This window comes from Labrus bergylta, chromosome 10 (assembly GCF_963930695.1).
Source record: "Labrus bergylta chromosome 10, fLabBer1.1, whole genome shotgun sequence".
Taxonomy (NCBI): domain Eukaryota; kingdom Metazoa; phylum Chordata; class Actinopteri; order Labriformes; family Labridae; genus Labrus; species Labrus bergylta.
Genome location: NC_089204.1, coordinates 18,407,438 through 18,551,616, shown reverse-complemented (window position 1 = coordinate 18,551,616; position 144,179 = coordinate 18,407,438). Strand labels below are relative to the sequence as shown.

Below are 144,179 nucleotides of genomic sequence, written 5' to 3'. Positions count from 1 at the left end.
CGCCTCCCGCTGAGACACAGAGAGAAGCACAGAGAGCTGATTTAGATACTCACAAACACAGTTTACTGGCAAACTGAGATAAAAATCTTTTTTTAGTCTATATTTAAAATGGTATTCTGAGAAAGACTTATTTTATCCGATAGAGGTCTTTACATAATGTCGACATGCCAAAAATAATTATTACACATTTTTCACTACACCTGCTTCAACAACCATACACGCAGTCACTCAGCAGGTTACTGTGTTGGCCGTAACTTTTCGCTGTTAGCACACTCAGTCATTTTGGCACTCTAAGTAGCATCATGATTAGTCAATGTATTTACGTTACATAATAGTGAAACACAGTATTGAGGTGGCATAACTACCTGTGATGTTTTCACGGCTTGATCAAGCTAAATGGCATCACCATTATATCTATATACCCATATAACTCAGCCAACAACCTCTTTATGTTTCAGATAGAACTGTGTGCACGATGCTACTGCTTGTTGTATTGTGATATGTTAGTGCGTAATAATGTGATTACATTTTCATTGGTAGAATCCAGCAATTTAAATATATACGGTGTCTATATTGTGAATTGGATCCTGAGTGTTTGACTTATATAAACATAATTTTATTGCAACAATAAGCAGTGCTAATGCTAACAATCAATTTAAATTTACATTACAGTATTCTTATTTCATGAGCATAGCTGTAAGGATGCTGATAACAAATAATTTAACTTCCATTGAACATCTTTTTATATATCTGGGGTCAGTGAGTTCAAATTAACTGATCCTAACATTTCTCTTTAGCTCGCTCTTAACCTTGAGGCTAACATCTGTGGCTACGTTACATTGAGGCTACATAAGCCGCTGCTAGCATAACTCTGAACAAACTGTTGGTGGTTCAGTTGTATTTCAGCATGGAAGAAAAAATGTGATTCCACCTGTGATACAGGAGTAAAGACCCAAATTGATGGATTACTGTTAACTATTTAGGCTCCTGAAGTTGGTAAAAATGAATAATCTCAGTCTGAGTGTTTCAAAGTTTGTACGCTACAAGTACATAGCTCACCACCGATATTTCAGCTGTGTCTCTATACATTTTAATATAAGGAGGAGAATGCAAATTCCAGTTGGCTTTTTAATGTGTTCTTTTATCATTTTCTAATTGATCCACCCGATAGCTGTGACTACACTTTTAAAGCACAATTTGTCCCCAGATTTGTTTAACACATCTGTTAGCAGGTGTGTGCCAGCACAGACATGTGCTGACCTCAGACCAGAGCTGGCCCCTGCAGGTCTCCTGTGATTTGTTGGTTGTACTGGGTTCAGATCTCTGTTGATCACACCCATGCAGCTCCCATCTGTCCAGTGTGCTATATATAATCAACATGTAAGAACACTGATGAATACAGACAAAAACAAAATGCAAACAGGAGAGCATATGTTCATACACATAAACATATTCTTACACAAGTTAAGAGAACACCCACATGACTGTCCTTCCAGGTTGCAAACATTTTAATAGGAAAAAAACATATTCCACCGGTTTACCGTCTAATTATACATTCGTGCTCGTATTTACAGTTTTGTAAAAGTGAAAGGCAGATGACACAAGCTGGCAGTTCCTCACAATGTGTTACTGGACTCTATATGAGGCAGCTGGTTAGCAGAGGGACTGAGGACAAGGAGGAGGGAGCTGACAACAGCTGTTGAAATGAATGTGAGCTGTTAAACACAAGTCCTCCAGAGGCTTGGTGATTCGAATGATCACCTGAAGCTTTATATACTTGAACAATGCAGAAAAGGAGATGAAAAAATGTAAAAAAAAAATAAAAAAAAAAATAAAAAAGCACAAAATTGTTTCTGAAAAAAGTTCCCCAAAACAACAACAAAATAAATTGTGTTAAACTGTTTATAAGAACTACACATATTTGCATTTTCGTATTTAAGGTTTATTCCAACTTTCCTTCTTGTTTTTGCTCGCCACAATATTCTCCACTACCCCTCTCGCCAGTTTCATCCTCCCCCACTCCTGCAGACCACTTTACCCCTCGCAGCCTGCCTTGTGGGCCGGAGGCGCCAGCCAAACCCTGTCCCCTGCAGTCTCCTGCGGTCCCGCTGAAGACCATGAAATCGGCATGATTAATAATTATAATTATTGGCAAACGTGCCAGCTGCTCTGTGGCAATGGGCACCTCTGATTTATGGTTCTGTAAATGCAAACAGTCATTGTCCATATTCAGAGAAGAAAGGAGGAAAGGCAGGAGGGGAGACGCGGGCAGACAGGGATTTTTGGACGCCTGCCCTCGAAATATGATTTTATCTTTGGAAGTCAGTGGCCCTGTCCTGCAGGCATTGTCCTCTGCCCCTCCCTCCTCGCTTCCAACCATTCGTCTCTTGTTCTGCCCGTGCACCTCACCTAGTCCGTGCTCCATGGAGCATTGCTTTTTGATCTCAGTGGGCTTCAAAGAAGTCTAGGGCCACGGGGCTTCAAGCTTTGTGCACGCAGACTGCTGGCTTTATGGACAGCCGATCGTTAGCATTGTATGAGCGTGGTCTAAGTTCTAAGTGTTGAGGTGTATATCTACAGAGCTGCAACGACAATTAATGATAAAGAAGAAAAGTCAAAACTAGCTGTCCAAGATTCATCTAGGGAACCCTGAAGCAGGCATGCATCTATGCAATTTTATTGACTCCTGTGATAAATGATAATTCCGATTGTTTACTCAACATCTCAACTTTTTTATCTTATATCCCTAGAGTTCCAAAAGCACAGAACGAACATAGAAATATGCTTAACTTACCTCAAAGTGTGGGGAATTGAAGCATGGCATGTTATCAGCCTTTTATTTTGTTTTGGATTGCCTTAGAATTATCCCTTTCTCACAAGACAAGACTCACAAGCTGTGTTCTTTCTTTAGTTCTTTATTTATTAATGCAAAAAAAAGAAGATTTTAATCAATGAAATGCACAGGTGGAACAAAAAATAACCCTGAAGGCCTGTAAAAGGAACCCACCTATGATTATAGCATATGCAAAGTCTTGTTACAAAGCTTAATTTATTTGTTAATATGTTTATGTGTAATATGTTAATAAGTGCTTGTCCATACTATACTGCCTTTAGAAATGAAAGGACAAATCATACAGTAATAGAGAAGAGACGTGTCCTGCTCCTGTGACAATCCCAATATTTTGGGCGACTGTACTGGACACATATGAAGCTTGTCATCAATAATAGCACTTAAGAACTAAAGATAGGAAATATGTTCAAGTACATTATTAGCTATGACAGTAGGCTGGATAGGATCAGAGAGACTGTACACACACTCTTTTTAACATGAAGAGATGTGAAACTCTGTTCAAGTGAACAATCAACCTGTGATCATCTTTGTCTGTTATCAGTTGGAGCTCTTTCCATCTGACATGCCGATGATAGAAATATTTAAATATAAATTAAATGAAAGTCATTGACATATGAAAGGAATAAAAGAGGGCCTATGGAGCCATATAGTAGGTCATGATACTTTTCTTTTTGAACAGTTTTTTCAAATATTTTTCAAAAACAAGGTAATACCAAAACTGGTCTTAAGTTGAAAAACAATGATTGACCATCAGTTTTGAATATTTGGATAACTTTTGCTCATTTTGGTTGGTCTGATACTACACCTGTCTGATTATTTCGATGATATCTTGCTTTGTTATCTTGAGATAACAACAAAAAAAGTTGAGATCTCAAGAAAACAACTTAAATTGACTACTTATCACCAAATTCCAGCACTGTTACCTAAAGATAACAAGAGAAGAAAACAACTGGAAGTGACTCGTTATCAAGGGAAAAAGGTGTATCCAAGGCTTCTCAATAAATCATCAATTATATGGGCGTTATTTGATTTTTCTGACGCGATAATGAACTGGAGTTCAACCAGGAGGCTGTCAACACCGACACAGAGTTTGCTCTCCTTATTTGTGCTACCTGCTTGTGTGTGTGTATGCGTGTGTGTGCGTGTGTGCTCTGACTGATGGAGCTGCACAGTCTGTTCATCAGGCTCCATGATGTGTCTGTCATTGACAGAACGAGACTATGGATTACCTCGCTCATTAATCACCATCAGCGTGGCAGCTCGCGCACACTCGCTCACAGAGACTTGTGCATCATGTGCACACACTAATGCAAGCCCATGCCTTCATGCAAACACACACACATTAATCTCGCCGCACACAGACAGAGTAGTTGTGACAGCCACTGGCCACCAACCTGTCCGCAGCCTAATCTCATTAGGGTCCTTCTGGCATCTGGGCCCGTTCTGCTGAGGGATGGTGTATGATGGAGTGAAGAAGACAAGGCGTTCATGCGTATAATAGATGTCTAAATCATCTGGAATCAGCCAGCAGGTCCTCTCACTTTTTGGTGTGATGATGTGGAAGAATGCAGGGAAAACCATCTGAAAAAATGTAGTTTGAATTGAGGGAAACACAAAATAACACATACCTGGAGTTTCTGTAAATCTACAAAATTAAAATCTTCGCTAATAAAAGAAGGCGACCACCACTTTGCAGCTGTTGTGTTACAGTGTTTGGCAACGGCACGGTGACACTCATCTCACCTGTCTGCCTCTATACAGTCTGCTGCAGGCCTGTCCTGTCCTGTCTGCTCCTGGAGTGCAGTGTTGTACCTGTCAGTGTTGTGCAGATGGGCTCCAGCTCCCAAAGGTACCTGGGCTAAATACCCGTCATTAATCACCACATAAATCCTCCCCAGCGGGAGATGCCCCAGGTTAGACCACATCAAGAAATAAATTGGCTGAAAAATGGCTCTGGACAAAAGCTCTGTCCCTGGAGATGGGAGGAGAGGAGGAGGCGGAGAGGATAGGAGGAAAATCTGAATGCATCCTTCTCAAGCCCTACTAAGTGATCTGTCAGCGAGCTAAGCGACATCATCATTCACTTGGCCTACACCGTGTTACCACAGTGCTGACAATCTCGGCTGTTTGCTTTCAGATTTGCAAACATTCATCTTCTTTATTTTGCCAAAGACGGAAGAGTGAGCTTTAACACTTGAAGTGTGGCGGCCTTCAGGTCCATCAGGATTTAAATAAACACTGCTGAACGACGGCAAGAAAACATCAAAGCATTCAGAGGGGAAACACAGATGCAGACGAATGGAGAACAGTAAGGAGACAAGAAGCTCTGATCATTTTATGCCATAAATTTAGCCTTCAATATATGATTATTTGCTTTTTCTTTTCTTATAACATAAAAAAACTGTAAAGTTATAACTTCCAAACCCTCTCTAAAGTAATCAATATTAATCTTCCTGTGACTCAACTTGAGGTCATGACCTGATCTTAGGACAACGTAGCTTCAGGGCTAACACTGATTTAAGGGCCAATAACAACCAACTGAAAATTGGGACATTGCCCTCTGTAATGTACAGGGTCCTATCAGCAGTATAGAGTGACCTGTCTTTTTTTCAACACCTAATAAATCAATCAAAATGTATCCATGTTGGATATTACATCCCTGAAGATGCAATAAAATAAAGAAAATATTACAATTAGGAATGTAGAGAATGATAACCGAGCGTGAAAATCAGCTAAATAAAACATAAAAGCACAAATAAGGTCAAGGACGCGTTGTAGTCAAGAAGCCCAGACCTGTCCACCTCTGAGTAGTGTGTCGGTTTGCTGTCCAGTCGGATGATTAATGACCACATGGATTCCCCTGGACAAACACTGAACCTTTTGCTCTATTGACACAGCTCCACCTTTCACTGTGATATTCTGCAGCCTCTCAGGGCCTCACTGACACTTCCATAGAAGGCTGCATTGAACAGCTCTCATCTGAAACCGCACCACTGAAATGTGTGATGATCAGCACTGCAGCTGAACTCTATCAGTTGTTCATTTATGTTGCCTGTTTGTTACCTGTATGTGATTGTTATGTTGACAGGTTTTGAAACTTACAACTGCAATTTCTACTTTCTGATTATTTGAATCCGCCCTCTAAATAGGAACTGTGGTGAACTAGCTACACTTTCTAGCACCTCTACTTCATTACATTTCCGATGATAATATTGTAGGTGGCTTTTTTTAAGGTTACATTAATCACACATTTGTTTTTATTTTAATAAATAGGTTTAGTATAAAACTCTACAGACCAAAGCTCTTAATGGTCAGGCACCATCTTAAAGAGCTCATAGTGCCGTATTGAAGAATGCTCCCAGAATGAAGGCGCGCTGGTGGTACTTACAGTCTCTCAAAATTAATGGGAGGTAGACCCTTCTATTTTCTGGCCCTCTCCTTTGAAAAATAATATTTCTCGGAGTTACTGAGCTCCCTTGTAGGTCCATGTGGATCTATGCTGCAGGCGGTCTGTGGATCTGCCTGACTCCAACTGATATAATTATTATCATCAGTCTTGTTTTTATTATCACTGTTATAATGCTAAGTTTAATCTTTGAGAGACTCAATAATATCATCATCATCCTTTTAAATGCTTATACTGTATTAAACCTGTTGCCTTTAACTGTTATGAGTCTATTATCATCACTATGCTGTTCAGGCTAATAGTGCACAAACTTTTACCATTGTTAATTGTATTGTAGCTGTAGGTCTGTATTAGCTGTTATTGTTGCTCTGCTGTTGTATTTCTTTTTATTGTCTCTTTGTTTCTTCCTCTCTCTCTGTATCTCACTTTTCAAGCCCAACACATTCACAGCAGACGGCCGGTTCTGCTCCCGGTTTCAACCTGTTCAAAGTTTTTACTTGCCACTGTTTGCTTGATGTTGGTGAGTGTTTTGCTCATGGTAGATTGATGCTGGTTCTCTGTAAATAGTTTAACACCGAGACATGTCTTTAGCTTTTTTTGTAAGGAGATTTTAGATAAGTTTTGTTATGAATTAATGCTCAAATACAAATAAAGAATTTAAACGAATGGAACTCGCTGCTGCCACCTTCTGTTCAGGCTGACCCATGACACATACCGACACACAAAGCTGTGGTGGATAAATGTTTGTTCTATCAAAAAATCAAATCATTAATAGTTTAAATTAAACATGTCAAAAAAACAGCCACAAATCTCAGCAACACCCCGTTTACTGAAAAAAAAAAAACAACAACAAAAAAACACTTACCATTTTAAAGGTTTGAACAATGTTCATGACAAAATAAAAAAGTATTGTGAAATATCAATCATCTTTTTGATTGTTTTATGAAACACAGAATCAAGATTCTATTCTATGTGATTCACAAAAAACATGGCTCATTTGTTTGCTTGTTTCAGTTACGGTTACATTTTTATGCCTTTGCCTGTTTGGGAATTTATGACGATGCATGTGCATAAAATCTAGATTATTTTTATAGAAATATAGCAAAAATCAATGCAAAACTAATAAGTTCATCAATTTTAAACAAAGGACTACTCCCTGAAATATCTGTGGTGACTCAACAATTTATTTATTTTATTTCATTAAGACTTGTGTTTTTATTGTAAAGCCAGGACAGTTGATAGTGTAGGACATTGGGGAGAGAGAGAGAGTGGGGAAACACATGTGGGAACGGTCAGATTTGAACCTGAGCTACCCACTTCGAGGGCTGCAGCCTCTGCACATGGAGCATGCGAACTAACCGCTAGGGTGCCAATGCCCCAATAATTTGTTTTAAAAGACCACAGTAGCTCTCAGAACATCAGATCCCACCATTAGTCATTGTTGACTGAGTTGAAGCATGGCCTTTACCTCAACACTTTAAAGGCATCTCAGCGGACCAGAGGCCATTATGTATTTTAAAAAGAGGGGCATGGTGAGCAGCCAGGTTATGCTCCTCTATTCTTCTTCTTCTCCCCTCAGCAGAACGGTCGATGTCAGTAGGAGATGTCAGGACAATGGAGGTGATCTCTCTGATCTCAGTGCTTCCATTGTGCCTCGTCGTATTATTAATGTTCGTCTTTGAGAAAAGCCACGGCCTCTGCCTCACTGCTTCTGCTCCGCTCTGTCATTTTGTCTCTGCTGGACTTTCTCTCTTCTCTCTGTCATACTTATCTCCACGCAGCTCTGTGTTCCCTGTGCTGGAATCCCCTTTGTTGAACACACAAGCATGCAGAAAAAAACAAAACAAACTAGTTCAGTCCAAAGCCTATGTGCAAGACTTCTGCCATAAACTAATCTGCAAGTACAACTCTATAAATATACCTATGTCTGGAAATATTTCAAGAAATGCTTAAAATATATCGATACATGATTTTGTCTAGTCATCATTTCAATATACACACACACATATATATATATATATATATATATATATATATATATATATATATATATATATAAACAAAGAATCTCTCTGTCCTTCTATATATATATAAACAGAGAGATTCTTTGTTTTTTTAGATTTATTGTTGGGCTTTTTGCAGTGACAGGGCAGTTAAGTCAGAAATGAAGGGTAGAGACAGAGGGGAATGACAATTGGGAAGGTAGCCTCAGGTTGGATTTGAACCGCAGGCTGTCCGCTTCTAGTACTTTACCCGCTGTACATGGGGCGTGCAAACTAACCACTTGGTTTTTGAGTAAGATTTGGTATATGTAGCTTTTTGTAACGTCATCTAGATCCAGTCCATAATTGCTCTTGGTTGAAATGTGATGGATTCTTCTTCGGTCATTGCTACAAGCTTTTAACAAGTTTTATGAAAATTGGGTTCAACATTATTCATTTTTGGTCTTACTAGAAATTAAACATTTTTGGTAGAAATACTTTTCCTGCAAGATTACCAATGGTTGGCAGATTTTGAGTTTCCCAGGATAAGCAAGCTAGCTTCATGTGCTGGTATTGAGCATCACTTCCCCCCCCCCCCCCCCTCTCCTCTAACCCTCACATATGAAGCCTGCTAAAAGTCAATGCAAGGCTTGTTACACGGTCAAACTGGGGAAACATTATGGACCACTTAGACACTTCCTAATAATGTTTCTTAAGGCTGTGTGAGTTGTGCTACAGCACCATGGTGTTCTTCTTAATAATGTTTCTTAAGGCTGTGTGAGTTGTGCTACAGCACCATGGTGTTCTTCTCCTTTATGTTGTGTTTATGAGGAACTTGTGCAACTCTGGTAATGCAATGCAATATGTGTTTTTTGTGTTTTTTATTGGCATGTGCCTCTCTGTTTACGTGTGTGTAATGCAACATATCCTAAAAATGGAGGTCACATGAGAGAGCAGAGACTGGAAGGGTGCACATAACCTTTTCTGCTCTCTTCATGTATTTTTACAGTCCTTCATTTGGGAGTATCTACTTGAGAACTTGATTTCAACAATTGAATGATAATGTTTTTCATGTGTTACTCTTTTTGAAAATTGAAATAAAGTTCAGAAGTCAAAATCATTAAGATTACATTTTCATCCCTTTGGTGCTGCAGAGTGGTACAATTCTCTTTAGAGCTACAGTATGTGCTTTAGCTCCAAACGCACATCCCCACTCATTTCCAGCTTCTTTGAACAGACAGTTATATATTAAAAAAAGGGGGAACTCTTTGAAGGTATGCTGCCCACTCTCCTTTCAAAACACAAACGAGAGAATCCACGGTAGCTGTCGTTCATTTATCAGCGGTGCCGTGGGCTGCCCGTGACTTGCTGTGCCATGCTTGGGGTCAGGCCTTCATCACTGCGGACTCACACTAATTATTAACCCACTGGGATTGTCCTGCAGTCCGCTGGTCATCTGGGACTGCTGGGTGTCAATCGGGAAAGGTCAGGATAGCGCGACACACTGATGGACAGGGAGTTTAGAGTGAAAGTAGAGACAGACTGATGAATGAAATAAAAGTGGAAAATCAGACCACTTTCATAACAAGAGGTGTGGAACACTGATTTCACACCTAATTTCTTTGTGCAAATATTTTAAGTATTAGTGTTGTGTTTTTTTTTTAAATAGTCAACAAATCCTGTTGAATTGTAATAGTAGGCTATATCAATTCTACTAATAGGGAGAGTCTGATTTCAGAGATGTAAGACTTCTGGATAAATCCTCTGGAAATCCAGATTTTCTAACAATAATAATAAATAGTTGACCCACCTGAATCATGGATACACATAAACTAACCACATTTTCAAACGGGTCAGGTGATATGGTTTTTTGTGAAATAAGGAGAATTTCACATCCACATGTTTGCTGTTTGTTTGTTTTGTGCCTCAAAGTAAGATAAGCTGTTAACCACCAGCTAACGGCACTCAAACTGACTTTGTACCAAACCAGTATGATCCGGTTAGTGCTTTGTTTCAGTGTCTTTGTAACAAAGGCTGACAACAGCTTTTATTTCACTGCGGTCCAGAACTTGAAAGCCAAAATTAGAAAATTGCCATTTTCATACAGGGACATGATCATTTTTTTCTCTGCATTCTCTTTCTCTTTATACTCTCTCTCTCTCTTTCTCTCTTCTGTGTCTCTATGTGTCTCTGTGTTGGTCTCTCCTTCTCTCTCTCTCTCTCTCTCTCTCTCTCGCATGTAGTCAGGTGCGAGTTAGTTGCTATGGTTATGGGACACTCTCTGTGTCATTTAAACTTTCTCGCGACCCTCCTCTCCCGCCTTTCCCGCCCAGCTGATCAAAATTAAGAATGTGTAAATTTTAAAAAAAAACGAACTTCTTTGTTGCAGGGACTGTGCTGCCTGACAGTAGTGTCTCAAAAATTTGAATTAGGTTTTCTGTAAGTGAACTAAATAAAACTAGTAATTCCAGTTATGTTACAATAGTCATTCGGGGCCAGCACCTTCTGAGGGACAGAAGAGCATTGGGCAGTCACAAAGATCTTAAGTTGGCAGGGTTTGTCACTGAAAGGAGGCTTCATTCATGGACACATGTTGTTTAATTTACAAGTGAGACAATGAAATACAGTCCAAAAAGTTCAGAACTGTTTATCGAGATTGATTTTTAAACCTTGGAACGTTATCTCTACCAGCAGAAACTCCCTCTCATTTCCATCCTGACCTTTCTGAGGTAAACAGTACAACTTGCTTTCGAAACTTCACTCAATTTTAGTACCCTTTAAATAATGAGCAGGGCCTGAAGACATAAGTCTTCAAGGTTTTTGAGTGGGCAAATTCATCAGATTTAACATCAGAATATGTCTTTCAGCTTTAGTCAGTCAATAAGTCCAATTTATTATTATAAATAAGCAGTGAGTATGTTGTTCTTTTTTTTTCCTGTCCTTGACTAAAACAGCATTTATACGCACAGGGAGCGGTCCATGTAAACACGGCTCCGACAACAACACAGCCAGCAGGACTCTAGCTTCTCATTGTAGACAGTCATGACTCAGAGAGACATTTAGTGTACATAAGATATACTTGATATCTTCTGGGTCTGGGCCCACAAGTGGGTCACGAAGGAGTGCCTGGAATGAAAAAGGCAGCCAAAAAGTCCATGAAGTGCTTTTTAAAGATTTATTTTTGGGCTTTTGTGCCTTTAATTGAGAGATAGGACAGTGGATAGGGTTGGAAATCAGGGAGAGAGAGTGGGAAATGACATGCAGGAAAGGAGCCACAGGCTGGATTCAAACCTGGGCCGCCTGCTTGGAAGACTGTAGCCTCCACACATGGGGCGCGCGCACTAACCACTGTGTATTTTTGATCTGTCACATGTTTTGAAACTGCTGACGGAACAGCAGCATCATTCATAAAATGAATCTGACTGGTTGAAAAATGTCAGATATTTAGGTTGTGGTTTTTCATGGAGGAGTTGGTGGTGGGTCCTGAGGCTAAACCAGATGAGAACCTCCACTTTAAGGCATTTTGTCAAACCAAACACCACATGTCAATTTTGTGATTTTATAAGGACCTGAACCTTTCTGTTTTTAATTTTTCGGACTTAACACCTTTTCAGAATTGTGTTGCCCAACGTATTATTCATTTAGTTATTAATTTGAAGATTTATCGCAGATTGAAGTGGCCAAAGTTTCATCCTTACTGCCACGCAGTTAAATACACACCAAGAGCTTCAGATGCTATAAATACACTACTTTAATCAACTCATCTCCTCATGTTCGTCTTTACATTTATTGGTATTCAGGTTCACCAAAAGATATTTAAATATTCCTTCGACGTCTCTTCAATCTAACAGCTCTTACTACTCAAACTTAACAAAGTCAAAAATGACAAAATCAATAATAAAGCTGCTGTTTCCCTTTTGTCACTCAGCGAGACCCCCTGTGTGTGATATCATCTGGGAAAAGTGTTTTTTTAATCATGGGAAGAGCAGGGTGTAGACGTTCTCTACATAAAACCTACCACCTCAAACTAAATCTAATTTATACTGCTGCTGTGGCACTGTGACCTACAGATCCTTTGTGAAGCAACACACAACACAACTTCTAAAGATGTTTGGGTTTCGTGGGGAATAAATTGTGCCGCTGGTCTGCGATGCAGCTCTATATCATATTCGGCTGGCTTGTCGGTGCCGCTGAGGTGTTGAATGGGCGTCCAGAGGCCCAGCCACTGGCGGGTGGTCTGACACCGAAAGGTTAAATATGGTTCAGCCACGGACACTCTCAAAGGGCCGGGCTGTTAAAAAAATAAGTTATGTTGGCTGTATGTCTTCACACAGTCAGGAAATTGACAATACTGGCGCAGTGAAGCACAAGGCTGTCCCAGCGCTGAACTTCATGCTCGACCGTCGGATTGAAAAAAAGAGTCACAACATCACTTGTTTCCGGTGGATTTATTGACGGATCATCAAAGCAGCGGCTAGACAAGAGGTGTGAAATCAACACAATGACCAAGCCTATATAATGGTTAAACTTCTTTGTAACTCAAACTCTGACGGTACACTTGAACTCTTCACTGACAGGAAAAATAACAGAAAAGAAAATTCAGCAGTGACATAAAATAAATGGTCTAAGCATTAACATCATACAAACATGAAGTACCATAAACACTAAATAAAAGACAATGGGCTCACACTCTCTGTGTTGATGTATTGTATTACTTGTCTGTTTAATTGATCATTTATTTCTGCTTTGTCCTAAAGGGCCACTTCACAGGCAACTTTTTGTTATAAAATCAAGGAAAACACGTGGACATCTAACCAGTGTTTGCAAAGTTCAAAGCCCTTAGAGCAACACATTCATAGCACTGATTCTAAGGCAGGACATGTAGTAAGATTGAACCTTTGAAAAAAAAAAAAGAAGTTAAGTAGCATCAAATGTGCTGTTTTTGTAATTGCTTAACAATTGTACTAACAGAACCAGGCAGATAGGACCCAAAAAGGCAAGCTCACACAAGGCAACATTTTTTTAAGTTTGCCAAGAAATTTACTGACGGTATTAGCGTCCCACAGAGGAAAAATAAAAGTCACCTGACTGATTTAGGAAGTGTCACCACAAGGTTTACATTTGTGGTTTGAAGAGAAATATCTCGACACCTGTTTTAATAAAAGCCGGGGAGCACTTTGGTGTACTCAAACAGAATATTTACAAATCTTATGACACTCCCATCAGGCTCTGCCGGGCTTTGTGTTTTGCGCTAAGTGGCACAGGTGAGCATGATAAGCGTTAAACTAAAAACGTTGTCATCGCTAAGTATTAAACCAGTTTAACAGCAGCATTTGAGCATTGTTGCTGTGAGCTTCATCATGTTAGCGTTTAGCTAAAATGACAGCAAAGCATAAAAACATCCTCACATAGTTGCTATCATGGTTAGTTGGATCTTGATTAGTCATGTGAGGCAGATAAAAAGGCCAGCAAAGAATATATTAATGTGTCAATGACTGCTGATGATCATTACTCACTGTACAAATTTAAACAAAGGTACTTTCTTAAAGTGGTTTAATGTTCTTTATACAGATGTGTAGCCAGTCTGATGTCTGTTAAGAACAGTGTTGGGCTGATTTATAGCCTATTGTATAACACAATAATTACAATTGTGTGTACAACTAGGTTTATTTGCCTCAGACATGGCAAAAAAAAGTTAGAGGTAATGGGAAATAGGTGGTGTGTCTCTGTGTGTGTGTGCGTGTTTGGTTGGGGGTGGGGGGGGGGGGGGGTTCCAAGAAGCAGTGAACAGGATGGGAAGGAGAGCTTCAAAGCCTGGGGAAGAGGTCCCTGGCCCCCTACTGCAGCCTTGTTCACATGAGAATCAATCTGGTGCCAGCGTTTGATGTGAACCGGGGATAAAAGAAACAAAACAAAGAATGACAGCGGGGAGATATGGAACGATCGGGGCACAAACTGACAGGGAGATTAATGGGACGAGAAGATAAAATATGTGGAGGTATGAAGAGGTGCCAGAGGGCCAGATATGGTGTCTCTGAACAAGACAAACTTGGAAAGATGATTCTAGAAACTGTGTCTCAAGGAAACTTGAAAAGACAGTAAAAGGAAGACAAAAATTAAAGTGATTGACAGAAACATGTATGTAGGAGGACACAGTGAAAGACGCACACAGTCTTTGAGTCAGACGGACAGGATCCATCAGTCAGTGAGACATGGAAGGGTAAAAGAAGGTTCAAAGCCAGCGTGGTGGACACCAGTGCAGCGTCTCGTCTTAGAGTCTCCCTGTGACGCCAGGAACTCACATTATCATCACAATACAAACTGCATTATCATCATCTCCATCACCATTATCATAAAAAATGATTAAAAAAAATCATATTGAGTTCAGAGCAAAGCCTTCAACTTTCGATAAAGGATTCACACCTCTGGAATGTGGAGGATGTCTTTGGTTTTGAAGAGCGGTGAATTGACACAAAACCCTCAAAAACATATTCTAATGCTAACTCTCCAGCGCTACTGTGTCCAATGCAAACGTTTTTTAAGTAGCATAAGAGCACAGTAATGAATCAGGATTTTGCATTATTAAACCCAGAAGATCAGAGTGGAGAACGCCCCCCTTGTTGGTCCGTCAGCAGGCCGTCATGCTCCTCATGAAACAGTGTCGGAATGTTGTTTTATTTGTACTGAGTTGAACAGAAAAGTCAGAGCTCTGTTATCTCAGGCCGCACAGGGACAATGAGAGGCGGAGAGAGCAGCTTTCAGGTCTTTTCTTGTTTTTATTTCAGTCGAAACAGGCTCTGACATTGTTGTTCTTTCTGCTAATTAAGCTGTTGGGGAGAGGGGCTGGTCTGACAGGGCCCTGCTTGGCAGGGAGGCCAAGAGTCAATGGGCCGAGGCTGAACAGGGGACATTTATGGGCCGCCTTAAGCCATTGTTTCCCCCTGCCGAGGATCTTTTCAGGCCGGCCGCCTCTGTCTCGGTGACCTGTACAATGAGAAGAATGCCACTCCGAGAAAACCCAGAGTCGGCCACAAAGAGCAGCCCCACAGAATGAGGATTTCACGGCACTGGGCCGAATCCGGACACTGCCAAGATTCCTCTGATAATTCTTGCTGCTTCTTATCATCAGACCCACTGTGTCACTCCATGTGTTTATCTCGTGAAGTTTGGAAAATATTTTGGATGTAGATATTTTTTTCATTGTGTAAGGTAAGTTTAAAAAGGCAACAAGGATGATCAAATAAGTTAGTTAAAAGCAAAGGTCCCCAATTGAAAAGTATTTTGGAAAAATGGAGGACACATTTTCGGCAAAAAAAGGTTACAAAAAGGCCTGCAAAGTTTGTTTTTCCATCAAAGTGTTCCTTCTCAAGATTATCAGAGTGAACATTTCCAATTAATAAGCTAAAAAATTCAGATTGGGGCTTTAATCAACTCTCACAGATTGTTCTGTCGAAGTTTTTCCAGCAGCAGTTGTTCAAACCACCTGTTCCTGCTACAGAAGCTGTCGCCCAACCTTGCACATTAAACAGGTGAGATTAAGGCAAAGCTCCGGGCGGCTTGCAGAGCATCCCCTAACACAGGCTACAAACACCCCTTCTGTGAGCGTGGACGTGTGTGTGTGTGTGAGCGTGGACGTGTGTGTGTGTGTATGTGTAGATACTCTGGTCCATTTGATGGTCATCCAAGTGTCTCTGTGTGTTTACTTGGACTGCAAGACTGATCTTTCCTCTCTCTCTGAGTCACACAGCTCGGTCGCTGGCTGGAAGATGAATTTGTGATCTGCTTAGTTGTCGCTGAAACTTTCTCTTTTTTTCTCTTTTTTTCTAAATTGTGGTTTTCTAGTGACTTAAAACAAACCATTTCTGTGTCAACACCACCTGCTTATGTCTTATCAGTGTGCCAGTTTCTGCTCCTTTAGCAACTGCCATGTGTTGTCATAATGTAACTCCATTTACCACAAAGTGTTGAGCGACACTTTGAGACGAGCCGGCACCTCGCACAACAAAGCAGCCCAATTATAGAGCCATTTATGTGTTTGTCAGGGGCTTCAAATGGGCACTGGTTTCTCAGGGTAGCCATATTGGCGAGGTCAGGCAGAACATCTGAAAATGCTGCTTTATTACAGAACAACCCATCCTCTCTCTTAGATGAACATCCAAGACAAAAAAAAAAGACAAAAAGGGGGAGAAATAAAAAATGACAACTTTGTTCTTTATAACAGTTTGGCTGAGCCTGCCTGTCTGGCTGCTCTGCGGAGCGCAGCAGCATGTGTTTCAGGGATTGTCCTGGAAGCGGGAGTGCAGAAACAGCAGGGAGCAGAAGACAAACAGGCAATTCGTGACTCATTAAACACGGCGACGGTGGCCAGCACTGTGGAGGGGTGTGTGGACCCGCGTTCCAACCGGGCGATAAACCCCCCCTGTACCAGCTGGAGCAGGCATCTGTCAGCCGCACGCCACACCACGCCACGCCACTGATTATCAGCAACAAGCCATATCTGAGTTACGGTCGGCAGCCATTTTCAGACACCTTACACTTACATAACAGCCCCGATTGGCTCACAGGGGAGCCCCAGGTCCACCGACAAGGCTTCACATTGTAAAGTTGTTGGAGGCCAAGCTTTAGACAGAAGCACAGTACGTCTCACTCTGCAAAACCAAAGGTCAACTCGTGTCATTTTGTCATTTTGTTATGAGCAGCAGGTTGGCAGTTTGGTTTGGAAGGCCGTCTGCTAACACTGGCCCCTAACACCAAAGCAAAGAAAGGACACCGAACCCTGAATGACAACCTGCTCCCAGAGCAAGAGCAGAGATCCAGGCAATTTAACTACGAGCTTATGGCACCTACAACTGAGAGTTACTCGTAATGGCTCATTGTACTTGTATCTGTCCTTGAAAAACTCAAATAAATGCATATTACACCAAGTATGGTTTAAGACTGAGCTCTTAATGGTTGTAAAAGAGTTGAGGAAACATTTGGCATGATTGAGAACACTATGAGGACAAAGTTAAATATGTTATATGTGAAATAACTAATAGAAAACTAAGATTCACCAACAACTTCATAATCACTTCAATCAGTATTCTTCAAAATACAATAAAAAATCGTGTTATATTTAAGTTTGCACTAGGAGAATCACCTGACTCCGCTGATCCCCTCATCGCCACAATCTTGATGTGCTCATATCATTGTTTTCTGTTTCCAGCAGCATTAGTTTGCTGTTTTCAGTGATAAACTTCTTCAGGCCCACATTATGCTTCCTGCATGGAGCTAAGATGCAGACAAAACTCACAACTTACTTCATGTAGAAATGAGCTGCTAAAGACCGACATATTTCCCTTGGGAGTGAAGACCAAAAGAACAACTGGTAGATAAAAAAGTTGAACACAAACTCAACAATATAACCAATAGTGGCAACTATTTGTTAAAGCTAAAATAGGCACAAAAAAATTGCTATAGAAGCCTAAAGATAAAGGTTAAAAAAGAGCAACATTGACCAAACGATATATAAATGAAAAATAATTTATTCCCTATTCTGCACAAACAAATGTAATCTTAAGTGTTAGATGTTAAGCCAGGAGGACAACTGCTCCAATGATCCTGCTTATTTTAACAAGTTACATCTCTCTACTTATTGACTGAGACCCCTAAAACAGGAATACAATGCTGTGAGTCCAAATCAGAAGATAATTGGTCAGGATTATGTCCAAAGTTTATCTAGGCTGTGCCCACAGACAATCACACATTGAAGGTTTAAAAGTTGCTCAATTCTGGCTGAATGGGAACCGTGGCCCCCGATAAAAATGCTTTTTATTTCTTACAGCAATAAGATTTAAAAACTGGAAATCGTTTATTATTACCTTTTTAATTACGTTATGAAATACGTGGAAGATTAGAGACTTAAGTTTCTTAAAACACAATTGTTCCTCCATCTGTCTCAATAAAAAGGGAAAATGTAAGACAAGATTATTCTCCTTGAACAAACATGTACTAAACCACAAAGACATCATCAATCAATAATAATAATAATAACTTATAATGACGCTGAGGATGCAAGGTAATCAAAATCCTCTGCAGCCTGGAAAAGCTCGACATCAGCACAACTTTGCAGGGAGGTAAAAGTTTGCTCTCAATAGAATTTAACGAGCTGCTTACTGCCTAATTAAACGTGGAGAGCAGATAAAAGCATTAAATATAGATAAGCAGGGGAGGCTGCCTATAGCTTCATGGGTCTGTGCTGAAGAAGACGCTGATGTCTCCTAAAGTCACAATCAGCAGAGCAACTAAACCAGGCCTTGTCCTCCACCCGGTTGTGAATGTTTAATAAGAAAACAGGGCAAACATGCTGCCTCACTTGCAATGAATAACGGGGAATCGTCTGCCAATAGAGTAATGTAAAAAAAAAAGTATAACTTTCGATGAAAACCAGTGTTAATGGCGCACTTCCGAAGCCCATGGCACTTTCTAGGACTGAGGGATTGAGGCTTTAATAGCGCTCATGGTGTGATAGAAGGGGCCTCTCCTTCTCCTCACCAGTGTAAGCCAGGGTTGTAATTCTGACTTTAGCATCCTTTACGACTCCCTGTCCTCGCCTCTGCCGAATATGAAAACATCAGCATATGGCCGCGGACAGCACCAAGGCTAAGAAGTCAATTTCCCTTAAGTAACATTGGGACAGGGGTGACATTCATTTTTGTACTGCCCCCCAGGCTCAAGAAGAAGACAGAGGAGAGACGGAGACAGAGAGAGGACAGATGGTGAGACGAATTAGGACAGAGAAATTCAGAGAGAAAGATGGTTTTGCTCGCGTTTTTGTGCACCAGCAGGTCTTCATTGCCTCTCTGTCTCAGTGTTTTGCAGTTCACAGAGTTTCATGTGGCTACCAGGAACAGAAAATCTGTCTGTCAGCTGCCAAAGGTTCCAGCTTTGCTCTGTTCCTCTGAGCGCTCTTAAAAACCCGCTGTTTCACACCCATGAATTACACTATTTATGGCCCTGGTTAAAATGGGCAGTTTCTGGGCACGCTGTGTGTGTGTGTGTGTGTGCCTGCATTTCTGTGTGGGTGTGCCATGTGACAGATGGGAAGCAATATGGCACACCTCTGCCCGGACAGATGTGGCACAGCACATCCCAGCGAGCCAGGAGAAGGGATCGGAAAGCTCAGGAACATCTGGACCTGTGGCAACCTTCACCCTCAGCCAACAAGCTAACTTCACGTTGCTGATAAAGACCTGGGAGGAGACAAAGGAGGAAATGCTGGCTCGTTACATGTCACCAGAAACCACAATCCTTTACATCGCGTCTTCATCTCCAGCGGGCATGTTGACTGACAGATGAGGAATCCCACCTCCCTCAGTGAGAGCTGTCAATCAGTTGCTCTGTGGAGTGGAGCGCTGAGGCCTGTCCCAACGTGGGCCTGTCATGGCCTGCTGCACAGGAGGACATTCCCACCACTCAGGGGGCAACTTAGCTGGGACAAACTGAGGCTTCTAGGAGAGCCAGATTAATGAGAAATGGGGTGGTGCGTGAGTGATGGAGACAGGAAAGACGGTTGTTAAAGGCACTTCTTGGAAAGTCGCTGGAAGAGGTGTCTGAGTGTCTTCTAAAGCTGGCTACACACTCGACAACTTAGGCCCGTTTTGCCCCACCTCAACGTTTGAGATTTCAGGCCTCCGACGGAACACCTGCAATAGCCAATGATAGCGAGCAGACCTGCATTCTTTAATAACTCATCTTCAGCTCGTGGTGCAAATTGTGTAAAGCCAGTTTTTCTGTTTTTCGCTGCAAAAAAGAAAACACGAAAGGACAGCCAGCTGACAATGTCAATCGTCCTGCTTTTTTTTTTTCTTCTTCTGAAGTCACGTTTGATCATGCGAGTTCCTGTCAGATCTCGTGTCTGAAATCGTAACTACAAACGGCAGGTGTGTGTTCTCACAGTCTGGCTGAGTCATCTAGTTATTGCATCTATACTAAGCTGTAATAGCAAAGCACACTAAATCAAGATAATGATAAGTGGTAAACCTGCTAAACATCTGCATTTTAGCATTGTCATATTATCATACCATTGTTGAAATGCAGCTTTAAAAAGGGGTAAAACTCTGACTGTGGCTGTTCAGTCACACATTCTGTTTGTTAACCTGTTGTGGAAAATATATCAGATGCAATTTGTTACTGTTGGTCTATAGCTTGACCTGGATCATGATACATTACACAAATGTCATGTCTTCTAAAATAATGACCCCCAACAAGTTGGAAGGCAAAGTTTTCAAAACGAAACTAATTCTAAGATCCAAAACAAGAATAAGAGTTGAATTCACTCAGAAAACAAGTTTCCCTCCTGCCAAGACTGTGATGAAACAAAACTAGTCTTTCAGTGCTGTGTTTCACACATAATGTTCAACATTAGCTAAACCATAATAACATACTGAAGCTCAATTAAACAATCAGAGAACAATTTCACAGTAGAGCAGACGGCAGTTAATTAGCTGACTTTCCAGGGTGAGAAAAAGCGAACTATTGTGTTTTGTATGTTTAATCAGACGGGACACCGGGATTGGACAGCATAGTGAGGTCTGACAGGTTCAAGCTTTCATTATAACAGTTATCATTAAACTAATAATCATCAGTGCTGTGCAGGGGGGTACAAGTAATGGAATTAATGATATAATAATATTGAATGACTAGATCTGTCAAATCCCTACACAAATGAAGTACCGATAGCTGTATTACATGTTGAGTGAAAAGCTCAGATGATTTTCATATAGAAAGTAAAACATATGTAATGACATTACAGCTGGCATATTTTTCTTCTAGATAGTCAAGACGAGTCTTTGAAAAGTCTGTAGTGTGTCGCTACATGACCTGGGTTTCTTGACGACTGCAGAGTTTTTATATTATAAATAACTGTAGACCAGGCAGACCTCAAAATGTGTACTTAGCTTAGTTTGACCAAAGACTGATGAAATAAATCCCTAAATGTTTGTGTGACACTCTGTTAATTGTGCTGCTGCCTTGTCTTGGCCAGGACACTCAATGAGTTTTCTTTCCTGGTTAAATGAAGGTTTAATAAAAATAGATAAATTCATATTAATTTTTGTCCAGGTTTTTAATAAAGATTTACTCACACATTTACAAGAAGTTACATTTTTACAAGAACAAAAAATGGCATAAATTAATCCTGCTCTTAACAGAATGATCATTCAAAAACATATAAAGACACAAATGTTGATAAATTAAATACATCAGAATATGTTTCAGTTACAGCGTATAGTTCTTAGACAATCAGCTATAACTTCTTAATGCACACTCCACTGGTAATGAATACGGCATAATTTAAATTCTTTCTACAAATTTATATTCATATCCAATTTATTACTAATATTCTCCATCTTGTTGTTCTCTTTACTAAAATGTTTTTTGTTTTTTTGCCTAAACGTAGCCACAGACAGGATTCTGGATACAAACCCAAAGAAAGCAACATCATTGAAAAGGTTTTTTTTTTTTTTTATTTCTACACAAATCACTCTTGTTGTTGCGGTGCACATTTTCTCCAGCTTAACTTTCCATCTGCTTTTGTTTTCAGTTCAAAGGAACCTTTGTATTTCAGCAGTTGTCAAACATAACATCTTTTAATGTGGTTGTATTAATGTGTGTCTTTAGGAAGCTCCTGTGGGAATAAGAGCAAACATATGTTGGACAGAGGTGTGCAGGATGCCTGAAGACTGAAGCCCAGATGTCCCCCAGTTCACACAGAGCTCAGTCAATATGGACCGTATCCTCTCACTCTCACTCTCACTTCACGCTGAAACGTCACAAACCTATGTTTTCCATCAAGTGTTTCGAAAGAAAAAAAAACAACCTGTGGAGCTTTAGAAACAGTAAATGTTTCTCCTGTGCCCCATTTCTTAAATCAATTTAACGGTTTATCCACCAATAAGATCTGACACTCCTTTTGCATTTTTTAAACTAACATAACTTTATTAATATAATATTCAAAGACAAGCTGAGGAAACCAGTTTAAAGTGCTAACGTGGGGCTTTCAAACAGTATCTCACTTGTTTGTGAAAGAAGTTCTGCAAGATACAGTTATCATTGTTGTTGAGTTAAAGTCCAGTTTTAAAAAGGGTTGACCTTATTTTAGTTATGTATCATGTTAAACAAAATCTGAGTGATTAAAACTTTATATTCATATTTCTTTCAGTGTGTTTTTTTATGTATCTTCAGGATTTCTTTGTCTGAAAGACCCAATACCTACATGTTGATTTTCCAAAAAGTAACGCCCCTTTGATTTGGACTTTTGTGTACACTCTTGCATAACTCGGAGAGTAACCTTACATTACATTACAGAGAGAAAACGCACCATCAGACGCCACTCTCTGCTTCTCAACTCCCTCGCTCTCTGCGCTCATTGAATAATTAGTGATGTGTGTCAATATTGTGGCCCATAGTAACCATATGGTGGGTGCAGGCAGACAGGCCATTGTTGGGAGCTGTGAAATATTGTGTATCCCTGCGAGGGCTGGAGCCAGCGGAGGCAGGAAGTGTTGTCGGGACTGACAGGGACATTGTGCGCCTGAATGGACGAGTCCTCGGTGGCAGGGAGCACCGTGGACCCAGACAGAAAGTCTTGACCCTGGCGAGAAAGGCTGATTAGGCATGGTGCTGCAGGCCTCTCCTTCATCCACCCCCACCTCCACCTCCACCACCACCTCTCTCATCCTCACCTCCCACTGGAGGCCGTTAGAGCCAGAGCAGAATACAACAAGGCCACTTAACTCAGCGGCGCCTTTTCACTCCGCACATAAAAACACTCATATATTCATGTCAGGGGTGGAGAGGAGAGGAGAGGAGAGGAGAGGGACAGGGTCTCGGGGCTGCACCGTCAGTGTGTGAGTGTGTGTGTGTGTGTGTGTGTGTGTGTGTGTGTGTGTGCGTGTGCGTGTGCGTGTGTGTGTGTGAACTCTGGAGTGATTAGAGTGTGTGACACAGAGAGTGTGAAACTTATCTGATGCATGAAAGAAAAAGCAGTTACTTTATATCGTCAACCGTTTTCCTTCACTTTTTAACATGCGTCAAATGTAAATGATGTCATTAGCGCGTCGCATAGACGACAGATTGGAAACGATGCTAAGCTTTTGTTTTAGAGCCGCAGTATAATCACACAAACACATTAGTTGTACGTGATTGAAGGAGGCCAACATTACCCCGTCAAATTAACAAGCTGTGGAGTGCAGGAACACTGAGCTGCAGTGCATCCTCACATTACACCAGTCCTTAAAAATCCAAACATAACAAGCCACAGAAATATATGACTCTCAACTGTGCAAACATTTAAAGTCAGGAAATATTTTAAAATGTCAAGTCGACATTTCACTGCAAACACCTCAGCTTTATGGTAAACCATTTGCTTCTTGATGAACCATTCAACAAAACAAATGTTATGTTGCTCAGAGAAAGTCAAAGCATTGTACAATAAATGAATCTAGTGATTGGTGAGGAATGCAGCTTTGAAAAATAAGTAAGAAAGAATTGCTATTTTTTTTTTTTTAGACAGAACATTTAACTTATGCTAATGTTTTTGTTTTTTTTTACAGTAGAATTGATAATGTTTTGGGTGATGAAGAAACAGCTCGGGGCTCAGTTGTGCATTTTCTAATTATTGATTGGGGACTTATTTTCTCTCCTGCAAAACAAGCTGGGTAGCTTCAACAGAGGAGCGACTTCATCTGGTTCAGTTTCATTTTCCCTCCTCTGAGTCTTCTGTTCAACAAACGCCTGATCAAACACGCCTCCATCCACGTCCCCACTCCTCCTTGTCTTTCCATCCTTCTCCCCTTTTCATCCCGTCCTCCTTTCCCCTCTCTGCCAATTATCTCTCCGTCAGTCTGTCACACTTTGTAGTCTAATAAAGGCGTCCTAAATTGATGCCCATCCTGCCTTTATCCTCCTGATAAAGCACAACAATTAAGGCTCATGTCTCTTTGCTCAGGGCCTTTGATGGCGCACAAAGCTGCACCCAGAGAGAGGGAGAGGTGGTGAAGCTGATGTTGGCAGGCTCTCTCTCTCGCTCTCTCTCTCTCTCTCTCTCCTTCTCTCTCTCTCTCTCTCTTCAAACCAATGCATGCACACATAATACTGGCTCTACAATCACAATCTGCATAAACAATGCATGAGACTTGAATCCTGTCATTTTAATCTTGTTTTCAACTTGACTTAACACCTATGACTCAAAACTACAAATGTTCTATGATTTGGAAAAGTTTAACCACCTTCCTTAACCCTCAGGTTGAAATCTGCCCAAATCTTGAGGGCTTTTTTTTTTTTTTTGCAACAAAAAATTACATCACAAATTGTTCAAGCAAATGCCAAACCAAAAGACAAACTGTACGTTTGAAAAGTGACAGAGTCCTCTGGCGGCTTGCGTGTGTTGTTCTGGGGTACAGTTACAAATGACGTTGTGTGTTTTGTGTAGTTTGCAGGACTTTTGTGTTGTTGTGTTCTTATCCTTCATGCCTGCATTTTGTTTTGGTTGTTGTGAATTGTAATGTCACCTTTATTCCATGAGTTAACTGGACAGAGCTCCATTGTTAAAGCCATGTTTTTGGTAACCTCACCATGTACTTCTGTAAATGTTTCCTTCTGTTTCACTCATCTAATTAGATCAACCCAGACTCATACTTTACAATACAACCTTCGTTTGGAAACCATTATTCTATGTAATGCAATGAAACATCACATCGATAACAGATGTTATAAAGATTTGAATTGTAGTCACTCTACTACTTGAAAGGCTTATGTTCTTATATGTTCCTTTAGTTTCATCAGATTACATCACTGCAGTGATCCATTGACAGGGTTTTTAAAACAAGCTCCAGGAGGCAGCAGAGGATTAGTCTGTAGGGACCTGGGTTGGGAACCAGAGGGTCCCCGGTTCACGTCAAGGTGCGGGCCAAAGTATGGAAGTTGGTCTGGTGGCTAGAGAGGTGCCAGGTCACTTCCTGAGCACTGCTGAGATGCCCTTGATCAAGGCCCCCGAACCCTCCAAAGCTCTGTTATGCTCCCTGTGTAGCAGTGTGTAGCAGCCCCACTCTGACATCTCTCCATTAATGCATGTCCACAGGGTCCTGTTTGTGCATGTGTGTGATTCCCTCTCTTAGAGAAGTATCTCTCTGTGGTAAACATCTCTGACATGCTTGTGACCTATGAACCATCTTGGAACCTGGAGACATCTGTGGCTGGCCTATTGGCTGCCCCAAGGGTTAGAAAGAAACACAATGAAGCAGTGTTTTAGTAATCACACAATACAGACCTGAAATCATCTCTCTGTATATGTCAGAGAAGTTTAGACTCTGCCCACCTTTAAACTGAAGCTATAAGCTTTCCCTTTTTTTACACTGCTTACTCTACCCTCTAATCTGAAAACTTCTCTTTAAATTCAATACTTCCTGAAGCCCTTTGAATGGCCTCATTGTATGAAATGTGTCATACAAATGAAAGTGCCCTCCTGTCCTTGTCCTATAATCTTTTTATTCCTCTCGGGTCCTTTGTTCTGGTGCTACATAATGTAAATTATTATTATCTGAGTCTGTATAATCTGCTGTAGGCTGCCTCTGCTTTGGCCAGGTTTATCTTGAAAAGTGATCAAGCGTCTCAAGAGACTTCCTGGTTGAACAAACTCTGCTGCTTAACACACAGCTCCCATGTAAAGTGACAGAGATTAAAAAACACAAAAGAAAGTCGGGATAATGATATGAGATTATGTAGTGTGATAATACAACGGAATCTGAGGAGATTGTGCAATTATTTTCCCAGATGTCTTGCTGTGAAATATGAAAAATCAACAAATTCGTAGCTCCCCACTGAAGTTTCTGTTTTTCGAGGAAAAGAGAAAATTGTTTGGAAATGATTGATGAGCGTCACAAAGCAGCAAAATGTGGTAAACAATCACATTTCCTCAGGGTATTTCAGATGTGTTTGATGGGAATTAAAGAAAAGTTAATTACGGAGTAAATGCCCAAACATTTAAAAGAAGAAAAAAAAAAGAAACATTTAGAAAACCCAGCGTGAATCCTGAGAGAATGTTCAACATGTTACCTCTTTGTTTGTTGTGTTTTTTTTTTTAATGCTATATGCCACAACACCAGGGGGTAAGATGAACATTTGAGTAGTCAGTGGAAGTAAGTGGAAAAGGTGTGAAGGAGAGCAGAAGACACTCTTTTAAATTCATCTTCAGTCTGTGAAAGATTCCGAAATAAAGAGTTGAAATCAAATCTGCACCCTTAGATTTAACCGCATGGGTCTGAGCAGAAGTCAACACAAAGTTTTTCAATCAAAGAAACACAAAATGATGCCAAACAGTCAAAGAAATATTTCTCTGAAGATTTACATGTTAGATGAGAAGTGAGATTTTGAACTCACCTGTTTCCAATTCTGTCAGAGCAAACAGCACTGTGTGCTTTTCTCTGCTTCATCACTTCAGTGGATCAAAAAATATTATTCTCATTGTTGGTTGTATCTGTGATATATAATCTGTTTATGTTTTCGTTTTTATTGTATTCTTAAAAGAAGTTATTGAAACAAAACTGTCCTTAATATTGTTTTAATCACAGCATTAATAGGACAGAATAAAGCTGAGATTCAGGATCAATTAAAACTGTAATTTGGCTTTAGTTTTTTTCCTTTGTACTTTGTCTTTAAACACTTTCTTGATTATTTTAACTGTCAATTATGGGTACAAATGTATTGCTTGTTGTTGCACAGGACTTGTCATTTGGTCTGTGGTCAGTAATACAAAATGTGAGAATATGTCTTAATATTCTCACATTTTATAGTAATAATGACAAAAACGTTTTCTGAACAAACACTGCAATTAAAATGACATTTATCGGAGACTGATGATTTTCTTTTCTTTTTTTTGGGGGGGGGGGGGTTTAGTATAAATAATCAAAAAGCATTTGTGCCAAGTCAGCTGTTTTTTCCCCCAATCAAACACGAAGAAAGCAGCAGAATTAACCAAACATAACTCAACATCAGCTAATGGTCCTACAAGAAAAATATATTCAAGGTTCAACAATGAATATAAAAACTGTAACAACAGCTGGGATTCAAGTTATTTCTTATATACTGTGGTAAAGATAGTGGTTTAATTATAAGGTTTGCATGTATACTGTACACATCCATGTTTCCCCAGCTGTCATTTAAACTACTAAAATATGAGTATTGAATTGCAATTCATCATCTGTCAGTGAAGTGAAGTATTAGTGTGCTGTTATCATGCAAGTTGTTTTCTGAGAAAGGTCTTGTGTCACTTTGCTTTGGCATGCAGGGACCTGTTGCATAAACACAAGTGAAGTTTCTGTCCAGGGTGTCTGAAGGGATTTTACTCCGAGTGTTTCATATAGAAGTGAACAAGTGAAAGATGGCTGAGGCGATTATGACATACACTCTGCAGTGCTTCCACTCCTTTGTCTTCAAGTTGATGATTGTTTTAGTATTTAGAATATTTTTTATAATGAGGTGTAGCGTGGAGTTCTCTTGTCTTTGAGGAGCCCTCTGTCTGTTTCATCTTGGTTGACTTATAATCTGCAGCTCAATGTTGTCTGAGATTTACTCTGACTTTCTCCCTCCAGCAGCAGCAGCTCAGCAGTGTAGTTACCTGGGAGGCCGACCGTGTCAGTGAGTAATGTTGCAGAAACAAAAGGCCTGACAGCAGAAGTGTGGAGAGAGTGATGAGACCCCCTGCTGGTGTGTTTGCTGGCCCGGCCTCGGAGTCTCCTCTCTGGCTTTCCCTTTCAAACTCATAGCCTCAAGGGCTCAGATCCCCCGAGACGCCCAGGATCCTGGAGAGTTCTGGATCCTTGTTTAATGGTTAATTGATGTGGACCATTTGTGCACCATTCTAAAACAGGTTTCGCAAAGAAAACCCTCTACAGATGTTAACATTATTTACTTCTGAACTACGATTAGTTTCAGTCAGCTTTGGAGGAGCTCTCCAACATTAAGATTCCCCCTCGGCCTACTGTGACATTAGTTTTTTTATTATCACTAAAATCCAGTTTACATTTCTACTTCATTTAAGAGGAAGTTATTGGTTTTAACTCTGCAACAGTAATTTAGCAGTGAAAGGTTTTTATGGACTAAAAATTGAGTTTTTAAAAACACAATATAAATTACCCTTAGAAATGATTCAGTCTAATAGATTTAACCACCCTAAAGTATAAAAACAACGCTATGCTTTACATGTTAATTCATCAGCATTAGTAATCTAAATAAAACACAAAAGACTACAAAAGGGAGCAATGTTGGTATAGCTGTGATACTTTAATGTCATTGCTAAAACTTGCTCATTCACAATATTTACTTTTTAGAGCAGGGGTTTCACTTCAAGTGAATGGAGAGAATTTCTCCATAGTGGGTAGTTATAAATTAGTAGTCGACTGATTTTGGAGGAAAACAACATAAAGTTAGACAAGTTTTTAGACCTACAAAGAAACTCACACACACTCATTAAGTGCCTCCCAGTACAGAACCTCATTGAAAATCTGTTTTAAGTGTTTGGAGGCTTCACATGAGGTGATACGACCCCACCAACGTCTCGCGGCTTCTCCGTCTTTGCCAGCCTCTTGCTGTTGCCAAGGTAAACGTAATGGTGACCATGGGATCGGCAGCGGGCTCAGAGGGACGTCTGGCTGTGATGGGGCGTGTGACATGATACTCAACAATCAGACGCCATGACAACCTGGCAACAATGCTGTTGATTCAGCAACCCCAGACTGTATGAGGAGCTGCAGAGAGGGGACAATAAACATGTTGCTGAGTTCAGGAAACACAGAGAGATGGTGAAGGATCAAAGGCTTGTACAACATGAGGTTGTTTTTAATACCTGCAGAGAAATAACAGAAGAAAAATATCCCCATGCATGCCTGTCTTTATTCAGATTAGTCCATATATATTACTATTTGGCATTATCATAGTACTTGTTCAAGCCCTGTATCAATGACCCTATTTTCTGTAACTGAACCAGGAACTTTGGTATACTTATACTTTTGTTATCTCACGTTTGGATTCGTATGCACTTTTTAGGAACTAAATAAATAAATAACAGGAACATACTGTGATAATACTACCCTGTTATTATCTACATGATGTCTGTTTCCCTTGGCATGCATTACAAGGGTCTTAAAGTGGACTTTATTTTAATGGTTAAGAAACAAGGAACTTTAACTCTTTTTCACACTCAAGTACCTGGAAAACTTTTCTCCAATAACTGGAGAAGTCCTACGTGTGCTGTAAAGTGCTGAAGTATCTAGACATGACTTCAGTCCAATCTTTAAAATATGAATTAATGGAGCATTATTATCAACATCAGTGTGGAGCATCCTTTGTTACGTGCAAGTCGATATACATGGCATCAAAAGAAGTGCCAGTTTTCAAAATCAATCTCTATATGTTAAATGTAATAATGATGTCTGACTCGTATCCATCAATATCCTTTGCTCTCAACATCATAGTAGAACAAAGTAAGTAAATCTGTGATTGCTTTAGATAGGTGAAAGATATTTTAGCACTAGTTCACGAGATATGCAGGAGTGAATATTTCACCAAAGATTTCAGAGATGCTGTGCAGGCCTTTTAAAGATAATAAGAGAATATCCCTTTCCTAGATGTATTGCATTCTGTCATGTCTCTCATTGAGTTTTTACCCACACTGTTATCACTTACACAACTCTGTTGTTTTTTTATTGTTCATTCAGTTATTTAAATTACCTCCCTGATTGTATAAAGTTGAAACCAGAGAAAGAAAGAAAGGGGATAATAATAAAATAAAGTATAAGTAAATAAAAAGAATCATCATAATCACAGTAATCATAATCATTATAATATTTAAACTTCTTTCTTCAAACTACTCCTATTTCTTCCCACTAACGGGCTACACAAAACTTAAGCATGCCTACACTGCCATCTTGTGGTTGTAATGATAAATTAAAATAGTTACGTTTTTTTTTCTTTCATGTCATTACTACAGTGTTCCTGCAGTGTTCCTGCAGTAACCTTTCATATGATGCATATTGTCAAATAACTTTCACATTTTCAAGTCTGAACTCCTGTCCACCATTCAAAGGCTAATATCAACTTTTAATAATATCAACAGGAAAGTATGATACAAGGAGAGATGAGTTATTTTATAGATACATACAGTAAACACTTTAAATCATTTACATTAAGAGCACATTTCTGATTTGAATGTAACATTGCCTGTTTGAATAGCAAACAACACAGGAAAGGACTTTGAGATGGAGGAGATTGACACAGAACACAAGATGTGTCGGTTATTTTCTGTTTCTGTTCCCTTTATTTAGTTATTTTTGTACTTTGTTATTAGTGTCTTATTGTTTTGAAATGAAAGATTAGATAGAAACAGGGCCAACTTTCTATTTGGTTTTGAACATGTATCCTCTTGTTTTGACTCATACCTTTGTTCTTTGTTGTTGGTGTTTTTGTCTTGGGTTCATTTCCTGTTTAACGGATTGAAAACAAAGACATTTGAGTTAATATGACGTTTTACAGGTAGTGCAGGAATACAGGAAGTTATTGTTTTGCCTTAAACTGTATAAAAATGTTTGCATTAAGCCATTATCAATAACTGAATTACCTCTAATGATTTTCTAAATAGTTGTAGTGTATATATCTTGTATCATTACACATCTTTTATTTTCTGTAAACTTGAAAGTAGAAGCATTTAATGTTCAAAATATGTTTCAAACATTACCAAAGTTATGGTTCATGATGAGTATCATCTTAATTTACTGTAATAGAAAAGTAACTCGGAGAGTCCACATGGCCGTGTGACAGAATTATGAATCCACCTTTGTGCTTCAGGAAATAGAAATTCCCTTTGCGGGCACTAGATGGAGCCCTCCACTGAGTTTCACCCAGTCTGCTCCCATGTTGATCTGCAGCTCAAATAAGTGTACTGTAGTTGAAAAGACCTTTTCAACTTATTGTGATGTCAAAGTGATATTAAAATATGTGTTAGCTTGGAGTTAATGGGAGATAAAATAATTCATAAAAGCAAAATAAATTCCCCATAGAGTGGCTCCAGGTAAAAGACTTGGCACTATCATACATCTCCTCGATAGCATCCCAACATCCTGACCACAGTCACGCATACATCTGGAGGGAAGTCTCCGTCCGGGGTTCTGTCACTGTTCTCTGACCCTCTCTCTAAAGTTATTGGGGCTCGTCATCACGTGTGTCTCTCATGTTTCTGCTGGCCAAGGGGACTGTCTAAGAATAGAAGAGCACTGACATAGATTAACACGACTGCTCTCTCTCTCTCTCTCACTCTCTCTCACTCTTTCTAAAAAACAATTATTTTCCATCTGTCACTCTGAACTTCCTCCTTCTCTACCAGTGTCTTGACCTTTCTTTTTATGTTTAACTACTGACCTCATCTGTTGTAGAGTAGACGGGTGAACTTGGCATCTGACCTTCAAGTTTGGACAACAACAAGACAAACAGTCTCGTGTATAATGACTGTGGGTCTTGACTTTATCTATGGCCCGGGCTTTGTAGCAGCACAGGAAATACAAGACTATGACTCCTAAATGTCACATTTAATCCAGGGATGGAGAAGGATCTCCTGCATATTATGTGGGGATGTCCAGTCAAAAAAAAAAAGACCGTTGATCCTGAACTAGTCAGCCATCCAATCACTGATAGCCAACATAACCCTGCATGATTGGCCGGTGTGCTGGGTCACTTGGGGTGAGCCTCCTCTGTGTTTGTCTCTGTGGCTGAATGTAAACACTGTGTTAGAGTGTGTGTGTGTGTGTGTGTGTGTGTAGGTGTGTGCAGGTCATATCAGTTAGAGTTAAGAGCTGCAAACTTTCTCTTAACAGTAGCTTTGTTAGCTAAGGGTTAAGGGTAGATTACCTATATGCCAATGTAAACACAGCTCTCTCTAGCAGCTTATGTAAACATACTGAACATAAGACACTTTGGGAAGACAAATAATCTGTCTATACTTCATGGGCGGCAAAGACACTAAACTGAGCAAGTGCCTGAGTATAATAAGTGATTTAACTTCTTAAACCTGCATTGATACACATTTAAATGTGTTTCTTTTTTCTTTTTTCTTTGACATTTGTAGGCAAGAGATATTCAATATAAATATTATAGTAAAATATCATGCTATATTCATTGTAGGCTAGATAGTCAAGCTTTCCAGAGGACATAGTAAAAAGACATTGATCTCAAGAGTTGTACTCCAGCTTCTATTGGTTCTATTTGCCTCAATAATTATTAGATGGATTAACAATGTAAGCCAGAGAACTTTTCCTTTCAGATGAACTCTAAACCAATTGGTGATTCCTTTATTTTGAATGAAGTGCATCAAAATGTGTATTACTTTGGCTTGTAATCAAACATTGGCAAAACCTAGTCAACTCAGTCTTAGTAATAGTCTGTGTGTTGTGCTAAGTAATAATGCTTTAAGATGCTTATTAACATGCCAGCCTCAGATGGTAATCATGCTAACATTAAACGGGCTACTTGCATTGTTGTACTAAAGTTGTTAGCATGCAGATGTTAGAATTAAGTCGTAGTATCAAAAAGCACATAGAGTAACAAGTAAAAGTATATTTGATTTTAAACCCATATCTATCCCCGACCACCAGCAAACTGGACACAGGGCAACAGAGCCGAGTGGAACCTGACATCCAAGGCTCAAAGGAAAGCTTCACACCTATAGATGAATCCCTGTCAGCAGGTCGTCTTTCCAAAATGTAACTCCATAATACTGGACGACCTGTGAACAACTGTGTAAACACATAAAACAAGTTTATCAAGGTGAAGAGGTTTTATGACTTTTGGTTCAGCAGTCATCGTCACTGAGAGCAGTTTAAACTCCATAGAGTTTGTAAGTGAGGTACAACATATCTCCACTGCATCAAAGGGAGCTCGATAAACACAGGAGATATAGGTCTTATCTTTACTGTGAGCAGTCTGCCTTCAATATGGTCCTTTATCAATAGAGAGTATACAGGGAGGGAGCTAGCTTTAGTACAGGCATTTAGCATGCTATTTAGAGGTAGTAAAAATCACAATGAGTGAGTCAGCAAATACATTAATGGTTGTTTTGATTGAGTCATATAAAAGGAAACAACAAGTCAACAGTCAAACTAGCAGTTCTACGATGCTGTATTTAGACACAGTGGTGCTATCTGCTAATGCGCCAAAATACTCCTAAGAAAGGAGTGGTGTTTAGGTAGTGTAACATTTAAGCATCATACTTATGTAGGTTTTTTAGCATGCTAACACTACACAAATCAACATTTGGGCCTGATGGTGGTTACAACTCACCCTGAGGATGTTTTATAACAATCCATCCAAAAGTTGTTTAAAGAATCACTCAAATGTCAACCTTACGATTGCTTTTCAAGTTGGGAGACCAATCTAGCAAAATTGGATGTGTCTATGAATTGAAGCTCCTGCTAGGAACAGTTTGTGTCGATATTTGCGCCCCCTATGGACAAAGCCATAGTTCTTATCCCCTTTTTGTTGCTGCCCTGTACATGTGTAGGTGGCGTTTTCAAACACAGAATCTCATCCAGTATTTCTTTAACAGTCAAACATATTACTCCAAATACTTTGATGTTGAAAATGTAAAAAAAAATAATAATAATAAGCTGTTACTGCAGCGTTCTGTTCATCTCCTCATCTGACAACTACCCCTTGTCAGCAGTTTCAAAGCTTTTATGACTTTAAAAACAAATCATACATTATACAATACAGCTTACTACAAAGCAATAATCAATTATTGTGGCAGACAGTCTATTTTGCTTTTAAAGATCATGAAGAGACAGTGTTACTAACTTCAGTCTGTTCCTTAGACAGCTAAATAAACTCCTACAATATCTTTTAAGTTCAAACATATTTAGATGTTAGAATTTCATTCCAAATACAACCCACTGAAAAAATTAATCTATAACGTTAAGTAAGTTAGAAGTGACCAAAACAATCTGCTTTAGTCATTACTGAAGTTAAGGACGTATTCTATGAAACACAACAACATTCTATTGTTTTATTTATAGATTTAAACATTATACATCACTGTTTCACATGCCATTGGAGAGCTAACTCTGACTTTTCATTGGAACCAACAGTATAAAGACAATGCATGGTGTGAATTGCGTGCTGGTCCTGCCAGACGCCAAACAACACAATTGCAAAGTGCACTTAGGTCTGCAGATTGAGTGTAGGCACTTTGCAACTGAGGCTACTAAGGAAATACAGTAGATCCAATTTCCTCTCAGATTCCTGTTTCACATTCATTGGAAGGAAACCAACATAGTGGGTGATCATTTTATTTGGGCTGTGTTACTCTGAATATTAAAAAAATAACTTGAATACTCACACAGGGAAAGAAGGTAACGCTTGACTCATGAAGGCAGGGTTGCAATTTCAAAAGCGTCAACCCTGTTGACGAATGTATTTCATGTTATTGATTATGTTTTCCATTAAAATAATAATGGTAACTTATGGCCTTCATGAGGGGATCATTAACCATCAACATTTCCAAAGTTAATGAGTGATATCTCCTGGTCAGGTTCTTAGAAATCAAGTCCAACACTGTTGCTTATGATGTTGTTCATGTTGCAGCTTTGTTCCCATTTTACCTGCCTCTTTCAAAAATAAGGGCAAACGTGTGACCTAAAAGAAACAAATACACAGAACAATTAGTTTGTCCTTGTTTGTTGTTTGCATTAAACTAGTTAATCTAATCTATTTAATACACCTTTAAGTCCTGTTAAATGCCTGTAAAACCCATTCTCTTTATTAGCTTAATGTTATAAGGGATACCTGCTATTCTATAATGAGATCGTTCCTCTCAAATCTCCTGCCTGATGTGTACGGGACTCTGTTGCAGTAATGCCACTGAAGTTATTTCCACGCACCAATCACAATTTAAAAATGTAATAATTATTGGAGTACAACTTCATGTTTCATATCACGTTGTTTCCTTATGTTGTTTGTGCCCTTCAGACAAAAGAATTGCCAGTCAAACAAATACACACACTATTTAATAACTAACAAACCTGCCTATCTCCTATTATCCTTTGTTTTATTTTTTTTATTTAATAATGTGTAAATTTGTAATCTCTCTGATCTTCATTTCACTGAAAAGTAATATGAGAAATATTAAATTATAACATCATTTTACAATTATTTATCATTGTTTCAACGTACCACTACATGAACTGATTGATTTTTGTATATATGTTAACCTTTATTTTTATGATTTAGACTGTTTCATTGCACGCTAATCTCATACACCCTTCATAGTCATCAAAAGAATAGTTTACTTGATTCTTTTGCATTAAAAACGATACAAACAGAGAATAACATTAAAAAAAAAACCTCCCTTACATTTCCTAAATTTAACAGTGAAATAATGTTTCTCTGCATGTTTCACCCTTAATATTTACAATCAAAGGTTTCACCCTCTTTACGGTGGTCTGTTTCAAGAAATCCCCACACTGTCAGGAACAAGATGCTTAACCTTTTTTCATTATTAATGTTTTGCTTTGCTTGTAAATTAAGTCCAAACCTTTGCCAACAGTGCAAACATTAAACACCTCTAAACAGATGCAGGTGCAGAGCTTTTTGAACGTGTAAGTCAAAGAAAAACATTATTCTCTGGCATAATGACATTAATCTGAAAACAAAATGTGCAGAGGAAATGCTCTGAGAATTTAAATACTTGTCATACTTGTGCGGTGCAGCCTACTTGTCCCAGTCATACGTCCCAGCTGCGGCAGCCTCGGGGGGTTGTCCTCAACTTCAGCAGACAGCGTGAGAAGAAAAAAAAAAAAAGATCCTTTGACGTCAGCCACGTTAGATTTCAGCAGTCCAAGATGGCGGAGGTGAGAGAGTTGAGGAGCAGGAATCACACCGAGCACCACTGCAAAAGTCGAGTCAACGACGAAGGTAAACCGTTTTTTTGTTTGTGTGTGACAGTGAGGCGATAAGGGAGGACGAAGCGGGTGAAGAGATTTAACGTGTGTTTGCTTCTTTCGTGTTTGTCTTTGGTAAGTGGCAAACTCTCGCTTTCCCGTTTGCCAGACGCTTCTGTTGTCAGTTGGGGGACCCGCGGTGTGCTGCCAAATGTGGCTACCGTGCCAGAATGTGCCCCCCCCCCCCCTCTCCACTAGTGTCGAAACAGTTCAGAAGTGTTTGAAAATTAGTTAATATCCTGTGATTTATTTCACTGTTGAACCATGTTTTTTGGGGGGGTTTTACGATTCTGTAACTTCTTGAAAAGCTGTTCTGTTTAAATTCTGACCCGGATACTAAACTGAGCGCGACACCTGTCGGCTCGTTTGTCCGGGCCGTCACTTTCACCCGGCCAGGCGGAGGGACCGCAACTCTCCACGGGGTGTCTCGTCTCTGGACCTGGCCTGTAATTGCACAGTCACCGTCTTGCTGGCTGTAAGCTGCATGGTTTCTAAACTTTGAAACTGTCCGCTGTACAACAGTTTCCTGTGACGGCCTCTCTCAGCCTACGTTAATCTTCTCATCCCACTAATGACTTGGATATATTTAAATACTCTATTATTAGTCTGTTCGGTCTGAAAGCAGACTTATCCACGTAATTACAAGGCTCATTTTGTCCACTAACAACAGACTGGTGTCCACTAGTCTGTGACCACTTTTAACCTTTAACCTGTATTGTTGTCTTGTGTCACTTGTGCCTTTTTGTATTTGCATTTTATTTGTAATTTGTCTTTCTCTTACCTGCCTAGGGACAACAGATGGAAACTAGCACTTCTGCTGTAATCTGGCATTTTTACATCTGTAGTTCATTAATATGCACTGTCCCTAACAAATAAATACATATTCAAAACCTGGATTCTTGCTGTAGGATATTTAATTTTATGTAGCCTATAAATAGGAAATGTTAATCATTTTGAAAGGGGATACAGGTGACATCAACAAGTTGTTTGTCAAATGTATCTGAAGTTTATATAAGGATTCAATAGCCTGCATTAAAGTATTATCAATCTTTAGTTCCAATGTTTGATCCCTTTTTTCATGACTCTTCCCTATCACCTACAGTATGCTAATCAAGGAAGGCGTTTACGTAATTACCACTTATATAAACATAATAGTTCACCTTTTGGCTTTACAGCTTCTTATTTTTTCATAAAATGTGTTTGCATCGGTAAAGATGACAAACAAATCTATTGCAACTTTATCTGTTGACTTTATTTTGAACAAATCTGGATTGCCACTGCCAATGGTCAAACATTACAATTTCCTGCAACCCTTCTAGTTTGTTATTACATTTCTCTGATAGTTATTAGTGAGCCTGCCAGTCTCATCTCTAAGATAATATCAAGAGTCCCTTATCATGATAACCCTTATGTCTACTTTCATTCACATCAGCCGACTCTGAGGCAGCTACATTCACTGACAGCGGCTGCTCTTAATCTGCACTTTGTCTTCACAGACTCTCCCATTGGTCCTCTAGCTGCAACTGAACATTTGCCCTCCTTGACTCTTGTCCAGGGAGGCCGTGTCAGGTTGTTTTCTGGTGGGATGTCAGTGAAGCTGCATCTTAATTACAGTGACTCTTTTATGCACAAGTAGCCCCTCCAGTCTTGTTGATAAATAATTAATCATTTGTATCACAACAGTGAAAATTAGATTTGTTCAGTTTTACCCTGCTTTCAATATACTGCCAGTTTTCTCTCCTTCAATGTTGAAAGCAACAAGACATCAGCAAATATTCAGCATAAACTTGCTTTCACAATCTGTGTCACTGACTAACTTGTGTGACCTATTTCCACTCCCAAAGATTTGTCACAGCCTTTATTTCCACAGAGCATTTTTTTTTAAAATCTCTTTAAAGTATGAAACGTCCCGTTATTTAGACAGCTGGTGAATTTAAGTGGACCATGGCCTTATCAAAGGCTGCCTCAGATATAGCCTAGGAGTCCAGGGAGGGGAGAGCTGATTTGGGACACAGTGCTGAGATGTAGGGTAGACACACACTAGTCTTGCCATGCAGTTAAAGATAGACCCCCGGTCCTCTCAGTTGAGGACTGAGGGGACACAAAACTGAATATAATTTTAAGTTTGAGCTGAACTTATTACATCTCTCACATGTGTATGTGCATGGAAAGGAAATCATTTAGGCCAGTTAACATCTGCTCAAAGTCATTGTGCGATAAGAGCTAATGCAGCTAATTTTAGTTCTGCCCTCATTTCTGCAAGCTGAGGAGAAAGACAGGCCATTAGCCACTGTATCATGAAGTGTTACTGTAGCAGTGAGTGCACATTCCAGCTAAGTAAATGGTTTTTCTCTGGTTGTTTATTGTGTATGTCTCTCACACACATTCTGCTGCAGTACAGAGTCCTGCAGTCCCAGCAGAATAGTGTCTTTGTGTGGGTCCCCTCTATGGCTGCAGTGCAGTTGCCACTTCATCCTGCTGAGTGCTGCTCTGGACTTCAGGGGGACCCTGCACCTCCACAGGCTTAAGAAATGTGTAGGGATATAAAGATTAATCCTATAATCTTGATAAATTGATTCAAAGGTGTCGAGATTCACATCGTTACTCTGAAAAATGAATCGCAATAATATCGTGAGCGTCAGCAGCTGTAGAGCAGAGCTTCAGAGAAGGATTTTGAAATTGAGGACGCACCACCGTCTTTTAAATCAGAGTTGTGGAAGCATTTTTGGCTTCCCAAGACAGATAATGAAAGTGTGGGCAAATATTTCAGGAAGACATGATGCAGCATTTAATCAACACCACAATGAGAAGCTGCAGTCACCTCCCCTTGTTGCGAAAAAAAAAACCCATTAAAAGGCCAAATCACTGGGTTTGCAGCCTCTAGAGGAATCTTTTCAGTCATAATTTGTCTACTGTCTCATTTTGTCAAATAAATCGTGAGAGAAACGTATCGTGAATCTTATTGTGATTTGAGTGAATCGTTACATCCCTAGAAATGTGCATGGCTAATTCATGTGCTGTTAAGAGCACCACCTCAAATACATTGTATTTATATATTTATCCCATAATGTTTTCACCTTGACATGAATCAGGACTTTGACAGGGTCCGGTGCCAGCTATAGTGCTTTGCCTGAGTCTGAAATGACCCGACATATTAACACAAAATTACAAAACAGTCATGGCAGATAGTTGCAGCAATTGTTTATAAGTTATATAGATTTTGTTGTTTCTGTTTCACATTTTCATCTTTACATTTTTATCATGATTCTTTGGACTATCAAGTTGAAAGTGGCCAGCTCATTTCAGATTAATCTAATATAAAAACATATTTTTCACAGGGGTATTTTGGCTTTACTTTTGTACAATCGAAGGAGTCAGAGACATTAGAGAAGCAGACTCATTGCTTCAAACACCCAACGTTAATCCATCATGAGCTAGGGCTGTGCTCAAAAAAATGATATGGTAATCTATCTTCATGTGCGTCTTGCGAATACCGTACATGTATCGATACAGATGTTATGGAATCAATATGCCTGCAAAGCTGTGATAACAGTTTTGAAAGACTAAAGACTTATGGTGCAGTTCACAATAACACCATAGCTCTGGGATTAAAACATTTTCATGTATTTCTAAGATCTCTGAGGACCTGAATTGAAGTGTTTTAAGTTGTAGCGTCCTTATGCCTCTGCTGTTATTCTCAACAATAAAGAACAGCTGTAGTAGTGAATTCTGTGTAGGATATGGTCATTATCCAAAATCAATGTATGTCACGATATATATATATATATATATATATATATATATATCTATCGTATGGTGGCCTCTGTATCGTGATACATATTTTATCATGGGGTTGTGGGACATACCCATCATGAGCACAGCACTAAGCCACATTCAGAAAGGTTACAGTGGTCAGAAAAAACATCCTTGATAGAGGCAGAAATCTTGGGCAAAATCAGGCTCATGGTGAACAGCCATCTGCCGAAACTGCGCCGGGATTGTGTGTCTGTGCATGTTTGAGTGTGTGTGTGTGAAGCTCACGCTGTTGCGGAATCAGTGTGATTGTCTTAAGGTGTAATGACAGCTGAGCTTCTTTACAGCTTTGTTGCAGAATTGATCTCTGAAAAGGGCTCCTGACAGTTGGTGTTTGTTGTATGCCCTCTTAAGTATTTGTTTAGACGTATGTTGATTACATTATTGCTGCAGTGCATATACAGTCTGTTGCTCATTCTCTCCAAACCTTTTCTAATGTCAGTAAAAAAAAATCTGTAGACATTCATGACTCACATGCAGTCGTTTCATAAAGGCGTGGTCCTATTGGTTCCCATGAACCTGATTTGTTTGTTGGTAGAGAGTAGAGACACTTATGATATCATTACTTGAGTTTTGATCATTTGAATGACTAATGCTTGATACCTGTTGTCATACTTGTTCAGCGGTCTCTGAGTCAGGTATCTGGCCGAAGGATTGCCACTTTTTGTACTTTCGAGAGTGTCTCGTCAATCCTGTTGTCGACCAGTGATCTCTATATCTGTAAAGAACATTTATTTATCCTTTATTTTAGCAGGGAGGACCCACTGAGACCGAGGTCTCTTTTCCAGGGGTGCCCTGCAGCAATACAAAAATAGAAACAGCACAAATATTAACAGTTAACAATAATAGCATCTAGACACTGAAACACATATTCACACATGTAAACCATGTCCATTTAAATGAATTCACATTGTGAAACAGTTACAATTTCCTTCCTGAGGTAGTTTGGACACTAGGTCTTTAAAAACACTGAATGAAACAAGAGAGGGCAACTTAGCTATCCTCTGAAGGTCATTCCATATAATGGGTGCAGCAACACTATAGGCAGTCTTTCCCCATTCAGTTCTAAACGTCGTGTTTTCAAAGATACCCAGTTTTGAGACCTTGTCGAATGGACAGGAGAGTAGTAAGCTAAGAAGGGAGTTTACCTATGAGTGCCTTGTAAATAAACAAAATACTGTGCTGCTGTCTTCGATGACCCAACAAGGACCAGCCTACAGAACGATAAAGGTCACAATGATGAGTTTGAAATCTGTTGCTTGTGATAAAGCGAAGAGCACTGTGGTATGAGGCATCTAAAGACTTCAAGACAGAAGCAGATGTGTGTATGTAGAGTGTGTCTCCATATTCCAAAACGGGCAGTATTGTAGCCTGGACAATCTTTTTTCTATTATGCACTGTTAGGCAGGATTTGTTACTATACAGAAAACCAAGTTGTGGTCTTATTTTTCCAGATAAACAAGAAATGTGAGACCTATACCTTAACAACAACACATAAAAAATGATAAATCAATATTACATTTATTTTTTTAACATTTTGAAATGCAATTTAGCGACACCAAATAATTTTAGTGGAGGTGAGAATTAAATCTTTACTACTTACATACATACAATCAGCGGGTTAGAGGTTCCTGACATTTTAAAGTAGGGAATAAAACAAATCTGCAGTGTAAAGGAAAAATCAGTTATTGGTTGCAGCCTGTAAATAAAAAAGACATTCTGTTCATCTGTATGCAGCACTCCTGTTGTGGGTTCAGCACATTGCTTATGCTGCAGTTGTGGCATGAAGACAGGAATCCTGCAGTTTACAAGAAACATGTGCTTAAGTTTTAAAGCAGACTTCCACAGAAATGTCAAAATGACTGAGAAGAAATATGTGCAATCGCTGTCCTCCAAAGTTCTTTTCTCGTGTGCTTTGTCCCTTTGGGATTTCTGCACATGGCTATTTTCGAGCTTGACCTAGATGTGTGGACCAGAGTGGATGACAGTTTTTAGTCCAGCGCAGGGTGCTGGAAAGATTCATTTCTGCTACTTAAACACATATTTGGCGTTTCACTTTTATTGAACCTTTTCAAACGATAGTCCACCTCCTTTCAAGTAGAAAAATGACCATGAAAACTACTCCTTAAAAAAAGTGGTTTCTTGTCTCAATACTTACCAGCTCTTCATTTATCACCTTCTTTTCTCTTTACAACTTTTGTCTGAGCACTAACATGAAAACGGATGTCAACTAACCTGTGTTATTTAATCTTTCTCCCTCTTCTTACTCTAAAGGCCTTAGCGGTGTGGAAGATGTCCCCAATTTTAAGAATACGAATTGGCCTTCTTCAGTTAGGCCTGAAGACATGGGGGCAAAAGGGCTTCCCAGGATCCAGCCCTTAAACTCAGGCAAAAACGCGCTCCTGACTCCCTCACCTGAAGAAGAAATTCAGGAAGAAGAAGAGGTAAAGATTGCTCTGTTTTCTGCTGTGTTCCTGTCCATTCACAAACATGTGTATAATATCAAGTTTTTGGTCATACCTTTTAGAAATGAGACCACAGAATAGCACCATCATATGAATTTTCTCCATTTAACAACCGGTAATTGCAATAAGGCCTGAAACTGACTTTTGGTTTAATTTATTTATTAAACACCTGTTTAAAGCTTGTTCCAATACGAGGGTGAATATTGTGTTAGCTTTCCCCTGCTGTCTTGGGCCTACTTTCTGTTGGTCAGGCAGATACCAAATACCGGTGGTTAGCTTGTGCTAGTGTGCAGAAACTTGCAGTGTGCTTGTAGACGCAAGCAGTAAATGTAAACACCACGTCCAGCGCTCCTGGGAGCGATGAACCCAGGAGGAAGGGCCCAGTTTGAATGATGTGTTTACAAGCTGCAGCAAACAATGCTAAAGCTCTACCTTTACGTTCACAGTAGTGAAAGACAGAATAAAGCAGAAAATCATTACATTATAGAACTGACACCATTTTTACCTGACCTGAGCAGTTAAATCAATTACCCAAGTAGATGCTTCAAAAACTTTCAGAATTAGTTCAGCTCTAAAGTCAGTATTGATCACATGAATTTTGAAGACAGGATGAAGACAAATAATGTTTAAACTCTAGAGCAACAAGGACTGCTGAAAGAAATATTTTTAGGAACTTTGAATGCCATCATGGTATTTGATAGTGGAAGTATTAAGACTCCTTACTGCAGGGGTGCTAAAAAGAAAGGACCTGCGTTTTCAAAATGTGTTTTGTTAATCTGTTTTGTCTCTTCGCTTTATGTCAGGCTAATATCCTCCTCTCACATTGTTGGCTGTTTTCAGACTTATAATACCATCCCTGTCTCCACCATGAAACCCGTGTCATCACAATGTTATCACTCAAACTGCTCTTTATGCCAGGGAATGCTCTTTAATTGATTGCCTGTTTTCAGGCTTGTGTTGAAGAAGAAAAGGCCAGACCGATCCAGATTGTCCTGGCCAATGAGGATGAGCACAGCTTTGAGCTAGATGTCACAGCGTTGGAGAAGATCCTGCTGCAGGATCACGTGAAGGACCTAAATGTGGTGGTTGTGTCTGTGGCCGGGGCCTTCCGCAAAGGCAAGTCCTTCTTGCTGGACTTCATGCTGCGCTACATGCACTCTCAGGTAAGAGAAATCATGTGGAGTGTTTCCTATTTGATGCTGAATGATTATCAAGCATTTCAAATACAGGGATACAATCACATTCAGTTACAATTTAACTCCAATGAGTATTTGTACACTTGTACTCTTTTAAAACAGTCCTTTTGATGAGTGTGTGTTAGTGCTGAGTTAACATTTAACAGCTTGTCTAATGCCTCCATTAATACTGTGCAATGTTCAGTAACAGATCTTAGAAGCAGGAGGGCCTAATACCGTATTTTCCGCACTATAAGGCGCACCTTCAATGAATGGCCTATTTTAGAACTGTTTTCATATATAGGGCGCACCGGATTATAAGGCGCATAGAATAGAAGATACTGCAGTCAAACGTTTGACTGGGGTTGCGTTATGCATCCACTCCTCTTCTCCCAAACGTGGAGGGGAACTTTTCCCTGATTCAGTAAACACGTAGTAAAAGAAACAGTCTGATACCACTAAATCAAACGTCAGTGCATTCACAATATAGTAACTCTCGAAATTGTTTATTCATTAGTACATTCACAATAACTCAACGTTGTTCAAACGTTAATGTGCATATTCACAATATCTCCCAGCCTTGTTCAGTTGTAAACACGTAAAAGAAACACAGTCTGATACCGCTAATTCAAACGTTAGTGCGTAACTCAGCATTGTTCAGTTACGTATAACACGTGTTGGGGTTGTATCAAGTCAACTTTGGTTATATTCTTTAATAATTATACTTAATTATTAATAATATAAATAAAATATCATTAAACTATGTTTAATCTCGTTTTGGGGCACCAACCTGTAATCAGGTAAATATAACCAAAATATCACTCAAATCAGTCTCAAATTAGTTATTTAATTACTAATATTATTAATAATGAATAACTATATTTCATAAATTGAAGGCGTGAAATCCGTACACAAAGCCTTCGCACCCAGCTTATATCACAATGTAAATACACCAGTAACCACAAACAACTGCTCTCTTAAATTATAACAGAATTTATTTAAACAAAGCAACATCAATCCAAAATCAATGAACTTAATTAAACAAATAACTATTATAAACTAATCTAAGCAACAAACATTATCAAGCAAAGGCTTGTGGAAGGGGTGTGAATGTAGGTGTGTGTGTGTGTGTGTGTGTGTGTGTGAGAGAGAGAGAGAGAGAGAGAGGGAAGAAGAAGGGGGGGAGATGGCTTCGTACCCTCGTGGTCGTTCACGATGGCGCAAACCTAACAAAGACCTGGGTGCGTGCGCGTGTGGATGAAAGGGAGAGAGAAGGGGGGGGAAGATTACTTCGTCCCACGTGGTCGCCCTTCCGATGGCACACACCTAACAAAGGCCTAAATGTGGCCTTAAGGTCTAAAAGAGACTGAGTTCGGCCCTACACAGTCTGTGTCTCTGAGGCGTCTGGATAGCCGCGAGTGTATAGATCTCTGTGCGTAATGGCGCGGTGGTGGAGTTGGTCTCCAGATGTACGTTTACACAGGAATATGTGTGTATGTGTGTGCGTAGAAGGGGAAATAAAAGAGAATAAAAGAGAAATGCGTGCCTGAAGAGGCCGGATCACAGTCCGACTCCCGCGCCACAACTCGCCACAAAGGGAAGTAATTCCCTTCATTCACAGAAACAAACCAATAGCCGAATTCAGGTTAATACGGCTTACACTGGCCTTTCTGATCAGAAGAGTAATACCCGGTTATAACGCTGTTACGCTAAACACATATAGGACGCAGCGGTCCGAAACAACAACAAGAGTTTTAAACAGTTAAAACTCAGGACGCAGGTCCAACAAAGATAAAAATTACAGTTTCTGCTTTGATCAACAATTGTTAAAAACACTCTCTAAAGCTAATTCTGCCCAGACCTAATTAAGCCTCACTTGTGAATCGCTTTGTCCGCAATTGGTGAAAGGAAAAGAGTCCGGCGATGGAGCAGATCTTCTGTCCGTCCTGGTGCAGAGGCGTCTGATGGCGGCGAGGGTCCCTTACGGCGAGAGCGGCTTCGTTGGTTCTCCGTCGAGTGGAAAGATGTCCTTTGATGTCCTTTCGTTGCAGGACGGAATAAGACCGTTATCTTTCTGATAATCTGTTATAGTCTGACGCTCTCCGAGAAACTGAGATGCGTTCACTGGACAATCCGAGCTCGGAATTTAGAACACTGCCGGCCGCGGATTACCTGCGCGCCAAAACTTAAAACAAAGGAAGATTGTTGCAGGAAACAGGAGATCTTCTTGGGTCTCCGAGCACCGAAGGTCAGCGCGTGAAAGAGAGCGAGCAATGGAAGTCTTGGAGTTTTGTAGCCTGTCCTGCTCCATGGGGGTCTACCTCAGGTCCCCTCCAATGAGGAGAGAGAGGTTCCGGTCCCCCCTTTACTTCACACGTAGGTGTGAAGTACCGCAGGGGATTCTGGGATTAAGAGTCCTTTTAGGCCTCTTTGTGATCTCAGTGAATAACTCAAATGAGGCTTTTACAGAGGTGCAGGCCCAAGTCCATTGCTTGACTGTTCTAAGCCTGCGTGGCCCAACATCCCCCCTTTGTCCTGAAGAATGGGATTGCGGGTCGCGGTCTTTAGGGCAAATAGGGCCAACAGTCCATGCGTGAGGAGACAAATTTTCAAATAGTTAGTGAGCCAAAAGTCCATACATTTTGAGAGGCATTCGGTCTGGGCAGATACTGAGGCAAAGTCTGGGCAGACTGTCTAACCACGTTTAAAGCTAGGCATAAAACATAACCAGGCATTAGCAAACTTCGCTACTCAAGGTGCATTCTTTAACAAAACAAATGAAACAAACAGACAAGAGGAGGGGAGAAAGAGAAGAGTATAAGGTGTAGATTTGTGGGCTAACTCCTAGCCTGGGCAGGAGTAAGCCTGTGGGAAGGTGTTTGTGGCATGTAGGTGTGTAAATGTACATGTACATTATGTGTCTCCCTACCAATGTCAAAACACAAAACAGGGACTAGGAAACATTCATGTCGGTAGAGTGACATTGTTGTGTTTCTACAATGGAGGCTACACCCCCACTCCTATGTGGAGTCAGAATCGGGTTCTCTGTAAGCGAGGGAGTCCTTAGGGAGCTCGTAGGAACTCCGATTATACCTACCCTTCTGTTTCAGACTACGGCCATCCCGAGAGTTCCGTTCGGATCTGGTAGCGATCAGTTCTCCAGGCTGGAACCTACTCTGTGGTTGAGTCCCACCCCCCTGGCTCTGTTCTCTATTCTGCCGGTGATATGGTCTCTTATTCTTAGCACAAGGCAGCTTGTTGCCCTCACGTGACACGTGGCGTAAGCGTGTCTGCCAAACCGCCTGTGCGAATCTCTTGATCTCTTTCATACTAAGCTGATGTGTACGACTATGCAGGGTGACATCTGAACGCACGCAGCCATGCAGATTGTGCATGAAGATGGACTTGAAAGTTGGGTTCTCTTCCAAACCTGGAGCCTTACGTCCCTGGAAATATGCAGATCTAAGTCGCCAGTAATAATCTTTGGGGGCCTCGTGCTTCTGGTGCAAGACACTGAAAGCACTAAGAAGGGCAGATGCAGGGTCAATGTAGGTGGAGTATTCCTGGCGCAAAGCATTGCAGAGCGCAGAGTACTGGTATCTGATCTCAGGCTGAAGGGTAGTCGTGAAGTTACGGACACTCTTGGAAGTTGTCTTCCAGATCAGCCTGAGTTTTTCTCTTGTGGATGCATCAGGTACCTCACTGAGACACAGGTTAATCTCTCTGAGGTAATCATCGATGCAGAGGTCTGAGTTATCTGGATCAAACCGCTCTACATCCTGTGCCATAGATTCAATGAGCCTTATGCGCATTCTTTGATCTCTGGGTAGAAGGGAGCCATCCCAGTCATCTGAGGTTTGGATATTCCTTAGCCGTGAATCCTGCAATGGGAACCTACAGGTAGCAGGAGGGGGCCTGGTGTTATCTCTGCCTCTGGGGGCTGAGAAGTCACCCCCCTTCCTATGTGGTGATTCAAACCTGTGAAGGTGTGAAAGGGTGTCACAGTTGTCAGAGAACTGGGGCGTTTCCCCAAGGAACGGGGCTCCACAGTCAAAATCAGGGAAAACTAGACTTATTTCCTCAGTCCTTGGGTTATCCTGGCTGCTCGGTTCTTTACTGAGCTTTTTCAGCAGGGTTGTTTGATCTCTTAAGGGGCTTGGTCCAGGATCAGAGTCATATCCTGACGATGTGTCTTGCTCCATGCTTACCTGTGCTCCCTGAATTAATTCAAGCATGTCCAACACTTTCTGCTTGGCAGTTTGTAAGTGCTGATTAACAGATTTGTTTCCTTTCTGCAAGGATCGGACCTTTGGTGGGAGTGTCCCCATGAAATCACGGACACTCCTAGCCGTAGTCTTCCAGATCCGTTTCAGTTTTTCATGTGAGGACGCATGAGGCAGGTCAAGGAGACCATGGTCAACTTCTCTAAGGTAATCGTTAATACTTGAATCTGGGCTATCTGGGTCAAAACGCTTCAGATCTTTGGCCTGAGGTTCTATCTGCCTGGTTCGCAGGCCCTGACCCGAAGGCTGGCGAGGGTCGTCCGATTCGTCTGATGAATCGTAAGCCCTGTGGTTGTCACGGTAGTAGGGTTGTAACCGTGGCGGGGTTTGTGTTCGGCTCAGTCGTGGCCGTCTATCGTGGGACAGGTAGCGTTCGGTGCCCAATTGGGCCCGTGTCTCCTCCCTGTCTCTAGGGGGAGTAAAGCCTCTCATCCTGCGGGGTGAGGGTTCTCTTCGCTCAAAGCGTATGGCGGAACGCGGGGGCCCTTCCTCTTTACTCATCCTACTCTTTACCGGGTGGTCTGAGGACGTGGGCGCTTTTGTGCCTGGGTCGACCCGGCGGTGCCTTCCCCTCTCCTCCAGATCCTGCAACATGTCTGTCTCCCTCCTCCAGGGGCTTGTTTCAGTCTCCCATCCTTCGTCTGAGGTTTCCTCATCTGATCTGGGGGCTGAAGTCCTTCTCTGCCTGTCCTGAACTCTGGGTACCATATCACTTCGTTTCCTCTGTTCGGCCAGTTTGCTGCTTTCGTGCAGTGTTTTATTCTCCTCCTGCAGGGCCTTGCAATTTTCCTGCAAGGTCTTTAGTTTATCCTGCATTCTTTCGAAGTCGTCCCGCAGGATCTGTCCTTCTTCTAGTACCCGGGCTAGCTGTTCCCGGTGTATCTCATTCTGCACATTTGATTTGCGCTGATAAAGGAGGAGAATTTCGCCTAGAACATCTGAAGCTGTACGTGTTGGCTTCCCAGTTGGTTGATTTGCATATTCAACCAAGCCCTTTAGTCTCTTTTCACATGTGCTGAGGGTGTAGGAGTTCAGGCTGTCGAGCTGCTCTGTAGGGAGGTGGATAAGATTAGCAACTACGTCTTGAAGGGGTGGATCGTCTGATCCATAGTGAGCTTTGGCCCATAGTTGATGTATGTCTTCTGCATACATTCTGTCTTTATTAGGGGTGAGCCTGGCTCTGTGGTTGATAAGATCAACTAGCTCTTCTAACTTCTTATCACTAATGCTAATTGACTAGCTATATAGGTTGGCACTCTCCTCTGAGGAGAGGTTCGTCAGACCGGCAGCAGTTTCTTGCAGTGCTGCGTCGTCTGATCCAAAAGGAGTCTCAGCCCCCGACTCACCTAGGGTCTTGGTACACAAGAGCAAATCTTATCTAAGTTTCCCAACTGATCACTGCAGTCTATCCTGGAAGATAGGAGAGGGGATTCACACCTCAAGTCCTCAAAGGAAGGGAGGAACTCACACCTCTCAGACAGCTGGCTATGCAACAATGATGAGGTTACACTCTCATCTGGCCAAATGGCTCTCAAACAACAAGGAGCACCACAATCCTTTAGTCGAATACTTCAGGATCAAAATCTAGATTAATGCAACAAATCAAGTTCCTTGATAAAGTCACACTAGCTGCATCATTATGTCCAATTGTTGTATAGACCCAAAGGGGACAACAGTTACGGCTTTAACCATTAACTAACAACATAAAACACAACTAAGCCACAGCTTGATGTCTGCTTTGCTTAAACCACAAAAATTTAAAGAAAATATAATTTTCTTCCGAAGGATCCTTTTTAGGATTTTAAGTTTGGATTACTGTGCATTTACAGTGCAATAAAGCTGGTTTATTGAAGGCCTCACACGGGGCACCATTTGTTGGGGTTGTATCAAGTCAACTTTGGTTATATTCTTTAATAATTATACTTAATTATTAATAATATAAATAAAATATCATTAAACTATGTTTAATCTCGTTTTGGGGCACCAACCTGTAATCAGGTAAATATAACCAAAATATCACTCAAATCAGTCTCAAATTAGTTATTTAATTACTAATATTATTAATAATGAATAACTATATTTCATAAATTGAAGGCGTGAAATCCGTACACAAAGCCTTCGCACCCAGCTTATATCACAATGTAAATACACCAGTAACCACAAACAACTGCTCTCTTAAATTATAACAGAATTTATTTAAACAAAGCAACATCAATCCAAAATCAATGAACTTAATTAAACAAATAACTATTATAAACTAATCTAAGCAACAAACATTATCAAGCAAAGGCTTGTGGAAGGGGTGTGAATGTAGGTGTGTGTGTGTGTGTGTGTGTGTGTGTGTGTGTGTGTGTGTGAGAGAGAGAGAGAGAGAGAGAGAGAGAGGGAAGAAGAAGGGGGGGAGATGGCTTCGTACCCTCGTGGTCGTTCACGATGGCGCAAACCTAACAAAGACCTGGGTGCGTGCGCGTGTGGATGAAAGGGAGAGAGAAGGGGGGGGAAGATTACTTCGTCCCACGTGGTCGCCCTTCCGATGGCACACACCTAACAAAGGCCTAAATGTGGCCTTAAGGTCTAAAAGAGACTGAGTTCGGCCCTACACAGTCTGTGTCTCTGAGGCGTCTGGATAGCCGCGAGTGTATAGATCTCTGTGCGTAATGGCGCGGTGGTGGAGTTGGTCTCCAGATGTACGTTTACACAGGAATATGTGTGTATGTGTGTGCGTAGAAGGGGAAATAAAAGAGAATAAAAGAGAAATGCGTGCCTGAAGAGGCCGGATCACAGTCCGACTCCCGCGCCACAACTCGGAGTAATTCCCTTCATTCACAGAAACAAACCAATAGCCGAATTCAGGTTAATACGGCTTACACTGGCCTTTCTGATCAGAAGAGTAATACCCGGTTATAACGCTGTTACGCTAAACACATATAGGACGCAGCGGTCCGAAACAACAACAAGAGTTTTAAACAGTTAAAACTCAGGACGCAGGTCCAACAAAGATAAAAATTACAGTTTCTGCTTTGATCAACAATTGTTAAAAACACTCTCTAAAGCTAATTCTGCCCAGACCTAATTAAGCCTCACTTGTGAATCGCTTTGTCCGCAATTGGTGAAAGGAAAAGAGTCCGGCGATGGAGCAGATCTTCTGTCCGTCCTGGTGCAGAGGCGTCTGATGGCGGCGAGGGTCCCTTACGGCGAGAGCGGCTTCGTTGGTTCTCCGTCGAGTGGAAAGATGTCCTTTGATGTCCTTTCGTTGCAGGACGGAATAAGACCGTTATCTTTCTGATAATCTGTTATAGTCTGACGCTCTCCGAGAAACTGAGATGCGTTCACTGGACAATCCGAGCTCGGAATTTAGAACACTGCCGGCCGCGGATTACCTGCGCGCCAAAACTTAAAACAAAGGAAGATTGTTGCAGGAAACAGGAGATCTTCTTGGGTCTCCGAGCACCGAAGGTCAGCGCGTGAAAGAGAGCGAGCAATGGAAGTCTTGGAGTTTTGTAGCCTGTCCTGCTCCATGGGGGTCTACCTCAGGTCCCCTCCAATGAGGAGAGAGAGGTTCCGGTCCCCCCTTTACTTCACACGTAGGTGTGAAGTACCGCAGGGGATTCTGGGATTAAGAGTCCTTTTAGGCCTCTTTGTGATCTCAGTGAATAACTCAAATGAGGCTTTTACAGAGGTGCAGGCCCAAGTCCATTGCTTGACTGTTCTAAGCCTGCGTGGCCCAACACACGTAAAGCTCACTTTTTCAGTTCATTCCCCGTCCACGAATCCCTCGAATTCTTCTTCTTTAGTGTCCGAATTGAACAGTTGGGCGAGTACGGCATCCAACATGCCCGGCTCCCTCTCGTCATTATCCGAGTCAGTGTCGCTGAGCGCCGTGTACAACCAGTATGGATTAACCAATTAACCAATTGATCCATATATAAGGCGCTCCGGATTATAAGGCGCACTGTCGTTTTTTGAGAAAATTAAAGGCTTTTAAGTGCGCCTTATAGTGCGGAAAATACGGTAGTTCAGCAGATGACATCACAACCAGTACAGGCATGTGTGCCTGAATGTGCAGCGAACACCAGTGTTTCCTGTTCGGGTTCATACTGAGATACTTAATCACACAGATGAGTTAGATGTGACAGGGTGGCGTAACTGGTCTGAAAACGGTTTAGTTTCGTCTGGTTTGTAAGATAATTAAGTGATGTTTTCAAGGATTCTAGTCGTATACTCCTAATTTTCCCCGTAGCTTTACTCACCTTTTTAATAAATCCTGAAAAATACAGTGCCACACACACACACACACACACACACACACACACACACACACACACACACACACACACACACACACACACACACACACACATTACTGAGTATCTTTTCCCAGCAGCTGTGTGACTTACTCTGACGAGAGTATCAACAACTAGTCCGTCAGACCTTCTGATAGCAGCTGGACACAGAAGCAGCCAAGATCACCTTACACACACACACACACACACACACACAGCAGCACATACTCTCTTTAACAGACACACACATACTTATACACACACACACACATACTGGATAAGACAGAGGAATGTTATGACCCTGTCTCACAGCTGGTGGCTGCATGAACACGGGCATTCATGCGGGTCTGACCAAATCTGCACATATTTGTATTAACACTGATGCAATTTGTTCAGGACGGGATTCTTCAGTTACATACAGCTGCTGATGGTAAAAGAGCATTCTCTGTTATTGACCAGAAGGTGTTTGTTCTTATTAAAGGATCAATGATCATCTGCTCTGTTACAGGTTCATGTTGAGTTCAGATTTGACGTTGTAGTGCACAGTAATCAGTGTTATGCATAGTTTCCCTTGCAAATCAGGTATTTGCTTGTGAGGCCTGTTTGTACATTTCCTATTTGTGGTCAGTGATTTTACCAACTAACAAACAAGGTCACATTGTGCCTCTTTCACCTGAGTGACATGTCAGGTCAGAGCAAAGATTTTGTGATGAGGGGGTTGTAAAGCTCTGCAGAATAAGAGGATAATCAGATCATCTTTGCTATGATCTAATCAGACTCATTCAGAAAGGAATTTCATTCCGATCCATTGGGGTGGTTTAATGCCGATCGTTTTTTTTTCGGATCAGGATCCATGTACACGCTCGATCTGATGGTGTCTGCCTGACTGGGATAAAATGATCCTTACTGCGCATGTCTGCCCCACATGAAGTGACGTCTTTCCATACACCGCTCCATCAGAGCGCATAACTTCATGAATGATTACCGTGACATTCAAAAGTTTTGTCCCCTCTCTTGATCGGTGAACTCCATGAAGACGACCCTCTCCGACCGGTCTCGTTGGGATTATTATTTTTAAAATGTTACATCACAGTAAAAATGAGTCCACTTTGGAGCCATATTTAGCGCCTGCGAATATATATAAAATGGCTACAATAACAACTTTGATATCAACAGATTCATACTGTAAATTCATATGATATCAATGTTGTCGCGCTAGCATTAAAACTGACTCCGCAACCTCTGCCTAAAAAACAATATTTTAAAAATAAAGTGAGACAAATTATAATAGAAGAATTACAGTGAACTCAGAACTAGCAGAACTATTACAGTCTCATTTAAAGTCATGCTGACAAGTGTGGCAGAATCTAATTCTGATTTATTATGTTTACAGTTTATCATGAATGCCAGTAAAATATTTACTTCAAATCTAACCAATAAGATCACTTTTAGACAGTAAAAGCCTTTAGAACAGTAATAAGCAAGGTCCTAGCAGACCCTTGCGACGCTATGCCTGCGACAGCATAAATTGTTTACAAACACAGACTGAAATGTCAGCTTCTTCTGATGTTTCCGGCAGATGGACCAGGTGGAAGGTGGGACCAGTCTGCGCATGTCAGAACAGTTTTATTCTGATTTAAATCCAATGCATGAACACGCACGGCATAATCCGATCATTTTATTTAGCGTCCATGTAAACCGTGAAATTGGAATCCCCAATCGGAATGATTTCAATTAGATTGAAGAAATTGTGTACATGTAAACGTAGCCAGTGTGATGTATACAGTGCTGAGGTTTTAGTCTATAATGGAGGTCTTGTGCTGCAGTAGCACTAATCTGTAAGAGCTGCATTTCTGTGTCGACCAGAGAAATCTTCTCTCTGCCCGATTGGATGAAATACACTTCCTAGATTGCCTTTTTTTTCTGCCCCTGTGGTTGCTAGTAGGATGGCTCACACTTGTTTCTGTGTACAACATACTCGGTAAAAAAAACAACTTGATGATGATGGTTTTGTTCATAATGATGCCAAAGTCATCTGCAGTGGATTAAAACTACAGATCAGCAAACAGGAAAGACGTCAAGAGAACAGACTTTGACCAAAGTCTTGTGATCATCCCTGATAACCGACTTTCTCAGTCAAGCTTGCACTGATAAATGTCAGGATGGTTATATAAGACTTATAAAAATGTGGCCTGATAGTGCTGTAAAACTTATGCTTTCCAAAACTCAATATTTTATTCTATTAGAAATGAGAATATGAAGATCAAATTCCTCACAAACTTTGACACAGGGTTTGGAAACTGTGTGGTCATTGACAGATCAAAACAAAATAATTACAGTTCCTCTTGAAAAAGGAGGGTCTTTCTTCTTCCTTAGTTCTTCAGATTCTCTTCCAAATTCTTGGAGGAGCAATATACTTTAAACCTCATCTGATCTCTCAAACTCTGTGGATTCTCCCTCATTTTCTGTCCCTACCAATCTTCACAGGCATTTTCATTACTCTCTCACTCCCCCCCCCCCCCCCCCCTCTCTCTCTCTCTCTCTCGCTCTCTCTCTGCTACAGAGTGACTCGTGGATAGGAGGTGATGATGAGCCCCTGACAGGCTTCACCTGGAGAGGAGGCTGTGAGAGGGAGACCACAGGAATTCAGGTCTGGAGCGAAGTCTTTGTGGTCGACAAGCCTGATGGCAGCAAGGTATTGAATTACTAGCATAGAAAGCAATGAAACAAATTGGACCCAATTGTCTTACAAGCTGAATTTGTATGTATTTCATCTCATCTCTTCAGGTCGCTGTGCTCCTGGTTGACACTCAGGGAGCTTTTGACAGCCAGTCTACTATTAAAGACAGTGCTACAGTGTTCGCCCTCAGCACAATGACCAGCTCTGTGCAGGTGAGACTTACAGGTGAAAGATTAGCTGTTACTTACTTCTAAAAACATCAACATTCATGCCTCAATTTGTATATATTTTGTTTGTTTTTTCAGGTGTACAATCTCTCTCAGAACATACAGGAGGATGACTTGCAGCACCTGCAGGTTGGTGTCCTTTCTTCTCTTCACAGCACCACAATCTGTCTCAGGAACTTTTGCATTTTGACAATTTTATTTAATTTTTTTCTCTCATATGCAGCTTTTCACTGAATATGGCCGGCTGGCGATGGAAGAGATCTCCCATAAACCTTTCCAGGTGCTGGATATTTGCTCTTCAGGGATATAAAACTTGGTCCAACACAGGCCAACACAGCACTAGATCCAAACCTCCTACAATTTTACCATGAGTTTAGAAGAAAAGAATGCATCCTGGGTAATATGGTTGTCATGATACTAGAATTTAAACTAGAAGAATCTATTCAAACTATGTTGATAACATGGCAACAAATAAATAGAACTCCTAGACACCCAATATCTGGTACCTTTTTGTTTTCTATTATCGAAGATTGCAGGGAAACTCCTGAAACTGTCTGATTAGCACAAATACATTGCTTCAGTACCGTAACTTTGACAAAGAATTTGTGCAATAGTGGCAGAATACAAGAGTTAGTATGTAATTTTTTTTGATGGACTCATTCCTCTCCTTTGCACCCGTCAATTAATTTGATATTTACTTTCACTGCTTGTCCATTTTTTCCCATCATTTTTAAAAGAAGCAAAAAATATATGGACAACAAATAAAAAGAGAAGTGATCAATATTTAGCGACATAACCATTATTAATAAAGTTCTCATATTTCTTCCCAAAGTCTGATATAAAGTGTCTAATTTAGTCTTTCTAATTGTGTTGTGTTTTAGTCCTTGATGTTCCTGATAAGGGACTGGAGTTATGCTTATGAACACGACTACGGACTGCAAGGAGGCAACATCTTCCTGGAGAAACGTTTACAGGTGAGAATTGTCTTTTCAGTCAAGTGGGGAGTTATTTTTGCAGCTGCTAACACACTTGTAGCCCTTTTTTTGAAAGCACAGACACAAAATGTCAACATCTGATCATGTTTGAGTACTCTTACATCAATGAGAAGAAAAGCACACCCTTTCTCTGTGAAACTTGAATGTTGTCTGTCTGACACAGGTGAAACAGCACCAGCACGAGGAGCTGCAGAATGTAAGGAAGCACATTTACTCCTGCTTCTCCAACATCGGCTGCTTTCTGCTCCCACACCCAGGCCTCAAGGTGGCCACCAACCCGTACTTTGACGGCAGGCTGAAAGGTTGAAAAGAAGTTCAAACCTGTGTATTTACAATGATGAACAGTGGTAGCTTCCACAACCTTGACCCCAATTGTTACGCTTCAGAGGACGATTAACGTGTGCGTTTGTGTGTTTCAGAGATCGACTGGGATTTTAAGAAGTATCTGGCCAAGCTGGTGCCTCTCCTGCTGGCTCCAGACCGACTGGTGGAGAAGGAGATTGGAGGAAACAAAGTGACCTGCAGAGATCTGCTGGAGTACTTCAAGGTTCTAAAGCATTTGATTTGTCTATGACAAAGCCCGACCGATCAATCAGCAAACCGATAATATCGGCCGATATAGCATATCAAGTGACTATCTGTATCGGCTAATTCGATCGCATGTATGCGCCGATATTTGTAGACTTACTCACCAGTCAAATAGCATTTCATTTGAGTTTATTTGTATTACACTAGCAGTTCTCTTTCTGCCAATGAAAGGTGTCTGATCCAACCTTCACAACTGGGTCTGAAGATGCTGACTAGACTCTTCTCCTCTGTTGCCCCCCCGGTGGTTCCAAAACTTCCAAACTCTGCAGAGTCCCTCTGGTGACTGAGTGTCAACTGTTGATGCACGTACATGCGCACTTACTTTGCTGTTGTGGTTGATAACTGCATTTGAGGGATCAACACAATATATGTGTATATCTATATCTATCTATCTCTACAGATCCAACATAGATCTAAGAAAGATATCGGCCAATATATCGTTATCAGATGTTTTTTCTCCCCAATATCGATATTGGTATTGGCCCAAATAATGTCATATCAGTCGGGCCCTAGTCTAGTTGTTTTCAAACTGACAAGTCACAGGTCCAACAAGAATCATCAAATGAAACAGAGAACTGTCTTCTAATGTTGAACTGAAAATAACAAAAGCTTGAGGATTTGTCAGCTCATAGATATTGTTCATGAAACATACGTGTGATCATCTTGATGTCTGATCTTCCTACAGTCGTACATAAAGATCTACCAAGGGGAGGAACTGCCTCACCCAAAGTCCATGCTGCAGGTAAGTTTCCCTCTCTAAACTGAGTGATTTTGTTATTTTTGGGGTCACCATCTCAAAGGATTGATTCTGTTCTCTATGGTCATAAAGTTATCCTGAATCTTATTGTATTTATCTGGTTGTCAGGCGACAGCAGAAGCCAACAACCTGACTGCTGTGGCCGGAGCCAAAGACATGTACAGCAAGAGCATGGAGCAGGTAACAACATGCTTTTGATTATCAGTTTATTTACATTTATTTTACAGTTATCTCAAATATCTGAAGCGAAGCAGTTGATGCTTAAGCCCACCAGGTGTCACTGTTTGATAATGTTCTGGTTAATGTAACTAATGTTAAAAAGAGACAATGAGGACATCCTGCTAACAGTATGAACCCTGATTATATGATTTAAACTTTTCTAAGTCTTTAGAGTCAGAGCAATTCAAATTTTAACTTGAATGTTTTACGATTAGGAAGACTCTTGATTTTCATTATAACTTTGTTTTATTTTATAAACAAAAATCTTTAATATTTGAAACCCAACGATCCACTTACATTTTAATTTTTATATTGTATTTATTAATTTATTTCTCGACATCAGACACAAGGCTGAGTTATACTTGGAAAATTGAATAACATGTTGATGGAATAGTCACGATCAAACCTCATTTCAGTTTGATGTTTACATCTTGGAAAATAAATCCAATTTAGACTATATAAAGTGTTCGCTTTAGGGGTGGGTGGGTTTGAATTAATTCTTGAAACTAAGAGTTTTGCAATAACAGCAATTAACATATGATGATGAAGGACTTTAGAGTTTTGAAATATTTAGTTTGGATATCTTGAAAGGCTATAAAGGTGCTTGAATTATACTCCTGAAAAGCTGTAAAATTCGTATTGAATAACAAACTAAAATCATGACAGAGTGCTATCGCAATGTTGAATTCTGTGGTAAAGTTTTTATCGTCCCTTCTTGTTTCTTCCACTGTCAGGTCTGTGGTGGGGATAAGCCATACATTGCCCCAACTGACCTGGAGCGCTGCCACGGGGAGTTTCGCGAGCACTCGGTGCGTTTCTTCCGCTCAGTTAAGAAAATGGGCGGCGAGGAATACTGCCAGCGCTACCAGAGCCGGCTGGAGACCGAGCTGGACGAATCCTACGTCCACTTCTCCAAACAGAACGACGGCAAGAACATCTTCTACGCAGCACGCACCCCCGCCACACTTTTCGCAGTCATGTTTGTCACCTACATCGTGTCCGGCGTGACGGGCTTCATCGGTCTGAGCACCTTGGCATCGCTGGCTAACCTGCTGATGGGCGTGGCTCTGATGTCTCTCTGCGCCTGGGCGTACGCGAAATACTCAGGAGAGTTTCGGGAGGTGGGGACAATGATAGACCAGGTGGCTGAGACACTCTGGGAACAGGTGGGTAGTGAACGTGGAGGGAGGAGTGTGTGTCTGTTTGTCAAGGTGAATCTGTAGAAGACTGTGTAGCAGGAAATAGAAAATAACTTATCATAAGAACCAGGGATCCGTTTTGGCAAGGTCAGGTGTTCAAAGTTTAATTGTTGTTTTTAGCAAGTTCCTTTTTTTCCTCACTACATTTTTCTTCTCCAGGGGAACAAAATGGTGTGTAAGTGTGTTCCATCTGCTGTTTATTTGAATCTAAGTTGGATATATCCTGAGGTTCCTTGTTGCCTTTTTAGTTTCAGTGTAACAAGATTCCTTCGCTTAGTTTAAAATGTTCTGTCCACTTGACGTTTATGTTTGTCTTCTGTCTTCACAATCATCCAATCTTTAAACCTCCACGCTGAAATGTATTCACTCTGTCTTCACTCCTCCAGTTTCAACAAATAAAATCGAGTGTTTATGTTTCTTAAATGTCTGTTTTACCACGAGCACGACCTTCGTGTCTCCTCTGACCTTTGCCCCCTTCCTCTGCTTTTGTCTCTCTTCCTCCCTCCTTCCTCGCGCTCCACAGAAGACGATCAGAGAGGTGAGAGGTGTCACCTTCTGAACGCCTGCTGTTCTCCACATCCTGCCTCATTTCTTCTTCTACTTTGTTCGCGCCCCTTCACCCCATCTTCTTCTTCTCTGTATTGTTTGTATTTGTCTGGTTAAAAATGTTTAACTCTTCTTCCACTTGATCTTCTCCCCAAACTTCTTGATCACTTTTCTCTTTTCTTTTCTTCCTTCATTCTCTTCCTGTTTCGTTTCTTCTTTAACTCTCCTCTTCCTCCCTCGCTGTCCTCTCAGGTGTTTTCACAACTTTTGGAACCGGTCAGGATGCGCTTGGCTTGGCCCTTCTCTCTGTTCCCTTCACTCCCATCAGGAGCGACACGCAGCTTCAGAGCTCTTCCTCCTCTCAACAACAATAACATCTACAAGAGGAGTAACTAGCTACTGCTGGACGACTGGCAGTCTTCTGTCTCATATAAGAACCTTTGCAGTTTGCTTTCTGTTTTCATTATTAGTATTTTTTTAATCCGATGGTGCTGGAGTCTTCTACTTTACCTGCTACCTTTGAATGTATCTGCACACCTACTGGCCGGACAAATCTCAGGATTTTGAGGACTTGTTGCCCGCTCAAATGGTTTCTAAATATCTTTGACACATTATCTGGCCTTTTAATTTTTTCAGTTGAGTTTTTTTGTTGTAGATCTTGTTTGAGAAGCTTGAGATTTGTTTCTGTTGTTGGCATGTTTAAGACTACATACACTTTTTGTTCTTTGTCTTTAATATTTTCCTCCCCTAACCTTTTTTCTTTCAGTTTCTTTGTCCCCTTTTATAGAACATCTTTGGATGCTTTGACTGCACTTACTCTGACACCAACTAACATTTTTTTTTTCTTCCTCTTCTGCAGGTTTTGAAGCCATTAAGTGAGAATTATATGGAAGACAACGTCAGACAGACGGTGATCAACTCCATCAAAGCAAGCTTGACAGAACAGGGCTCGCAGCACACCAAGTTAAAGACTCAATGATGCTCCTCCTCGTGCATGCATCTCCCTCGTTGTGTTCATCAGCCTCCTGCCCACTTGTTCAATCTGTTCAATCCTTCAACTGTGGAACTACATCAACACCAAAGCTTTTCCCTCTCCTCCCACGTCACTGCCCCTTCTTCATTTGCTGTAATGGACCTGTAGGCTTGCTGTCTGTGTTGCTCTTCATCGCCCCCCAGTGCCTCAGAGCAGAAACTGCATGTTCAGGAGAGGACCGTGTAGAGAAGCCAAAACAGGAGCTTAAAAGACTGTCATCTCCTCCAGTGTGCCATGCTGTGATAGACACACGTTGTGTTGTGGTGCGTATTGTAGACACGTTGACCTGTTTGCTGCATCGCTTCAGGATCAAGCTGTAATTCAGGGAAAACTGACACAGCGGTAAGCAGCTGGAACAACAATGAATGCAAATTTAAAAGCTGACTTATGTGCATTTATTTGTTTTGTCTCGCAAGCTAGACAGTTCAGTTTACTTTTCTTCTGTTTGCTAACCCTTCCCACGAGCACAGGCGACAAGTCGATTCAGAAATCGTGTGATTGTGACCCTGGTGAGATCTGTAGGAAGCCAAGCGCCTCTCATCTGGTGTTTGTTTTTAATGTTGAACAGATGTGCTTTTTAAAAAGTGATCGAACCTTTAGCGTCTCGTAGCGGACCTGCAGGTGTATGGCTCTCTTCATTGAGTCACTCGGTTATAGCATTGAGCTAGCTTAGAGCTTTTAGAGCCAGGCCTGTCTTCGTTCTCATGTTGAGACATTTCTCTCCTCTGCTGCCTTTCATTAAAGAGACACTAGCTGTTTTTTTTTAGAAGCCTCTAGCTTTTGCTGTGTTAGCAATACAAATCTTTAATCTCAATTTCTCTCATGGGAAAGTTTCACATTTTTGAAAATACGCTCATTGCTTTCTTGTAGGGAGTTAGATAAGGAAATGAATACACCTCATGTGGAGGGAAGATGTAGCTAAAGCCAGCAGCTAATCTGGTTCACTTAGTTTACGGTCTTTTTGCCTAGCTAAGCTAGCTTTATGATTAGCCAGCAGACATAAAAGCATTGCAATCATCTAGTCCATCGCCCAGCAAGGGAGTATATAAAGACATATGACTTAAAATGTTTCAGATGACTTCATACACTGACAAGAAATGTTTCTCCTGCCTTCTCCAGTTGCAAAACTGTAAATCACATTGTTTTCTCTGTAGCAGGAGATATTTGTTCACCATCGACTTCATTACTGTCTGATTGTTTCGGTTTTGATTCCATCCAAATGATTTCTCACCTCAAATGCCAGTCTCATTCTGTACAGTTTCTTACTGACCTTTCCTAACACATTACAACCAATCGGGCATGTAAGTTGGATTAAATATTTAAATAAACTGAGTATGTTTTATAGTGAATAAGTTGACATTGGCTATTTTTGTTTCTGTTGATCAGCTTAACAGTCTGGTTCTTTTGAAGAGAAGTTGCTGCTGTAGGGTTCACACTAGTTCTGTCCCTCTCGTGAGGACACGTTCATAGAAACATGTGATGTGAATACTTTGTGACGGGCTGGTTGGAGACAATGTCTGTCTGCCTTTTAAAGATATCTCTGGTAATTTATTTTTGAATAAAATGTATATCTTAAGAATGAATCATAAATACAAACCTTTAGACTCCTTTTTTTGTGTCTCTTGTGAGGATTTCTTTGAATAAAGAGTCTAAAAGTTTCTCTTTCTTCTACCAACAAAGATTGTAAAATGTCTCCTTGAACATTTTGAGATGCACATCTTAGTATTATTATTAGAAACATTAACAGTGTGAAGCCTTTTCAGAAAAGCTTAATGAAGCATACATTATGCATTTAATAAGTATTAAATTACCTTAAAAGTGCTTGATGAAGCTATGAAATATAAGAGAATAGTAACAAGGCGTTCTAAGTGATGTGTTCACTTCACATAAAGTCAAATAAAAATGATAGTTAAGAAAGTTGAACTGAAGGAATGTGCTAATACTGATCTTAAAACAATTATAAGAATCCTGAGACTTTCATCAAAGTGTTAAGGGTTCCTTAATAATTAAAATGATCTTATCTCAAATAAACTATTAATGTACTGTTGTGAATAAATAGTCTTCCATTGTATTCTGCTCCTTCAACCTCTGAAGAACTTTGGGTTTATATCAATGTTGACGACACTTCTGGACAAAGCTGTACCTGTTCCCTCTTTAGTAATCTGGTCCTGTTCATGTGGAGTTTAAAATAAAAAAAATCTAATCCTGCTGTCATTTAACAGTCAAACATATCACTGTGACTCTGCTGAGAAAGGCGATTTCTGCACTTTTTTACTTTGTCTAACTCCTACTTAGCTGCAGGGGTTTCAGATATTAAAATGATCTAGAGATATAAAAAGTCTAGTCTCTGAAGGTCTGGTTCTCTTTTGGAAGTCGTATAGAACCATCAGTTTTAATTTCACTCTCTTTCATAACCTTGTAAACCTACAAAGAATGATCACCTGAGCTGAAAAATATATATATATATATATATATATTTCTGACCCTCCTTTTATCTGTTTTGGTTTAGCCTTCGCTTCTCTTTATCATATTTATGCTCCCAACATGCCACCAAATGCTCATGAAGGCCCAGGAGTTTAACCAAACTAGAGCCAATAGAGAATGTTTCTTTGACCAGTGGAGGAAGACAGAGGACAACAACTGAATGATAATGTTGCTCCAGAGCTGTTGGATGTGTAAGAATAATTAAACAAGTTAGCCATCAAATTGCAGCTTGATCTGAAGGCTTCAGAGAACAGAGAAAACATTGCGATGAAGCCTTTTGGAGGAGAGGTGAAATGTCTCCAAGATCTTCAACTAAGCCCAGTTGTCTTTGGGTCAAGCTTACCATGACCTTGATGACTGAGAAACTTCGCACATTAAAAAGTAGCCATCACAACTACGAAATCAATTGTATTTCTTATTTTTTCATTTTCTTGCCAATGCCTCCCCAAGTGCAGAAAACATCCAGTTGTTTTTTAAGTGCTGTTTTTTCTCCATGTTTATGAAAGTTGAGGTCACTGTATTGGACATTTCATCTCAGTGGGAAAACATGAGCTTTTCTGAACTGAGTTTAATCAGTTACATGGGGTCATGGGAAATCTTAAAAATGTTTATTACTTGGGCGGTCTCCAAGCTTCACAATGGTTTGATTCTTACATTAGTGAGTACTGAAAAGTAGCTTTCTCTGTGCAGTTAGTTTCTCAATCAGTGCCCTTGTTTCACAAAGGTCAGCGAGAAGAGGAGGAAAGGCTGCATTTCTTCAACATGCTGTAGAGGCATTTCTGAACTATTACAATTCAATGACACTAATTCATTCACTTTGACCTACAATATTCCCAGAGCGTTTTAGGAAGCCTGAGTATGTTTGTGTAACAAAATTTAAAAAAGGAACCAATAGTTGTCATTATTAGATCGTTGTGTAACTAAATATGACCAGCAGAGGGAGCCACATTCTTAAAAAATACACAGTTTTATTTGATCACAGAGCTGTTTATAGCTGTAATAAATGTAACATTTTAAATGTCCATGCCAACACATTTATAACAAACCAACTTTTGCATTAAAACGTGATGTTTGGCTGTAAACCGCCATTGTTATGAATAATACTGTGGAAAGGATACTGTGGAAAGGAAGGCCACAAGACTGCAAAGCAATTCAAATATAACACTGATAGAGAGAGGGCCTATAAACAACCCCCAATTTTATAACAAAAATAACTCCGCGAGAGCCACATGGTAAAGTTTGAAAAACATACTACAAACTATATTCAGTATAAAAATGATCTTCCAGAGTCCACGTTAAATGAGAAATGTCACAGTAAGAACTTAAAAGTCTCGCTCCTCATGGCACATTTCCAGTCACAAGACAGTTGCATATTTTTCTCTTTTTCTGCATTAAAAAATACATCATGCTGATTCTCTTCAGGAAGACACAGTAACAGTAAAAAACAAAACAAAAGAAAACACGTGGGCTGAACTCCAAGCAGAAAATGTGACCTCTGGTTCTATTTAGTAAATCAAACTGTAAATGAAGAAAGCCACACTGTTACACGTTAATCTAAACAACACACACGCTAAAACAATTATTATTCAGCTGGAAATGGCCCAGATCATCAATTTGAACCTCGTCTTCAAGCTTCCGTTCGTCCTTACATTTATTAGAACTCGATAGTTTGTTAGAGGAAAACTTGTGCACACACACACATACGCGTACACACACACACAGAAACACAAGAGATCAGAGTCCATGGTGAAAGTAGAGCAAGGGAGCAAAGCGGCTGATGGGTCATCACTTCTGTCAAAGTTCATCTTTTCCCCATGTTGTCTTTTTGTTTTTGGCTTGATCAGCACACAGTCCAGAGTGATGTTTGAGATTCGATGTGTAAACATGTACTGTAAAAGTGTAATAGCTAGTAACATAGTTTACAAATAGTTTTTTGTACAAATAATACAGTAATAGTATTACTGGTTAATCATGACAAACAAAACAAAAGAGTTGAAGAGCCTCATTTATAAAAAAAATATGTCATGTAATTATGATATTAAGAATATGAAACAAAGTGAACTAAACTTATGACTTGTGAAAATGTTGATGTTTTAACATTTCCAGGTTATTGGGTGCAGAATAACTTTTTTTTTATTAATGAGGCTCTGGGATGCTGTGTTCATGTCATCTTTATAAGAACTGTTTGAGCTCATGATGTGTGTTGGGATCAATGGCATCGTTTGGAAACATGAGGAACAGCACACGTTCACACACTGCTCAAATTAAAACTAAATAAAATTCAGTAACATATCTCAGCTTCTACTGTCGTTGAGGTGGTTGAGACAAGTCTCTACTGTACACTTAAGAATACTGTTCCCCTCGTCTGCCGCGTACTCTCCTGAACAGGGTGAGGACCGGGAGTGTTGGATGGTGAGGTGGTCTAATGAAGAGCTTAGATCATGGCACGGAAAGCAAATGACACAGCAGCACCCAGAGCTAAGCCCAGGGACAAGAAGAAGGCCATGATGGCCCCCGCCGTCTCTGCCTCATGCTGTGACACCTTCCTGTACGGAGAGAGCAGAGGGACAAAGTTCATCAGGATTGTTTATGTTTAAATATAAACTCTGTGTAATCACGATGTGTGTGTTGTTCTTACTTTGGTCCAAAGCACATGCAGAGACTGGCCAGGTATCCGTTGGAAAAGGAGAAGAAGATCATGAAGATGATGTACCAGGCGTCGTGAGAGAACAGCACGGGGAGATAGTGACGAGGCTGGACGTTACACAGCATGAAGAGGGGGATGAAGAAGACCCGCAGAGCCACAAACACAGGTAGCAAGAGGCTGTCTTTACCGGGCTGCAGAGAGAGAAGCAAAGCATGAACTACAGCGACCGACAGGAGACTCAAAACACCAACACCATGCATATATTATATATAGAGAGATTACATTATAAAAAAACAGTCTGCAGCTGTGGTATGATACAATTTAAAACTAGAATTATTTATCAAGTTACCAAGAAAAATGGATCAAGTTCTTTGCTTTTATTCTACCACTTGTCAGGATTTTATCATTTACCTTTCTAAAACAAGAATGAATGGATTTTGTGGTTTTCGACAGCTGGCCTGACAAAAAAAAGGAGTGAAGGCATCGCCTTGAACTCGAGGAATAAGTGATGCTAATTTTTTTCTGACCTGCTACAGAAAAAAATAATAATCGAAATATTCATCAACAATAAGTTAAATCTTGTACCATAAATTATGTTTGCAAAATATTTGTATCTGATGTTTGTCTCCGCTTAAAAGAAATGTAGGGGAAAAGCATGCTGACATCTTTAAACAATATTCTACATTTCTTATTTTCTTTTACAATGTTTTAGTTTCTCTGCCCATAAAAAAACCTCTTACACTAGTTTTGATATTAAATGTTGTACATGTGGTTTTAAATCAAAGTTTAGTCCAATAAAAAAACATGACCTCTCAAAGCCCCTCAGAGGAAACCTGCATATGACCCTCTTATTGTTGCCAAATAATGATAAATAAATTCACATGTCCCAGAGCAGCTGACTGCAGTTCTCTTCAGTTAGAGTACACGGCTAACTTACTGTTCTGTTTGAAAAGAATTCAATTTCATCATTTCCTCTAAATAGCAGAGCATTGAAGCAGCTTGTCAATGTTGTTGTTTTCCAGGGGCCCGTTTCAGTAAACAGGTTTTGTGCAACCACTGAGTCCGTTAACCCTGAAATGAGGGAAACTCTGGGTTTTCTGTTTCAGAAGGGGAGGTCACTCAAACTTAAACGGGCCCCAGGCAACAGTCCAATAAAATATATCCAGTCATCTTTTAGCCAGATGTGCGTTTAAGATACCAAAAACCATTAAGATACCAAAACCATTTTATCAGTCACAGCAGTAACAAAGAAAACACTCCACTCACCACCGAAGTCTGATTTCAGCAACAAAACATGCCTCATTATCTTCCCTTTCAAACTTTAAGTGTCAAAAATTTCCCCACCATTCCACTTATGACTCCGGTTTCACCATGTGTCAACATTTACACAACTAAAGGCTTTCATAAGTGTCAACATGTGTTTATCATCAAAAGCACTTCTAGAGAACAGCAGATCTCTTTAAACATCACCATAAGTTATTTCAAATGGAATTTACAAAGCTAGTGTTTGTGTAGAGAGATGGATGTTAATAGATTGATGAATGGAATTATTGATAGAACTACTAACCATTAACCATTAATCATTGTAGTTACAACAAACTGGTACATTTTGAAAACGACTCTCTCGTAATTTGCAGATATTGAGGCTGTCCTGCTTCTCAAAAGACCTGAAAGCACCACCAACAACATCACCATCATTTTTAAGTTTCCCCTGAAGAGATCCACTGAACCTGCAAAGAGCTGGCTGTGCCTTTCAAGTAAATCAGCTGTCTATGAACCTAAAAGAGAAGCCCAAACCTTCAGAGAAAGTTAGAAGCACTGAGTCTGGTGGTTAAAATAGTTTCTACTGACCCACATACAGAAGGCCGTCAGACTCCTGCCAGCCCAGTCCATCGTGTTAAAGAGGAGGAAACATGACACAGGGATGAAGTACATTTCTGAAGTGAGAGAAAAATCAAACAAGATGTTAACAATTGAATATCCATCCAAGCAAAGAGTGCACTTAAAGAGACAGATTTCCAGTGGAATAGTCCTGTAAGTAGAATGAATGTGTTAAATAAAAAACTCCTAGGAACTTGTTATGGAGTTAAGACAAAGACTTAATGACGAAGGCTGATTGTTTAAAGGGCTTTGTAGCAGTGTTGTGACAAAGAGGCTTTTTAACTGTTAAACAGAGAATGCCTTGAAGTTTGTCTTGTAATGAGATGTCTTCATGTATCCTGATCCAAAGAGTCAACATTTAGAGTTCAGGAAGAGCTGAGCTGTTTTTTACTAGACACTGTACGACACACTGAATGTGCTTAAAGGATCACATGTGTAACTCATACAAGGCTGCAGTGAAGGCAAAGGCCGAGGATAAGTCCACACTACAGTAAAATATAAATCCATCCTTTCAACACTTTTGTATTTTCCTTTTAGTTGATTTCCACAGCTCAAAAGACGAGAAATATTTGGAATAGAAAAAGGGGATGACACAAAGCGTTCAGAATCCGACCAGCCCACTGCAGCGAGCAGAACGTGAGGCACATGTTCTTCCAGGTGAGCTATCCAGGCGCCTGACAGTTTTACTTCTGACAGCAAACAGAGAAATTAGTTGTAACTTTTTTCAATTGTCTAGAAACTCTGTTTCCTTAACAACAGAAGGTACTCTGTCCGGGGTTAGGAGTTTCAAATCTTCCCAGCCTGATATCTTCATGTTGTGAAACAAACAAAGATTTTGTTTCTAAAATTGTGTGGGACTCACCCCAGGGGCCTCCGTTGGCTACTGTTGTCTTGACCTCGACTGTGACTGCTGGGAAAGTACCGATGGTGACAGTGAAGATGAAGCACACGGATAGAGCCATCACCCAGATCTGATTAGAGAGCACAAGACCAATAGAATCAACATTATGTGAGCAGTTCAATGTGGTGCATACAGGTGAACGATGCTGTGTCAGGTCAGCTTCTTTAACCATTTATTCATAGCTCAAATAAAGCTGTGAGGACTTTTGGCTTATTTCATTATTGTTTATTTCTTACAAAGTGCTGAAGTCAGTTCACCTGTTTGAAGATGTTGAACACAGACACGCTGGGTTTGAGCTCCTCGTCCGTCAGACTCACCACAGGTCTCTTCTCTGCAGCACTATCTGAGTAACAAACATACACACAAACAGCTGTTTCTCTTTTTTTAATCACATGTGACACTGAGTTCGGACCTTTACTCCACTTTGGAGCGGCTGTTTATACATACGAGCTTTTTAATTATATAGTGTTTCCATTGTCACCATAACACAAACTGCGACAAACACAGTGGCCTTGGTTTCCATGGTCATTTTGTGGTTAAGAAGGAAAACTTCGGACCGTGAGAAAGAGGCTAAGATGGAGACATGGCTGACACAAAGTCAATCGATATAATAATACAGGATTCGGTCATTCAGTTGATGAGATATTAAAAATTCTATAAGTGTACTGTTTGTACCTTTCCTGAGCAAGTCCATCTTGTTCTCCTCGTCAGCAGAGGGTCTGGGTACATTGCTCTCCATGTAGTACTGGAAAAACTCCTGTTGAAATAAACAAATAATACATAACGTAAAAATGTATTTTAAAAAACAGGGCAGAGATGGAGTCAGTTCTCATTGGAGGTTGTGTTTCTGTCATTAAACAGAATTTGGACAAAAATAAATAAAACAATTTCCCTAAAAATTGCTTGGGTTAAAGAGAATACAAGCTCTTACCATTCTGGGCAGAATGATGTAGGACATTATGGCCAACAGGATAACAACACAGGCTGTGATGAAGTAACCAAAAGCGCTGTCCTGCAGGGCTGATCCAGCTACAGACACACAGAAAATCATCAGTGGGTATTGAGACTTCTATAAGTGTTCAATGAATGCAATCGTTTTTCTTGTGGGCTCAGCTTTCAGAACATTTCTGTTCCTTTAAGAAAGCATCTTCTTTAAATGAACATTCAAGAAGTATAATTCTTAAGGAAATGAAGTCATTGGCTAAAAGGTTTAACTAGGTTATCTTGAAAAAAAAAATGGATGGAAGATATGGGCTGGGACAAAAATGTCAATCTTAGTAGCATCAGCACATCTTCAGGTGCTTTATCCACCACCTGTTTGTCCACATTTAGAAGTAGTGTACTTGTGGTTTGACATACAGGCCAGTGCACAGATCATGGAGAAAGCAGCGAAGGTGCCGGCCAGCCCCTGTCCGCTCATGATGGGTGTGGTGTAGGAGGCAGGCAGAATCCCTGCTAGCCCGAACAGACTGCCCTGAAGAATCGCCCCGAACGCTGGGGAGGGTGAGAACAAGACAAGGATGTTTGAGAATAACTACACTTTGAAAAGTCACTGACACAGAAGAAGAAAAAAATGCCAACAGAAAAAGATGCAGCAGAGAACATTTTTGTAAATGGCAGGGTTTTACATTCCTGTTATATAATAACTGTCTTTATCTGAATTTACACAGCTTGTAGCCTGAAAGGCTTTTTTATAAAAACTTGCAACACTTGGATCGATTACAAGCATCTGTACATCAACTTTGAAACTTCATTAGCTGCAGGAATCTGTGAACATGTGTCCAATGAGAGGAATGTGCGGCCATGGAGCTATGAAAGCATCAAGGTCAGGACACCCTCCTCTCTAAATCAAACACTCATGAGGCTGTTCCACAGGATGACTTGGGGGTCAGGGCTGGCCCAACGGCGATAAAAAGGGGGTGAGCTTTTCCCTGCTGCTGAGTGAGTCATTGTAAATAAACACTCACTGTGGGATTACACACTGTGTTCTGAAGCTCAGTGTGGCGCTAGAGAGAGAGTGAAAGATTTTCCAAACACAGGGGATGCAGAAGAGGATCAAAGAGGAAAACACGTGGAAATAATCATTTGTATGAGTTCAAAATGGAAATAAGATCCTTCAGTGAATACATTCAAATACAACGGCGGTACATTAAAAGCTACCTGCATGACCTCCAGGTTTTGATTTAACTTTATGTCATCCCAGAGGCTGTGGATTGTGTTACATTATACACAGGTTTCTCTCATATTCAGTCTAACATCATTGATATCACTTGGTCTACTGTCTTAGAGCCACAGTTTGAGGGATTCTGAGACAAAGGAAACAACAGAGACAAAATAAGACATTTCTGTAAGATTTTTTCATCCTCTTAATTGCAAACAATCTGTAAAAATGTGGTTTTGTTGTTATCAGAGAAATACCTGTCCTGACCTTCTAATCCAAATAAGGACTTCAGTCAGTATTTTGCAACATTCATTGCAAAAATTCGTCAATACAAACGATGACAAGTATGAAAAGTCTGATGCAGCGAGCTTTTGAAAGTTTACTTGTAAAATTCCAAACTCTTCAACTAAAGTATTTGTTTGAGGAGAAGGTCACTGCTACTAGAAACCAAAAGGACAGCTCCTGAGTAATCTTCCTGTTCTTCCTGTAATCTTGTTGACTCGACAGATTCATGACTTCTCTTAAGAGCTAAACGCATCAAAATAACCTCACTCATATGAGGAGAATCTAAACTTACATGAACAGCATGAGACTGAAGAGTTCAATTATCAAATAAACACCCAAACTCTAATACTTGTGATCTGGGTGGGCTGGTTCACTGCACTTTGTTTCCCTAAAATATTATTGTCTTTTCATTTCACATTACTTTTTTCTGACACTTTTGTTTTTTGAGTAGACAGAGACTTTCTTTGCAGTTTTATAAAAAAGTATTTACTCAAACTCACAATTGATGCAGACGATTTTGATCATGGTGAGGGTAAAGAAGGCCAGTGGGGCCACGTTGACCTTGACAAGCACAGCTGTCAACAGGAAAACAACCAGGATGACCGTCAGGCTGCCAGAGATCCGCAGTTTCTGTGGAATCCTGAGTCACACAAAGTGAAATAACATTAGAGAATACTGCACGAGGCAGTTTTCAACACAACCAACTAAAGCCAACTGTGGAGAACATCAGCCACAATGATTCAGGACACTTAAGGAATAAATTCAAAACATTAATCACTGATTAAATGTATAATAAGTCATGAAATAAATCTTGTGTTAAAGTATAAAAAAACAGTTATTTTTCAAATGTATAACTAAACTACTTCTATATTCTTCATAAAAATGAGAAGTGTTGAAAGAAAACAAAAGCAGGAAGTGAACAGCAGGATTCTCTTTAATCCAACAGGAAATGAGGACTGCAGTATGTAGGAGAGTGTTATGATTCATTGTTGAGCAGAAGTAAAAACTAACATTTTCTGATGTGATGACAAAAGGGTTAAGTTGAGGTCCTTTCAACACAAGGTTGAATAAAGAAGAAATAGAGTGGGTTGTTTAAAAAAAAAAGGGAGCCACCTGGCTATCTTCAGGCACACTCGCTTAATGACAAGGATCATGTTAAAAAAATGAGAAAAGGGGCATCTTTCCCATGCTGGTTTTTATATGTACCCTCATTCGTTAAAGGCTTTTTTTTATCCTGGTCTCTATCTTGTGCCTGAAGATAGCCTGGTGGCCTTCCTCCCATAAGGTCAATTGTTTATCTTCCAGAGCACCTGGCTTTCACCTGGAGTCTACCTCATTGCCACCATGAGCACCCAACATCCTCCTTTTCTTCTGTTCAAGAACACTTTTGAACTTAAAAAAGGCTCTGCAGAAGTAAAGGGAATGTATCCAGGATGGGAGCAGGAGTAAAGGAACAAAATTGAAGGGGAGGATGGAAAATTAAAAAGTAGATGTGGAGGGAGTTGAAAACATAAATAGCATTCCTGGGTGTGTATGTGCATGGGAAGAGTTAGCCGTGATAAGAGTCAACCATAGAGATCTCTCAAATGCTACTCTAATTAAAGCAAACATCCTGGAGGCATCATACAGGCAAACATTCACATTAAGGATCATGTTACCTGAGCGGCATGGGGTGAGAAGGGGAGTGAGAAGGAGAGAAAGAAAGAGCGGGGAAGTGACAGTGCAGAATTTGCCTCAATAAGCTAAATCTTGGATTTTAAGCTTTTGTGCCACAAGATTTATCTCTGTCATAAAACTACCATTTTTTTTTTTCAGAATGTGTGGATATGGCTGTGTGGGGCAGGTCGGATACCTCTGGTGAATAAAGGAGTTGAGGCAGGTGAAAATGAGCAGGGGCACCATGGCACAGAGTGTCATCACGTTGTTAAACTTTGCCTCCAGCACATTGCGCGTGTCCCCAGTCTCCAAGGTCCTGTTTAACGTCTGATTGGAGGAAAGGTCTGTAGAAGGGGAGTCCTTCAGCCTACTGGTGAAGTACTTAAGAAGAAGATGAAAAAATAAATTCATATGTAGCATGTAGGTTATGAGCTATAAGGAAAACAACAGACAATATTTACTAATATTCTATGAGATATATATATATATCCAAAATCGTCAACTAAGGGAGGCTTTCATTAATACATTTTCGTTCCACCTATGTATAGTGTTAAGGGTGTAAATAAACATGAGAAACAGCACTTGACAAAAATTTTCCAATCAAGACATAAAAAAAACAGCCAGAAAATGAATAATAATGGGACAACTTTAGGAGTGAGGTTAAGAAAAATGAGTCAATTCAATGAAACATGGGAATATTTTGGTGCTTAAATGAAGCATCAATTAAAGTCATGTTTAAGATATGGAACATATAGGCTGAAGTGGCAGTCTATAAATGTGATCCTTTTTAACAAAACAAATAAGAAATTTTAGCTTAGACAGAAATACGCCCTCAGGGTGGGTCCAGTATAATAACAGTGAAATTCCATATTTTAAGAAGTTAACCCCTTAAGAGGTCAAAAAGAATGGCTCGGGATTAGAGAGGCTTAAGCACAGCTGGATAATCCACCTGGATGGAGTCAGGTCAGCCACCCTGAGTGAAACCAGGTGGTTTTAAAGAAGAGGTAAACAAACAATCTTGGGATTTCTTTTAGTTGGTGACATTCCTCTAAGAGGAACCAGACCTTTTAATTAACTAACCACAAGTCCACCAACAGGGCTCTTTTCTTTCCCTGCATCTGTCATTGATTTTAAGATTAACTAAATTTAACAGCAATAATCCTCACATTCCAAATAATGTAGTTATCCTAAAATGTTACTTAGCTTACCATTGTTGCTGTCATGAAGAAGTTCCAGGGTAAGAGGGTTCCCAAGCCCAGGATGAAGAAAATAATCCATACGGCATTGTATCTGGGGAAGAGACAAGAGGAAGTTTACGTTAGCGTACTTCAAACTAAATATCAACAAACAATGTAAGAAAGTTTATTGAATGGATTCTTTCCAAATGTCATTTTGCACGTCCTGAAACTAAAAATAGAAAACGATTCTCTTACTTGTCCCGAGGTGCGTGGATGGCCGTCATGGTTCTGGATTGTTAGTCAGGACACGTGCTCAGTCAGGGTTTAATCAGGGAGGCACCAGGTCTGAAATACACAGATAAGAAATACATGTTTACAAACTGTAAACATTTCTAGAGATTGGATGCACATTTTCACACATTCGTTATCAGCTGCAGACATGTGATGCAAGTCCTGCTTTCATGTATAAATACTCTTAAGAGCATTTAATACGGGTCAACGCAGCAATTAAATAAGGGCCAGTATAATGAAACGGATAACATCACACTCTAAGACACAGAGCAGGAAGTACCTCAACTTCCTAATGTTTTTATCTCAATCATTAAGCAGAGGTGAAGAAACTACAGCTTCAACAAGGATGAGTCTTTAAACACTCAAACACGCAACATAATTAAAGAAGAAATCTCCTTCACTTGAACTTCTGAAGTTTCTTAACTGAGGAACTCACAACACAATCTACCAATTGGTAAGTAACACACAAATCATCAAGATTAGCATAACATTTCTCTCAAATACGTTAAAAAGTGAAATTCTGAGGAAAAACATGACCACTTCCTGACCCCAGAAAACGGGATTCCATTAAATTACTCACTGCAAACTTCAATCAGGAACAACAGACTCCTCTTTCTTTCCTGGTCAGATGCCCAACTAACAAAAAAGCTCTGCTTCACTTTATACCATACAGAGGTTTAGTAGGTTGACACCCTGCTGTCTGCTGCCAATTGGACCTACCCCTCTTGTATGTACATCCCTCCCTCTTCCTTTCACCTCAAACTCCCTTTTGTCGGCTACGCTTCGTACAGATTTTACATCTACATTCGAAGCATGTGTGTTGCTCCTTTGACACATAGACGGCAACTCCAGGATTTGTTTCAGGTGAACAGTGCCCAAGAGTCAAACAGCTAATATGAGAACACGAAGGATTGATTTACCCAACAATGCTCTTGAGTATCTTTCTTTATATTCTGATGATCTCATCTGTTCCACCCTTCCTATTTTATTATCAGACCCCAAGGTCTTCCTAATTTCCCCCTCTATTTACCCCCATGTTTCCTACTGCTAACTCATTTCATCCTCTGTTTCTCTCCAGTGCCTCTATCAATAACAGTTTCATGACAGCAGCTCCCCTGGCCTGTATTGTGAAACTAATTTTCCTGTCCTATTTTCTCCAATGCCCTTCTATTACCTCCCATCATTCTTCTTTCACCATTCATGCTATCTCTTGCCTTCTTTCTTAGCGTCCTTTTCCTGCATCTGTGAGTTTATCTAGTGTGAGTCTATGTGGAATGGCTTATTGTTGACACGTTGCATCTCTTAGGCTTCGGCCAATCACTGAATCAATATGTTTGTTTTTATTAACAGGGGTTGGACTAAATAACAACGTGACGTATAATTTCCTGACTTCTGTGATACAATTATCAAGTGTCTGTTGCCAAATATTGATATTTTCTTTTGTAATTGAGGGTAATGTGAACAAAAGGTAAAGGGATACAGATCAAGTTGACAGTGAGATAAACAAAAACAACGAAGACAGTGTGGTTAAGTCAAACAGGGCTCAAAAAGTTAAGAGATGCCGTGTGATAAGAGGTAAAACTGACAACAAATTGTAGTGAATAGGGGCATTTTATATTAATCACATAATGATCACATTAGCTGTTTAACTGAATGTTTTTGCAACATTAGCACAGAATTGCTGTATGGTGATATTATCGTTATCATGGTTACGAATTGCATTTGGAATCGTATCATGAGTGACCCTGTGATTCTCATCCCTGGTTATCACCAAGACCCAGGCCAGCCCCCAGAAACACCCTTCTAAAATGCCATCTTTTCTCATGAACCTTTGGACAAGATCCACTTGTCAAATCTAGTTAAATGGGTGCAACTGCAAGAGCTCAGAAATTGATTTATGTTGATGAATTGATTTATGAACATTGCAATGCCTAATTTTTTATCTTTGACTACAGTTAATGATTTTGGTCAAAAATTGATGGATTACAAACTGTTTGATTGATTGAAGAGTATTTCACAATCTATGACTAACATAGTCAGGAAAATAGACTCAACAAAATAAAAAGTATGATTGTGTGGATATGAAATCAAAATTAGCATTTTTGTCTTAACCCAAAAGTAGCTGAATCAAATTCATACTATGTGCCTCCTAAATTACTTTGTCTATAGTTTTGAAAGGCCACACAGCCAAGTTCACATTTTACACTTACATTATGTCATTTTTGTCTCTTTAAATTTGATGTGGTCAGTATTGGTATTATAGACACCACTACGAGTCAGTTAAAACACACTTGTTCAGTTATGTCCCAGATTCCTGTTAAGTATTTATCTTTCAACCAAACGTGTTAACAAAAACGAGCCAGCTGGCCTCAGTTGCCTGGTGTTGAAATTGTGCCACCACACCCACCCCCACCCCCACCCCCACACACACACACACACACACACACACACACACACACACACACACACACACACACACACACACACACACACACACACACACACACACACACACACACACACACACACACACACACACACACACACACACACACACAGAGTCAGTCACACAGGTTCTTTGTAGTCGGTAGAATGGTACGAAACTCCAGTTTGGCATCAGTCTGACACTTTAAGTAGCAGGCCTCTCAGCCACATCCAACTCGAACAATGGGCAAAGATTTACCAGGTGTGTCTGCGATTTATTGTTTCCTCTTCTGTAAATGGGAAAAAGATTGAGTTCTGGTCAATCAGGTGCAGCTCAGTTTGCTTACCATGGTTACAATTATCTCCAACTGTTAAATTAACTTCAGTTTTAGTTTGGAAAACTTCCAAACTCAAAACAGCAAACAAACTCAGCTCTCATTTTAAATATTAACATACTTACTCAATATTCTTTCCAATTAATGAGCTGCTTCGCTTGTTCCATTTCCAAACTAAAATAATATCTAGGAATGAACAATTTGCCGTTTCAACTGCTACTAAGAAAGATTCCAGCATGTCCCTTTGTACAGGATTGCAGAGGTATTTCTTCATTAGGCTAACACTTTTTGGGGGGTATAATAGTCTGGGATTGCATGGACCACCTGAATATTAAACCATCCAGGCAAGTCTCAAAGCTGGCAGGTGAAAAGACGTCGCTGGTGCCGCCATGTGTCATGGAAGTAACACATGTCCATCTGTAGCTATATCCCAGCCAATAGTAGGAGATAACTAACATGAACTGAGTGCACTTGGAAATAGTCTTAATAATTTCAAATAAAACTGGATGAAAATAAACATTCAAATAGATTTTTTTAAATGTACATTCAAACCAGAATAGAAAAGGACAGAAGTAATTTTTTTCTCATCTCACCAGCATACCTTTCGAACAGGGTTGCCTTTATTCTCCTAACTAAGCCACAGGATAGTTTGATGCAGGTCATATGATGAGGGGAAGGAAGAACAACCCGTCCGCGGGGTCATTTCCCAGTGCTTATAGAGGGAAAACACTCAAATCAAATTTTTTTTTTTTTCAAATTTCTTTTTTTTTTAATTATCTCAATTTTAAAAACTTAACGACATGGCAAGATGGGTTATGCCATGAATCTCATCTCCTAAACTTAAATACACAATACACAGAATATGCATTTACAAAAATGCAGGATAGTTTTAACACTCCCCAGCCAGCTCAACTCTGGTGTTCAAGATACAAAGACCTGCTGGTTTCCTTTCTAGCAATCCAATTAAGAGCTAATTTCACAAATAGGAAACAACCTGATCACAATAAAGTTCTAATTAGTAACAGGAAAAAAAATGCAGAATACTTAAGACTAGGGAGGGATGCATGATACTACAGGCATCAAATTGATATCAGCCGATAAAAGCTTAAAAAGTAAATTATCCATATACTCTCGATATGATGAGACATGCGCACGCAGTGACAGCTTACATATGCCAACAACGAGCTGTGATATGTTGGCTTAGAGGTGGGCGATATGGGAAAAATACCCTATCACAATTTTTTTGGGGCAAAATCACAATCACGATTTTATCACAGATTTTTTTATACTGCTCTTAAGACTAATTTGCAAGTTACTGAACAGTTCAATCAAACTTATTTCCCTGTATAATGGTTATAATTTTGTTTAAATGCACAAAAACCGTTCTGATAAGTTTAGTCTATTTGAAAAAAACATCTTTGAAGGGGGTCTGGAGGTCTCCCAATCAATTAGCACCAAAAACGTCTTTCTATCGATTTGATCAATATTTATGCACAATTTGAAGGTTTTCAGGTTTGAAATTATGATTTAGTCATCTATCCTCTTTTTGTGCTCATCAGGAACATTTTCAAGCAGTGATGCATTCATTTAAAAACATGTAGACTTCAAGTTCTTGTGTTTCTGATCTATTTTAGCCCTGCAGTCAGAGTTCCTACAGCTATAGCTTCATACAGGCTCTGCAGTCGTTGTTCATAGGCTTTGTTGTTTTTTTATGACATCATTGGACTAACTTTAGTTTTGTTTATATATAATCAAACATAATACAGAATGTGTTCATTCTGTGACACATGATCAAAGTAAGTTTTACTGAAAGAAGAGATTAATTCATAGAGGGGGCGGACAGATTGACAGACAGACAGTCACCATGGTTGCTGCACACAATGTGTAACGTCGTTTAGCCTATTCCCTATAAATTTGGTTATCACAACAGGTGAGCTTCAGGTGGAGAGGCTTGAGAGTAAATTTTAAAAACCGAGAGAGAGCAGATAACACTGACAGCAATATTTTAAACACTGCGGTTATATCTCTCATCACTGTCTGTCTGAGCTTCGCTCTGTCTGTCTGTCTCTCTGCAGACTGTTAACGTCTCTCCGGTTCGTTAAACGGTTTCTTGTGTCTCTATCCGAGATGTAAAGTTAGCTGTGCAAAATATGTGTGTTGCTCACACCGTGTTGGTTTGGAAAAATATCAGAACAGTTTAGGGCCTGGGCGATATGAAAATGTATATGATATGAAATGTAATATCACTCGATATTGATAATTATCACAATAAATGTTAAATCATTATTTCTTTCAAATTTACAGGCTGATTTGAAATGATGCTCCATGACGACCACATTATACAGAGGACTTTAAACCTACTAGGAGCTAGGTATAAGACTTACATTTGAACTTGCGCATAGTTGGTCCCAATCCATTGCTAGACTAGAATTAGCTAGACTTACATTTGTAACCACCAAAGGCTATCACATGTCCAGTGTTGAAGAGTGTACAATATGGATGTCACAAAATTGAAAAAGGCTTACAAGTATGTTCCAATCCCTAACATTGCCACAAATAATTCATATGCAGTACACGTCTGTGCCTCATAACCTGACAAGCTTCCTATTACATGCCGATCCTAGAATGACCAACAAACATAAATATAAAATCCAGCCTGCTCAACAGCCTGAGACATCCAAGAATACATTTCCAGTTACGTTGCAGTAGACTGACTTTTACAACCTCAATATCCATTTCACACTGCGTTTCCTTCTGCTCCTGTCCCAAGGACAATGTTATTGACTCAGTCTTATCTGTCTGAAGAGAACAGATCCAAAAGTTCCCTCCATTAAGAGGTGGGAACAAAGAGGAACATAAAAAAAAATGCAATTATTCTATTAAATACAACAGTGATAGCAGAACCAATCATGTGTAAAGCTAGTCTGTTTTTGAAAAGTAAAAAGAGAATAATTAGCAATAGAATTAAAAACAACACGTTAGATTTTTATCATCATGCAAGAAGACCAGGAGTCCACTCGTATATGCTCACTTATTTATTGTTTACATGCATCATCGTACACAGCGCAGGGGATCAACAGCATGGCAGGCTGTAAACTTTGAAAAACCCAACTCAAATCTATCCTTCTGGGTTTTTTTGGTCACAAGGTTTTCACAACAATTGGAACAGCAATGATCTCCTCTTTGAAACAAAATGCAGCAGGTTATTGGTAGGGATGTAACAAGCCATTAATCTTGATCCATCCATTGGTTGAACAAAGATACAATCAAACCCATGGAAAGTCAAAACATTGATCTACATCATCATCTTTAAGATACAACTTTATTATCTATCTCTCTCTCAGTCATAACTGTTCCTCTGATGGTTAATTTTTCAGACCTTGGATGTCAGCGGTGATGTAATCAGGTTGATATGCAGGTATTTTATCGGCAGTCAGATGTAATACCATTTTCTACCAAAAGAGGGCGTCTGTTACCTCTGCAACTCAGAAAACGATAGCTAATACTACTAAAGGAAGAAGCCGTACGGAGAAAAGTGAGGCTAAAATGAAGCAGTCAGTAGAGAGAGCATTTTCTGTTTTCTGCAGCTGGACTTAATGAATAGACTGTGTACACGACTCAGCCCTGATCACTAAGATGTGCTTATCTTTCCAAAAAAAACCAAAAAAAAAACACTAGGTCTTTGTAGAGTATTTTATGCGCTCACAACTCCCTCCTGAACGTGTAGATATGTTAATTTGCCTACAAACCACAAGAATTAAGTGTATTTTGAAGAGGCTCTAATTGTTTAATTTCACTTTTATACAGAACTTTATGTTGATTTTAGTATTTGTACATACTGTATCAGAATCAGATCGGAACTGAAAAAAAAAAAAAAAAGATTGGTGCGTCTCTATTTGTAATAATAATAATAAATATATCACTTTTCAAAAACAAGCTTCAAAGTGCTTTACAAATAAAACTACTAATATTAAGCAAATAAACAGGTATATGAAATAAACACAAGATATCTGTGCCTAATCAAAGGATAAGAGCCCAGTAAAGAAATCCACAATCACCACCACAAAAAGAGAAAAGGAAAAAACAGTAAGAAGATTCTGCAGATGGATGTGAGGAGGGGACAGGGAAGGCAGAGCCAAATTCCTTCAAAGTTCATTGTTCATGAGGCTTTCCTTTGGAGCCAAAAAATCCACAGAGGTCAACCCATATACAAAACCAATTGACCTGGAAAATCATAACAGTAGAAACAAAGAATAGTTCCGATCAATGATTAAAATCTGAGTTTGTCCTATACACTCATCCGTGGTGTTTTGGGAGAGTTAAACTTTATGTCACTAATAGATGTATTGCAGTTAAAGTTGAGGATACAGATGGCTGATAAAAGGGTTTGGCTTGGATTAATTGAACATTGTATTTGACAGCCAAATCAAGTCCATCTAAAAACAATTGGTACGGTACAGCCCTAAACTGGATTAATGCCTTTCTGTGGGGTGATCAATGGGACAAGATTAAAATATGACAGTACGTTGAGAAAGATAGTTTTGAGATACTGTCTTGTTAATTTGAATTAATTGGGTTTAAGAAAATCTCACTAGAAGCAGTGAGCTGTACCCATAGTTGCCAGTGCGGCGGACTAAACATTCGTCAGCGTCCCCATTGCACATGCTGTGGTTAGGTGTGGTTAGGTTAAAGGCCTAGTTCACAGTCAAGAGTCACAAAGTAGTCCATCCCTCCAACAGCTTGTCATGTCCACACAGGCCTTTCATGACAGCTACTGCCTTTGTACAAATGGCCAATTTTAATCCTATTGACAGTTAAAATAAATAAAAGTCAACAGATTAATGTCTCACTCTGACTCAAAACGTATTCACGCAAACATAAGCACCCTGAAAGGTAGCCAAATACACATTCACTTCATCAACTCCACTAAAGAGATGAATTTGGGTATTCAGGGTAAAACAAAGCAGACACAGCAGGCCCAAGTAACATAGAGTAGTCCCTAATGTTCTGATTGACAATCAGTCATAGAAACCGAATAAATTCAAACAAACCTCTTACAACACTGACTCGAGCCGTTTTCACATATGCACTCCGGATAATATCTAGATATTTACAGGAGGACTTCTCCGGAGATTCTCCCGAACTAGCCGTTCACATATGCTCCTCACAGCGGGGGACTTTCCCTGGCAGTGGGGAAACGCGGAAGTAGCGGCCCGAAGCAACAGAGTCCGCTACACGACGTTATAATGAGAATATTTGCCTTTATATCAATGCTATGTGTAATCCAATGGAACGACAACATCCACAAAAGAGAGGAGAACAACATACTGACGAACAGAAAACAGAATGCAGCCGTTTAATTACATGCACGGAGATCGTAGTGGTCGCGGGCAGACACTTTCACTATATAAACGTCATTCTCTTTTCATTGGCTGAAATTGAAATCTCCGGAGTATATTCGGCCACATTCAGACATCAGCTCACTCTGATATTCTGCGGATAAAATACTAGGGGTCTGGCTGGATAAACTCCGGGTAAAGTCTGCGCGACAAATGCGGCTGTTTGTGTTCAGACATAGTCTAAAAACCTCCAGGTAGCCAAATCTCCAGAGTTTTTCAGGAGATTTCTGTATGTGTGAAAAGGGTTTCAGTCTTTATTTTATCTAGAGCTGGGGCCAGGAATGCTGCTGTAGTCTAAAGGGTTGTTCATCACCAAAACATGTCACTGCATTTGCTGTATATGACAAGTTTTAATCCCCTTATTTCAATATTATCACATCAAATGAACGTTGTATTCATTTGAAAACAACTGGAAGTGATACACCCTGCAAACATCGAAAATCCTTCTTTTATTGGCCACTTTATGGAGGGAGATACTACATTTTTTGAGGAGGCAAAAACAACTCGATGACATAAGAGTGCAGCTTTATTTTAAAAAAACAAAACATTATTTACTCAATTCCCACTGTCATAAATAAACTGGATTAGATAACTTGTAAATTTTCCACATCTGTGCAGACAGTTTTCACTTTCAATAGTTACATAGTGCAGAAAAGTTTTGTTAATTATATAAATTATGTCAAAGCAACTTCCATCCTGACACAGGTCTGCAATAGGAGCAGACTGCCATACTTTATAAGACTGGGATGTAATCAAGATAATACAATGTAAGTGAGGGAAACAACTGCACAGTGACAGGAAGGCGACTTTTGTGAGACACTAATGAGGCGGCATAAAAGCACTTCCCCAGGGAAAACTCTGGTAAGAAAAACAAAACAAAAAACATCAGTGCCAAAAGAGGGAGCGTGCATTTAAGTTTTCCAAACCCATTGTCCTCATCCCTCCCCCCCCCTTAGCGGCACAGAACATTTCCCGCCACTCAGAGGAGGGACAAAGCCCATCTCCAGCAGCTTGTCCTTTTGTTGGTTCAAGTGGTTTGAATAAATAGCTGACTGATGAACTGGTAAGAGCACCTCCACTTGTATCAATGAGTGAACCAGAGTCAGCACTGATGATTTTTAAATGAGTAAGACAAGAGGGGTCACGGTCCTCTTTTATCCTCCTATAATCAGTCAGATAGCCTTATCTTATCTTCACAAAAGCAGCTCTCACCAGCCCAAATGACAAATGCTTATTCTGCCACGAAGAACAGCAATTTATAATTTATCTTCAACTAGCACTGCAGGCAACAAACGGAGAAACTTAACTCCCACTCCTATATAAAACAGATGTTCACGCTCACCCGGCAGTGGGTCAAACACTGCTGTCCCATCAGCTGTTGGGTGAAAGACAAAGCCAGCCATTCTGATGCGCTCTTCTCCATATTTAAGGTCAGCAGTCTCAAATAGCACTGACACGAGTGACAGGGAGCCAAGCCAGGAAACACTCAGATACCCTTGTCATTTAAAATGAGTTTTAGTAATCCGTACAGCAAAAATAGCTCATTGACAGTATTAAAAAGACATTCAACTAGATATTACAATGTATCCAAGTTATTATTGAGTACCACAGGCACATCTAAAGTCACAAATCAAATAGTGACTTACTATGATTCAAGGTAGAACTACGCCCTTGGCATGTGTATGCAAGCTCTCTCAACCACACATCCGTTTTAGTCACTTGCATGTAAAAAAAAAAAAAACTTTTAGTAGACTCGTTTCATAAATCTGCCTGCTGTCAGGTCCTGTGACAGTATCTTTCCTCGTGCTACCGCTAACTACTTGATTAAAGCAGCCTGTCACACACGTGCTACCCCACATGCTGCCACATGATTTATTAACAGAGTTAAACGAGAAGACATGTTAACATTTATTATATTAAACATTGTTAGAGTTAAAATGTGAAAAGTCAAACATTACAGACTTTTAATTCCTTTTTTTTTTTTTTTTTTTAAACAGCTTTCTTTTCCCCCCCACTAACAATCACATGTCACTCGGTAGCTTTTAGTAAAGCTTTCAAATATCAGATATAGTTTTGTTGGGTTAAATAATGAGACAATATTTTGTATTATAATGTGTAATGTGTTCGTCAGTAACTCTCGTCTTGTTACAATGGTATTCTCAGTATTTTCTTCTTCAGTCAGCACACTACTTCGCAGCTAGTTGAACGCTAACCTGAGTTAATTAGACTTCATGCCGGTTAAACAGACCACGCACGAAGTTGGCGGTAAATTTAATTGCATGCCGCAGTCAACAAAGGAGCCATGCTGGCGTTCAGCATCACAACACCGGTCCCCCCCTTTGCCTACGTGTGTGTGTGTCCCGGCGGGATTCAACCATTAGACACATTAAAACGAACAACGGAATTGACGAAGTGACCAAAATTTAATCGAAAGTAGGTATTACTTTCTTTCATTAACCATGTTCGGGTATCCTACCTTATCAGCGGCCAGTCTGTGAAGGCTGGTAGAATGTGTGCGTCGGTGCGTCCCCCCAGCCTGTGTTACCTTCTGGAGCTCCTCGTAAAAACTAACACTCTAGCTGTAGAAGAAAGAAGGAGTTCATCGAATATACAGTGACATAGTCTACATTTAGGCAATACGTTAAAAAAAAAAAAAAAAACGTAAAAAAAAAACGCCTAGAGGAATAATAATTATCTTTTAACAACAATTCATGAGTGAATGATCAAGTGAACTTTACAGACGAACAATCATCTGTAATGTGAGAGAAGGAAGATCATTCAATCAGTAAAGAAAAATAGTCCAAGCCAGAAACAACAAGGATAACCTTTAAGTAGCTGTTTCTAAGTCAATTCCACACATGTACAGCTTGTTACATTTGAGTGATTTTCAGCGATTAAACTGCTCTCAACTCGTGATTTCTAAATTTACGATCGTCCCTAAAGCCGTCGAAACGCCCGTCACTAGAAGGGGGCGGGGGGAGCGGGGGGGATTTCATAGTATTTTCTATTTTCGTGTGGGATCACATTCAAATGTCTTCTGTGACTTTTCAGCGGCGCAGTTTGCCAAGTTTATGTGTGTTTCTGAACCACATTTGGTGCAAATAATCTCTTTAGTGATCAATCAACCGAGATTTCCCCTAAAGTAAGCTTGCTATCTCACTGTAACAAGCCATCTGCCAGTTATTAGAAATCTATTATTAGCGATTGGCAACGTCGACAACTTGACACATAAAAACCATGTTTTACATCGGAGCCGCCTATATGTTTTTCTAATTTTACCCTATATACACCACGAAATGGTGATATATTATTGGTGATATGTATAAAACCCTCTATGTTATAAATCAAATTTTATATAGAAATGATTAATATTTTAGCGGAGCAAATCTGATCCTCCATTTGCAAGAATCCGAAGCAACACATAACTCTCTTATTTAAAAGAAATTTGCTGGCTGCTCAACCAATGGCAAAATATGTATGCTGGATTTAATTTGCTGCTCTGAGCTGAAATTCACAAAAGAAACATCACTGCAGTATCTGCAATCAATTAGGTCAAATAACCTGAGAGAAATATAGACTCCTCGTGTTCTGTTTCGTCATGCCTCCCCACATTGAAGCCCACTCCAAAGTTGCATTGTATGGAGTGTAAACCAGCAGGAAGGGATCGGTCTTCAGACAATACACTGCATGATTTAATCACATTATTCACACAGGTTTTTTCTAAATGCAATGATTTATTTGCTTTAGCTGAAGGTCGATCCTGACTATGTTTACAACTCTGAGGCATTTAGTCAAGGACAAAACAAGAAAAGTAAAGCATGAGGAAGACCTGAGTGCCTGAGGGAGCCTCTAGTTGCATGAATGTATTTAAATCTGAGAGTTTTCCTCCACAACAAGTAATTAGACATACAGCATTTTTGTCCTTCAAATGGAATGTATGACTAACTGTGCCATTGTGCATTTAATTGATGCAGCACAGTCTCCTGGAGTAAATGTGTCTTCGAAAACAAACACATTACAATCCTCTTTTCCGTTGCTTTCAGGGCACAGCTTGTTTTCTTAAGCGTCTGCGAGAAGTGACACCAATGTATCATTTCGTCGTAACACTCTAGCCTGTCTGGATCGCCCTGCAGAGGCGTTGTTTTGATGCTGTGTATGAGTCTGGACGAACAGTTTTCCCATATAGTCGTGGTAGGTAAACAGTCATCCACACCCTGTCTCACCACGTCTAAAAAAAACCCTCGCTGCGGTTATGGACAGAAATCATCTGTAAAGGAGAGCTATAGTCTGACTGCCTCCTTACTGACACAAACCCACTGAGGAGGAGCTGCAGAGGACTGAGAGCCTACTGTTTTGTTCTCTCTGCTACCGTGAAGACACAAAACAGCATTTCATTTCCTGATGTGACAACACAAATATCTCTATTTCTGGAATCTGAATATGTCTTCACTCCGTGAGCCTCAGGCCCGTTTCTGGTGCAGGCAAAGGGAAAAGTTAGTCAGCATGCTTTTCAGTGCAGCTGACCGGGATTTTCCATGGAGAGAGGAAAGGAAGAAGAGACAAAGAGATGTGCTTTACAAGACTCTTCTTGTAAAGAATTCTTGTGGATCTAAGAAATCGGAGCTGAAGCTTTAGAGATGACTGCATAACATAGCAGTGTTTCCCCTAGGTTTACAGCGTTGGGGGTGGGGACAAGCCGACATGCCGGCACGGCGACACGACGACACAAACACTTGAAGGAATCTTGGTGTTCATGCGTTACTTTTAAAGACAGATTTCCGTTTCTATCGGAAAGGTATCCTTAAATGACTTCTTTCCCTGATTTCCGACTCTATCCACTATCCTATCCCTACAATAAAGGCACAAAATTGAATTGCACAATATTGAATTGTCAATACAGAAAAAGTGTCAAACAGATGAAGACATTCAGGTGATCAATTAGAACCACTCAGACTTCTTTTCTGTCTGTTTTTCCACTAAAACAACAGTCCTTCCACACATCTGTCTAGTGCTTAAGTAGTTCTCAGTAAATGTTTCTATCTGATCCAGGTATACATCCATCTTCTTATCTGTCCATCGTATTCAGATAAACATACTTTATATTGACATGTGCTTGCAAAGGAGTAGGGCTGGGCGATTAATCGACTTTCAATTTCACTTACAATTTTGCCTCTCACGGTCATGAAAACAAGACAATGGAGATCAAAAAATTACTTCGCAGCATGTCATCCCATAGGCGTGTGATAAAACTTCAAAAATGTTTGTTCACCTGTGTTGTACACCATTGACCTGTAACTGGTGGAGTTGTTTCAGTCTGCGAAAGTTAGACATCATAGCAATTGACCCTCACAAGAACCTCGTACTTTCCCACAGTAGCTTGTAACACATTGTCATAACCTGTACATTCAGTGGTCCCCTTTTGATGAATGATTGTAGACATTTCTATTGTCAGATCTTATCAAAATCTTATGTCATAAACTTGTCCACTTCCTCTTGACCCCTCTGGGGCCATTTTTAGAACACAAGTAACAGCAAATAAACACCATACATGTCTAAATCAAGCTATCCTGTGAAGTCTATGGCAAAATATAGGCTATGACACGAATAGGCTGGAAGTGGCTTTCTGACCACATACTGAGATTTAAGAGGAGAGCGGAATTCCAGTGGCCTCTTTCAACTCCTAAATGGCTCAGGAGTGGGAAGTAAATCCCATCTGGGATTAGGAATTTCGAGTTCTGGCTTGATTTTGTAGGATTAAGGTTTTGGCCAGGAGTGACCAAGACAGGCAAACAAAGAAAAAGCTGCCCCAGGAGGTGTGTTCCCTTCTGGTCTTTACCTTAAGAGCCCATCCAAATTCCCAGCAGAATCAAGTGGTCTACAAAGGTCATACACTACTTTGAAATGCATGGATCATGTATAAATCTGCTGCTGCACATACAATGAATTCCTCACAATCCTGTGGCGCATTTAAGGACACGAGATAACTGTGAAACTTTCCATTATGGGATTCACCTCTTTAGTTAAAGTCAACTACTGCAAACTTTGCATCAGTTCCAAAATACTGCACTTATGATGGGTTGTAGTTCACATTCCTTACTTCAGCCATGATAAACACCAGAACACCTTTAAATCATTAGACTTTTATTGATTGAGATTTCCCCGTTCAACCCTTCTAGCTTTACAGTCTTCATTTACCAATAATATGGTAGGTATGTGCTAAATGTTTACCAAGGCTTAAATTTTATCTTTAACGTGAAGCCAAAAACGTTTGTAGATTAAGCAGCCTATAATTTGTAGCTGAAATGTTTCTCCACCATGACTATCAGATACATTCCTCATCTGGTTTTATGTTCTTGGTTGCTCAATATTTACTCAAGACCATTGGAGCAAAGGATGGATGAAGGCAGGTTCTGCAGGTTTCATTTGCCAGCGTATTTTTTGACTGCACTGTGAGCTCTACATGTCAAATACAGCCCAAGTGTTTGAGTGCACATGAATCTGTGAGTGTTTGAATGCAATCCAATACATATTTTCTTGCACATGTCAACACCTGTTAAAACAATTCAGGAAATACTACTTGTTCCGTATATACTCAGCGCCTGACAATGCATAGATTTGCTTTTTATTGATTTTCTGTCTTTGTCACTGAATAGAAAATGTCTTTATCAGCCCTTATCCTGGCCCATCCTTCTCTTATCACAGTCAGCCAGCCTTCCTGTTCTCCTGTCCTAAAAAGGAAAATAATCAAACAGAGTTAACTGAGTGCAATTTCTTTTTTTTTTTTTGTTTAACATTTTGGAGAGCTTCCAAAACAATGATTTCTATGGCGTGGTTATGTCCATTTCACATCCTGTTTGGCCATTTAAAATCCATTACTCAATTGTTCTCTGAGTATTGCTGCGTGAGACGGCTTATTTTCCAAACCCGGTCCTCCTTGCTTGCTCGACTCTTTGGACCCTGGATGCCATCTGCAGAAGACATCAGATCCCCTAAAACATGCTCCGAGCTGTTTATTATTATTATTATTATTACTAAAGAAAACTTCAATGAACAAGACCAAGAACTTGGTGTTTACAAATGTCCTGTTAAGGGTCCATTCGCCCATAAAATTTTACCTTGATTCATAGCTGCTGATTTTTTAAATACATTTTTCTTGAAGCACAACAAACATTACTATGGCGACAGCAGCAAATGTGAAGCATTAAGTTAGATGGATGTGATCAATTCAGGACCAACTTCTTGATTTGTGGCAACAACACGAGTGTTTTTACAACGAGTCCTGTAAAACAAACCACATCCAACTAACTAGGAAAGGAGTTGGACCAAAATGTTTTGGATGTACCAGCTAACAGCTCGCCACATTTAGCTTGACCATCATGTTTGTTTACTCTTAAAGAGCCCATATTATGTCCTTTTTGGGGTTCGTATATTTAATCTATGTACCTACTTTTGTACGTTGACAATAGATAAAGTTTGAAAAAAGTGTCTGTTTTCATGTACTGCTCCTCCTTGCTCCCTCTACGCTCTGAGTCCGTCAGCTGCACTCTGTTGAGCCCACACTGTTAGACCCCACGTGGGCCAAGTCTGCTCTGATTGGTCTGCCGATCCGCTCTGTCGTTATTGGTGAGTAAATCAGCACGCGTCTCGAAAATTTCAACATGAGCTGCTGGGCTTGCCACAACGAGCCAATGGGCTGAGATCAGTGATCTCACACTGACAATGACGTCGGACTGACAAATATTTATCGAGGGGGGCTAGAACCGAGCGTTACATGCGGCTAATGCTACAGCTAACAGGAGGAGGTAGGAGAAGCCGCGTTTCCACGAACTTTAAATTTTTGCACATAGATGTGCCTAAACATGCACAGGACACTTGGAAAACACACTAAAGAGCTTATAAAACCAGAAAAAGCATAAAATGGGACCTTCAAGTCACGTTTGACCGTGCAAGATTACACGATTAAACTCTGGTTGTTGGTGAATGAATCGGTCTGTCATGAATGTCGTCATGTGTGGGGCCTCCCACATTTTCTAAATCGTTTTCAGATTTTAAAAATATTGTAGTGTGTGCCAGGCCTTAAACTTTTCAGCGACAGACTCTGCATTGGTCTTGTTAGGTTACTTTATCCTCCTTTTCCTTTTCAGACACCCAATCATTTACACCAATGTTAGAACTGACATCCAAATATCATCACTTTTGCAATTTTATTTTATTTTAAAACAATTTTATTGTTTTAGTTTTTGAAAACACATCAGTTGAATTAATTGTTATCAAGGTGTCTCTCCTTTTATTTACCATGGCTTTTGGGCTGTTCATGACATGCGGGCTGGTCTGAGCTCTGGTTTGACTACATTAGTTTAGATCCTTTTTGTAATCCGAGTGTGCCTTGCTGGAGTTATTGGTAGGACGTCCTTGTGAAGGATAAGGGTCCAAGGGAAGGTAAGTGATACATTGATTGACATTTTGGAGCTTATGCTTTGTGTCCCCTGTTAAATTTAGCTATGTTTCTCCTTTGAGATTCATTGATGTTGTTGTTTTTTGTAGTGTTGCAGTGAAAGGGGTTGGAGCATGGCTGTGGTTTTAGGGTGCTGCTGACTATTTGACTTTCTGGATAAGTTTTTTTCTTTTGTCAGGAAATACTACTTCCACATGTAAACAAGATCAACAAATAATTTAGAGACTCTGCTTTATCCAGGGGAAACATCAAAATTGACACAAACTGAAGGTTCCTCAGAGCTTTGAAAAGAAAAAAATGGTCACCACATTAAAGAGCATCTCTGAGTTAGGATACATTGCTTCATATATTCTAATTTAGGACTGTCAGAAAAAGAGAAGAAAAAGAAGCCTATCATTATCATCTTATAAAAGCAAATATGAGTGGGATCCTTACTTAACTTGTACAAAATACACAAAGTACTTTAGGTAAGTGCCAATGTTAATTTAAAGACTTTCAGGGCCATGCACTGATTAATTTATACTGCTCCTTGTAATTAAAATAAAATCTAAGCAATCTCAGATGTGGAACCGAGAGGTTGGTACACAATCACACAAGAGGTCTAAGCAGCAGACACAAGTGAAAACACCCTGTGTGTTTGTGTTCCTGTGTGTGCAGGGCTTTTACTTTGGTCATTTGAGCTTTATGTGGACCCCATGGAATTGTCACACAAATTACTGAATGTTTAATTTCATATACCAACGGTTAACTTAAAGGCTTTATATGCAATTTTTTGATCCAGCCAATGTCACCCTTGAGCACCAGCATGAAACCAAAACAACTTGCGCTGCATTGTTGTGTTAGCATGCTAATGTTAGCGATCTTTATTATGCTCGTATCTTCACACTTCATGTAAATTTCCTCGAATGAAATACTACTGAATGTCAGATTTCCTTGAGTAAACAGAGGTTAGGGTTGAGATTTTGACCACTGTTGGTGCTGTAGAGTAACATATTGTGCTAACCTCATTTTCAACCACAAAAATCCCCAATCTACAAGTGTTAACACACAAAATATGCTTCTTATGAATTTGGAAAAAATACAACATGTATTGCTTTTTTAAAGTAAAACTCAAAGAAACCATTAAAACCCCAGTTTAGTCAAGCAACTGGGGATTTCAATAATTTGTAAATCACTTAAAGGCTTTATGTGAGGCCATTCACATCTATTAATCACTTGCAGGGTGTTAACAAACTGTAGCATTACTTTGAATGACATTGACCTTCATCGTCTTTCTTGGTTCCCAATAAATGTGGACTAGTGATGTGTAGTTCGTGAACGATTCGTTCAAAACGAATGAATCATCTGGGTGAACGAACTGAACTGAATCACTTACTGAAAAGAGTCGTTCATTTCTCAACTTCAGTTGCGCTCTCCTCTCTCCCGTCTTGTGTCTCTCTCTCTAGACCGTAAGAGTCGTATAAAGCCCGCCCTCCCTCTCCCTTTCATGTCAGTGATACGTACTGACTGAACCAACAGGACGGAGTCGGTCGGGAGCTCTGTGTCACTAAAGCCCGCCCCTACTTCACAGCTTTTCCCATCACTAATGTGGACTTGTTTCTATATGTACATGATTTTGTGTGATATTGTCAGGGAAAAGCAAAGGATGTACTATAGATGGATGCTTCCAAGTGGCAGCCTTTTTAAAGCTCCCCGTCAACACAGCAAGTTTGCACCAATAGCTAATGTCAACACACCTTCACCTCCACAACAATGAGTCCAAACACAGCACAATGAGTTTTATTTTGTCAAGGAGCTCTGCCCAAATGTAATAAAGGTGAATGACATCTGGGGAACTAGGGTCAATGCAGGCAGGATGTTAAACTCATTGAGGGAAGTTTGATTGCTTTAGTGAGCTAACTAAAGTCGCTAACACAGTCAAACTGCAAGGCAGTTGACATACCTGACATGGCAAATTGCTTTATGTAAATTCCACTTACTGTAACCAAATGTATGCAGCACAGTTAAGTTACAGCTAACTGGCTTACCTACTCGTTTGAAGTTCTGAACATGTCTGACTGTCTTCTGCTGAACTTTTTTCACTGATTTTCATCCAACTAGAAAGTTATAAAGAGATTCTTGTTGTATTGGAGGGGAAGCAGCTCTCTATGGGATTTGCTGGAGATGCCACTGATGGGTGAAGCGAGCATGCAGGAGCACTCATTAAACTGAGACAGCGGGGGATCATGCACTGCCGCTAGGTGAACGTTTTCTTCACTCAACTTGTAGAGAGAAGTTTCATAGATAAATGGATAACAGAATGAACATCTTTCAGTTTAATCAAAAGACTCCAGTATAAAGAAACGGGTACTTGTGAATTCAAAACAATATACTTAAAGTAGAGGGAAACTAAGGCTGACGACAAGTTGTGGTCATTTTGTTCATTTTGAAAAAAAAACTAGCTGTCTCGCCATGTTGAGCAATGTTGTCAGAATCAACAAAACCACAGACCTCAAGAAGGTGTGCAAATGTTTACTAATGTATCTAAATTTAGTCTAAAGATGATTTTTTTTCTTGGAATACAGTGAAAGTCTGTAGGATCTGTAAAGGGTGCTACAATATTTATCTACTGGCTTCAATAAGCCTGACTTTAGCCAACTTCAATTTTCCTATCTGTTCATTACTTACTCTCCTTGCATTCCAGATGACTATGACGTCCTCTGTCTGCCTTTTACCTTCCTGATTGTATTTGCTGGCCTGCTTTCTCATTCCTGCTGGCTCTTTGACAAAGAGAGGCGATCTTTAATCCCTTTCTGCAATGTGTTTAAGTTCTTCTATCGTATTTGGTCCTGTAGTCTGTGGTTTTACCCACAGACTGAGTTGCAGAACTGAAGGGCAGATGTCTTTGCAGAAATAAAACAATACTTGTTAGCTGTCAACATTTCAACAACAACACAAACCTCTGTCAGCAACTGCAAAATTAATATTTCCCCTAACAATAATAATATATCATGTGGCACTGCAAGTAGTAAAGGTTAAGGTTGGTGGATACAAGAGCATATCTATATTAAAGTTTCCCTTTTTATAACTATGACCATGATCTTCCCTTGACCATAGAAAGTGTACTTTGTAGAAAAAAAAGTTTTTGACAAAAAGTTTTTGTCATTTGTGCTGAGCTGAAAATGTCGACAAGATTAAGAGACCTCTCAAGTGTAAAATCTATTCTATTTCTGTTACTATGGGCAGCACAAATGGCCAAAAATGACTTTGTTGTTATTGGACAATTTAAATGGCAAACATATGTTTGAGATTTTTCCAAGGCGTTTCCATGACCCAGCATGAGGAACTTATGTAATATCATTCCTTGATGTAAAAAAAAAGATCTTCTAACTTCTCAGTCTTCCAGCAGAAACATTGAGGCTACATTCTTTCTTTGTGAAATAAGCATTTTAATCTTACTATGCCTGATTAATACAGAAATGGGTTGATAAGCGCCTGACTGACCCCAATTTGCTTCCTCTAAACAAAACAAGCTCATATGTGTGTGTAGCCTATAAGATGTTTAGTTGAAGATATAAAAACAATCCTGAGCTTATTTATTCGTGGAGAGTTAATGAGACCACATTCCAGAGTGTTTAAACTAAAGTGACCTGGAGAAAGACCTATTTTCTGAACAAATATGCTCAAATATTTTACCTGTGGGATTTTTTATGACCACTTTCTGCCCTCTTAGTTCAAACTTTCTCCTTCCTTCCATCTCTTGGCCAAGGTCGATTTATATGAGAGACATGATTCTTCAAATAAATAAACATCTGGCAGACCATGCAGAAGCAACAAGTTTAAAAAACAAAAAAAATGCTGAAACAATAAGTCAATGAACATCTGACTGACAAGGAATAATTCTAGACCTGCACAAAATGCCGATAAGAACATGCTTACATCTCCATAATGACCATGCTAACATGTTAGCAGGTAAAATAGCAAAGCATTCACCATATTCAAATGGTGGCTATTTCCTTTGGCTAGACATAAAATGTTGTAATTAACATTTCACTGCTTCTAGATTGATGAGTGACTGAAAAGACAATGAAGAGTAAAAATCATCATAAGCTAGAGAAGGACAACAGCTAATGTTTGTGTATAACCATTTCTTAGGTAGACTTCATGTTTGATACATGATATGAAAGGAGAGGCATACATTTCGAGCTAATAGTAAGCTAGAAATAGCAATGCTAACATTGCTGTTGTGACTCAATCGAGCATACCCAATGAGTTATCAAATATCCAAAATATGGCGTGATGTTCCTCAAGAATTTCGTTGTTCACTAGAGGTGGAGATTCTTATCTGAGACTTTGAATAGATTCATAACTTCCAAAAAACTAATTTTCACACTTAAATATAATAGAAATCAAGTCTATCCTCTGAAAACAACTCTGTGAGTCATGACTGTCTACAATGGGTGTAACACCCGAGTCCCGCTGTCTGTGATGTTTTCAGAGTTTTCCCCGAGTCCTATCTTCAGTTTGTTTACATCGCCAGGACAGCCGGCTGACTCCTCCCCTCGCAAATAAAAGTTGTTTAATTGAGGGACTACAGAAAAGAAGAATAACATACTGTACTCACTGCTTAACTGCGTTTCTAGATCACGCTCATTTCGGGTAAATTTACATGCAGTGTGAAGCTATGAGCATAATAAAGATCGCTAGCATTAGCATGCTAACACAACAATGCAGCGCAAGTTGTTTTGGTTTCATGCTGGTGGTCATCTGCTGGATCAAAAAATCGCATATAAAGCCTTTAACTCAGTAGAATGCCAAATGGCGCAGCAAGACGTTCAGCCAGTCTCACAGATGACTGGAGTGGATCATGTATCCAGAATCGTTTTGAAATCAAAAAATAGATACTTATTTGTATTGTACTCATTGTATTTCTTTGGATGGAAGAGGTTAAATGATAACAATTTGTCACATTCCCTTTTTCGAACCAAAAAAAGATTAGAAAGAATTTCAGCTTCTTACGATGACAAAGAAAAAGGTGAACTGTAGAAAGTGTATGTAAAACCAGTTCAAAAATAGAGCTTCTTCAGGGTACACCAATTAAAGTGCAGGGACCAGAGGAGAGTTTCTTCATGCTTTATTTCTCAACAACTTGATTCCACTTGTGACAAGCATAGTAGTCAGATGATTTAACTTCAAATAATGCATCTATCCGAGTCACCATAGAGTTGTCAGCCTGTCATGCAGCTCAGCAGTGTGAAGCAAACAAAAGGGGTGAGCATGGCCTGCTGCAGGCCTCTTAATTGCTCAGGTGTGGCCTGACTGGTTAAGACTAGGCTTAAAGGGGAAGTGGGATCTGCAACATGAACTGTGTGAATATTGTGAATGCTACAATTTGAAATTCAGGTAATCATTTCCCTCACAGAGGTGCTAGACGGAAATGGCTAAAAAGAAGGGTCAAAACAATCATTGGGAGGCATCTACCTGGATCCAGTTACATCAGTAGAAAGCTCAGAAGGCTACTTGTTGTGATATTTTAGCCCGGACCAAAGTAGTGGACTGACACTACCATCCTTGACGGCTACAGTGTTAGCAAGGCTAAAATTGCAAAACATGTGCCTGTTTGAGCCTGTCAAATGTTGAGATATTCTTTGTTTTTGTTGTCTATCATCTTTGTTTGTATAGCTTTGAGCTCTTGCCCTCTTACTTTGCCCTCATAGTAAATCTCCCTAACTCATCATGACCTTGTGTGCCAGAGGGCATGTGGTTGTAAACACAGTGAAGCTATTGATGATCTTGGTCACCTAGTTTTGCCCATCTGCGTCATATTACACCACTACATACTTATGTGACGTTACCCTTGTGTGGATTTCTAACTTTAGATGTTGAGTCGTCCCAGGACACATAGTCCTAACCTGTTAACGGATCATGTGATTGAGAGAGCTGCATAAAGACACAGTACAACTGGGTAAATGTTAAAGCAGCACTGAATTATAAGACCAGCAGGAGAAACACTCTCTTGCTTCAAAGCACTTCGCAAGGAAACAACTGCAATCCATGGTTATTTTCAATATCCATTAATCTGTTCGTTTGTTTTCCAATCATGGATATTAGAGCATTAATCTGATATTACACATCCAGGCAAGTTTGGTATTAAAATAGAGCACCACTGTGTCTAGAACGGTAAAAGGAGCTTTGTCACATTTGAGAAAAAAAACCTTATTTTGTAATAATGATGTCATTAGTGTTAAAGCAGCTTTAGACTTACAAATTCAAGTTTATGAGGATGTTTTTCAGGCAGGGAAGTCCCAACAAACATATATGTTACCATTTGTACATTTTGGGAACAGTTGGCACATAGAAGAGAGTCAAAATGTAGATAACTCTGCCTCTGCTGGGCTGCTGTGTTATAAAATGTTGAACATTTGGGATTGATTTGTTTAAACAACAGTTATAGTCAAAAGTACATGTTAATAACGAGGTAATATTGAGTAGATCTGCTGCTACCTTTTTTAAATGATAACTTAAATCAAAATTAACCAGTGATGAAAGTTGTCATTGCTTTAACTTATGACCAACCATGTGATGATTGACTTTTAGAACTTGCATCAGTTTCTTAAGCCTGTACGGAGTATTTTGAACTTCCTCCTCTTACATATCAGACACAGCACATGAGAACTGACATCAGTAGAGCAACTTATCAATGTGAGAATAGCAGCTTTCTCAAAGCCTTAGGACAGCTAATAAGCACGTTGCCTCAGAAGTTATTCACACACTCCAACAACATTGTATCGCAGAGCAGGGAGAAAGGGACTTAACTCTGTGTGAAAACAAAGTATACCAAGTGTTTACATGACACAGTAGTGGTTTTAGGCTCTGTGGGGTTTATTCTTGGAGCTCTTTCATGCTGTCCCCTGCTGTGTGAGTGTGTTAGGAGGAACTATATTCTCACACTGTCTCCTGTTGTGAAACCTCAACTCGGACTGTTTACAAGTCTTGACCTCTGGCTTAAAGCAACTGAGACCAAAGAGATGTCCGATTTATACTTCCTCTGCAGCTATCTCAACATGCATGCTGTAGAGCTTAATATAGACTATTAAAGCATGCAGACTGCTGATATCACATATCATGGACAGCCAGTGCACACATCACCTGGCGCACGTTCTGTCACGTCCAAGCAGACGCACTGCGACTTTTTCACCATTTCACCTTGTCACCGTTTCTGCTGGAGCTGAACCAGCTTTCCTGAATCGAGTGCAAATGAAAACACTCGCATTTAGCCTTCCGAGTTGCCAAGCAGATAATAGCAACGTGCACCTCGCGTTGTCATCCCATGCACCCCCATCCGCCCCCTCCCAGGCTGGAGGTATTTTGGGGGAGGCTGTGTCAGCATGTCTGAGTACACCGTCCTCTACTCTCTGTGTCGCAAGAGAAACGCAGACTTACCCACACACAACCGGCCTGCGATGCCCTCACGTGTGAGCAGCACGTCGGTTCGTAGGCGACACCGTTCATGCATTCATTCGTATCTCGTTTCACACAGCAGCAGAACTCAACTCAACGCTGCAGCGCATTCATGCAGCTGGAACCGAGTGACAGGCTGCAGGGGGGGGGGGGGGAGGCAGGAGGGTGGGGGTCTGTGACAGGTCCAGATTCCGACAAATAGCAGTCAGTGCAGCATTTAATCTAGATTTTCTTTTTTTTTTAAACAAATAAATCAGTAGTTTATAATCCTTTGAATACAAGCGTCCGAATATAAAGTCTGGTTCTAGGTCGTGTACAAAGGTATTTATTCATAACTAATCACAGGCTCTGTAGAACCTCTTCTACCAGATAATCAGTTTTATTCTATCAGCTTTTTATTCATGTTTTTAGATCTATGTTTGTTACTTGCTGTATCCTATTAATGTTAGCACGCAGAGGATTTTATAGTTTAATGCAGTCATTTTGTGTTTCTTTTATTTTTTTCCTTTAGTTTAACCATTAGGAGACCATCGCATTTCATTAGTGTAGTTGTATTTTTGCGAGTCTTACACTGCAGACTATGTACTCTGTACATAGAGGAGCAATCCTAATAAGGACTGCAGGAGTTTAATTGAAAATATCAAAACCAACACCATGACATTTCTCTTACTTTCATTTCTCTACTTTCATCACGCTTGCCATTAAGCTGTTATTTTTCATTTCCTTATTTCCATTGTTTTGTTATTGAGAAGTTATATAATTTATGAGAAACTGAGCTGTCAAAGAGCAAAGAACAATAGCTTGCTTATAAGAACAATTGAAACAAAAATCAGTTTTATGGACACATTTAGGTGCATGGGTAGTATCTCCAATAAAATAGATGAGTCATCCTATAATAACAATGATATAAGATTAGATTAGATTAGAAAACTTTATTGATCCCCAGAGGGAGAGTTTTTCTGAGTGACGATCCGCCGCCAGCACCGAGGGGCCACGCGGCCTCGGGTGCGGGGTGCAGGTCTCATTTGTCACCTGGTCACTTTACACACACAACAAACAATATTGACAGTATATCACAGTAAACAAGTAAATAAGTAACAAACACCACTGAAACCATAGCATTATTTGTACCTCTAAACAGATTCAATCTCATTTTGGAGTCCAGTCCAATATGCTTACCTATGGCTATCCCTCTTTTAACCCAATTACTCAAGTTTCACATTTTACTCAAGGAACAACCTCATGACTCCTCACAGAGGTGCTCATGACATGAAAGAGGGTAACTTGAATGGAAGAACTGGCCAAACAAGAAGTTGAAAGTGGAATAAAGGAAGAAGAAAAGAGCAGAATAAGATCAGAAATAGTGATATTGTACATTAAAATGATGCAGTGAATAAATACATTAATGATGCACTTTACATGTTGAGGGCTCTTTTACGTCATATTCTCTAGTTGACAGATATACTGATGTAGCCTATCATTATATGATTATCTTGCAATATACAGTATCAGTCATCACAGAATCTCTGTATCATGATAGAATCGTTAGCATGGTCCACATAAACTGTACAAGCAGAAACTGCAGGAGCTACGAGAAATAAGGGTAACAAGATCCAATTCCCCTTGGTCATAATCCTTGGTAGCAGGGTGTATAGAGCATTCGTGGTATTGAGAAACACTGCTACATCTTCAGCAGGCGTCTCAGGTGTTTCACACCTATTGTAAATATACAGCATCACTGATATTATGTATACTTAATACACCCTGGCTGTCTTAAAAAAAGGGAAAAGATCATCTCTGAGGTGATAACAGGATACATTGTTTCAAATAAATGTATTCAAAGAGTGCAGATCACTTAAGATAAAAGAAATTGATTCTGAAGTCTTGGAGTACTAATGGGTGTTTGAAATTAATTATCTGAGGATAATCGATTGACTGTGGTAATAAAGGAAGAATTGAGCTGTGCAAAGCTTATTACTTTTGTAAAAGCATTGCAAGATAAAAATATCCAGCTTCTTAAGTTGTGACTGTTTGACAACCTGCCAGAAAAGGCATTAGACAACGAGAGAAAACTTTAAAATCCTTTAGTTAAAAAGATGTTTAAATATTGTACCAGAAAACAAGTGAGGCAGCATTTGATCCAGTCCATCAGATCTGTGATGGCCAAGTGTGAGGACACAACCCTTTTGGAAATCTTTCAAGCAACCACAGCACAGCCACTCCTCTTTCTCTGTTTCCAAAAGCTCCTCAGTGCACATCCAGCATTATGTATATACTCTGTGATCAGCAACATTCAGTAAACAATAAGGCAAATGTATCCTCATGGTCTGCCTCCAGAGAACAAAATCATCCTGGATTTACATCATGGGTCTAAGATATCGACTGCAGTAAGGTGATAAGATTGACTGCAAAGCAAGAAATTTGAGTATCTCTCCAAATAACTGTTATCACTGCTCATGTTCCTGCGCTTTTTCTACCACCATCTCCTTCAACATTAAACAGAGAAAAACAACAACTTTGCAGATCTCTAACTTGTTGGTGTCTTTGTGTGTGTACGTGTCAGCTTTTAAAGAGGATATCCACCAGATGTTTGTTGTCCTCCTCCACATCCAAAACCCACGTGGATGAGTCTCTCAGGCCTCCCCCGTTCAGCTCCTCTGTACCAGAAACTCCCTCCGGACCCACTCCAACCACACCTAGATGTAGATTTTGGCTTCTCTCTTCAAAATCTCACTCGGTGCTGTATGGAGACTTCACCGGGTGGAGTAACTCAATGACCTAGTTGTGCAACTGAGGGTCAGATGAATTCCTGATGAGTGTTAAGTGCCAGGGAAAATTCTTGGTATCAGCGTGTGGGTGCAAAATGTCCCTTTTCACATTCTGAAAAATCTATGTGACAACCTGACCTACATAATTAAAATCCTGCAGTTCCCCTGAGTATGTTTCTCATAACGTAACTGCACAGAAGATTAACCTCTTGCCCTCATTTTCTACAGAAAAGTAAGTAAGGAGGGGGGGGGGGAGTTCTCGATTAATTGTCTTGATCAAACACCACTGTACATGCAAAAGAACATACAGTACAATAGTCAAGCAGCTACTTTAGTCCATATATGATTCAAATCATCTGATTAGATTTAAGCGCTTGAATCTCAAATGGCTGCATTCCAAAGGATCCAGGGGTTATTGCTTAGTGTGTTTTTTTTTTGTTTTTTTTTTGGGGGGGGGGGGGGGGGGGGTATGTTACATAACCAGATTAGGGTAGTTGGTTTAAGGCTTGAGGGTCACTGTGGCCTGATTAGTACTTTAGCTTCAACATCTAAAACCTGAATTGCCCAAAGCAGCTTCCCAAACACAGAAATTCCAGCCTGAGCTTCTGTTCTGTGTGAGGGTTTCCAGGCCACCTGGGAGCGATCCAAGTGAAGCTTTATGGTCCTTTTCTGAGACCAAAAAGTCACGGATGAATGGCTTAAACCTGGGGACTATGTGAATGTAATTTTGCAGCTGCACTTTCAATGAAGGTGCATGAGAGATTATAACAAATGTATAGACGATATTCTGGACCTACTCCCATACAAAAGTTAAGATCCTGCAGTCAAAAACCTTGAAGACATAGATAGAATTAATCACTTTTTAAAAAAAATGGAAACTTGAACTGTCCTTGAAATGCTCAGATTGTGCAATATGTGGGAAAACTGGGAAATAACAAAGTCAAAACACAAAAGTCTGATGTTTTGTGTTGATCATTTAACCTAAACCCTTTAGCAAACGATGGCGCTGTCACTCACTTGTGGCGGCCGTGGCTCAGTTGGTAGAGTCGTCGCCTCTCAACCAGTTTGTCGAGGGTTTGATCCCCAGTTGAGCAACATGTCCGATGTGACCTTGGGAAAGACACCTAACCCTGCATTGCTCCTGCTGCTTCGGTGGCGGTGTATGAATGGGTTACGGTTGTACTTACTCTCTGATGTACGTCACTTTGGATGTAAACGTAAAATTGTAACTTACCAGATAAAATAAACTATCCTGCAGTACCATCTAGTGGTAAAGCATGTTCCTCCCACAAACTTGCTTCTAAATGTATTACAGCTGTAACAAGTCCTGTGGGGACTCATAGAGGACACTTCATGGACGATTTTAAAGTTTGGTCAAAGTAGAACTTAGAATTCTTGATATAACTGTACATGAATACTTTCTGATTGTATGTCCTGAGGCTACATGAGTATGTGTTATAAAGCATTTATTGATTCATGCTATTTAATATTGGAACTAGTCTCTTTTCATGTTGGCCCATTTCTCCTGCAAAATGTTAATGCAATAGCTGGCAGTTTTATATACTTTATTTTTTTTAATCAATTAATTTATTGAAAGTTCACATGTGAATCTTAAACCAACAACGTAGACAAACAGTAAAAAAAAAAAAACAACATGAACAGCTGTAACCAACTTCAAGCTTGATCCAAAAGCAACTGGACTGCTTCAAGATCATGTTTAATAATAGTTATCCATAGCGACAAATAATAGTTAGGGGCTACCAAGAATAGTTCATATGGTTTTATTTTTAAATGTTTTTCTTCTATATCATTTCAGAACACCAATGTGGAGGAACAATGACGGAAATAATAGATTTATTTGCTTTAAAATGTCAGTGAGGCCACGTTGTTGTGATTAATTTAAATTTTGCAAGAATGATCATGCATTGATACATCATAATATCTTATAAACTCAAGAATGTAGTAAGCCCCTGAAAAGGTAAAGTTCAGGATGAATGTATGTATTCACTGCTGACTTATTATGTTTCATCTCAGAGTGTCTTACACTAACATTTACCCGATCCCAGCTTCTCCTATGTCCAATTAACTTAGGTTCAGGTAACCCTCATTCATGTCTTAAGCGCCACCATGAGGAGTCATGAAGTAGTGAGTCAAATTGGAAAGGGACATTTGATTAAGCGTCTTATTTTTTGCTATTAGAATTTCAATATTTGAAACTAGCAATTTGATAATTGTATAGCACGGGTCAGAACGATGATATAGTGCCATATATTGATGGTTTGTCCCACTTGACGTCTCAATCTTTTTTTGACCATCAGCAAAAGAGTCATGACTCAATAATATCAAAAGCACATTCATGTTAGTTTTTACTGAGTCGTGATTTCCCACCAGAACACATCTCAATTTAAAGCCAAACATACAGTATACTTGTATTCACCAGACTACTAAAAGTGACATTTGGAACTACTTCCTTTTCCACAAAAAAAAAAAAGAACACATGCACTTTAAAAGTAGTCTTGGATTAAAATGTCAATACTTCGGAGCGTGAGTCACTAGGTGGTCTTTCAGGTGTACTCTCTGTAGGAAGCCTCTGCCGCAGATGTCACACTGGTGAGGCCTCTCTCCGGTGTGGCTCCTCATGTGCTTCCTCAGATGTCCGCTGTGGGTGAAACTTTTACCACAAAAAGAGCAGAAATAAGGCTTCTCGCCCGTGTGAAACCTCATGTGTATCTTTAAGTCTCCTTTCCTGCTGCACTCTTTCCCACAAACGTGACAGCGATGCAGTTTCACCCCGGCATGGCTGGCCATGTGGTCTGTCAGAGTGGTCCTGTCGTTGCAGCGTTTACCGCAAACATGACAACATTTTGTGCCCTTGTGTGATTTGAGGTGCACATTAAGGCTTTCAGTGGACTCAAAGCTCTGTCCGCATACAACGCAGGGGACACCTTTGTCCTTTGAATTCACAAGACAAGCATGATTTATCAAGTCATGATCGGAGGAAAAAGGTTTATCAGACAATTGAGTGTCATTTGCAACTGAATGAATATCAGATACATGTGTGGAGTCTCTTAAAGCGGTATAGGACCTCTGACTTTGGTCGGTCTGTGTTTGGTTGGACGTTGATCTTGCAGTAGTATCTTCTCCCTCCCAGCCATCTTGGACTCTTCCATTTCTGATCAGAGTTTGCGAGAGCAGAGTTGAGGGGAGAGGTAGCATAAAGTGTATAGTTTCCGTTGCTTGAGGCTCCTGGAACTGCTCGCTTTCCCTGTTTTGATTCTGAGGTTGTAAAGGTGGCTTTATGTCCCGCTGCTCATTTGTCTCCCAGGTAGATGAAGAAGCTCGGTATGACTGTGTTTCTTGTTGCTCACTGGCCCAGATTTCTTTATCTTCTTCTTTAATGTGTGGAGGCTCTGGGTCCTTCTGACACACGCTGAGGTTTGGCTCCTCATGTGGCTCGGGGACAGATTCCTCCTTACAGATTGACAACTGCGAGTGATCTGGGAATAAAAGAGTGAATGATTTTGAACTTCTGCATCCTACAAATATTTTTTTTTATGACGGTAATTAATTAGTCCTCTATGCATGTCGTTCGTGTAATCTTTTTTGGCTGTGATCCTTTTCTGCATATTATATACTTACATTATTCAGGGCTGTGATTTCGTTATTTACTATGCCCAGTCAACTAGACACATTCTAGAGGGGTCCATCATTGACCCCAAATATATACATATATATATATATATATATAAACATCTAAACAAAGTTACATTTGAGCAAAATGTATTTTGAGAAGTCTGTATTATCTTTAAATCAAAAATATATTTCAGGTGAATCTACAGTCTACATGTTGATCCCTTATAGATTGTGACTGCAAGTGAAATTTTCACTTTTAGACAGTCATGGTTGTTCTGAAAAAAACTGGTGCTATACATCCTTAATCAAAGTTTATTACTAACATGTGAGAGGTATGGAGCCCCTTGAGGCTCATCTGAAAAAAGAGAAGCAGTTTTTAAATCCATGCCCATGAATTTGCAGTCGATGAACACGGTTTATTGAACTGATTTGTAACCTGTTGGAACAAATTTACAGATGGCGTTTCATTGTTTCCTACATGAGCCTTCAGGAGAGCAGTATTTGACTGTTTGCTGCCAAATAGTAAAAATAGGAAGTATTAAGTAGGCACAATTTTCTATGAAAATATATTATTATATTATATTCTACCTTTGTTCTGGTTTGTCTCCAGTAGCAGACATCTGAGACGTTCAATCTCCTGCATTGAGCTAGTTGCTTCCTCTTCGTATTTTGCTATTGCTCCTTCAAAAACCTGAAATATTTCCTCGGCAGCAGCCGTCAGACGCTCGTTTACAAATGTCCTGAGAAGTGACCGAGGAGACATTTTAAGAAAACTGTTCAATTAGAGTGAATGCATGGATGAAGTGTTTTGTATTAGCTTAGAAGCTAAGGAAAGTGAGTAGTAAACAAAGCAGAGAACCAGAGCTAGTTTGCGCATGTCAGAGAACTGCTGCCCTCTACAGGACAAAACTAAAAAAGGTTCACTATTTATGAAGGTGATTGAAGTAGCAGAAGTAGCAAAGTATCAATTCAATTCAATTCAATTCAATTCAATTCAAAAAACTTTATTTGTCCCCGGGGGGCAATTCAAAGGCACACAGAGCAGTAAATTAACAACAGTGCAAGTAAACAAAAAATTTTAACCTAAATAGAAAGTGTCAATTTAAATACAACTTAAAGCTTAAACTTAACTTAAAAATACAAAATATAAAAGAGTAGATATAAGTGGAGAGTGATCGGACTAACAGATGTAAACAGATGTGAACAGAACTATGTGCAGTAAACGAGAAATAAATATATATATACAGAGCTATGTGCAAGTAGGCAAATACTAAATGATAAGTTATTAAGGTGCATGGTGAATAATGGAACACCATCATATTTCAGAATATGAGTGAATTATTTGACTCAAAAATAAAATGATGATTAATTTATCTAATTTTAATTTTAGTTTTCATCTTCAAAAATGCACATTCTTTGACTAAATTAAAATGAAGAAGAAAATGACATTTGCTTTTTCATTTTCAAAAAATGCCCCGCTAAATTTGCATCATAATTCAAAATGAAAAAGCAAATTTTAAAATGAAAATGCAGTAACAGAAACACGTTTTAATTTTCAGAATATAAGTGCTTTACTTGACCTTTATTTAAAACTAATATTCAGTAATCCAGTTTGCATTATACTTTTGCTCTCTATGTATGCATATTGTGTGACATAATTCAAATGAAAACGAAAAGGTACTTTTTGAGAAATCCACTGTGAAAATTAAAAAGCATTTCTGTTAATGCATTTGAATTTTCAAATTAGCTTTGTCATTTGAATTTTGATCACTAATCGCTTCCATAGCAAAGAAGTTTAGTGTATTTAATAAGAAATTAGAGGTATTTGCACTTCACTTAAGTTTTTATATTTAATGCAGATCTTTAATTCTAATCCAATCAGAGGTCAGAGAAAATTGTGTTCTTATCTTCAAATCCTGTAGTTTTCAATTTTCAAGTTTTATAATAAAACGAAGCAGTGTTTCATTCAAGCTGCAAACTCTGCAGCTTATGCCTTACAGCGACAACAAAAACATTCTTTTTTTCCCTTCAAACACACAAAGTAACACATAGTTAAGTAGTTAAATTAATACAAAATATTCAACAAACTTAATTCATACACGTTACAATAGCAAGGACTATTTTTCTGCATCATGATGACTATTTCTTTATACACTATTAAGACTATTAAGTCAGTTAACAACTGACTTCTTCCTAATTATATTTCATGAAAAGATGACACCTTTTCTCCTCAATAATAATTTTACAGCTCATTACCTTTGAATACAGAAAACACATGACCAACTTATAACCTATATAATTATGCATTTTTATATGTGTAAGCATTAATAAGAGTATTGAAACTGCAAACTCCAAATCGAATCCAACTAAATCAGAGAAACATTGACGTATCAAGCATCCAAGAGGGTGGGGAGGGAGAAGATCCTGCTTCAAGGTCGAGCCTGTATGTAATACATTTAACACATTTTAAGGGACCATTGGGCATAATTCATGTTTTTTTTTTTTTTTAACTAGCACTGGTGTTTTTCTGCTTTTGAGTATAGTATATGGAATGAGAGCATTTATTCCTTTATTTATTTAGATGTGTTAATCTATAAATTATTTCTACTGCAGCTCATTCTCAATTGCCTTGATGGCCATTTTACAAGGATATTCAGCAGTTTCTTTTACATTTCTGTAATAATCGGATAATAAAGCAGTGCCAATTTGACAAGTCGCTCTGATACTTAAACGAAACGGCACGTCTACCTGTATGATCACCACTAGAGGGAGCCAAATAATTTGAGATGGCACACATGTAACACATCAGTTGGAGCATCAGGAAGTGTATACGTCTGTATGTTTGATACACATTGCTGAAGAAAATCAGATCAGTGTTGTTTGGTTTGACTTACCTTTTTCTTTCTGTATCATTGTCTGCTTTCACTGTTTGTATGGTAGGTTAAGGCACAGGACACAATTGTTCAACAACGTTAATATGAATGTCAACTTTTTTAGAAATCTGTGTGGTCAATAGTTTCAGCTGTCTGTGTTTGAAACTGTCAACTTTAAATGCTTAAATGTATTTCCCTTATTTTCTTTATGCATCATCTCGTGCTATGGAGCAATGCAAGTCTTCTTCAATAGGCTAGTTTTCCATCTTTTATGATATTGAATGACCTTAAGTCGATTCATGCCTGTTGAGAAATGTCATTCTCCCTTTTCATTCATTTTCAGTAAGCTTGTGTGCCTCTTAATACTCTCTATAACTCAGTCTGTAATCCCATTAACTCCACTGAAAACAGCTAGAACTTGAATTACCTGTAAAAGTGACTATCTACTTTATATGTGTGAAAGGTCTGTACAGAGCTTGTACAAGCTCTTTGCAACTGCTGATGTAAAATCTTGTCAAGTTAATGAGTGTTTGAGAGCAAACATTTGATCCAAGCCTATCACCGTGTTTGTGCTACTTGTTGGAATAACAGTAAATTTGTTTTTACTCATCTTCTACTTATGCCAGTTGTTGGTGATGCCTTATTTTGGTGAATTCCTTAAACGCTGGTTGTAGATAAGAAGCATTTCTGAAACAGAGCTGAGTGGCTCTGAAACAAGTTCATCAGGTTACAATGAGGACATTTCCTGTCCGTCTGAGTGACCCTCTGACAAACAAAATCAGGATACTTTTGGTTAAGTCTCTTATTTGTTTGCCAAGAGACACTTTATTTTCCGCAGTGTCATAATAATATATATGATTTCAGCTAGAGATCCCTACACCAAGCACACATTCATTGATGTGAAGTCATCATTGTAGATTTTTTGGAAAGGTGCAACTGTGTTTGGAGCCTTAATCAGATGAATCAGCATTCATTTAGTTGCTGATTAACAGTACAACTACACTAATAAAGTTAGTAAATTGTATTAGTGAAAAAACACAAAAACGTGCAAAAAAAAGCCTCTATGAAAGTGTTTCCATATTCTAAATATCCAAAAAGATAAATTATTTAAACAGGCTAACTAACTATAATTTAGATTTGAACACACCTCCAGAATAGTGGGAGTGTCTTCTGAGATTGTAATAACGTCAAGATCATACACCCTCTTACCGAATGAAAAACATTGGTCGGATGAATCCCACAAAATTACATGATCAACAAAAGGAGTGGGGTTAAGTACAATTTCATTAATTTAAAAAAAAAAAAAGTTTCGTCTCTGAGGGAGGTATAAAGGTTTTTTCAAGCTGTTTCTGTTCACATCTCGGAACGGTACTTGTCATTTGAGACACTTGTGCGCATGTGCAAGACGTCTGAGCGTTACCGTGCAGGGAATTCCTTCAGTCCTCTCAACTCATCTTTGATGCAGCATCGCATCATCAGCCTCGGTGCGAAAGGGCGCTCAAGTGTAGTCAGCGGCAAGCGACCCCAGCGGAAAAATGTCGGAGAGTGGGAGTCAGGAGCCCGGCGGTGCCGCGGCCCCGCGAAACGGCAGCGACAGCCCGACAAAACGAGCTCCCATACCGGCCGTGGGCAACACGGTGATCGTGGTGCTCGGGGCTCAGTGGGGCGACGAGGGGAAAGGAAAAGTTGTGGATCTTCTGGCACAAGACGCGGACATGGTCTGCAGATGTCAGGTAGGTTTAGCCACAGCAATGTTGCGTTCACTTTTGCTCTGCTTCCACTACAGGTGAAGCTAGTCCGCGGGGAACACTGCCGCGCAGGTAAACTCACGCGCTCAACACATTCTCACTGCAACAGCGACCTGACTCGCTGTTTAGCTAGCTTACCGACACCTCAATGTGTATCAAGTGTTTTGCTAATGTCACCTTGAATTCCTGCTAGCTGCTTAGCTCCTCGGACACGTTTAATAATTTGATGAATTTGTCTCCTGTCGCGCGCGCACACACACATGACAAGGAAACGTTAGCGCGAGACCGTTCGGGCTAACCGAAGTGACCCAGGTGCATCACCTCAGTGTTGTTGGCTTTAAAGACACACCGGCAAACTCATCAGAAGTGTTGGCAGCAGACTGAGGGGCATTTAGTGACAACTATAATTACAGGGTTTAGAGGTGATGTTGATATTTGCTCTGTAACATCTGGTTACAGTCTGTTACAGTGGTTCTGTTACAGTGGTTCTGTTACAGTGGTTCTGTTACAGTGGTTCTGTTACAGTGGTTCATGCATTGTCCTAATGATGGCTGCAGTTGGTCTTGAATGCAGCATTTAAGATAAACATAGTGTTAGTACGACTTTTCATGCAATTCATTCATCTTGGTAACTTTGTGAAATGTGTTATTCAAGTCTGTCTTCCACCTGTTAGCACTCCTACCTGTGGATGTCTGGAGCTGTAAACTTAAATGGGTGAAACACCTAAATTGGAGCAGATCTTCATTTGTGTAACAGCCAACCAAATGTTGTCCACACCTGTTTGCGAGACAAAGAGTCTGCGTCTGTTACGTATACAAATCAGTGTCATGTCATCTTTCATTGTTTTATAGTGGTGCACCCAAATAGAAAGGAATTTGTGGGTCACACCTTTTTAACAGAATATAAGCAGCACTTGCGAACTTTGTCAGTCAAGTGACTTGTGAGCATGCGTGTTTGGTGAAGTTGTCTGACCTCGGCCGATGAAATGGTGTTGTAATCTACAGTCTGTTTCACGATTTCTCCATTGGATTTATGCAGCAGAAACAACCCCCCCCCCCCATCTAACACATAGGCTGCCTACATGTGTGAATAGTGTAAACTGAGAGATTAAAAAATATATACCTTTTATGTTTTCATGATACCCACCTTTGTAGATGTAGGATACGTTGACTTTTTCTTTAACATAATTTAGAAGAAGAAAAAAGGTTGGAGTGTTTTTTTTAAATTGTCTTATTATGAAGTTTGTCTGACAGAACTGAGCAAGAGTTTACAATACTCTCGCTGCTGTCTGCAGGATATTTAGCTAAGAGTCACAGACAGGTGGACATTGTTTTGCACCATAATCCGTTGATATTGTATTCTGATGTCACATTTTCTTCAACTAAGTTGTTTGCTTGAGAAAGCTGCCTTTTCATTATTATCTTTTCCGTCATCGTAATGGTGCTAAGTTTGTGAAAATCCATTAAGAGAATAGGAGTGGGCCTGTCAGACTGTTAACAGATGTTACTCAAACAATCATACATCAGATTTGACCGGTGTGTGGGAATGAAGTGGCCATAGATGGGTGCTGTGTGACTGTGAACTTAGACAAACAGTATTCCTCAAAAGATATAAAGATGTTATACACTCTTAAAGTTCAGTAATCACGATGATGTTGTTTTGTCTTACCATGCTATTTGACCCCCTTCGCTTAAATCTGGACTTGATCGGCAGCGTGTTTCAGCTCCTGACGGGTGATTTGTGTTTTATTTGCATGCACTGTGGTTTACAAAACAGGATAGAAGACTCTGAAATGTCATGGGTTGTTGTGTCACTGGCGCTTTTGGCCCTCTTTGATTGACCTGAGAATATCACTGTCCCTGATCTCCATGATCAGTAGTGGGTATTGCACAGAGTGAAGGCATTATAGGGAGACTAAAGCCTAAGTCTAAAATTTGAAGAAGAAAAAAAGGAGGGGGATTTTGCTTTGATGGCATAGAGCCATATACTTAAAACACATCTATCACAACAAGAAAGCTTTCTGTCATTTTTGTAGTAATGGTCTCTGGTGTAACTGTGTGTCTTTACTCAGTCTGTCTTTCTGGACTTTAATAATGTGTTTTGGAAATAATTGACAGTCGAGGCAGTCAGTGCGTTAGCAGCACAACAATATGGAGTTGAGTACTTCCTACTGTTGTTGAAAAGCTAAACCGTTGTAGCTCTCTGTAGTGTCTGTTTACACTTTTTCTGTTCCAGAATCAGTAGACAAAAAGTCTACACAATGACTTGCTGTGAATTGCCACTGCAAGGCTTTTGTACCTTACATTTCAGCATTGTAACCAAACCTTATTTAGACTTGAGAAGTTTTGGCTGTGCGTTTGTTCTTACTCTTACGGGGGGAAAATGTCCAAAGTTTGTCATTGTAATCGACACAAAGTATTTGCCAGTCCTGCATAGTTTTGTTGTCCAGCTCTATGATGAGACGATTGACATGTCGAATGAAATAAACTCTGAAAGTATTTTTCTAGCTAAAATCAAACTCTTGCAGATTTCAGCCCTTCCAGACTGAGGATTTGCTTCTCTTATTTAATGAGTCAGAGAATCTTGCTTATCCGTCTTGTAGTTCAGAAGACTATAAATTGTTACTGTTGATAACAAGTTGACATATGGATTCTTCTGAGCCTCTGAATGTCGTTCCTGCAGTCCTGCTGCCATGGCAGGACACATGTAAAAATAAACCCCTCTCTGGCAGCGTGCTCTTCATACATTATGTTGTGTGTGTTGAAATGCTGAGCAGATAGTGTTGATCTTTTTATAAAATAAGCCTCACCAGCAGTCTCACCAGTGTTCCTAGAAGTCACAGTGGGGGCTGCAAGAAAGGAAAGAAGGTTTTTTTTTTGCTGAAGCTATGGGTTTGTTTGTGCTACCAGCAAAAACATGTCTCAGACTGCTGATAGCAGCCATTATGATGAATTACATAACATTTCATGTTATACAGGGCAAAGGGCTCGTATAGTTCAGTTTGGCTGATCAGGCATCATAATTAAATATTTTTTATTTTTACTTTTAGAGACCGTTAATTCGACCTTTTCTTTAGTAATATGTAATCAAAGTAACTTTACTTTTACTTGAGTACAATATTCTTGTACTCTTTCCACCCCTGGTTGAAAATAACAAATCTTTTGTACAGTGTTAATCTATGAAAAGGAGGCTACCATGAGCATCTTCACAATACTCTGAGTTGATGAAGCAAGTCTTCAGTAATTAGCTGGAGGACTCTAGAAACTCTGTTGGTTAGCTCTTTTTCCTGAGTTGTATTAAAAGTAAAATGCAATAGAGTACACATCCAAAACACACACTTTTTTTGGAACTTTGAGGTAAATTCTTTAACGCTGGTTGGAGATAAGAAGCATTTCTGAAACAGACCTGAGTGGCTCTGAAACAAGTTCATCAGGTTACAATGAGGACATTTCCTGTCCGTCTGAGTGACCCTCTGACAAACAAAATCAGGATAGTTTTGGTTAAGTCTCTTATTTGTTTGCCAAGAGACACTTTATTTTCCGCAGTGTCATAATAATATATATGATTTCAGCTAGAGATCCCTACACCAAGCACACATTCATTGATGTGAAGTGGTTGCCTTGGAGATGACAACCGAAACCAGGGCTTGGTTCAAACAAAAACTGTTATTTGTTGACTCTTCACACATTGTACTTTTTGACTAAAGAGGTTTTGTGGACACACTATTTACAGTCATTTAGACTCTATATGTTTTGTATTGAAGAAACACACCTGCCCTATAGAAATCTGTACCTACCTTCAGATTGACAACTGGAATAGACCGACAAGTCCCTTCAGCTTCATGTTTAACAGCACTTAAAAAGAGCAGGTGGTTAGAGCTGACTTGAGACCTTTAACCTATTCAGGAGGGTGTTTCTGCTCATGCAAAAACTTAGAACACTCCTGTTCAATAAACATTCATATCTGAGCCTCACTTTTTACAAGTCTTTCATAATTTGTAGTTCCTTTTTAGATAGACTAAAACTAAACTTAACTCTTGGCCTCAGAGTTATTTCAGCTGAAACTGTATCCCATGTCTTCCCTTTAAACCAAAGTAGCATGTCGTTACACCTGTTTTTATCCTTAGGTCAGGAGCGGGTCACAGGTCCAGATCAGGTATCATGTGTTGACTAATTTGAACCAACATGTTAGGTGGTAACTTTATTATGAAAGCGGTAAAGATTAAGATTTAAGATTGATTCATTTAATTTCAGTTTTTACACTCTGTAAGTCATGAACACACACATGTAGAAACAGGATCCTATGAACATGCACCAATGAAGAGAAGCCAGAGTGACGGAGCGGCTCACAGCGGGCGCTCCTGAGCTGATGGTGGGGAGGGGGTTTGGTGCCTTGCTCAAGGGCACCTCGGCACCTTTACCAGCCTGCCATACAGATGCATAGTTCACTCTTATGTTTTGTCCTTTTTTTAACTGTTTTTTTTAATTTTTATTAACGCCCTATCTCACATATCCTCCATTGCTGTAAGAAACTAGGGGTGGGATAAAAATGTTTATACAGCACTTTATTGTTTTCCTGACTTGTGATACAATGATCGAGTTACTGGTGCTGAATACTGATATTTTAATTTACCGTACATTTTTTTTTTTTTTAGCTTTAAACAGATTAACAGGGCAATTTGACTCACCGGGTCACTGCTTACAGCGGCACCCCTGACATGTACGAGGGTAATGCGAACAGAATTTAATAAAGAAGTAGAAGATGACAGTGGGATAATGTCCGACAGAAGTGGCGTTAAGAGATGAAGCATAATAATAGGTGAAACTGACTCCAAATTTCAGTGAATGTGTAATTTAATCCTGCTTTTGACCTTTTTTTGAGGCATTTTGTATCCCTCAATTAATCCTATGCCTTGCTGCATCATTGTAAAATTTTCTTGCAATTTATCAATTATCGCAGAATCGCAGTTTAATGATGATATATTTATTGTGGCTACACATCGTGCATTGTATCGTATCACATTGTATCGTATCACATCGTGTCGCATTGCATTATATGTTGTACTGTGGCTCAACCCTGCGATTCCCCCCCCCCTATAAGGAACCACTACTTTACTTCTCCAAAGACGTATAACAGGGTAAATATCAGAAGAAACCAGAGGATGTAACGCATAACAAAACAAACAACAGTCATTGATCAAAAAATTAAGTTTTTCCTCCACAAATGACAGGCCTATCGGGACTGTATGAGAACCACGGTCTGCTTCTGTGGGGGATGGTATAAATCGTAAAAGTATCTTTAAAAGGAGAGGCATCTACCCCCCCATCTGTGCCGCCTCTCCACCTTCAGGGCGCTGCTGTGGCCAGGAATAACCCTGCGTGGTCGAAGCACATGCTGGGCTTGATTTATACCCACAGGCCACAGCAATAGGATCACATCTTTGTCTTGAGACAGACTGAAGTTGAGTTTGCATCGAAGGACGTGAGAAGTGATGCTTGTGTTCTTTTCAAAGCTAATTATATCTTATTGTTTTTTTTACGTAAAAGCTGCAGAGTATAACCTCTGACTGTGAAACGCCAAGCAGAGAGGAGCAAAGCAGGTTAGATTGTGACGTACTCGTTCTAGGACGAACTTTCGCTTTCTCGACTCCACATAAGAATGTTTTCTCTTCATTGTCAGCCCTGTTATATCATGAGCCGGCCTCAAAGCGTGGCTAGTTTAACAGTCAGTTAACACATATTGTCTTTTGTTTAATGCAGTTCTTTTTCCCCGCCTATCTGAAAATGTTTTTCCTTTTGATCGACCAATCAGAGCAGTCCATTTGCAGGCTGCTGCACACAAATAACGTCATAACTGACGCCTCATTTGAAATGGATTAACCTTTGAATAGACAAAACCTAATAAAGTTAGGTAACATATTCTTTACTATTAAAATAAAGGTGGCATTTGTGGGCTACAGTTTGTAAACAACATTAAAAGTATGCATCTCCTCCTTGGTTCACTAACACCAGCAGCTTCCTCTTGGCACTTGTGGTTATATTTTTTCCCTCTAGATTTATTTTTGGGCTTGATTAACAGCATAAATGCATATGCAAAGCAGAAAAAAGCAGAAAGGAGTACGAAGCAGTTTTTATTTTGTGCATGAAGTGCAGCGGTTCAGGATTTTCCTGAATATTGCCTGCTGCCTCCTGACGTTGAAGCTTCACACCTTAACTTTCACCTCCTCTAGGTCGTGGTTGCATTCATCAGGCTGAAACCAGTGAGGCTTGTTCAGTATAACAAAAGCTTCACAAACAACTACTATTTGAGGTATTCCAGGCCCATTCACTGTCCTGGTTTTGGTTTTGGTCCTGATTGTGTTATTGCACTTGACTTGATTCATGCTTAAGGGCAGATTATCTTAAAAAGCGGAAAACATCAGGTTAATCCACTGTTGGATGTTTGTTGTTTGATTTGGGAGTCCGGAATTTGGAGCAGCAAGTCTCAACAGGGCTTTGTTATGGGTGCTCGAAACAACATGCCTACAACATTATATACTGTACATAATGTTTAATACAAAGTACCAGCAAATTCATTTTGCATGTTCCTTGCTCACACATTTGTAAGTTTACACTGCTGTGGACCTTTCCCTTAGATGTGACTGCGCAGTGAGCAACAATCTCCAAGCAACAGGCACACATACTAACACACAGTGGTTTATGTGTGATGCCTGTTGCTACTCGCTAAACTATTCAGCCTGCCTTCCAGCTCAAACTTTGTATTATGTTTGACTGTGTATCTTTTCTCTGCAGGGTGGAAACAACGCAGGACACACAGTGGTGGTAGACTCGGTAGAATACGACTTTCACCTCCTCCCCAGTGGCATCATCAACCCCAAGGTCACCGCCTTCATTGGTGTGTAACGCACAAGAATGCATACCCACAAAAACACTAAAAGTTCCACTTCTGCTTGCACACTTTTCTCACACACAATTATGCACAGGCCCTTGTTCCAAGGTCATCTCATTGAGCAATTTTCTTGATGAATAGATCAACCCTGCTTTTAGCCTGGCTTTCGTCATTGCCAGAGTAACAACCTCCATTTTGACTGTGAGAGTGATCAGCTTAACTCGGATCCAGACTTTACATCACGTCCACTCCTCTGCAGTAACTTCATTAGCTAATGGTGTCTTACTCTTTCTTTTAGCCTTTTAAACCTCCTCACGTGATACTTCAACATACACCGCTGCATGATATGTCAATATATAATTGCATTTCCTTGTTTTATTTTTTTGGAATATATGAGACATTAGTGGTATTCTGCAAACTCAGACAATCGTATAGAGTTGATGGAGGGTGTGTCAAGTGTGACAAAGTGTTCAGTTCACATTGCATGTGTCATCCCCATATTTATGTTAGTCTTCTGTTTATTTTTTATTCAAAAATCAAGAAAGATGGTAAACATAACTAAATGTATTTTTTTTGTAAAATTGATTGAGCTGAGATGATAATGTTTCTTTTCATCCGTAGATGTGTTCAGATTTTTTTGTCTCTGAGTTTGAAACACATTTGTTGCTGTGGATGGTGTTAAGATTATTTTTAAAAGGACAGCTGGTTGGTCTGTCATTCACTGAATTTCCATGCAGATCATGAATCAAAGTTCCATTACAAGCTGTGAAAGGATTATTTCATTAAATATAGACCTAATTAAAACATAACAAGCAAAAGCATCTACTCCTTAATGATGCAGTATTTTATGCATGTAGATATTAATAGACATCCTACCAGCTTGGCTCTTTGAGTGGCCATATCAGTTGGTCTGTCCGTCTTCCACTTTGGTGCAGACAGAAATATCTCAACAACTGTTGCATAGATTGCCATTAAACTTGGTACATACAGTTATTTTTTTTTACCCATGATGCATCCTACTAACTTTGTGGTTCCCTTACTTTTTCTCTATTACCATGAAGTTAAGTTTGTTTTCTTCTAAATTAAATATCTCATCAAATGTTTGAAAGATTGTCATGAAATCTGGTTCAGTTATGTCCCTCTCGGGATGAATTGTAATCGTTTGCGTGGCTTTTCCAGTAATGCCACTCATCGAGTCAAGACATCTTATCAGGGCAAAGTCTTGAATAAACTCAAAAGTCAAGTAAGCAGCCATGGCAATGATTGAAGAGAAATTGACCACACACGAAGCTCAAATAATTTGCTTCCTCATTTGGTTTCACTAAGTTGTTAAACTAAGAAGTTTCTGTTCACACATGCAGCTATGTGTGAATATTTATTGTGTACTATGTGCCAAACTTCTCTTTGAATAATCATAGCATGGGGTGTTGATAGCCTAGCACAGGGGTCCTCAACAGCTTTGACTACACGGTCCAGACCAGCACTGTCATATTTCTGACGGACGGATGGTGGGAATATTACACACCTTATGGCAATCCTCTAATGTCTTGTTATTCATGTTAAAATAACCCAGACTACTGTAGAAAACCCTCAAATCAAAACTTCACCTGCGATCAGTGTGAGCCCTGAGCCTGTTTTCATGTGATCGTTGCACTGCATTGTGTGAGTGACCGGCGCAGCCTGTTCTCACATCCAGTCTGCTGCACAGCCTTGTTTTGGTGGCAGTTAGTGAGGAGGGTGGAGACACTCCCCACTCATTCAGCTTTGTTTGTGAGCCTTTTTTTTTTTTTTCAGCAGGCCCAGTAAAAAAAACAAAAACGTTGTCAATGTCGTCTGTTTCTTCATGTTTTCTCTCACTAGCTAACTCTTTATTCATCCACTTATTCAAACCTTTATTTATTCTCGAAAGGATATTGACATTTCCCTACTTTCCATTGACGTCAATATTACAAGCATATCAAAAACAAGCAAAACAACAACAAACACTTTTTAATCAATTACAAAAACAATTGAGATAAATTAAAACACAAGTTTAAAAGTAGTGCCTAGAAATCAAACTCTTAAACTCTGCAAGAGAGGGAAGAACTCCAATCTTGAGAGTTTGCTGGAGAGTCTTCTATGAAGTTAAGGCATCAAAAGAGAATACAGTTTCACAAGTCAGTAGAACGGGTTATGTAGGTGATGGAATTCCTCTCTAAGAGGGTCTGTTATGTAAGTTGAACGTTTTCCGATAAGGGCCTTGCAAATATATTAAAAAAAAACAATGTTTGTTACACCTCTCTTCAAGAGAAGGCCAACCTTATATCTCATACAGGACACAATGATGAATGCCAAATCTAGCACCTCTTATAAATCTGAGGGCAGAGTGATAGACAGTGTCCAGAGGCTTTAGAGTTGAAGCTGCAGCATGTCTATAAATGACATCGCCTTTATCCATAACTGACAAGAATACAGCTTCAATAACAAAAAAATGTACACAATCAATCTTAATGGCTCTGGAGAATAGCATACAATTAGTTTTTATTTCATTAAGTAGCAGTTTTTGATTTAGAAAAATTATTTGATAGAATTAAAAACAGGTTGCAAGTTTTTGATGGCTAATGTATACCGAATCTGCAAGAGGTGGGGGAATAAATTGATACAACATAGTATATTTTGCATGGCAATATTCAGTAAAGACAAATAAAAGGGGAGAAGAAAATGAAAACAGTTCATCCATAAATACAGTGCAGTTATGAATGCAACAGGGATAAAAGAGAAGGCAGCAAAAGGGAGTGCTCCCCTGTGTGCGCGCAAGTGTCTGTGTGTGTGCGTATGTGTGTGCATCGGGGCGAAACTCCGCTGGCGCAATACATAGAGCAGAGGAGAATTGTAAACACGTGACCATGTAGAGACAGAAATGAAATGCTGTCAGGCTATTTAGTTTGTTTAATAAAAGGTCAAGGTGTAGACCTGTTCTATAGGAAAGGTATCCTTACGACTTCTGTTCTGATCTGGCGCTATGTAGAAAATAAAATGAACTTGACCATCAATAATATAATGGTAGGGGAAACACTGGAAAAGAAATGGCTTAAGTTATTATTTATCAGAGATTCTATAACTTTTGCCAGACAGGGTTATTTGGCGATGGGATGATAATTGTCAGATCATCCTTGGCACCACCTTTATGAAAGGGAACCACATGTGCAGATTTCCATACATTAGGAAACTTCCTGTTGCAATTGGAAGTTTAAAAAATAAATAATCTAAATTGTCCTCCCCAGTAGAGCTCCTGGAATCTAAGGATTGAACCAGTGTTGGTATCAGCAACAACTGGAAGGAGCTTAGGATATTCTTTATCAAATCAAATTTGCAGCATCTACAAAGTGCTTATTAAGAACAAGGCACATTTCAGATTCATTTGATAGCTCAGAATCACCAGTTTCTAGATAAGTAATCAGATTTAGCTTTTCCAACAGCTGAGGACCCCTGGCCTAGCAGTTAGGTGGTGCACCATGTACGGAGGCTATTTAAGCAGGCGGACAGAGTTCAAGAAGTCTGACCTGCGGCTCCTTTCCCATCATCCCCCACTCTCTTCCACTGTCTTAGCAATAAAGAATAAAGCCCCACACCCCAAACAAATAAAAATTAATGAAGTGATCTTGGGTATCTTGAGATGGCTTGTAATTAAGTTAGATACTTCAAGGTTTATCCCTGTTTCAATCCATCTTTATTGGTAAAGCGCCAAACCATAACAAGTGTAATCTGGAGACACTGAACAAAAAGCAGGTAAAAGACCTTACTCATTGTTATGTTACAAAAAGCAGGTACAATACCTGATTGCTATTTTATAAGGACCCAGCGTTAACCCATCATGGGCACAGCACTTAGCAACATCTAGCAAAAGTTACAGTGGCAAGAAAAAACTTCCTTTTAAGAGGCAAAAATCTTGGGGCAAATCCAGGCTCATGGATTCAAACCTTGAATGAAAGCTACTTCATTCAAATCTTTATTTACAGTCCTTTTGGTTTAAACTTTTTGACTGTTATCGTTCTTCTAAGAATTGTTAATATAGTTCTTGCATTTGTTGACTGACCTTCAACTATTTATTTTCCCTTTTTTGTGTCATAGGCAATGGCGTAGTGATCCACCTTCCAGGCTTGTTTGATGAAGCAGAAAAGAATGAACGCAAGGGAAAAGGTGAAAACTGTTTAACACACTTAAAGTAGTGGAACACGGCTTTGATTTATTCTGTGGAAACTCAAAGGATGTCTGTGTGTTTATTTGTGTGTCTATTGGTAGGTCTCAAAGACTGGGAAAAAAGGTTGATCATCTCAGACAGAGCACATATTGGTAAGTTTTTTTTTTTGTTTTTTTTTACCATCCCCTTCATTTTAATCTGTGTGAATGTTTGAATGGATGCTTGCACAAATGTATGTTTGAGTGCTGCTTTCTCTGAGGTGTGTGAAAGTGTCCCCTCTCTCCCTCCTCTACAGTGTTTGACTTTCACCAAGCAGTTGATGACATTCAGGAACAGCAGAGACAAGATCAAGCAGGCAAGAAGTAAGAAACCTGTTGATTGAAAATAGCTGATACAAGCTCACACACACACACACTTACGCTTACTTGTGTCTCTATACATGTGAGGACCCTTATTCAAATAATTTACATATATATCATAATGCCTTACTCCAACCCTAACCCTTTAAAAACAACACACTCGCAACACTTTGTCGCAACCGCCAACACATAAAATTGTGGACATCTGTTGTCTCAGGATCACTGCTCTTCCTGTGTTTGTACAGGGATGTATATACACAGTGATAAGCAGGGAAATTAAAAGAAACACAGTTTGGTTGATACAGCATTTCCAATTTGGCAACCACCACTGTCGGGCCTCATATTGCTGTGAAAGGCAGTAAAATGCCCCTTGTGCAACTGCTGGAGTTAACATTATTAGATTGATGATATTAATGCATCATTCACAGGGGCCATGTGTGTTATTTTGGTTTCATAAATATATATTTCTGATTATTCTTGTGTAAAAACTGTTTAAAGGTTTGAATGCATTCATTTTTCTTTTAATGGTTGATTTTTAAATCGTTATTGTCTCAGTTCCTCAAGTAATGGTTCTGAGTCCTTCACTGCTAACCAGCTGCCTTTTCACTTATACAAGAATCCCACATAATAATAATGATACATTTTATTTATAACGCACTTTACATTTAAACAAAAAATTCAAAGTGCTACAATTACATAGGCTGCTGCTGATGGTATAGCTTTATACCCATTGGCTTTTTCCATTCTTCAGTTTGCATGTACAGTATGGTAACCAAAGTCGGCTGAGACAAACCTTCCTTTTAATAGACTGAGTTATAACTGCTACATATTGAGTGTGTCATAGGTAAATGGTTAACTAGTTTAACGTTTTATTTTAGCAATCCTACTCTTTTATTTCCCCCTCTGCTGTGTAAAAAGAAGTATCATATGATTGCCAGTGTAAGGACATGTACACACAACACTCATTGTTTCTTGAATTTTATTACATGGGGTAATGACCACATGACTATGAGCTATAAACACTGGCTTCTGCAAATAAGATTTGACTGTCCCTTGTTGACACACAGTATTCAACAAACATAACAAGTTTCTTTTTTATGGATCAGTAACTTTCTAAAAAAGTTATTATTTGGTGATGTGATGAAAAGTGTGAAGAGTTGACTGACCTTAACAACTTTGAAACTGTAAAAAAAAAATCAAAAAAAAAAGTTGTTGTCACATGCTGATGCTTTTTTTGTTTTTTCCCTCCCAGCCTCGGGACGACAAAGAAGGGGATTGGTCCCGTGTACTCGGCAAAGGCAGCACGTAGTGGCCTCAGGATATGTGACCTTTTGGCTGACTTCACAAAGTTCTCTGAAAGGTCCGTGCCAATAGTACAATACTAAAAGTCTCTAAGTAAAACAAACGAATGAAGTGTATTTTTTCCCTCCAAAGACCATTAAAGGTCCCATATTATGCTTTTTCTGGTTTCATATGCGCTTTAGTGTGTTTTCCAAGTGTCCTGTGCATGTTTCGGCACATCTATGTGCAAAAATTCAAAGTCCGCAGAAATGCGGCTTCTCCGACGTCCTCCTGTTAGCTGTAGCATTAGCTGCATGTAACGCTCGGTTCTAGCCCCCCTCGATAAAAATTTGTCAGTCCGACGTCATTGTCAGTGTGAGATCACTGATCTAAGCCCATTGGCTCGTTGTGGCAAGCCCTGCAGCTCATGTTTTAATTTCCGAGATGCGTGCTGATTTACTGACCAATAACGACAGAGCGGATCGGCAGACCAATCAGAGCAGACTTGGCCCACGTGGGGTCTAACTGTGTGGGCTCAGCAGAGCGTAGCTGACAGACTCAGAGCGTAGAGGGAGCAAGGAGGAGCAGTACATGAAAACAGACACTTTTTTTCAGACTTTATCTATTGTGAACGTACAAAAGTAGGTACATAGATTAAATATACGAACCCCAAAAAGGGCATAATATGGGCTCTTTAAGGATGAATTTAAATGTGCCTTTAGTTAGTCTGTGATGTTGTAAGAATTACAAAACTTTTACTGAATTTTAACCACTCACACCTAGCGTCTCATTTATTTACCCGATCTTTTGTAATGCTGCCTAATGTTGACAATGTAATTGCACAATGATTGAGGATGTTGTCATTTGAGCCCTGTTGGATTGAATGACAGAGGAAATAAATTAAACTGATCAAAGAAACTGTGTGTGTGTGTGTGTGTGTGTGTGTGTGTGTGTGTGTGTGTGTGTGTGTGTGTGTGTGTGTGTGTGTGTGTGTGTGTGTGTGTGTGTGTGTGTGTGTGTGTGTGTGTGTGTGTGTGTGTGTGTGTGTGTGTGTGTGTGTGTGTGTGTGTGTGTGTGTGTGTGTGTGTGTGTGTGTGTGTGTGTGTACCGATGTTGTCTGTTACAGGTATAAAGTATTAGCCCAGCAGTACAAGTCTATATACCCTACACTGGAGATTGACAAAGAGGGAGAGCTGGTCAAATTAAAGGTAATAAGGACTACAAAATAAAAAGAGGTTGCTACTAACATGAAACTGGCTGCTTTGTAATAACATTTTGACTTTCAGGACTATGTGGAGCGGATCAAGCCCATGGTTAGAGACGGGGTGCACTACATGTACGAGGCTCTGCATGGTCCTCCAAAGAAGATCCTGGTAGAAGGAGCCAACGCAGCACTGCTGGACATTGACTTTGGTAAGAGGACCGCTGTGTGTGAATGTGTGAGCTTGCGTGTGTATTGCATTTAAGCACACATTACTTTTAACTTGTGTGGTTCTTTTCCCAGTAGTCCTTTACAAATAAATAATTTGTGCTTACCCTGAGAACAAGTGTGATTCCTAACTGCCAAGCACTGTCGAGTGCATTTATAGTGACCCAGTGAAGTTGCCCTGAGACACTTAAGCTTTGTGATGCTCTTTACAAAAGCCTGCTTGGAGCTCAGACTAGGGACGACGGTAAGTTTACTAACTCCTAAGATGCTCTCACATCCAGGCTCAATGTGCACGCTCACAGTTAGACCACCTAATTCCACCTGACTGTGCATGAGCACGATGGCATCTTGTATCAGCAGTCTGTATACAACCGATCACAGTTACAACAAAAAATCATTAAATCACACAACAGACATGCTAATCTTGTATCATAATGTGTTATCCAAAACACAATGCGTCACTCTTGTGGTATCAGGGCACAGTGTCCTGCTCACTGATCCTGTAGACAAACAACGTCTCTTTCTGACCAGCTTAATCTACTCTTGATATGGAAGTTGTTGCATCAAGCCTTAACATTATACTGTACATCTAAACAAAATCACATTATGTGTTTGTACAGATCTTATCAACCCTTAAAGACATCAATTTATTCAGTAAAGAACGCTTTGAGCAGAGAGAGACTGCTGATGGACACACTGGAAGCTGTAGTTATCATCCTTGTTCTGCTTTGATTACACAACAGTCTCTATGAATGCTGAAATGATTGGCATGTGGGCAGCCTACAGCATTTAGGCCTGGAAACTCGATCCCCTTTTGTATGTGAAATAGTTGAAACACAATTTGAAGCACACCTCTTCTTTCTTTTTTTTTTTAGATAAAGGTTTATTGTTCATGTCAGTGTTTGAATGGTCATCACCTGGGGGACGGTTCTATAGAAGACACACCACTACAATTACCTGACAGTGTGTTTTGATTTTGTTCTTTGTTTCCACGAGGCAACGTTCACAATAGCTTGTGAGCCTCAAGCCAAATTCAGTCAGAGCTGTGTATTTGAGAGTTTTTGACCAAATTGAGCAAACATCCAGGTTATGTCATGAGAGCTTCTCCAAAACGCTCTTCAGGCTCAGGGCAGGTACAACAAGACAAATCAGGGAACTGTATCAGGACAGGTGTGGAAAAAGACACATCCACTAAGTCATCACAGAGACTTGTCACGAAAACTCACCCCCACCTTTGAGAAGAATCAATGTAGAGAGAAACATGGAGGTAAATAAAGTGGTTTTGAAATACTTTCATTGAAACAGAAGCCCTAAGTGGACATACATCCATACATTCTTTTTACTTTGTTTTCCTGTGATAACGAGTTATTTTCTGATCTTGAGATCTCTACTTATTTATCTCATAACGTTCTGAAAGTTAATCCTGAATAATAACCAATAAAACCATTCATATCAATACATAAGAATCCTCTAGAATGAAGAAATGTTAAAGCTTTTCTCAGTATAAATGTATATCCGGTCATAGCAGGTTATCATTTTAAGCTGAACTACTCACAGGCTCAGCTCTGTGCTCTTATCGGCATGAATGTTGAAATAATGGTACTCTCACACTGTGCAAAACCCTTGCTCTATAAACTCTATCCTTCATTTTTGTATTATTTCTTTTCAGTCTTCACTCCTCTTGTCTTTGCAGGCACGTACCCATTTGTGACTTCGTCCAACTGCACTGTGGGCGGGGTATGCACGGGTCTTGGCATGCCGCCTCAAAATGTGGGGGAAGTTTACGGGGTAGTGAAAGCGTACACCACCAGAGTGGGCATCGGAGCTTTCCCATCAGAGCAAAGCAATGTAAGAGTACACACACACACACACACACAGTAACGTTCACCAATCATTACCAAGTAATAAACATGAACATTATGTAGGTATTCATTAACCACATACTGCATAAGGTGACTGCATTATTTAAATATATTTATGTAGGTGTGTTTCCTAACAGCACCACACAGTGAACTTCATGTTACTCTCTGCTTATTTTGTGATCTTCAGGACATTGGAGAGCTTCTTCAGACCAGAGGGAAGGAAGTGGGCGTGACCACAGGCAGGAAGAGGCGATGTGGTTGGCTGGATCTGGTGCTCATTAAATATGCACACATGATTAATGGCTTTACCGCGTGAGTTCAGTGTGTTTGTTTGAATTCATATAGTTTTATATATATATATATATATATATATATATATATATATGTATGTCTCCCAGAAGATTTATGTTGTAGTTAATTTTTTTTATATAAATCATTGTGTATTTTTTGTCTAGTACATTTTTATCTATTTTTCTTTCCAGATTATGTCTCATTTTTTATCTTATTCACTTTTTTAAAAGTAAGATACCAAACTCCAGAGGTGTATTGCATGCTAGCTTGTTTTTCTGTTGTATTTGTTTCTCACGTTATCAGTAAGAATCTCTCCTGTCTGTGATTGGACACTTTTTTTTTTTTTTTTTAACCTTTTTGCTCACTTTGTCCCCTCTTAGTTTAGCACTCACCAAACTGGACATACTTGACGTGTTTTCAGAGATCAAAGTGGGAGTAGCATACAAAGTCGACAACCAAACTATACCTCACTTTCCAGGTGAGTCAGCACACAGTTAAAGGTTAATCGAACTGTTTAAAAAAAAAGTTTGGTATACAGCAGTGTCAGGGCAGCCTGATTAAAGGAGTGTAAGATATCTAGCCTGATACCTGCTTGTCTCGTTTCCTTATTATAGAGAAATCCATTTCAAGGTAGAGACATATTGATCTGTTGTCATAGCTGTGTGATCACTGTCTCATGTGAAGCTGAGGGTGTAATATTACCTCCCTCTCATATCCCAAACCCTTGTCTTATTGATTATGTGCCAGCCAATCAGGAGATTTTGCATCGTGTGGAGGTCCAGTATGAGACGCTGCCAGGATGGAAGAGTGACACCTCAGCTGCAAGGAGTTTTGAGGAGTTACCTGAGAATGCTCAGAAATATGTCCTTTTCATTGAGGAGCATTTGGGAGTTCTGGGTATGATCCCAGATACACACACACACACACACACACACACACACACACACACACACACACACACAACCGGGTAGATACAAAGTAGACAGTTAAATAAAAATGGACGTTTTCATTAATTAAAGTGCTAGAGAGTCATAAGCACAGTGCAATTCCGAGCAGCACCGTAACAAACATCTGCTGTTACTTTTATATTGATACGGCAATGGCGTAATATTGGTGTCCCAGTCTGTGAATTCAATTGTATTACAGCGTTGTATTACAGCGTTGTATTACAGCGTTGTATTACAGCGTTGTGAAGCAGCGTTGTATTACAGCGTTGTATTACAGCGTTGTATTACAGCGTTGTATTACAGCGTTGTGAAGCAGCGTTGTGAAGCAGCGTTGTGAAGCAGCGTTGTGAAGCAGCGTTGTATTACAGCGTTGTATTACAGCGTTGTATTACAGCGTTGTGAAGCAGCGTTGTATTACAGCGTTGTATTACAGCGTTGTATTACAGCGTTGTGAAGCAGCGTTGTATTACAGCGTTGTATTACAGCGTTGTGAAGCAGCGTTGTATTACAGCGTTGTATTACAGCGTTGTATTACAGCGTTGTGAAGCAGCGTTGTATTACAGCGTTGTATTACAGCGTTGTATTACAGCGTTGTGAAGCAGCGGGAGCTCCACACACATAAACAGATACAGACAGACATGCTGGCTCCAACAATCCGGTCTCACCCCTGCCTCTGATAGCGGATCAGAGGTGGGATCACTTTGGCTCCCTGTTAAGCCTCCAAAACATTCATAGTGATTTTGGCACTTTTATAGTATAATATGTTTTGTGTGTGTGGGTTGCTGAAATGTGCTATATAAATAAATGTGCCCGCCTTGCCATTATATTGGGAAAATTTACCAATCGGAAATGGAAACAAATAGAGTTGAGCAATGGCGTTATTCTGATATGAAAAAAAAAAAGCCTTGATAGACAGTTCTGATGGAAATTATGTGACTCCAAAGCACTTTGCACACTGCTTCTGTGATGCTTCAGAGTCCTGATCACAGTTTAAGAGTGTCCTCTGCTGGACAACATGGGAACTGTATCAGCATCTTTTGACAAGTACTGTATGTATGACGAGGGAAGGTGGGAAAGGCGTTACTTGCCGTTTGTTTTTACTTACACCTTTATATTTGGATTAGAGGTTGGGAATCCTGGGTCATCACGATAGGAAATGATACAATATGTGATCTGTGGCCCATTTTAACGATAATGCCACGATACAGCGATTGTGCAATAATTGATATATAACGAAACACTAATAATTATACATCACGATATCTGATAAACTGAATAATTTGAAATGCCTCTCAACATGTAAAGTGCAGGATGAATGTGTTTATTCACTGACATTTGGTGTCAGTTTGACCTCTTATCACACTTTAACTCTTAAATAACATTTCAATGCTGTCCAAAATTATCCCTCTGCATTCCTCTATCCTGCTGTCAGCTTCTTCTTTGGCCAAATAACTAGTGTTCGTGTTACGCTAATCTATGTCATATGCGCCACTTTGAAAAGTGGTGAAATAGTGATAGACAGTATTTAATGGACAGGGAAGTCTGTTTAGAGTAGTGGTTCTCAACTGGTCTAGCCTAAGGACCCACCACAAACTGTGACCCAGATTTTGGCAGATTGAAATCTGTAGCCAAAAGTCAAGAACTGTATTTTCTTGTTTTCTTTTTCCTCAGTTAAATGGATTGGAGTGGGCAAGTCTCGGGAGTCCATGATTCAGCTGTTCTAGAGGATTGAATGGGAATCAAAGAGGATACACCACAGAGAAACAACTGTACCCTTTACCCCCTCTCCTCCCCTTCACACACAGCCTACCTACCTGTTTGATATTTCAGGAGGAGAACTGACCATCATACTTGTTCTTAATGCTTTACTGTTGTACAATAGGACTGTACCATGATACACACCAGTCATCTGTGGATCAGACTCTGACCCTCCTGTATGAATGTTTTTAAGTGTCTCCGTTTGGATTTTAATCTACTGTATTTTAAACTTCTAATAACAGCCAACTTCAAGGTCAGCTGTTTCTTAAATCTTATCCTTGTTTTAATCATAAATGCAACACACTCTGCAACACCAGCTGCCATCAGGTCTGAGAGAGGACGTGAAGAAATGAACTCAACACACACACACACACACACACACAGAATGACACGGGATCATTGCCCATAAGAACTGTCCACAGACGTATGATTTGTCAAAATACTATGATCATGTTTATTTCTGTTCCTCTTTTCTGCTGTTACTGTCCGGTGTTAAATCAGTTTTAAACCTTTGCACTTAAGATGCTTTGGACTACCGGTCTATCTTTTTTATGTTTTCCTCTGCTAGATTTACATCTCATCATGACATGATAAAGGGAAACTTTAATATTTGTAATTTGTCGTCATGTGTGTTATTACATCACCGCACAGATGTTTGGAGCTAAAGCTTTTTATGTTGCCGTTTATTCAACCAGAAAATAACCGTTCACATTCTTGTAGCTAAAGACTGCTCCCAATGTGCCCATCCTCCTGCACTGTGAGAATGCTTCATTTTAGGTGAGTTTAATATGAATGACTGAAGAAAATCTGGTAAAACAAATGAGAATCAATTTAGACGGCTGGAATCTTCAAATCACCTGTAAATGTATAGCTTACCAACGGAAGATAAGTGAAACCACTTTTAAACTAAGCAGAGCCTTAATATGTCTTCATAAATACTGTAAAAGACAGTTGATAATCTCTCTCTTTTCTGACTTTTTCTGGAATAAGCTACACCGGATTTTTAAAACTGTGGTCTTTAATAGTATTTTGCTCTTTAAAAAGGTCAGGTGATGCATATATTCAGACTTGCTTTGCCAAAATTGTCAAAATCCTAGCTTAGAAAAAGATGAAAACGAAAGAGTATCTCTTAGGTTGAAATAATGAGGATCAACATACCAGTTGTTTTGATTATTATTATTTATTTGTTTTTAAAGCTTTTTATTAATATCTAACTTAGCTTCAAAGACAGGGTTCATCTGTGTTTCTCAGACTATGTGCTTGAAAATACAACCTTCACAGCATTACATGAAAGATGTGTTATTATTTACTTATTTTTAGGCTATTGTCTTCATGTGTGTATTTGTTTCTTTCTTTATTTAGATGGGACAGTGGATAGAGTAGGAAATCTGGAGAGGAGGGAATGATGTGGGAAAGGAGCCGGCAGGTCAGACTGGAACCCGGGTCAGCTTCTGGGAGGACTATAGTCGACTTCATTCTCGCTAATTTACTAGTTTAATCTCAAAATGCAATTTAAAAAAAATGTTTAACATGGCCCTAACCCTCCGTCAGACTTATTCACAAGTTATCAGCCAAACAATAGATACATTTTCTAATATTCTCAACATGGAAGCAGCAGAGGCAACATAATCTTGAATATAATTCCTATGCGTTGATGCATTCCTCAAGAAAAGGATCCTAAATATTCAATGTTTCTTAGTTACTTTTTGTGTTATGTCATATACACATATAGTCTCAATGATAGAAAAGGCAAAACATACTGTGTTATTGACTTGCCCTAGGTTTCATTTGAACAATTATTAAATAGTGAGTGAGTCTAATGTGTGGTTAAATGTAAATCGGCATGATAAAGAACCAATTTGAAAAGCCAAAACAAAAATCATTTTCACTTTGATGTGACGTGGTATTTAAACAGATTCTTGAAAGCTCACCCAGGGTACCATGAAACACACAACTGTTAACATGAAAGAGAGCAATAGACTTTATGTAAAATTAAAATAATTCACCTTTTAATGAAACAGTTTGTTTGATCAAACTTTCAAGTTTTGTGTTAAAGGCATGGTGCACAAACTGCAGGTGGAGGCTGCTACAGGTCACTGGCAGAGGCTTGTTGAGAAGGCACTGGAGGAGCTATTTTTCATATTACAGGTGGAGGTTAAGGCTGATGGTTTCTGGCTGAAGCTGCAGGTGGAGTCAGTGGCTCAGTTTACTATCAGAGGCTGGAGGTAGAGACATTGGTGGCTTTTGTTGGAGGTGGTGTCTGTGGGTATTTGGAAGTCTACAATTGGAGGCATGAGCTTTGACTGTCAACTGCAAACTGCAGATAGAGGCCACTGCAGGTTGCTGGCAGTGATTGAGAAAGCGGCAGTCGTCTTTTATAATGAAGTAGTGAAGGTTAATGGTTTCTCACTGAGGATGCTGGTGGAGAAAGTGTCTGAATGTTTCTTGGCAGAGGCAGCAGGCGAAGTCTTGCAGCTCAGTTTCTCATGAGATGCTGCAGTTGGAGGCTTTGGCTGCTGATGTGTTGCAGTGACTGCAGTTGGATTCAGCAGCTGTTGTTGTTTGTAGTTAGAGGCATTGGCTGCAGCCTTCAGCCACCTACTGCAGGTGGAGATCGCTACCTGTTGCTGGCAGAGGATTGAGTTAAAGGTGACGGCTTCATGTGTATTGCAGATGCTGCAATTGGAGGTATGGACTACAGCAGTAAGTCACCAGGTGGAGGCGGCTACAGTATACTGTTCGAGAATTTATTTGAATGTTTGAATACAGCATATTTTCTTTATGCACAGGTGGAAGTGGAGGACGATTATTTTTCAGCAGAGGATTGGTTGCTGGCTGAAGTTGGATTGGATGCTTTGGCCTGCAGATAGGTTCCTGGCAGAGACTTGAGTAAGAGGCATAGGATGCATTTGTCTTAATGTTTGCACAGGTGGAGGTAGAGGCTGATCATTTCTGCCAACTGGAGGTTAATGTTAGATATGGCATCGGGTGGATTCAGCAGCTTAGCTTGGTATCAGAGGCTGCAGAAGGAGACTTTGGTTGCTGATATGACAGACTGCATGTGGAGGCATACGTTGCAGCAGTCAGTCACGGATTTAAGGTTAAGGTAGCTGCAGGTTATATGCAGAGACTTGAGTTGTAGCACTGGAGGAAGCTGTCCTTGTTGCTCAGGTGGAGATGAGGCTGAGCTTATTCATCTTCAGATTGTTGGCAAAGGTTGCAGGCGGATTTTGCAGCTTGCATCTCTCGTAGAGGCAGCAGATGAAGAGAGTGGCTGCTTGAGTTTAGCAGAGGTCTGAGTTAGAGGTATACATGCCGCATTTCATGTTAGTCACACACTGCAGTTGGCAAAGGCTGAAGGTTGCTTGGAAAGAGTTGTGTTCGATGCGCATGCAGAATCGGCAGGTGGGGTTAGCAGCTTTGTTTGTTGTGGTGGAAGACATGGTCTGCAGGTATGTGGAATGGGTTGGAGTCGGATGCATGGGCTGAAGCTTTCAACCACAATCTACATGTGGAAGCAGCTGTAGGTGGCTGGTTGAAGTTGAATGTCTGGGATATATGAAAAGTAGTTGCCTCTCAAAGGCTGCTCTTGGAGGCAGCGGATGTTGGTGTTTGGAATTGTAGGTATTCAGCTCTGGCTGTTTGCTATGAATTAAAGCAGTTGTAAGTTGCCAGCGTAGACAACTTCCTCCAAAACTTTCATCTTGGGACTATTATATTGCAGAGATTGGGTAGAGTTTGGTGGCTGAAAGTGGCTGAAGATAGTAGGCAGACGTTGCAGGTGGAGTCAGCATCTAGGTTTACAATTAGAAGCAGAAGGTTGAGGCATTGGATACTAATATGCAGCACAGGCTTCAGTCAGAGTGGGCGACTGTTTGTGTTCGGCAGAAGGTTGAAGGTGTACTACACTTACTGTAGATGATTTGTTGATTTGTTTTTGGCCCAGGCTGGAGATTAAGGCACAGGTTGGAGGCAGAGGCTGATGGATTCACGCAGAGCCTTGAGATGGAGGTTGGCAGATGTTTTTCTATGTGCAGCAGCTGGTGGTATAAGCTGTTTTCACATGTTGGACATTGCAATTTTTTTTTTTTAGGAAGTAGGCAGGATGGATGGAGCAGTTGGAGATGGCCCTGTCAATGGTTGTCAGAGGTTGGAGATTTAGGCACAGGCTGCATCTATCACCCACAAACTGCAGGTGTAGGCTGTGGTTCTCCAGAGATGTCCACATCATACAGGGGAGGATAAACTCCAACCCCGTAAGAAACGTCCACATGAACGAGTCCTATCTCATCCACTGATTCAGTGAACATGGGACGATCCAGTCGCTCCCACAGACTGAAGGCAGCTCAGCAGGTGGTATTGTGAACTGAGGCCTTTGCACCAAGGGTAGAACGTCAGCATCGGGGAGGAAGTGCTGAGGAGCAGGATCCCGGGTCAGCTCTGCAGAAAGGTCGGAAGGGTGGACCATGGTGGTCCGCTTCCTCTTTTTGGCAGCAGGAGCTGAGTGTTGGTGTATAGAATCCTGGGAAAAATACCAACAAACGAGAAGATGTCAGAATCCAGGAAGTTCACAGAAGAACTTCACAATCTCACAAGAAAACTAGAATCACAAGCGACAGCTATCCGGTCTCAAGCATATAAAAGCATTTGGATTCTAATGTAAAGGTGTTTAAATCTGTTTTTGTTCTGGTTAATTCAGCACCTCTTAGAGGCAGAATCACTGAAACATGAGTACAAATACTGATTTTTGCTCAATTTAGATAATTGACATTGATGTAAAATTAACCTTAAAGACAAAGTTTTAAATCTGTATAATATTTCAATTGATTGAGGTATAGAAATGTCCTGCATCACTTTAGATCAACCAAGTAACTTGACACAAAGTCCCTCAATCTTTTTTAAGGATAAGGCTTTTGAAACCTAAATTCAGATAAACTGAGCAAATCAAAAGATGAAAGAAATGTACAGTAAACTGCTTCAAATAAAACCAGGATTGAACATAAAGTCCAACATAGGATTTCAATTTTGTAAAGCTGCTAAAAGCAAGTTGTTGAGCACTATAATAATAATAATACATTTTTTTTTGTAATTTGACGTTCTTGGAAAAAATCTCAAAGTGCTTCAGAGGAAAATATAATAAAAATGAAAACAAATTCCATCAATAAAATAATAAATCATTGGAATAAAAACAGGAAGACAACTTCAACACTAGCGAAATATATCAATCAGAACTTTTGGACCTCAAAATATGAAAATCACATATGTTAACTGGTCACTCCCACAGCAAAAACAGCGTGCTGAGATCCTCTGTGGTGGACAGTTTGATCCTGAGGGTGAACAGGCACATCACACTGCAACAAAACAGACACACAACAAGGTCTCAGAAATACAGAAGCTGTGACAAATGACACTTAATAATATCACAATGTCCTGCAATGGTTTAAACAACCCCTATACTTTCTCCAGCCTAAATGACCTGTTCATCATTTTTAACTAATTCATACAGTATCAGGACCAAAATGAGCTACTGAGCCACCATGTATGTGACACAAAATGGAAAATGAGGTTATTCAAACTTTTATAATTCATTTGATTTGTTCAGGGGAAATGTACAATATGAAACGAAATAAATGTTGCTCATTGAAAAAGAAGGGACCATTAACATAATGTTTATATTTTCATCAATCAGGTGGCGTTTTGCGTTAATATTCATTGGAATACACAGCAGAGGTAACGCACAATAAAGTAGACTAGTTTGAGTCCTTGTGATTAATGAGTGCATTTAAGGACGAAATTCTCTGTTTTAAATGTATATTATTGAAACAAAACAGTTTAACTCAAAATGTTGTCAAATAGGACTTAAAGTAGAGCACAAGTAAGTTCAATGAGCTTCTCTCAATGCCTCTCACACAGATGTTATCACTGTCCGCCTGTGGCCCAGCTCGGAGTTATTTTTAGGACAAAACAAATCTTTATTAGATTATTAAAAGATAAAGGGTATTATTGTAATCTGATAATGAAATGCCATTTTGTACGACTCTTAATGAGCGGATCAGATGGCATATTTAATCCGGCACAGTCCGTTTGTGACTGTAGGCCTACAGAAAACACCGGATCGTCAAAAGTTAAAATTCCCACATTTCCCACGACAGAAGTTGTTTTTGTTTTTTTTTTTGTCTCTTTTTCACTTTCAGGGAGTCTTTAATCTTTGTCACAGTGAACACGTCCGCAGTTGGAGAGTGAATTTGAGGAAAAATCGTGGCAATGGTGGCTTTTCGTGGCTGTCTTACGGGTTGCTTGTGTTTGAATTATGATTTCATATAAATGATGCACTTAGAGAGGAACCATAGCAACCGTGAAATCATTCACGGCCCTTTTGTGCAAATGTGCGCTTTTACAGTGAGCGCATGCATTGATCCATACATATAAAAAATGTTAACAACAATTATTTGGCCTCACGAACTCAAATATGAATACATAGGCTGCAACACTTTCTCATAGGCTATAAAGTCTACATTGCAAAAGAAAAAATACCTTTTGACAGAGACAAAGTCTGTAGGTGAGTTATAGTTTAAATCTGACTAATGATTCCAGGCCTCTAAAATTGTCAATGCCGTGATTTTAGTTTACCCTATTATTGTTAATAGTCTATGTAATTCTAACCTATCCCTTTGCCAACACAGCTGTAGCATCAGTGTGTGCGCCGTCTGCAGATCGAGAGGTGTTGCGCGTAGGCTATTTTACGCACTCGGCACGGACCCACTTTATTCTGTTATAGCCCACGATCAGTGCAGGTAAATAAAACATTTCAAATATAGCCTAACTTCCGTCCTCATGTTGCCTAGCTCGATGAAATCTGACGATCAATCTTTTTTTTCATCAGAATCCGAAAAGGGGAACTCAATCATTTGTTTCTATCCTGGCGATTCGGTTATTTCATTTAGGCCTATCAAATAAATAAATAAAAAATATATAGGCCTATTTAAGATTATCAAAGTAGCTACAGACAACCAACAAACCGATAAACGAGGTCCGCTATGCTGCAAAGTTTGTTGCGCACTATTATTGCATGGTTGAGCTCCAGAATATGAAACGTGAGCGCCAATATGCACAGAAAATACACTGACCCAACTTGAAACATCTCAAACAACATTCAGATAAAAACAAGATGAGAACACATTTGTGCAGCTTAAAGATACACATCATATTTTGGCTTACATTGTTTACGATTTATAACCCAACTAACAATATATTTTCAATATAAGTTAAATTATGCTTGAACAGTTTAAAAAAAACATTTCGTCACAGGTGCCGTCCTTATTGTGCCGCAGATAAAGCATGACACCTTTATGTGTAGTCTATTTCGTTATTAGGCCATGCACTTTGCCTATTGGGTCTAGGCCTATAGCCTACCTGGCTACAGCACACTACAGGCCTAAATTAAGTTAAAACGGGCTAACACAAAACAGTAGGCCTATTTGTCATGTAGGCCTACTGACACATGAAACAGCAAACAACAGGCTGTTAGTCGGCCACGTTGTTTTGTTTTTTTTACTTTAAATAAACCATTTACAAAATGATGCATTAATATAGGCTATCATGTATTTTAAAAGTTTTTTTGTGTGTTTAAAACATGTAACAATAAATGAATTAATCTGCTATACAGCCTGGTTCTAACAAGGCTCATTACTCAGATCATCAAAAGTTAAAATCTCACGTTTCCCATGACAGAAGTTGTTTGTTTGTCTCTTTTTCCACATTCAGGGAGTCTTTAATTCTTGTCACAGTGAACAAGTCCGCAGTTGGAGAGTGAATTTGAGGAGAAATCGTCGAGTGAAACTTGAGGTACACTTTTCGTGACTGTTTAAATGTTTGTTTGTGGTTCTTTCACGGCCCTTTCGTAGTAACTTTCGCTTGTCCTGTCACATCCCTCCTCTTTGTTATCATGTTTTCTGTTTGAGTCTGTAAATGTAAGGACGCATCTCTGCTCCCCGTTTATAAAATGAAAATAAGATATCACTAAACAATTACAGGCTGGGCTATTTGTAAAAAATAAAAAAAAATAAAAAAAAAAAATACCTAGGGTAACCAACGGACTGTGAAATGTTGGCTACACTTAGTGCTGCAAAGTATCCTCAATAGACTTATTCAAAGACTTGTAGCTATTCAAGAAGCTTATGTCTACATCTTCTACTCATAAACCAAAATGCATTTTACATTTTTATATTTTACGGGTTAAATTACAGATTTAACCATCTTTGTGAAGAATATAGGCTTATTTAGTGCTGCTGATCTTTTGACCCCATCCAGAATATCAGAGGGTTCCCATAACTTTATACTGCTTATTCATATTTTATAAGTTGATAATTCTTCTGAACTTAAGAAGAATTTATAAAGCAGGACTTTACTTAATGCTGGCCTATTTTATCTTTCATATAATGATATTAGTTCTGTCATTAGTTCAACATTGTTAACATTGAGTCGACAGCCCTGATTCCTCAAAACAATGTGAACACTTTTACTTTTGAACACTCGTTAGGAATTTAATGTAAGCCTAACTGATAATTTCGCAGTAAAATAGTCAGACGTTTTCTTTTACAGCCTCTTGGTTCAGTAGGCTATTTGGGTTGTGGTAGTTGATGGTGATCTGGTGTGTGATAAAAGAGGCTAGTTTGTTTCATCAGCACTAGAGGGAGCCCTGTGACTGTGAATGAGTGTGAACGTTAAACACTTTTGACAATGAACAAACAGACAACCACAGAGAAAAGAATATTTAATAAGAAATATTATAAAGTCACGGACAAGAAGGGACAATACATACATAGACCTAATAAAGAAAAGTGAAGAAATACAGACCATGGACAGCTAAAACCTCATGATTAAGTTGATTTCATTTACACACGTATTGGACCTCGGTGTATCTTTTTTTGGGGGGAAAACTTTTTATTTTAGGTATTTTTCATTTGTGATGCTTCATAGTTGTGCCTCGCCTAATTCATTTGATTATACAAATTATAAACAACAAATCACGTTTATATGTCAAGATAGGATAAGACTTTATTGATCTTGTGCTGAATAATCACATTCAACCCTGCATTAAATAAAGCAGTAGAAATAAGACCCACATGCAGCATTTTAAGTGATATACACAATATTTCATGAACTATTATAATCCACTATTACAAAAAGGCAAAGCGACCATTGCAAGTATTCACTCACGTTGAGTTTAGTTTGATGTTTATACGATCCCTCTTTCTCTTTTCCTGATGTAATGCATGATCTTATCTCTTTAAGTAATCCTCAGCTAAAATCTCTCACTTTTACGATTTACTGTTGATATTCTCTTTGACTACAGGCTGGTTGTTGACCACAGCCTCACCTGCAGCTCATTTCCATGTCTTCACCAAGCTTCCTCTCCCCATTTGACTACATCTGAATAGGCTGACAACCTCTATACACCCACAAGCGACTGACTTGTACAGCCCTGAGGACGAGACGAGCACAAAAACTTCTCGCCTGATTTTTCAGAACACGATCATTCATTACCTGATGCACCAAACCCTGCAGCAGTCCAGTTTGCGGACATAATATTGTGTGTCACCTTGAACCGCACACATAAAACACACACCGTGGCGGCTGGCTTGAAGCCGAGCTTTTCTCTGTATTGTGTGAGTATTTTGATGAGAGGCTGCACGGCCTCACAGCGGGCTGAAGGGCACCGCTGCCCCCTGATTTGGGTCGGGGCTAATTTTGTGACCAGTCCCCTCCCTCCTCCTCTTTACCCGTAATCATCTATCACCTCTTCCCCCCTTTTTCTTGTACATCTCATTCAGCCCACTCCACCCTCAAAACTCAACCTCCGTACACCCCCCCCTTTCCAAAAAACCCTCATCCTTTTTAACACTGCCCCCTCCTCCTCGCTCCTTCATTTGAATCCCACAGTGAGGCCTCTTTGTCCGATGGCTGCCGCTGCATTGTGCTGCAAAGGGAAGCAGAGTAAATGGACAAGCAAATTAGTTATCTCCTTCAGCCAACTGTGGTGTAAAGACTCACACACACACTCTCACCTACATAGACCCACTTACAAACATAACGCAAACACATGCACTAACTAAGACAGTTTTCTTTAAACGTTTTCTTGAACTGAACATCCTATTCTTTCTAAGTCAATGATGTTTGTCCTGAAAACAAAGGTTGCATTTGCAAGCTCTGCAGAAAGTGTGGCAGACAGTGGTTGCCTTTTCCCTATTGCTTTTCTATCTCATTTGGATCCAAACCCGACAATGATGATCATTTTAAACATTTGTACTCATTACAAAACTGCTTCCTATGTTTGTATTCCACTTAAGTTTACTGCAGTATGCTAAAAACACATTAAGTGACTTTGCAAATGTACATTTTTTAAAACCATGTATACAAAAACAGTATTTTCACCTGATAAGTAGGTACTTCTTACTCATTTTTAATACCTATGTTGACTCTTGGTCCCCACAAATACCATAGAGCTTCAGCATCAACATGCATACAGTTTTTAACATTGTCTGCAGATTAGATAACAACATCCGGTTAATGTGACACTGTACATCTGCCTGCTGTGGCTGTATACATAATGAAAGCAGAGAGGGTAAACCAGATAAATACATTTGCTTAAAGCTCCTGTGAAGAGTTTTTAGCTGGTTATGAACATTTTAATATTCATACCTCTAATGACCAAAGAAAGCAAAATAGACCATCCTTGAGAAGATTGAGTATTTCTATACAGCTACTTTAAAGCCTCTACTGCTGCTGATGGGTAGGTGTCAAACCAATATATATATATGATCAATATGAAAACATAAATGAAGTTTAGCTTAGCATTGAGACTGAAGGAAGCTAACCTGAGCTCAAGGACTCAAGGATGCTATGGCGACTTGTTCGTCAAAAAGACCACAACTTCTCTTAATTCTTCAGCATTTGTACAAATGAAATGAAATGTAATTCATATAAGAAGCAGCGCTTTATAGGTGCTGTTGCGATTGTTGTATGGACATAGTGTGACGATCTGACCCAGTCCAAATGTTAGGCTAAGCTACTTGTGAGATATCAATATGTTCCTCTCTTCAAATGTATAAAAAGAAAATCCTAAAAATTCATGTTATAAAATGCTAGAAGTAATTCTAGACGTCTTTTGTATATGCTGTCTTATTGTTAAGGTTGAGTTTCTATTTGATAGGTGAAACCACCTCCTGCCGTATTCTCTCTGTGCAGGTGGTCTGACTGGTGTGCAAAGGTCAGCAGCTAGTGGAATGTATCTCTCTAATGTTTTTGTTGGGGCAGAGAATCTGAAAAAAAATATTCATACAGGCTCAAATTTAAAAGGACTTCATCCATCTCTATACAAGTTTTAAAATAAAAGCTTAGCATCTGACCATCATTTCTTTTTTTTACTAGAGCTCGGATTATTTTGCTCCTTGGCTTGAGGTCGTAACTTGTGAACCCACCCACAAAACTCTCAAAACCATAAAAAGGAGACTAAAGGTCAGGTCAATATCAAGATCTTTGCCCCTTTTACATTTTTAAAGAAATTTAAAGAAATTGTCCTTCATCTCTTCTGTCTCATCCATCACCGGCCAACTCAAAGTATCCATGAAAGTGATTTAGGGGTGTTTTACTGTTTTGCAAAACTTCTGCAGAACCCTTGAGCAACCCAGACCACCTCTATCTGCTCTGTGTGTGGAATGCATGTCTGTAAAAAAATGCCTATAAAGTAGTTTTTACTCACTATCTCCACTCGACCTCCCTCACCTGCTTCATCTCTTCTCTCCTCCTCTTTCCTCCCCCTCCTCCCTCCTCTGCCTCTGAACTATGGTCGCTCTGTTAAAGAGCCCAAACACAGCAGATGTGTGACGGCCAGCACTGTTAACAGCTGTCAGCTCCTGTATCAGCTCCTGTTTACACCTGCCGACCTGCCATATATACGGTCGAAACAACAATCGCCAACAGTTGTGGTGCTAACTCAACGCATGAAATACAACTTTGCCAAGAAAGACAAAAGTGTCCATTCTTTTTTTAGCGTATTTGAAGTATAAATTAATAACAAATCTGCCTCTTTGATATCCGTAGCTTGGCATTGAGAGACCAATTTACAAATGCATTGTGGTCTGGATACTCTTACAGCATTTTTTATACATCAGCAAAACTCCTGAAAGTTTTCAGAAATATTTGGGTAGAACTGAACGACAGACAAATATTGCACCCAGACTTTTTCCAGCCAGTTCCCTAAAATTCCCACTAGAAGCCGGGTTTGAGCTGTTGTATGAACACAGAAGGAAATGTTCAAGAAATGTACCTCAAGAAAAGTGGACGAGAGGCGGACGGTTCTATCTTGCGGCTGGTTTGGCCTTTGTGAATGTAATGACGCTGACACACTCTTTCATTAATACTGTGAATACGCCCATTTACACCTGCCATTGATATGAAGGGTAAAACTTTCATCAAAGTGTTGCCTGCCATTTCCACCATGTCTCTCTTGCATCATCATCTTCCTGAGATCCCTCTTCTGCCCCGTTAAACGGGGAAAGTCTTCCAGATTTCAGGGGCATGTCTGCAAAAGGCTTGTGAAGAATCTAAATCATTCAACATCTGGGCCTGAGTTTTTACTCAAACTTTGAGATTCTCTTTGGAAATAGTTGTAAACACTTTTGTCCTTAGACCTGTATCGGTGATACTAACTCGTTTATTTCAAGTAAACCTAGCCTAAACTCTACTTAATATGACCTCATTGTCTCTGTCTTTGGCATCCCTCCCTTGCTCAGCATCTGGCTGCTTTCCAAGGCCTCTCTGCCGATTTCTGGCAGCTCCATCTCTCGCCTGTTGCCCCCTTCCCTCAGCTGAAAACTCACTTATGCCTGGCCCCTAGCTTCAACCCTGCTCCCAGTCCCGGCCTATACTCTTCAGCCCCCAAGCCCCGACCCCTCAGATCCAACCTGGGGTCCCAGCCTCTGGCCCTGAGCTTTTACCTTGTCCCCAACCCAGCTGCTGTCGCCTTCCCAGCCGTCCAGCTCAGCATGAGAAGCCCAGCAGCTGTTGATCAATGGGCAGCAGGGGCCAACGCCTGCCTGTCCCCTCCTCTGACCTTCTACCCTTACATACACACACACACACACACGCACACACAGATGCACGCACACACTCCCCAGGGAGGCAACAGATGGGGGTCGGCCAGAGGAAAGGGGTGTGGTGAGCTGCTAAGGGCTGGGTTAGGTGTGTTTGTGTCTATCTGAGTCATTATGTATGTTTATATGAGAGTTATGGTCTAATAGTTTTTCCACAATTAGACACAGAGACTCAGGCATGCTTATAACAAGTGTGTGTGATTGTAATTATGGTGTGTGATCATGATTGTGTTGGTGTGTGTGTGTGTGCTCTTGTGTGTTTCTTTCAGGGGCTGTGGCCGGACATTTGCTGGCCGCGTGTCTCCAGTATGGACAGGTGTTGGCGTCAGCGGTGTCCAGACTCGTATTGGCAGCTGCTGTCACCCCTCTTCTCCTCTCTCATCTCCCCCCTCCTCCCTCCCCACTGACAGATGTAGCCACACCACCACCACCTCTCAGCTTTTATGGGCCCAGCCTGTTTTGACTTTAAATATTTGCCCAGGAGGCGCTTGTTCTGTTTAGGGGCAAAGAAGGTAGCGGGGGGGGGGGAGGGGGGGGGAGTTGAAGAAGAGAGAAAGGCTCGGCTTGCAACCTGACACACACACAAACAAGTTTCTGTGTGTATGATAATGTACCCCTATGAGCTGCTCTTGTCGTGTGCACACACAACCACACACACCTGTATGGGCAGAGGTGGAGGGCTGGTTTGTCCTGTTTTTGTGTCACAAGATAAGAGTGCAGGCTAACGGCTACCATGGAGTAAGAAAACAGTTTACCAACTGATCTGCAGCCCTGATGGTGGAGATCAGCTGTCACTTGGGGGAAACACAGCAGGAGTTGACAGCTGACAGCAAATGGATGTTGAGAGAATTGGGATTTTTTTTTTTGTTGGCACCTTTAAGAAATGTCACATTGAGAAACCTTTAAACGGAACAGCTTGCATTTTAAATTGAAAATACAACTTATCATGGTGACAATTATAGAACCATATTTATTACAATAGCTGATTAACTGAAGATGATACAATTCACTTAAAAAGAAAAAGAGCAGGATTAATGTATAATAAATTGAATAATAAAGAAACTAACTTTTTCATTTTCTGGCAAATAAATCTACTTCCTGATTTTCAAGTTTATGCTAACAGAACTTTTTAGCCCATTTGTATTATACTGTAAAAAGTGCAGTAATACTTATATGCACCTTAATATCATAAAGAATTAAAGTTTTTAATAATCTTCATAGTTTGCTGCTGAAGAGTGTTTCCACATATTTCCTCCTTCATCTGGAGCCACTGCACAGCAGAGGTGGAGCAAATAGAAAAACAAAGAATCATCAATCAACAGCTACACCTGTCGTCAACATTTTCACATTTTTTTTACAAACAGCAACAAACGCTCATCTCAAGGTGACACTTGGGCTGTGAAGAGTCTGTTTCCCCCCCCCCCCAAAATCTCTGAAGAACAACTGAAGCCTCAGCTATTGATACATCAGAGAGGAAGGAAAGAAATGTCGAGAGTGAGAGAAGTTAGAGAGGAATGTGGATATAAAAGAATGATCTACAGTTGGGGTTTGGAGTTGAAAGATAATTAGAACAGCAGTGAAGGATTCTGCTGCTGATCCCTAAAAAAACACCTTCGCCAGCTGGGTTCAAAGTCCAGGAGGGAGAGAAGACAAGACGGAGAGAAGACAGAGAGAGCGGGCCACAGGAAAGGGAGAGATTTGGGGATCTAGCAGAAGAGTGGTGGAGCACACCTTGTTGTGCCATCTGGGCTGACTCCCCCACCACAAAAAAAAAAGACACACATCCCTCCTTCCTGTTCTCTTCTTCCTCCTCCCTGCCCATTAGGACGGAGGATTAAGGTGGTGGCAATTACAAGACGCAGCCGACAGAAGCATATCTGGCAATACATTTAACTGTCCAGCCAGGGGAGTGAAACAGGGGGGGGGGGGGAGATGGTGAGGTAGATGGAGAGGGCGGCAGCAGAGGAGGAGTAACAAATGAGATGGGCGGGAAAGGGAGATAATTAGAATAAAAGGACGACACAAACACACACATGCAAACACACACACATCAGGATGTTGTGATAACAGCAAAAAGAAACTTTCTTTGTCGACAGCTCGCCCGACTCATGTTCAAAAAATGGCAGAGTGAGCAACTGAGTGCCAAACAGATGCTGGCACAATTGCTGCTATGCACAGCCCCCCCCCCCCCATCACAACTCCACCAACTCTACTCCTCAACCCCTCCACCCACCCCGCCAGCCGGGGGGGGGGGGGGAGCTACAGCTATGGATGGCGCCCATATGGCCGCAGCTGATGGGGGTGATTGTCGGTATTGTTCACTTTGTCAGCGATCCTGGGGATGCGGGAGAGAGCTAATGATAATGCAGAGTGCAGATGTGCGCCGGAGCAGCCCAGTCGTTAAGCAACAACAGCTTGTGTTTTGTGGGTGTGTGTGTGTGTGTGTGTGTGTGTGTGTGTGTGTGTGTGTGAGAGAGGGAGAGAGTGCGCGTGCGTGTGTGAGAGAGAAGGAGAGTTACAACCACAGCTGCTTTCCAGGCTGTCTGCCTTCTTGAGAGGACCTTTTTCTAGACCTAGAATATATGCATACACACACAACTTACAGCCAGTCCTGTCTCATACGCTCACACACACTACAGCACATGTAGTTGTGTGTTTTTTTCAATGTGATCTGCATGATGATGCATCCAAAAGGAGCTTAAGGCAAATTTTATTTTTATTCAAATCAAAAGATATCTGGAGCTGCTGTTGAACTTCAGAAGAGCTTTCATTTTTAGTTTGACTGGTCAGAAAGCTGAATGATCCATTAAGCATGATCAGTGTTGGTGGATCGGGTACAGACCTTGATGTTACTGCTCTGCTGTCGATACAATCTTACTTTTCAAGGTCAGAAAAATTGTAGTGAGCTCAGAAAAGAAACAGAGACAAGAAGGCTTCGTCAGCACTGGCAAAG

General features: G+C 39.9%; 3 protein-coding genes, 1 long non-coding RNA gene and 1 other non-coding gene across 8 annotated transcripts; 2 read left to right on the top strand and 3 right to left on the bottom strand.

The window, feature by feature from the left end:
- Positions 1 to 28,539: 28,539 nt before the first annotated feature.
- LOC114920756 (uncharacterized) lies at positions 28,540 to 36,147 on the bottom strand. 2 transcript variants are annotated; one of them, XR_010667028.1, is made up of 4 exons: positions 36,012 to 36,147; positions 34,656 to 34,717; positions 30,712 to 30,753; positions 28,540 to 29,022 (listed from the first exon to the last, which is right to left on the bottom strand). It is a non-coding gene; the product is annotated as an uncharacterized lncRNA (long non-coding RNA). The 2 variants fall into 2 exon arrangements; XR_010667027.1 differs by lacking the exon at positions 34,656 to 34,717 and having other exon boundaries at positions 36,012 to 36,101.
- atl2 (atlastin GTPase 2) lies at positions 36,076 to 62,127 on the top strand. Its single transcript, XM_020643049.3, has 14 exons — positions 36,076 to 36,229; positions 42,343 to 42,512; positions 43,484 to 43,696; positions 54,838 to 54,969; positions 55,062 to 55,166; positions 55,260 to 55,310; positions 55,405 to 55,461; positions 56,063 to 56,155; positions 56,340 to 56,478; positions 56,596 to 56,723; positions 57,450 to 57,506; positions 57,630 to 57,701; positions 58,475 to 58,906; positions 60,345 to 62,127. Exons 1-14 carry the CDS (start codon positions 36,157 to 36,159, stop codon positions 60,462 to 60,464), a joined length of 1,842 nt encoding a protein of 613 aa, XP_020498705.1. The 5' UTR covers positions 36,076 to 36,156; the 3' UTR covers positions 60,465 to 62,127.
- Positions 62,128 to 63,950: 1,823 nt separating this feature from the next.
- LOC109990822 (equilibrative nucleoside transporter 1) lies at positions 63,951 to 98,183 on the bottom strand. Of its 3 annotated transcripts, none has more exons than XM_020643058.3 (13): positions 98,038 to 98,183; positions 73,967 to 74,056; positions 73,742 to 73,823; positions 72,730 to 72,914; positions 71,378 to 71,517; positions 69,791 to 69,925; positions 69,363 to 69,460; positions 69,107 to 69,188; positions 68,689 to 68,774; positions 68,393 to 68,501; positions 67,501 to 67,586; positions 65,641 to 65,840; positions 63,951 to 65,548 (listed from the first exon to the last, which is right to left on the bottom strand). In XM_020643058.3, the coding sequence occupies exons 2-13, from the start codon at positions 73,993 to 73,995 to the stop codon at positions 65,437 to 65,439; spliced, it is 1,344 nt and encodes a 447-aa protein (XP_020498714.1). In that variant the 5' UTR covers positions 73,996 to 74,056; positions 98,038 to 98,183; the 3' UTR covers positions 63,951 to 65,436. The 3 variants fall into 3 exon arrangements, with proteins under 3 accessions (XP_020498714.1, XP_020498716.1, XP_020498715.1); XM_020643060.3 differs by lacking the exon at positions 98,038 to 98,183 and adding an exon at positions 84,637 to 84,745; XM_020643059.3 differs by lacking the exon at positions 98,038 to 98,183 and adding an exon at positions 74,583 to 74,699.
- A 4,188-nt stretch (positions 98,184 to 102,371) lies between these two features.
- LOC109990829 (uncharacterized) lies at positions 102,372 to 105,429 on the bottom strand. The gene is made up of 2 exons (XR_010667084.1): positions 105,045 to 105,429; positions 102,372 to 104,320 (listed from the first exon to the last, which is right to left on the bottom strand). It is a non-coding gene; the product is annotated as an uncharacterized protein (transcript).
- A 3,344-nt stretch (positions 105,430 to 108,773) lies between these two features.
- Positions 108,774 to 128,688, top strand: adss2 (adenylosuccinate synthase 2). The gene is made up of 13 exons (XM_020643072.3): positions 108,774 to 109,062; positions 115,869 to 115,971; positions 120,076 to 120,144; positions 120,247 to 120,297; positions 120,441 to 120,507; positions 121,757 to 121,864; positions 122,912 to 122,993; positions 123,072 to 123,198; positions 124,908 to 125,062; positions 125,264 to 125,388; positions 125,748 to 125,845; positions 126,115 to 126,264; positions 127,986 to 128,688. The coding sequence occupies exons 1-13, from the start codon at positions 108,865 to 108,867 to the stop codon at positions 128,036 to 128,038; spliced, it is 1,386 nt and encodes a 461-aa protein (XP_020498728.1). The 5' UTR covers positions 108,774 to 108,864; the 3' UTR covers positions 128,039 to 128,688.
- Positions 128,689 to 144,179: the final 15,491 nt, after the last annotated feature.

What these genes read in the sequence shown, in the direction of transcription:
- atl2 (XM_020643049.3), top strand. Translation starts at nt 36,157, where the DNA reads ATGGCGGAGGTGAGAGAGTTGAGGAGCAGGAATCACACCGAGCACCAC. An exon ending in AAATTCAGGAAGAAGAAGAG is followed by an intron (nt 42,513 to 43,483) that starts GTAAAGATTGCT and finishes GCCTGTTTTCAG; the next exon opens with GCTTGTGTTGAAGAAGAAAA. An exon ending in ACCCAAAGTCCATGCTGCAG is followed by an intron (nt 57,507 to 57,629) that starts GTAAGTTTCCCT and finishes TCTGGTTGTCAG; the next exon opens with GCGACAGCAGAAGCCAACAA.
- adss2 (XM_020643072.3), top strand. Translation starts at nt 108,865, where the DNA reads ATGTCGGAGAGTGGGAGTCAGGAGCCCGGCGGTGCCGCGGCCCCGCGA. An exon ending in CTCAGACAGAGCACATATTG is followed by an intron (nt 120,298 to 120,440) that starts GTAAGTTTTTTT and finishes CCTCCTCTACAG; the next exon opens with TGTTTGACTTTCACCAAGCA. An exon ending in CAAGATCAAGCAGGCAAGAA is followed by an intron (nt 120,508 to 121,756) that starts GTAAGAAACCTG and finishes TTTCCCTCCCAG; the next exon opens with CCTCGGGACGACAAAGAAGG.
- LOC109990822 (XM_020643058.3), bottom strand. Translation starts at nt 73,995, where the DNA reads ATGACGGCCATCCACGCACCTCGGGACAA. An exon ending in ACATCATTCTGCCCAGAATG is followed by an intron (nt 69,189 to 69,362) that starts GTAAGAGCTTGT and finishes TTATTTCAACAG; the next exon opens with GAGTTTTTCCAGTACTACAT. An exon ending in GATGGACTTGCTCAGGAAAG is followed by an intron (nt 68,775 to 69,106) that starts GTACAAACAGTA and finishes TTTGTTACTCAG; the next exon opens with ATAGTGCTGCAGAGAAGAGA.